This window comes from Cebidichthys violaceus, unplaced genomic scaffold (assembly GCF_023349555.1).
Source record: "Cebidichthys violaceus isolate CVI_PGR_0920_01 unplaced genomic scaffold, fCebVio1.0.p SCAF_1, whole genome shotgun sequence".
Classification (NCBI taxonomy): domain Eukaryota; kingdom Metazoa; phylum Chordata; class Actinopteri; order Perciformes; family Stichaeidae; genus Cebidichthys; species Cebidichthys violaceus.
Window position 1 is genome coordinate 4,409,299 of NW_027176262.1, and position 144,179 is coordinate 4,553,477.

The 144,179-nt window shown below is 43.8% G+C and overlaps 5 protein-coding genes across 8 annotated transcripts; 1 reads left to right on the plus strand and 4 right to left on the minus strand.

The window, feature by feature from the left end:
• Window positions 1-7,163: 7,163 nt before the first annotated feature.
• On the minus strand, window positions 7,164-38,749 carry ssh2a (slingshot protein phosphatase 2a). Of its 3 annotated transcripts, none has more exons than XM_068707041.1 (15): window positions 38,729-38,749; window positions 32,663-32,706; window positions 18,152-18,264; window positions 17,487-17,551; window positions 16,989-17,110; window positions 16,809-16,871; window positions 16,464-16,529; window positions 15,648-15,842; window positions 12,630-12,723; window positions 12,354-12,482; window positions 12,162-12,208; window positions 11,650-11,796; window positions 11,352-11,552; window positions 10,326-11,253; window positions 7,164-9,410 (listed from the first exon to the last, which is right to left on the minus strand). In XM_068707041.1, exons 1-15 carry the CDS (start codon window positions 38,732-38,734, stop codon window positions 7,758-7,760), a joined length of 3,873 nt encoding a protein of 1,290 aa, XP_068563142.1. In that variant the 5' UTR covers window positions 38,735-38,749; the 3' UTR covers window positions 7,164-7,757. The 3 variants fall into 3 exon arrangements, with proteins under 3 accessions (XP_068563142.1, XP_068563141.1, XP_068563140.1); XM_068707040.1 differs by lacking the exon at window positions 38,729-38,749 and adding an exon at window positions 35,365-35,502; XM_068707039.1 differs by lacking the exons at window positions 32,663-32,706; window positions 38,729-38,749 and adding an exon at window positions 25,314-26,112.
• A 2,853-nt stretch (window positions 38,750-41,602) lies between these two features.
• Window positions 41,603-62,077, minus strand: slc6a4a (solute carrier family 6 member 4a). Of its 2 annotated transcripts, XM_068707043.1 has the most exons (15): window positions 62,025-62,077; window positions 60,406-60,536; window positions 53,907-54,801; window positions 51,284-51,418; window positions 50,522-50,744; window positions 48,541-48,679; window positions 48,172-48,306; window positions 47,953-48,056; window positions 47,647-47,774; window positions 47,403-47,515; window positions 46,528-46,659; window positions 46,069-46,168; window positions 45,752-45,852; window positions 45,450-45,617; window positions 41,603-43,511 (listed from the first exon to the last, which is right to left on the minus strand). In XM_068707043.1, the coding sequence occupies exons 3-15, from the start codon at window positions 54,352-54,354 to the stop codon at window positions 43,437-43,439; spliced, it is 2,001 nt and encodes a 666-aa protein (XP_068563144.1). In that variant the 5' UTR covers window positions 54,355-54,801; window positions 60,406-60,536; window positions 62,025-62,077; the 3' UTR covers window positions 41,603-43,436. The 2 variants fall into 2 exon arrangements, with proteins under 2 accessions (XP_068563144.1, XP_068563143.1); XM_068707042.1 differs by lacking the exons at window positions 60,406-60,536; window positions 62,025-62,077 and adding an exon at window positions 56,773-57,084.
• Window positions 62,078-66,011: 3,934 nt separating this feature from the next.
• Window positions 66,012-84,679, minus strand: blmh (bleomycin hydrolase). The gene is made up of 12 exons (XM_068707044.1): window positions 84,562-84,679; window positions 82,307-82,504; window positions 81,539-81,648; window positions 80,054-80,195; window positions 79,825-79,913; window positions 79,629-79,721; window positions 72,566-72,721; window positions 72,323-72,481; window positions 72,157-72,224; window positions 70,828-70,945; window positions 70,410-70,476; window positions 66,012-66,333 (listed from the first exon to the last, which is right to left on the minus strand). The coding sequence occupies exons 1-12, from the start codon at window positions 84,569-84,571 to the stop codon at window positions 66,185-66,187; spliced, it is 1,359 nt and encodes a 452-aa protein (XP_068563145.1). The 5' UTR covers window positions 84,572-84,679; the 3' UTR covers window positions 66,012-66,184.
• A 1,149-nt stretch (window positions 84,680-85,828) lies between these two features.
• si:dkey-52l18.4 (uncharacterized protein LOC560708 homolog) lies at window positions 85,829-88,393 on the plus strand. The gene is made up of 5 exons (XM_068712269.1): window positions 85,829-86,327; window positions 86,803-87,129; window positions 87,238-87,471; window positions 87,577-87,605; window positions 87,758-88,393. The coding sequence occupies exons 1-5, from the start codon at window positions 86,276-86,278 to the stop codon at window positions 87,854-87,856; spliced, it is 741 nt and encodes a 246-aa protein (XP_068568370.1). The 5' UTR covers window positions 85,829-86,275; the 3' UTR covers window positions 87,857-88,393.
• A 53-nt stretch (window positions 88,394-88,446) lies between these two features.
• Window positions 88,447-126,894, minus strand: rap1gap2a (RAP1 GTPase activating protein 2a). Its single transcript, XM_068707045.1, is given in 24 exon segments — window positions 88,447-90,615; window positions 90,968-91,041; window positions 91,180-91,282; window positions 92,881-93,001; window positions 93,149-93,247; window positions 93,415-93,527; window positions 93,742-93,891; window positions 96,052-96,192; window positions 96,327-96,413; window positions 97,064-97,135; window positions 97,394-97,549; window positions 97,859-97,988; window positions 98,521-98,621; window positions 98,777-98,860; window positions 99,511-99,564; window positions 100,932-101,010; window positions 102,053-102,156; window positions 102,255-102,383; window positions 102,385-102,477; window positions 102,737-102,769; window positions 103,532-103,564; window positions 105,995-106,030; window positions 111,015-111,099; window positions 126,052-126,894. Coding segments are annotated over 24 exon segments (2,226 nt in total). The 5' UTR covers window positions 126,192-126,894; the 3' UTR covers window positions 88,447-90,606.
• Window positions 126,895-144,179: the final 17,285 nt, after the last annotated feature.

The following is a 144,179-nucleotide window of genomic DNA, read 5'->3' on the forward strand; positions in this document are numbered from 1 at the left end:
GGTGAAACAAACAGGGACACCGGTCAGGACGGGTCCCATTGCGATCGGCACAGGTGTAGCTGTAGAGAATAGTAGAGGCAGTATTATTGCCTTGTGCCACAAAGCCACACTGAAAAAGTCATAGTATGGTATGTTAAAAAAAAGTCATGGTATGGTATGTTTAAAAAAGTCAGTATGGTATGTTAAAAAAAGTCATAAAAAGTCATAGTATGGTATGTTAAAAAAAGTCATAGTATGGTATGTTAAAAGTCATAAAATGTCAGTATTATATGATACAAAAGTCATAAAAAAGTCAGTATGGTATGTTAAAAAAGTCATAAAAAAGTCAGTATGGTATGTTAAAAAAGTCATAAAAAAGTCATAGTATAGTATGTTAAAGAAAAGTCATAGTATGGTATGTTAAAAAAAAGTCATAAAAAGTCATAGTATGGTATGTTAAAAAAAGTCATAGTATGGTATGTTAAAAGTCATAAAATGTCAGTATTATATGATAAAAAAGTCATAAAAAAGTCAGTATGGTATGTTAAAAAAGTCATAAAAAAGTCATAGTATGGTATGTTAAAGAAAAGTCATAGTATGGTATGTTAAAAAAAGTCATAAAAAGTCATAGTATGGTATGTTAAAAAAAGTCATAAAAAGTCATAGTATGGTATGTTAAAAAAAGTCATAAAGGTCAGTATGGTATGTGATAAAAAGTCATAGTATGGTATGTTAAAAAAAGTCATAAAAAAGTCGTAGTATGGTATGTTAAAAAAAGTCATAGTATGGTTTGTTAAAAAAAGTCATAAAAAGTCATAGTATGGTATGTTAAAAAAAGTCATAAAAAGTCAGTATGGTATGTTAAAAAAAGTCATAGTATGGTAAGTTAAAAAAAAGTCATAAAAAAGTCGTAGTATGGTATGTTAAAAAAAGTCATAGTATGGTTTGTTAAAAAAAGTCATAGTATGGTATGTTAAAAAAAGTCATAAAAAATCATAGTATGTATGTGATAAAAAAGTCAAAGTATGGTATGTTAAAAAAGTCATAAAAAGTCATAGTATGGTAAGTGATAAAACAGTCATAAAAAAGTCATAGTATGGTATGTTAAAAAAAGTCATAAAAGGTCAGTATGGTATGTTAAAAAAAGTCATAAAAAATTCAGTATGATATGTTAAAAAAAGTCATAAAAAACTCAGTATGGTATGTTAAAAAAAGTCATAAAAAGTCATAGTATGGTATGTTAAAAAAAGTCATTAAAAAGTCATAGTATGGTATGTTAAAAAAGTCATAACAAAGTCAGTATGGTGTGTTAAAAAAAGTCATAAAAAGTTGTAGTATGGTATGTGATAAAAAAAGTCATAGTATGGTACGTTCAAAAAAAGTAATAAAAAGTCATAGTATGGTAAGTGATAAAAAGTCATAGTATGGTATGTTAAAAAAAGTCATAAAAAGTCATAGTATGGTAAGTGATAAAAAAGTCATAGTATGGTATGTTAAAAAAAGTCATAAAAGGTCAGTATGGTATGTTAAAAAAGTCATAATAAATTCAGTATGATATGTTAAAAAAAGTCATAAAAAACTCAGTATGGTATGTTAAAAAAAGTCATAAAAAGTCATAGTATGGTATGTTAAAAAAAGTCATTAAAAAGTCATAGTATGGTATGTTAAAAAAGTCATAACAAAGTCAGTATGGTGTGTTAAAAAAAGTCATAAAAAGTTGTAGTATGGTATGTGATAAAAAAAGTCATAGTATGGTACGTTCAAAAAAAGTAATAAAAAGTCATAGTATGGTAAGTGATAAAAAGTCATAGTATGGTATGTTAAAAAAAGTCATAAAAAGTCATAGTATGGTAAGTGATAAAAAAGTCATAGTATGGTATGTTAAAAAAAGTCATAAAAGGTCAGTATGGTATGTTAAAAAAGTCATAATAAATTCAGTATGATATGTTAAAAAAAGTCATAAAAAAGTCAGTATGGTATGTTAAAAAAAGTCATAAAAAAGTCAGTATGGCATGTTAAAAAAAGTCATAAAAAGTCGTAGTATGGTATGTGATAAAAGTCATAGTATGGTATGTTAAAAAGTCATAAAAAGTCGTAGTATGGTATGTAATAAAAAAAAGTCATAGTATGGTATGTTAAAAAAAAGTCATAAAAAGTCATAGTATGGTATGTGATAAAAAAAAAGTCATAGTATGGTATGTGATAAAAAAGTCATAGTATGGTATGTTAAAAAAGTCATATTATGGTATGTTAAAAAAAGTCATAAAAAAGTCGTAGTATGGTATGTTAAAAAAGTCATATTATGGTATGTTAAAAAAAGTCATAAAAAAGTCGTAGTATGGTATGTTAAAAAAAGTCATAGTATGGTTTGTTAAAAAAAGTCATAAAAAGTCATAGTATGGTATGTTAAAAAAAGTCATAAAAGGTCAGTATGGTATGTTAAAAAAGTCATAATAAATTCAGTATGATATGTTAAAAAAAGTCATAAAAAAGTCAGTATGGTATGTTAAAAAAAGTCATAAAAAGTCGTAGTATGGTATGTGATAAAAGTCATAGTATGGTATGTTAAAAAGTCATAAAAAGTCGTAGCATGGTATGTAATAAAAAAAAGTCATAGTATGGTATGTTAAAAAAAAGTCATAAAAAGTCATAGTATGGTATGTGATAAAAAAAAAGTCATAGTATGGTATGTGATAAAAAAAGTCATAGTATGGTATGTTAAAAAAGTCATATTATGGTATGTTAAAAAAAGTCATAAAAAAGTCGTAGTATGGTATGTTAAAAAAGTCATATTATGGTATGTTAAAAAAAGTCATAAAAAAGTCGTAGTATGGTATGTTAAAAAAAGTCATAGTATGGTTTGTTAAAAAAAGTCATAAAAAGTCATAGTATGATATGTTAAAAAAAGTCATAAAAAGTCAGTATGGTATGTTAAAAAAAGTCATAGTATGGTAAGTTAAAAAAAGTCAAAAAAAAGTCATAAAAAAGTCGTAGTATGGTATGTTAAAAAAAGTCATAGTATGGTTTGTTAAAAAAAGTCATAGTATGGTTTGTTAAAAAAAGTCATAGTATGGTATGTTAAAAAAAGTCATAAAAAGTCATAGTATGTATGTGATAAAAAAGTCAAAGTATGGTATGTTAAAAAAAGTCATAGTATGGTTTGTTAAAAAAAGTCATAGTATGGTATGTTAAAAAAAGTCATAGTATGGTTTGTTAAAAAAAGTCATAGTATGGTATGTTAAAAAAGTCATAAAAAGTCATAGTATGGTAAGTGATAAAACAGTCATAAAAAAGTCATAGTATGGTATGTTAAAAAAAGTCATAAAAGATCAGTATGGTATGTTAAAAAAAGTCATAAAAAACTCAGTATGGTATGTTAAAAAAAGTCATTAAAAAGTCATAGTATGGTATGTTAAAAAAAGTCATTAAAAAGTCAGTATGGTATGTTAAAAAAAGTCATTAAAAAGTCATAGTATGGTATGTTAAAAAAAGTCATAAAAAGTCAGTATGGTATGTTAAAAAAAGTCATAGTATGGTAAGTTAAAAAAAAGTCATAAAAAAGTCGTAGTATGGTATGTTAAAAAAAGTCATAGTATGGTTTGTTAAAAAAAGTCATAGTATGGTATGTTAAAAAAGTCATAAAAAATCATAGTATGTATGTGATAAAAAAGTCAAAGTATGGTATGTTAAAAAAGTCATAAAAAGTCATAGTATGGTAAGTGATAAAACAGTCATAAAAAAGTCATAGTATGGTATGTTAAAAAAAGTCATAAAAGGTCAGTATGGTATGTTAAAAAAAGTCATAAAAAATTCAGTATATGTTAAAAAAAAGTCATAAAAAACTCAGTATGGTATGTTAAAAAAAGTCATAAAAAGTCATAGTATGGTATGTTAAAAAAAGTCATTAAAAAGTCATAGTATGGTATGTTAAAAAAGTCATAACAAAGTCAGTATGGTGTGTTAAAAAAAGTCATAAAAAGTTGTAGTATGGTATGTGATAAAAAAAGTCATAGTATGGTATGTTCAAAAAAAGTAATAAAAAGTCATAGTATGGTAAGTGATAAAAAGTCATAGTATGGTATGTTAAAAAAAGTCATAAAAAGTCATAGTATGGTAAGTGATAAAAAAGTCATAGTATGGTATGTTAAAAAAAGTCATAAAAGGTCAGTATGGTATGTTAAAAAAGTCATAATAAATTCAGTATGATATGTTAAAAAAAGTCATAAAAAGTCGTAGTATGGTATGTGATAAAAGTCATAGTATGGTATGTTAAAAAGTCATAAAAAGTCGTAGCATGGTATGTAATAAAAAAAAAGTCATAGTATGGTATGTTAAAAAAGTCATAGTATGGTATGTTAAAAAAGTCATATTATGGTATGTTAAAAAAAAGTCATAAAAAGTCATAGTATGGTATGTGATAAAAAAAAGTCATAGTATGGTATGTTAAAAAAGTCATAGTATGGTATGTTAAAAAAGTCATATTATGGTATGTTAAAAAAGTCATAGAAAAGTCAGTATGGTATGTTAAATAAAATGTATTAAAAAAGTCATAGTATGGTATGTGTGACGACCCTCCTCCTACCATACACTGGGTATCCCTGTTGCTTCTGGTTGTCTGTTGCAGGTGCTGATTGGAGGGTCATCAGCTGGATGAGCCACTTGAGGCGGTGTGGGTCTGCCTTTAAATACCTTCTTCATTTAGCAGCCTCGCTCTCTGGGAGAGTAGATCCTTTCTGTCACCGGCATGACACTGTTGGGTTTATATTCTGTTTATTGCTATACACTTGCATGCACATCCATACATGCACATCACGACTGACAATGGATACCTACCCTTTGTATTGTTTCATTTATGTTTGTGGCAAATAAAATGCTTATCTTAGCAGCTAGCTCGCTTGTCTCCCTGTTTTGTTGCAGTCTCTGACCTGGGCAGTGACATATGTCAAAATAAGTCAAACTATTGTGTGTAAAAAAAAAAAAAAGCCACACTATAAAATGATGAAAAAGATTATGAAAATGATATATTATTGTATGTCAAAAAAAGTCATAATATAGTATGTCTATAAAATTCGTAGCATAGCACGCCATAAAAACGTATAGTAAAGTATGTTGAAAAAAACAAAGTCATAGTATAGTTTGTCAAAAAAGTCATAGTATACATATCAAAAAAGTAATTGTATTGTATGTTGAAAAAATTCAAAGTATAGTTTTTTCAAAACCTATCGTGGAAAACATCATAGTATAGCACAGGGGTATTCAAGTAAATTTCCAAAAGGTCCAGATTGAGAAAATCTCCTCGTGCAAAGGTCCGGAACATTACAATAATATTTAACTTGCACTATTTAGTGCCATATATATATATATTCAAGAAGTCTAGTCGTAACAACGTCTCTGTGTAGTAAACAACTGTCAAATCAAATAAAGAAAGTACACATCAATTATATTTTAACAATTGTTATTCTCAGTTTTCAAATTTAACTGGATGGATTATAAATAATACATAGAAATACATATTCTTCTAATTTTAAGTAAAATAAAGGCTGGATTAAAAAATAACTGACATAACAGAAAACTTTTGAAAAATGTGCATCTTAAAATAAAGTACTTAAGTTTAGAATAAAAATCTTTCACTGAATTGCCCTGCATCTTTAAATTCAGTTAATTCAGGTGTGAAGTGATGTCAATCAAAAAAACGTACTATATTTTTCTCATCTGCATGGACTTAATGTGTGGTTATTAAATCACTTGTTTCAGCTCTATTCTCTCTGTTAACATCATCGTTAGTCAGTAAATTAATGTGCAGTTCTGATCATTAAGGACTCTTATGTTTATGTTCTGTGTCTCATTTGAGATGTGAGTGAATACGTTTTCACCATTTAAGGCATGCTGTTTCACAGCTGGCCGTGGGAAGATTTCACCTTTACGAGTCTGTTAATTTTTGGTCAGAGACTGACAGTTTTCTCATATTCGTAACGGCCCTCTGATTTATCTTTCAAAACTAATGTAGTAGTAATCCTGCTCTGCCATCTCTTTCCTCGTCTCTGCACCGCTGAACAAGTGCCGTAAATGCTGGAAAAGCTGCGCCGGTTAAAATAGTAGCGCTCCGTCCAAATTTTATAATTCTCAATTATCTATCGGTTTAAGGTCCTTGGTCCGGATCCGGACCGCAGTCCGCTAGTTAGTGACCCCTGGTATAGTATGTCATAAGAATTTTTTATTAAAAAAATCATACTATAGTACATCATAAAAAGTCACAGAATAGTATATGATTGAAAAAATAAATAATAATAAAACAAATAAAATAAAAAAAAAGACTAAAAAAACTGCTCAAAAAATAAAAAAGGTCATAATATAGCATGTCATAAAAAGTCATACTGTGTCATCATGGTACAGTATGTAAAACTATAGTAGTATACAAAAAATAAGAAATAGTTGATAGGTTATAAAGAGTCATAATAAGTCATATTATTATGACTCTTTTATAATAAGTCATAATTTAAAAAAAATCAATAGTATAAAATTCATAGAACGTCATAAAAGAAACACACCTAATGGTTGAGCTTCTGCTAACCACACAGAAGGCTTCTGACTGCGGCTACAGTTAATAGAAGGTTAACCTTTTAGCAACATTTTCTCTCAATCTCACTAATAGTTTCATCTCTTACTTGAGCAATAATCTCCCACTGTGGTGTCACAGAAGGCGACAGCAGGGGCCCCGGTGGCCTACATCGCACTACTTAATTACCCACATGAAGGGGTGGGTAAAATGTCAGCCTGAAATAAGCTGTGCCGAACGCTGAAGGTGATCTTTTCCCCAAGGAGGCAGGAGTGACTTGTTCACAGAAACAGAGCCTCGCAGTCGAATGTATGCCCCACAATAAGCTTCATTTCCACCCATTTAAAGTGGTCAAAATGACCACAGTGGAGGGTTTGGTTGTGGTACACTGCTGTAACTACCCACTTTATTCACATACTACCTTCTTTCTCTACTGCTGCAGGGCAGGTTAAACACTGTAGTTCTCTGCTTGGCTGGCAGGTGGCAGTAAAGTTGCCAATACGTTCAGTAAATTCAGCATCTGTAGCTCATAATCACCTTCATTTTTTTCCCCTCTTCTTCAAATATATGCATTTGTTTCCGTTGAAGCACATCTTAACACAAAACAAACGTTACACCGTGACAGCAGTCAAAACAAACTCACCATATTTATTTAATGCTAAAGCATTGAATTAAAAAAAACAAGGTATCAGCTTTGTCCTGGTTCAATTAAAATCTGAATAAAGACATCTGTGCACTTTGAAAAACAAGAAAAACACACGACAAAGACAAGTCGACCGAGATCAGTGCAAAAGAATCCTCCCCGGGGTAAGAAACAGATTTCAAATCAAATAAAATCATTGAAACAGTAAAGTGCATGTTTGGAGAAAAAGCCCTCTCGTAGTTGTAGAAACAGGCAGTGAGGGTCAAACACTGAAAACAAACTTTAAAAAAACAGGGAGACAGACATAATGGAGTGCATAAAGTATGCACGGGTTCAATCTTCATTTGCACATTCATAGTTCATTACTGTACGAACAAACCTGAACTCCAGTTGAAACAACACATCCAGTGGTTTACATGCAAACATATGTGTTTTTAATTCAGTTCTCACACGCTAAACGTACATCGGAGGTTACACGAGGTCTCCAGTTTACCTGCTACACATTCATACGTATCATGCGGCCTCTCTCACACTTCTGCGCGGCTCCAGTCGCGTCCGTTCCAGTCCGTTGCGCTGAGGTTACATGGTGTTGTATAGCACAGTGACGGCTCGCTGCTTTTTGTCAGCGGAGCCTTTGCGAGATCGTCTCGACGAGTGTCCCCTGCCCTGCTGACGCGCCGGCGCCACCGCGCCGCTCCCGCTGCCGTCCGGCTCCTCCCTCTCACCCGTGTCGTCTTTTGGACAGCAGTGAGGGGCGGAGGAGGAGGAGGAGAAGCAGAGGGAGGGCGAGGAGGATGACTCTGCAAATTCCCTGCCGCCGTGGGACAGACCTGTCTTTTCAGCGTGACCGCTGCGAGACAACACTTTCTGCTTCTTCCAGGTGTCGTCGGGGTGAGATGTGGACACGGAGAAAGAGTCCTGGGAATGTGATGACGTTGCCCTGGTGTGATTTCTCAGGTCCAAGTCGCTGAGGTCGTTGGCCGACAGCTCCAGACAGTCCAGTTTAGCCAAAGAGGCCGACCTCTTCATCAAAGAGGGGGGGGTGAGGCCCGCCTGGCGGATACGAGCCTCGAGCTCCATGGCTCTGTGCCACACTATCGGCTCCAGGAAACTCTTCCCCTCTTGTCTCTCTCGCCGCCGCCGCTGCTGCTGCCCTGCTTCCAGGCCTGAAGGGGTCCGTTCAGAACTCGGCCCTTTACAAGGTTCTGGCTCCGTGTCCATAATGTCTCTCGGCCCCTGAGGTTGCCCCGGTTCCTGGTCTTGGCTGTCGGTCATCTCCAGGCTGACGCCCTCGTGGAGGAAAGCCTGCAGCTCCCTCAGCGTCTGCTGAATCCTCTCCAGCTCCTGGCTGCCACGGGCCAGCCTGCTCTCGGCGTCACAGCTGGGGCCGCAGCCCCCTCGCCCGCCCTCAGAACAGGATTCCGGCCTCTCGTCCGTGTCCGTCTCCTGCGCTGTCGCCCCATCCAGAGTCATTTGGTGTGAACTGGCCTGGGTCTGATGTTGCTGGCTTTGGCTGTGGAGCTGGCTTTGTCTTTGGGACTGGGCTGAGGTATCTAGAGATGATTCTTCTAAGTGACTAGCAGAGGCCAGTGATGAGGTCAACATGTGGCTGTCTATGGAAGTGGGCACAATGATAGGTGTAGCACCAGAGACTCGGCTGATATCTGGGTCTGAGGAGTTGAGCTCCGTTTGTGACCCTGTGTGCTTTTCTCCGTCTTTGGACTCAGCAGACACAGCCGCGACCTCTCCCTGAGTGATCCTTTGTTCTGTGGAGTCCTGAGGCGAGCGGAGGGGAGGATGTTCGGCGCTCAGGGGACACGGGGACAGTCTGAGCGGAGGTTGTTCCGCGCTGGGCGAGTGCAGCGGAGATCGCTGCGACGCGGCCATCTCCATTTCCTGCTTCAGCTTCTGCTCCAGCTGCTCGGTGGCTCGCCGCACCGACCCCGCCGGCCAGTCGCACGGCAGCATGGAGGGAGACTGCGGGTGGGAGGGCGGAGTCAGAGAGCCGTGCGTGTCCTCGCCGGCCTCCGCCTCCGTCTGATGGTCCGACCGGACGAGCTGAGAGCTGTGGGAGGGTGGAGGGAGGGAGGCGGAGGAGGGGGCAGGAAGGCAGGAGGCAGGGTGGCATATGGCTTCAATTTCTGTGACAATATGGCGGACTGACACTCCGTTGTCATGGGGAGCTCGGTCAGGGCTGGCTTTGTCAACGCTGTCATCAGACTGTGGAGACGCCTGCGAGACAAAAAGAGAGCAAGCAAGTGAGACGTGCATAAAATATTAGTTATCGTTCTGTTATGCATTAAAACACCATCGCAATAGAAAGCAAGAGGAGACAAACAAGTGACACGTGTTCCTATATCATCTGGACTATTCTGTCATCTTCCAGAAGGTGTCACTGTGATTCATAGAGATTTAGTGTGGAAGTCCTTAGGCTGCATTCACACCCAATCAAGCGTTACGACGACTCGAGCAGGGTTGTGCAGTCTGCCCGGTCCTACGAGGGATCGTCTCTCTGCATCAACAGATTCAATTTCAACAAGTAATCAGGATGCGAGGCCTTTCAAAACGGTGGTTAAACTAGTGCATGAAGCTAAAACTGAGAGACTACACGAGACACGTCATGATACACATCGTGTTTTTGTCACGCATGCTGCTCATCTCTCCGGGGGCAGACTGGCCGCCGGGGTTGTTGTTCTCCAAAAGTTGATTCTGATGCAGCTTTTCTCCGCGGTGGCCACTGCGGTTTATTTCTCCGGCATCCCCTGCGGTCCCAAACGCTGCAGCCCAAACGCACTGCCCACTGACTCGGTGTGAGTGCAGTCTTATGAACTAATTCTAGTGCAGAAATCTGCCGCTTATGTCATCACAGGCTGGTGTGTTGGTAGAACTGTATCTCTAAAACGCAACAGTTAAAGTTTGGCTAAAATAATAGCACAATGCAAAAGAAACCCTTTCCCTCGTGTTTAACTCTTTTTGCATGATGGCTGCAGTCCAGAATATGAATACAAAATGAGATGCTGCTGTGACAGTTGGATGGACAGACTGGGGTAACTTTTGCATTGCAAATGTAACACACAGACAGAATCGTTCTGCAGGAAGCATGTTGTACTAGCAAAGACGAAACGTTAAAGCTGAATGACAGCGTACCTGACTACTGCCATAGCCTTGCTCCTCTTCCTCCTTAACCTCAGTTTCTTCGTTCTCCTCGAACGACAGAGGTGTCCTCTGCTGCGCCTGCTCAGAAAGCGTCCGGGATCTGCCGTCCTGGGCCAGGCCCAGAAACTTCTCCCGGGCGCTGAAGAAGTCGATGCTGTCGGCGCTGTGGTTGGACGACCCGTCGGCCTCGCCGCGCCCGCTGCCTATCTGCAACTCGCTGGGGTTGTTGTTGTCGTCACTGGCAGCAAGCGGAAGAACCAGGGGGAGGGGAGGGGCGTTCGCAGGGCTGACGGGGCTCTGCTTGTCACTTGTAACGTCTGATAATGATTGGTCGATTACGTCCGAGTCAGCGGATCCCAGAGTGAGGGGAGAGATTTCTTCCGAGCTGCTTCGCTCGGGCAGATTGAGGGACAGCTCCACCGGTTTGTGTTTGGGCACTGATATAGACAGGTGTGTGGGGGGGGCCCGGTGAGCACGCTGGAGTTCAGGAGTAGGGGGTAAGATGTGGAGTGATGGCGGAGGGTGGGGCAAAGCAACCGGCACAGTGACGGCCACGCTGGTTGAATTGTCCAGTCTTTCCTCCGGGACGACGGTGGCTGCCCGGGGTCTGGGGAGGGGGAGGGGGTCTCCGCAATCGGATCCGACCTCGTCCTCCTCCTGACCCGGTGAGTCGCACACACCGTTGGAGTCTGCGTGCGAGTCGGAGCCGTTTGTCTTGGCGGAGTCTCCGGGCTCAGCGCCGAGCGCTTGCAGCACGGCCACGCCCAGGAAGTGATGCAAGGAGGGGGAGGACGTGTTGTTGTTGTTGTGCGAGTCGGAGCGGCCCAGCGAGTGAGACGAGGCTTTGCACATGGACTCTGGGCGATCCGATAGCTCACTGTCTGAGTGCGAGCGCCATAGCTTATTATGCCGTTGTTTGCTGTGGAAGCGAAGAGAAACAATAGTTTGTTAGCGTCAAAATGTTCCCTAGAAGAATTCCCTAGCATGTTGCAGAGCCGCTTGTACATGAAAGCACACCTGGCCAGCAGAATTCCCTGATACTCCTCCAGCTGTTTCATGAAGGAAGGGTTGGGTTTGGTGACGGCCCGTCTCTCTTTGACATAGTCGAAGGCAGTGTCCAGGTCCCAGCCGTACTCCTTCATGGCGTAGGCGATCACCGTGGAGGCGGAGCGACTCACGCCCATTTTACAGTGGACCAGACACTTAGCACCAGCTTTCCTACAGAGAGACAGACGAGAGAGAGGAATTGTGTTGGATTACAAGACTGAGAACCCCAAGTGGAACCTGACAAAGCTTTGCGTGCGTTTAAGCCTACTTGGCTTTGGTGATGAACTTGTAGGTCTCGTTCCAGTACTCCAGCAGGTTGGTGGCCTCTTCATCGTACACTCGGATGTTGTGGTACTGAAACGTCCCCGGGAAGAAGTTGTCTATCTCCCTGGTCACGTTCAGGATGTAGAGCACTCTACACGAGAGACAGGGAAAAAGGCAGGTTTATGAACAGGTCATGAATCCATAAGTAGTTATTCAGATGATGAATGCTTAGCCAATATCACAGGGGGGGGGGGGTCAGACATCGCTGGAAATTATTTTGGAGTTCAATGCAATTAACGGGTGGCTCGAAAGCAGTGAAAAAACAAACAGCTGGTTACTGATGGTTCTTTTAAAGTTTCGGTTAAAGTAGTAATCGATGACGATGATGAAGACAGAGTTCATTTCAATGAACTTCCATTTGTAAACACGTTTAATTCATGAAGCGTAGTCTCTCCATTTATTAAACGGATGTTAGTGAGTGTGATGTGTAGCGTTGGTTACTGACTGACGTCTTACCCGCTGTTCTGCAGCTCGTCCAGGTTAGAGGCATTCCACTCAGAGCCCTGGAGACATCACAAGTACAGTAAATGTCAACGTGAATGAACGCATGACAGAAAGTAAGAATAGAACAAGCTGCAGCAAAAACAAATGAGGTGGATTTTGAGTATGGTTCCTGTACATCCACACGTTTTACTGATAGGTTCTTACCAGATAGACGTGTTCAAAGATTTCGGTGGGGCTGTCCATCTGTCCCAGGATGAGGATCATCTCGTTGTCGATGAACTCCTTAAACTCCCTCAGGTTACAAACCATCTGCATCTCCAGCTCTGTTCGGATCTGGTACGACGACGACGGGGGGGGGGGGGGGGGGGGGGGGGGGGGGGGGGGGGGGGGAATCGTAGTAAGTAAAAAGCTGCATTTGCAAAAACCAAGACGTAAGGTGAAAGCCAGCTGCTAACGTCAGCGCATTCGTGTGCCTCTTACCTCCTTACAGGTGACGTTCTCCAGGTCCTTCTGCATCATGATCTCTCTGAGGCGCATCTTGATCAGCCTCTCTGTGCGCTCCCTCTCTGTGGGCCTGCACATAGACACACATGAAGGCAACAACGTTAACACATTTACTCTTAACCCTAAAAACAACATCCACTTCGACGCGATCAACCACCTTCACGGTCACAGCAACGGCACTTTCCTTCTGTTCCTTGAGTACTTTTTCACTTTACTCTCAAAGAGATGACTTGTTCCGCGAGAGAATTGCCACTTTGTCTGATTCTCAGAAACTGGAGAGGGAACAGAAAATCCCAGAGCGTGGCCCATCAGCGATCCACAACAAAGTCCCCTTGTGGAGGCCGCCTGTTGTTGTGCCTGGCTCCGTTTCTAACCACTCTGCTGGGGGACGCATTTAGCTTTTGGACGTCACACTGATGATACCAACAAGTGGCCCAATTACCTCTCTGGAGAGAAGAGCTCAGTTTGTCTCCTAGAGTCTCCTTCTTTCATTGTCTAAATTTCTCTTGTTTTGCCTCTAATTGATCCTCACAGTGCTAGTGTGGGTCAGCAGCTGCAAAGAGGGCCAGTGTGAGAACACAAGTGTGTAACCGCAGGCTTATAAAGCATCCATCTGGGGTGAAGAATAGGAAACAGTCGGCTTGTTTGCCTCGGCGCTGAACGCCTTGACCCCGAGAGATTGAGTCCACGGGGGTAAGAGAAACAAATACGGGTTAGTTACGGTCCACTGCTAAAACTTTAACCCCACAACAAGCCTCGACTTGCCTGCAGACAGCCTGGAGGAGGGGCGGCTGAGCCCAAAAAAAAAAAAGAAAAAAGAAAAATACAGTACACATGTGTGACGACACAAGGAACGGCACTAGTGAGTAACCGAAGAATGGAAAATACATGTCACTTCCTTGAACGGCGGATAGAGGAGCGGCCAACGGGAATTCACGGTAATCCCCTTTAATCAACAAACGAGAGAACGGTGCCAAGATTACGCCACTTCCTGCTATCTGAACTTCACATCCAGCGGTTACACAAGGACATGAGCTGCCATGTCAACAAACACCGGCAGGTCATGCGGCTTTGGCAGTCTCCCTGTGAGGGACAACAAACCTGGGACTTTGTGTGTTTGGATGTGTGTGTGTGTGTGTGTGTGTGTGTGTGTGTGTGTGTGTGTGTGTGTGTGTGTGTGTGTGTGTGTGTGTGTGCGTGCGTGCGTTGGAGCTCATAAAGTGCGGGGTGGCAATCTTAATGATAAGTGTACTCGAGTGCAAACACACCTCCTCCAAAGATAGAGTAGTTCTGATTCCAGGCAGGCAGTAAACATGGGGGGGTTCTCGTCGGTCAAGTTTTAAAGTGAACCCTGATTTCTCTTTCTGTCCCCGATTCTCTCTCCTGTCCATCCAGAAGCATTCGTCCTAATCCCCCCCAAAGACCCCCATCCTCTGACTCCTCTCTGCCTACCACCTGCTACTGTCCATCCCTCTGTCGCTCTACCTATTCCTCTGTCTGGTTCACATTTTTCCAACCGTAAATCAAGCCGACCGAAAGTCTCAACTATTTTGGACCCTGGAGGATCTCAGAAGTGTGTGTGTGTGTGTGTGTGTGTGTGTGTGTGTGTGTGTGTGTGTGTGTGTGTGTGTGTGTGTGTGTGTGTGTGTGAGAGACGCTCCAAATACGTCGCGAGGCTCGTGACTAAGCAGCAGAGAGGGGAATGTCTCTGGTATTAGCAAAGCCATAAATCCAGCAGCCGGTGTCTGCGCTTTCTATGTTCCCTTGCGGATCCCTTGACGTCTTAAGTATTTGCCACTCTGACTGACTACATTTGTTTTAGTTTGTGTTTGCTTCTCGTCACCCTGAGAGGTTACATGGAGCGATGTGACCCCAGCTGACTGATGCCCTGCAGGGTTCTGCTGCAGTAGCATCACTGTCTGCTCCGTGGGAAGAGGTTAGGCAAAGCGGTTGTGATGGAGTACGTTCTACGTCTAATAAAGAGGAGTGGCTGTACCGATTACCTTTCACGTTTAGTTACTTTTCACATCTGGTTGGTTTTTCTGGGTCAAATTGATTTCTGATTATTATATTGATTATTATGTTAACTTTTAAAAAATATGTTGTCTTTGTTTATAATGCAGATTGCCATTTAACATCCACATGTGTGTGTGTGCATTACATGAATACAAAAGTAATAAAACGGACAGAATCGCTCGTTATTGAATTTAATAACTTAACTTCAATTTTATTGAATTTTACCGACTGTTTCAGAATACAGTTGTTTTAAACGCTTTTCAAATTAAATTACTGTATAATTCAAACGCACTATAATACAGAACAGTACTGTTTATAAAATATAGCGTACTGTAGGCTTTGTTTAAGGGGGCATTGCATGAACAGACATCATCAATCCACTTGACGAGGGCAGCTTCCGAGTGGAGGGATAGACGTCGTCGTGTGAAGGAATGAACACTATATGAGGACTACTTGATGAGTGAAGGATCTAAACTGCTTCTCTAGGAACGACGCTGTCCTTTTTCAAGCGGTTGATCACTGTGACCATGATAAGTGTCCTAATACAGTGAAGTATTAGGAACAAGGAAACTATAACGACCGTTGGTCAAAAGCAACCATTCAAACAGTTTTGTGCATTCTATTCTTTTAGTCACTAAATACTTTTTGTCCTCTTTTTCAGTTTATGCATTCAGTTTATGCATTATATATTGTCTAGTTAATATATCACAACCTGTTGAGTGAAATGCAGTGTTTGTTGTGAGTATCCAATCAACACACCCTTTGATTTGAACATTCACTCACTCAATAGGAATCTTGCACTACACATCAAAGGGGGCTCTGCCTCCACGGCATACAAAATGAAAACTTGTGAAAATGATTCCCCCGCTGGCATGCCCCACAAAACAAATAATATTCCAGATATGACATCATCTGTATGAACTGTGGATGTGTGTGTGTGTGTGTGTGTGTGTGTGTGTTCACGTGGTCTCTACTCACAGGTCTGTGAAGAGAACGGGTGAATTGGCGCGGTGCGACTCAACGTCCTGCATGGCGTTCCACTCGTTCATGCAGAACTGGTTAGACGAGACCCTGCTCTGGTAGTAGCTGACCCAGGTCAGGAACAGGCTGCCCGGGTAGTGGTTGTGGCAGCGGGCCACCTCGCATGCTTTGTGGAGCGACTGGAGGGCCGACCTGAGGCACAGTGAGGAGGAGGAGGAGGAGGAGGAGGAGGAGGAGGAGTCACACTTGAGAGGTTGTCTCGAGGCCAAAAAGACCACAAAAAAAAAAGACTGATAGAGTAAAATAAGTTAAACCAGGAGAAGGCTGTAACAACGGGCAAAGGAAGTATTATACGTAATGCAAAGTAAATTGAGGAATGAATAATAGCACATGAGAAGTATAATAAGGACGGCAGGTTGAATAATTAGTGAGAGAAACAAGGTGAGAAGACGGAAAGAGTGCAGCGATGAAGAGACATAATAGAGATATGACTGCAGATAGATGGAGGGAGAGGGAGACGATGGAGGGAGAAGGAGGCAACAAAGGGACGAGGAAATGAAGACCCGTACGGAAATGAAGAGGCAGCACTGGCATGTGAGACTGGGAAAGATAATGAAGGAAGAGAGATAATGAAAAAAAAACTAAAATAAGGAAGCGGAGAGGGGAGATAAGTAACAGTGACAAAGATAAAAGGCTGGAGGTCAAAGTCAAAGGGGGAGTACAATGGATACAGTCTTTTCAAGTCCGCAAACTTAACCTTGATGCAACTTCACAGAGCTGTTATTTGCTGGAAACAATAAAAAGGTTGCTTACCACATGGCCTGGACAGAAACTGGCTTGAAAACATGAACCCTGTTCACCGTCGAAACACTAAAACCACTGAGAGAGAGAGAGAGAGAGAGAGAGAGAGAGAGAGAGAGAGAGAGAGAGAGAGAGAGAGAGAGAGAGAGAGAGAGAGAGAGAGAGAGAGAGAGAGAGAGAGAGAGAGAGAGAGAGAAGTGATTAGAAAGGGGATGGCCTTTAATAGTTTATAGCCATCTTACAACACCAGCAAATCTTCCTACAATACAAATGACTAAGTAACAGTCATCAGAGTAGAGCAGAGTCAGCTGCCCCAGGGAAAACAGTAAGAGGAAGCGGGTAGGTGTGGCGCCTTACCCGTCTCCATCCAAGTGGATCAGAGTGTCACTCCAGAGAGGTAGAACCAGACCCACTGTACAGCTGCAGGGAGGAAGACCAACACGTTATACACAGCTAGACAAGAAAACACCGGCTTTGACAACATCAGGAAGAGAAAAAAAAAGCAGTGCATGACTGCGGCGTTGTTGTGCCACTGACCTATCGGAGGTGACAAAGTCCACGCCGAGCACGATGCTCTCCTCCGTGTCCTGTCTGCCGTTGGTGGAGACCACCACCATGTAGCGGGTTACCTGAGGGTAGGCGCTCTCCAGACGCACAGCCTGCGGGGTGAAAGACCAGAGAGGAGATTGCCACGATTGCGAGAAAATTGCTGGAATACCTCTATATCAAAGATGTTCCAGGGAAAACACAGAAAGAATGCGTACCACTTCGAATACTTTGTGTACTGTCTGGTTCATGTAAGAGTATGTTTGTTATCAGATGTCAGAGTAAAGACTTTCAATGTCCAACGAAAGCTGTTTTCATAACCAGTTTCAGGTCTTTATGTTTACTAACAAAAGAAGTGAAACCGGCCCGTCTGGAGTATAATTTCCCTGATCACAATGCCACCCCGCTCCGTGTGTGTGTGTGTGTGTGTGTGTGTGTGTGTGTGTGTGTGTGTGTGTGTGTGTGTGTGTGTGTGTGTGTGTGACTGACCAGTCGGATGGTGTCCTCCGGCCGCAGCACAGTGAACATGGTCTGAAGGTGTTTCTGGAGGTCACCTGGATAGAGAGGATTTCAACGTCCTCATTTAGTTTCAGCTCCTTTTGGACAAACACTTGCATTCTTGGCATTTCACAGGTTGACATAACACCTAAGAGAACGTATCGTTTATCCCTGTGGCAAGTTTCCAGTGCCTTCACACTGGAGTCTCTTTCACTACAGCCTACATTCAACCTGATCTCCACATCTGAGAAAAAATAGAGCCTGATATTTCTGAAACACGAAGCCTTTGATGCTTTTTATAGTAATCATTTCGCATCGCAGAAGGTCCAACAACAAAGGCCGTCTTCATCCACAGACGGCAGCAGATTCTACTTTTTCTTGTTTTCCAAAATGTTTAAACTTTGTCTTCATCGTCCTAAAGTGTAAAGATATTTAGTGCGGCTTCTTTGAGCATTTATTCCTCTGGCCACCACATCGCACGCACCAGTGAACCGACTTGTTGTGAAACGGCGTCGGCGAAGCTAACACCAGCTGTTACTGATGATGCTGCGGAGGAATGTCCATATGAAAAACGGTTAAATCTCGCCTTCTTCTGTGGAGCTCACTTGTGAGGCGGAGGGAAGCCGCGGCTGTCGTCGGCGTGTGCGAGTCTTTACCTGTGTGCTTGTTCCTGCGTTGGCTGATGCGAGGTGCGGAGTTAGGCGTGGGGCTGTTCCCCCTGGGAAGGAACAGGGCCGCGCCCTTCACGGTGAGGAAACTCTCACTGATACTGGGGAGGGAAGAGACAAGAGCAAACACATGAATGGAAGCCTCAAACGCAGGGTCTCCTTCCAAGTTATCCAATCACACTAAGGCAATTTGCTCTCACTTTCACATAAAAAGCAAAAGATGGGAGCAGGGAACAGAGGAGCATTGTGGCGGGCTTAAGTCAGTGTCACGACGATCCACTCAGCTGGCCTCTGGTCTGTAAGTTAAACAAGACCCAAGCCCTGGTTTGAACTCGGAACACAATGTTCTCCTCCACACAGCTGGATTACACACACAGACTTACTCACACTTGCAGCTGCCAGCAGGGAGGGATGGAGGGGGGGGGGGGGGGGGGACCGGGGGTCTGAGAGGGAAGACAGGGCGAGTCCTCTCCTCCACAGGGTTTGAGCGGAGATAAGAGCCGGCCAGCACACAGGACAGGATGTATGCAATCTTTTTTCTTTTTTTTTTTTTTTTTGGTCGGTGAGTGAGTTAAAAATGTCACGTGATTACACCACGATCATTACGGAGCCTCCGTCTACTCCATCCCCGCCTCCTAAGTCTCAAAAGTGAACGTGACGAGGAAGAGTTGAGCGGTGGCGAGAGCGTAGGTTAGGTCGACCTCTGCTCCGTGTGAGAGGGACCGAAAAAATGAAGCGGCTTATAACTGATTATTTTAAAAGCAAAGAGAGGAGGAGGAGGAGGAGGAGGAGGCGGAGGAGGAGGAGGAGACAACGAGAAGTTCCGACTCAGACTGATGATGATGAGTTCAGCAGAAGGGGAGACTCAGACAGCGTCATTGATTAATACCAGCGGTGGAAGAAGTACTAAGATATTTTACTTAATTAAACAACACAATATATTTTCAAGAAAATGTAGCCTACCTAAAGTACAGACTCACTATGCAGCCAAATGGGCTCTTTAGTTGTTACATTATTATATATTATTATTATTATACAGTAACATGTAAGATGCACTTTAATGTTGGCACTGGCTGCACTAGAGCTCATCGTTATAGAGTTGGGTGGTTTATTTACCGTATAACAATGCTTTGTATTTCATACAACCATCATAAATAGATCTATTGAAGTGAAAAGTCCAATATTTCCCCCTGGAATGTAGTGGAGTACAAAGTCGCATCAAAACTGTACTCGGGTGCAGAAGTACTGCAGTAAATGTACTTCGTTACCTTCCACCTCTGATTGATACCATGCATTAAATAAAAGGGTGTGACCAACTGAGAAAGTTGGTGGCACCATGATGGGAAAGTGAGTCTGGATCCACCAAAGCAGGTCGCATCAAACGGGCCTCTGTTCCTGCCTGGAACACTTCATCATTAACTGACTGAGGTCACTGCACTGAGGAGGACGACTCGTAATAAACTGAGCTCAGTGTTTCATCTGGACACCAAACATTGAGTGCGTTTGTTTGTGTGAGCACCTGCTTGCGTTTTGTGAATAACCGGGCCTTTCTTTAAGTCTCGCAGCGGCCCACTAGACACCAATAGAGCCGGTCGGAAGGCCCACTTCTGCAGCCGCCGACGGCCGTGTCGAATGACAGCCATGGGACCAGTAAAGCAGAACCTTAAGGATGCCGAGCAAGAGGTCTGCCACTTAGAATGTGCTCCTGCATTTATACGGTGGATGCAGAGAGCACATAAAAATGTAAAAAAAAAGAAGCAATAATGCTGAATAAAACTACAAGTGTGAAATGTTTATTCACACAACGGGAGTAGTGGCTCTGCTGAGACCACAAGTCAAGTTGGCAGGAACTCATCTAGGAACAGCAACATGTGAAGCCGCAAGCAGGTCAACCAGCCCGATGTGGGCCTTAAAGGAAAACAGAGATCTAGAAAAAAGACACATTTTGGTTACTTTACTGCATTTTTATGAGTATTTTAAATTACTACTGTGGTCTTTCTTTTGTTACTTTTGATAATTAGCACTTCTTTCCTTTTAGGAAGTAGATTTCAGTTGTTTTCATTGTGAGCTTTTTCATTTAACTCTTAATAAATTCCTTGTTTAGTTTCCTCATCCGTTGCCCGTGACTCTCTGTCTCTGGGTGTATTTATACTCGTACTCCCCTCATCCCCTGGACCTTAGTCGGGGAACGTAACCGGTCAAATGCTGTCAATGTCAGGTTTGAGCTGTTTGACGTCCGCAACAACAGGGAACACATACCGTCGTGTTATAGAGGGGACATTGATCCGGGGAGTCAGGCGACCTGTTCTGCTAAACTTTAACATGAACACACACACACACACACACACACACACACACACACACACACACACACACACACACACACACACACACACACACACACACACACACACACACACACACACACACACACACACACACACACACACACACACACAAGATCACTGGGTTTAATCCGAGGTGATGAGCCAAAAACATATTTAGAAATTGCGTAAAAAGCCTGGTTGATGTGTTTATTTTGACAGCTAACTGCTGCGCAGGATAATCTATCTTGTTCCTCTGCAGCAGGCTGCAAGTCTACGCTCCATGAAGCCAACTTCTACAGTTCATCAGGTTCTGCGGCGCTTCAGTTTCACACTGTCTGCCATTTAGCCTTCCTGTCGTGCCCTTTTTCTCTGTAACTCCATCTCTGCCTCCTACTGTCCTTCCTGAGTTCTGCTGAGACAGTGGATGTACAGGATCAGGACGACGGAGACGGAGGAGGGGGGGAAAAAAACCCACAGCTTTGTGCTGAGCTAATTTCCCATAATCCACTCACCCTTAACCCAGCTGTTTCCTCTACTCTGTGTCACTTCCTCTTTTCTGCATTTCTCACAACTCCAGTCCTACGTTTCATGTCTGTCATCCTCAATTCCTGCTGTATCACTTCCCACTGCGCTCACACACACACACACACACACACACACACACACACACACACACACACACACACACACACACACACACACACACACACACACACACACACACACACACACACACACACACACACACTAGCGTACTGTACTTGGCGGTGGCCATGTGTAGCGGTGCCGCTGCACAATGTCATCTGTAACAGAACACTGGTACTCTCCCTGAACACCACGCGTGGAAAGCGACTGTAAATGCATGCATGCTAACACGCACTCTCACACCTGCAGACCGACGCACTGAGGAATCTAAGCCTGATGGTTTGGGGGGGGGGGGGGCTGTGAACAACTTTCAACTACAGTTTCTAAAAATACTGTAGTCCTTTAAAAGTCTCAGCTATTGATAGACTACATTCGGCAGACTTACTGTACATAAAAGCCTTTCTATGACACGACTGAAGCCTGCATGGCTCTGATTGTAGGGACTGCTTTTAGGCTGCTGCTACAGAAACACATGAACGGGTAGGTCGGTTGTAAACTCTATGTTTAGGATTATGAACTGTTGGTTGCATAAAACAAGGAATCTGAACGCGTCTCATTGGGCTGTTGGAAAGTATACAAAACTATTTTCATAAACAAAATGATTAATTAATTAAATCAAAATAGCCAATGCCACATTAACACCGTGATCTGACAATAAACCCATTTTGCAAATATCTCCGCATCAATGTCAACTTGCGTAACACAGCTGCTTGTAGACTGAAGTGATTGAAAGTGATAGGCTGCATTAGTAATGCTGCAACGAACCACCAGAGACTGATAACAACGCTAGTCAGTCTGCTGGCATGGAGCCAGATCAAGTACAATATTTGCATATTGAGCTCGTTGTTATGCTCCAACAACAAAAGGATAGCTGTACAGGTGCCAATTTCAATCCGACTCATTTGAGGGCAAACACAAACACGGAAGGATGAAGCTAGTGGAGAACTGTAAAGACAAAGGGGTAACGAGTTCAACTTCACAGAGTATGTAAATGAGGAGAAGGCAGTGAAGGGAGGGAGATGAAGAATGGAGGCCGAGTCAGAGTGTGTACAGAGCGGAGTGGTTCATCTCTTGGCCTTCGGCCATCCCGGGCTTTGGGCAGAAGTGAAGCAGCAGGTACTTGTTAGGGCAACAGTCACAGAGACAATGATCACTATGTAAGGCCCACTCCACATAGTGGGCAGATAAGTGGGAGACCCCCCCTCCTGCCTGTGCCCATATTAGTCACTCTCAGGAGGCGAGTGGGATAAATATAGGGCCTGGTTCTATGGAGGGCAAGCCTCGCTAAGGCCTTGTGAGTTTACACCAGAGACGGATACAGCCCATGGGAAAGACAGGGAGTTAGCTGGTGTGTGTGTGTGTGTGTGTGTGTGTGTGTGTGTGTGTGTGTGTGTGTGTGTGTGTGTGTGTGTGTGTGTGTGTGTGTGAGACATGTCCACAGGTGCATGTTAGGCCCTGCTGCTTGGAAGTTCGGAAAATGTGTCACAAGCAGAAGATAGTGACAGACGGATGAGAAGTTCATGGGCCGTCATAAAAGCAGAGGCCCAAAACTCCCAACACGTCACCTCACTCTCCAACGCTACAGTCCAGTTATAAGACAGATTATTGGGCAGCAGGGGGGGGAAGGAAGAGGGTCAGAGCTGATAGAGAGAAAGGAATACCAGGTCATACTAAACATAGACTTTCATCGGCTCGCACAGACAACCGTCAGCCCGCTGTCCTCTGGGTGTGTGTGTGTGTGTGTGAGAGAGTGACACCCACATGTTTGGCTCCAGTACTGCTACGGTTTCTTTAATAATCCGGTGTCCAAGCGCCAGCTACCTTAGAGGACTAAACATAACCCGCCGTGCCGTGCTATTCTGAGAAGGACTCCGATTACATTTTAACTTACAGTTAAAACAAAACAACAGGCAGTAAAAAGCTCGGTGGAATAAAACTGAATGCTGGTTCGAATGAGGACGTCTGCAGCTCAGGCGGGTAGCAACACTGGCTCAATAAGTGGTTCCATTCCCACTTTAATAGCTCGCGGTAATAAAATATATATATATCGTTGTACTTTTTGTCAACCGGAGGAACTTCCAGGAACTTCCATTAACAAACAGACACTATCAGGTAGCTGCACAGCCGGTCTGCTCTCGAGCCGTTTACTGAAGCTAAGCCACCAATCTGACGTTTATTTGATCGTAGAACCTTCACACGCACACGAGCAGAAGTGGCGACCTTTATCCAGCTGCTGAGAGTCCCTCACACAAAACACGGTTCCATCTCTTCCGCTTCCTTTTGGAAAACACGCAGACACAAACACACGAGTGCAGAGGAAGAGAGGGGCTTACCGCTACTCCTTAAAATTGCTGGGGAAACAATGAGGTTTTAAGATTTAGCCACAGGTAGCACTTAACTCCACGGCCGGCCTCAAGGCTTGTAATTACTCCTTCAAAACGACCGGTTGAAACATTCTGCCGCGTACCGGCGTCCACACTACGAGCAAACAAGACACTATGTGCACACACAATAAACATGCCGACACGCTGTAGGTGCTACGGATGAAAGGATGCCAAAATCCCGCCCCTCCCACGTTGTGGTGAAGGCCATCCTGAGCAACACAAGGGAGTGGTGATAAAAAACACACAATCATGCAACGTGGCCAATTAAACCAGGAAGTCAGACGATTCCCACATCTGCTGCTGTTTACCACACACACACACACACACACACACACACACACACACACACACACACACACACACACACACACACACACACACACACACACACACACTCGCCTGTATGCGTCTTGCAGTAACGTCTTCCCATAAACCATCTTTATGCAAACTCACTTTACTTCCTTTAAAGACGGGGCGCCGCCCTAATAAAGACTAAATGTTCACTTTGCTCAATAGCCTCGCTGCACAATCATGTGTAAGACTGCTGGGAAACGATGCAATCAAGAGGCAGGCTGACCTCCACTTTCCTGAAAAGAAAAGAAAAATGCCACAGAAGAACAATTCTCATGCAGGGCACGACCAATTACCGACTGCACGGAAATGTTACACAACGGCATCAGAAAGACACCGGGGCCAAACAAATTGAATTGGGTAATGTTGATTTCATCATCTTTTAATCCAGTTGCAGTAATTTGTCGACATTGATTTTGAGCCTGGCTCCACATGAAAAGACCAGCCTTTGATCCTCGTCGGATACCAGTCAAATAAATCCTTTTTTCCCCCCTTAAATCTCTGCCTTGATGTCCGCAAACACCGAGGATCACAGATGAGATCAGTGTAGGATTGATTAGCGTTAACTCCCTCACAACCGCTGCATTAGCATCAATGGCGACAGAAACGTACACAACAGTGAGTTCAGTCTTTCTGATCTGATTTCCAGTTGCTGGTGTGAGTTGTTTATGGTTATGCAACACATTTTATCCAAACATATATAAGTTCTAAACGACATTGCTGTCTGTTTTTTGTCTTCCTCAGGCAGTTCTTTTTCTGAATGTTTATTCAAACCTTAATAACAACTATGTTCACCACACCAACCACTCACAGGTCCAACCCCACTAAAGGTCCAGCCTTGGACAAACACTAAAAGGGAGGGACAAAAACTCCTGATGTGATCGACCAGGTGCTTTATTTCGGTAAATCAGAAGCGATGTGCTTTCCCTCGATTACGAGTGCCCGGACCTGTGGAACAGGTCGGATGAGTCACAGCGCACGCGGAGCCATTATGTCTTAGTGAGGTCAAAAAGGCAGCCGCGAGATGAGTAAGAATCTTCTACGTCACCAGGAAACGCGCGCAACACAGATGTTGCAAAACTATTACGCACGCTCGTCTTACTCACAGTGTAACAATGTTAAAAATCGGGAACATTGTTACTACCGTGTCCAAACAGACTAAATGAGGAAACGCTTAACTGTATTATTAGCAGGCAGACTATCCACAATACAACAAGTGGAACACAGACAGTAAGCCCACGGTTTCTATACTGCAGAGGTGAAGTTGTGCTCTTATGTGATCAGGTGCTGTATGGTGACCCTGTTACTTCATGACACTCTTAACTGTCCCGGTCTCAGCATGTGTCCATGTCTTTTAAAAAGTATAAAACCTTCCCAAACAACATTCTCCACTGTCCAAAACGTGCCACTTTGTTTCTCTCTTTTTTGTTTTTTTAAACTCACAGCTGGTTGATCTGATTTTTGGACACCACCGCGTCGTCGCTGAAGTAGGGCACCATCTTGGCCCCGCAGCAGGAGCAGAAGCTGACCGCGGACGAGCCGCCGGATCCGGACACCGCGCCGAGCGTCATGCCGGCGACGGGGGACGGAGGACGGCTGTCAGGTGTTTTCTTGGTCCGAGAGAGAAGAGAGAGAGAAAAACTTTCACTCTGCTCCCACAGTCACGTGCTCGGTCATGTCGCAACGTCTCTCAACTCCCTCCGGTGTCGACGGTCGTAATATAGTGGAAAATGACGAATTTATTCCGCGTAAGTAAGGCGCGTGTTTCAATAAATCACTAAAGACTAAAAAACTGTTTTTTGAGTCTACCACGCTGTGATCCTGCTCGCGACGAGATTTGCAAATATTGAACTGAAGTGTCCGTACCGTTTTCTAAACATGATTCATTATTCATTAAAGCAACATCCTCACCCACGTACAGTACAGACACATATGAGTTGGGTCAAACTCTCGCTGCAGAAGTCATAGGAGGGAGGAGTTGGAGACATGTGGTGTTTTTTTCTTTTCTTTTTTTGGGAAGAGTTGCGGAGCCAATGAGGACAGCGGGGATGTAGGACCGCCCACTCACCCAGCCAGCCCCCTCTGCACCGACACTAGTATAGAAAAACGCTGGCAACAGTACAGCTATTTAATCCAGCAGTTTATTACACTGTTTGGTTTCTCCTCTCTGGCTGAGGGCTGATCAGAAAAACGCACTGCATGTAGTGTTTGTTTAAAAGCTGCATACTCATAGTAGCCCTATGATAAAGTACATCATACTGTTGTTATTACTACTTTGTAACAATCTTAATCCTATTGTTACAACAATAGGGGATGTGCTCATTAAACTAATAAAATGGAGTCAATTGAACCCACATGGGATTTTTTTTTTTTGGTTTGGCGGTGAGCTCACTGAGGAGCTTTCACTTGTCTCCTCTCTCCGCCCTTTCTCCTTGTGGTCGAGTTACATAAGGAGCAGGAGCAGATGAGAAACAGGCTGAAGTTATCCGGACTGAGGCTCGGTAAGTTGGAGACGTTGAAGGAAGTGTGGGGGCAGAAACGACCCTCCTCACACTGAGGTGGTCTGAACGGACACGCTGCATGCTGGGAGATGGACGCGATGTTTTGGTTCATTTTACAGCCTATTAAAACGTTTTTTATATGCTGCTGGCGGGCCGACATGCAAGGATGTAAGCTGACAACAATTTGGAAAACACTGTAAAACTGCAGCAGCCTCATCATATTCACACCCGCGTGTGCCAAGAGCCCATGCATGTGATTCTGAGGCGGAGCCACGCTTTATAGTAATGTTTATGGAAGGCCTGCTTCATGCTTTGGCTGTTTTCCAGAGCACAGTGGTTATCAATAAGGAGTCTGACTGAGACGTAGGGCAATATCAAGTATGCTCAGTGTTCACAAACTTTTGTTATTCACCGTAATAAGCACAGTGTGCTTTTCTCAGTGTTTTCTGATGTTTATGCATCTCATAAAACATAAAAAAAGGTAAATTGTCTTGTGACAGTTTCCTTTACGCCGTGCAGCAGATTTATTAGTGTTTTTAAATTTGAGTCAGAGGTGAGTCCCCTCCTCAGTAATACAGAGGACCACAATAACAGCTGAGTCACAAAACACAACAATACAGGAATTCTTCACACAAGTGTGGCAACAAATCAGAAGAACCTTGGATCCTGTCTAACCGAGGGAAAATCACAATCTTCTCAAACTCTGTGGGGCTAATTACAAACGCTAACCTCTTGCTACTAAAATAGAGTCGTTTCTCTTCAAGACTAAATTACAAAAAGGAACACGGCCGCTTTATTACCTGAAGCTCTCTGCTTATTACTGCGAAATGTTTACATGTGCAAAGCAAAAATAGTTCATACACGAGACGTTAAACTGAAACTTACACAATGTACTTAAAGCAGAGCTATTGTTAGTTAATATGTTTTTAACATATGAAGGAAAACATATTCAAAATATTCACTAAAATAACCGATGAGAGCAACTTTTTGGGATATTATAAACTATGTAACTGATCATATTAGCAATGCTTTACAATTAGGCCGGTCACGATCATTTAACTTATCAGGGACATAATCTAGATACTGCTTGTTGTGTTTACATGCATGTTTGTTTACATAAGTTTCACCAACATTTTAGCCAACATGATGCCAGAATTAACAGCAGGGTTTTCCGTACTATTATAAGAGTTGGGCATTGCGCAAACATTTTATTTATTGTTTTGGTTGCATGGTTTTATTACGCTCATTTGGAATATTTTTACATTTGGTTCACATATTAATCCCAACGTTAGAATTAAAAGTCCACCGCTGTTTGAAGGGTGTACTTGCGTTATTGTGCTTGAATGATACATTTCTCAGACAATAACAAAGGCGTCATCGTGAGCGGCCTTTTTACAACCCCGGTAGAGCAGAACTATTTCATTGGACATTTTCGAGTAGATAACAAACGCATGGCGAGGCTTAGTGTACGAGTATCTTTTAACGACTCTACATGTGACTTCTGCTCAGCTAAACCGATAACATCAAACATGAACACACCAACACCTGCCCTCACACTACAGTAAGCGTCACTCTGGCTCACCTTCCCATCAACAACTGTTGCATCACAAGGCAGATTGCCAGCAACTATAACCACAACATCCACACATCCACAGACACACACACACACACACACACACACACACACACACACACACACACAGGCTCTAGTCATGTGGTTCCGTTTAGTGTCGTAAAATTGACCAGTACTCTGTGGGCTGGTAACGTGAGAGTCTGTTGTGGTTGTTTAGCTGAGACCTGGACAAGTTGCACAACCGTCTTCTTCTGCCACTTTGACGGGAATTGGCAGAAACATGCAGGTCAAAGGTTCCGTGGTTGTTAAGTTGTATACATTCGTGTAAGTGTGTGTGTGTGTGTGTGTGTGTGTGTGTGTGTGTGTGTGTGTGTGTGTGTGTGTGTGTGTGTGTGTGTGTGTGTCCTAGAGAGAGCCCTACAGTATATCATCCTTGGTCAGCGCATGACGCCAGCTGTTTGCCATATGCTGAGCTGGAGATGGGCTACTGTTAGAAAAAGCTACACAACGCACAGAATGATTTACACTGCCTTGAGAAATATCCTAATAAATCGTCCCTCTCTCATCTTAAAAAAAAATAAATAAATAAAAACGCCCATCGCACCCGAAGGTTAAGAGGTGCGATGGAGTCGTATCAACACGGGCTGCTAGACTGAAAGCAAAGCAAAGAACAGCTGGACTGAAACGCCTTCCGTTCAAATGTTTGCAGACCGCTCGGCCCCCTCCGGTCGCAATCGGAGCACTTAACCTTGGAGAAGCAGGCGGCACTCTTAAGATAAGACGGACAAAGACGGAGATGTTAGCAGAAGCAGCCTGTGTACAGTAACCAAACATGCAACAGCAGCTAATGCATAGAAGCAATGCTAGGTAAAAAAAAAAGATACTCGACGATACATTCTTGCGTTGGCTGATTTGAATGAAAGTGGGCTTGTATATATATGTCCATGTAGTCACTAATCTAGGACAGGGAGTATGTTCTGTCCATGTTTAGCTGCAGGAAGACAGGAGGCAGGTGTGGTATCCACCGTTGAGTGTAATTAACCAGCTGTAAACTTAAAGAGGCATGTCTCCACATGAGGAGACGCAGCTCTACCAATGAACACAGGTGGTGTTCTCCGGCTTGGAGTTTCCTTACTGCACCTTGCTCTTCTAGTTCTTCCATTAGCAGACTCATTAAATTCTTGGCCCGGTGAACCTGCTCCGCTTGTGTGCATCTGGGTCAGAGCTGACGCACGAGTCAATAACATGCAAACTCAACTGTGCAGGAAGAGACTGGCACCACAAAGTGCTCATGATGGGTGAAGAGTCGGGACGTAGCGCAGCTCGGTCAGGCTGCTGTTTCAATGTGGCGACGCTGCAGCGTGTGACAGTCGTTGCCACATCACACCCCTGCAGATAGTCCCCCGAGAAGGACAGGAGGCCGCCACAGCGGAACAATCGGCAGCTTTCACCATTGTTCCAACCATTTCAATATTGATTTAGAGCAGAACAAAAACCTCAGATGTTAAGTTTCGTAACTCTTGGATGGGGAAGAAAGAAAAAAAAAGAAAAGTTCCTCTGACACGGTCCTTGACAGTCAGCGTCAGTCCTGAGGCAACAGTGTGTGGCAGAGATTCATTATTGCACTGCAGTGACTCTTCATTGGTGTGGTGCAGGGGGTACAGACAGATGTGTGTGTGTGTGTGTGTGTGTGTGTGTGTGTGTGTGTGTGTGTGTGTGTGTGTGTGTGTGTGTGTGTCGTTGACAGAGAGAAAGAGAATAACAGAGAGGTACAGGGTGTGAGTAGTCGACTGAATAGCTGAAAAGAGAAAAGAGACTCGAGAAAGAGTGAAAATATCACTGCGTCGCAAATGCCAAAGCTCCCCTTCAGCCTCAGTGGCTCCTATACAATATATTGGCCCCTGCTGCTACTTGGATCCATATGTAGGGAGGGGAGCTCGGCTCTTATGCAACACGCATTAGGGGTCACTCGGCGAGGCCCTTGGCTGCACCCTGCATGTCCGTACGTGTGTGTGTGTGTGTGTGTGTGTGTGTGCTAAGCTGAGCAAATGGCGAGCAATGCAAAATGGTGAAACAGGACTATAATGATGTTAGGCACATGGGGAATAAGCTGTGTGTGTGTGTGTGTGTGTGTGTGTGTGTGTGTGTGTGTGTGTGTGTGTGTGTGTGTGTGTACACACATCCGTGGGTATGACTTCACCAGCTGCTGCTGCTTTGTTATATTACCTAACAGATAATTGGGACCACATGTCCTTCTTGGCACTATTGGGGTGTGTTAAAGGCTTGCAGGAGTGATGTCACCACGTTTCAATTTTCATATATGTGTGACATTGCATAAAGTCTTTTATAGTACGTCTCACTTTGGGTTAAACTCCACAGTGCTCCAGGTGTCGTGCACTAGAGGCGCTCCACAAGAGGCCCCTGGCTTATCGAGGGCCAGTTACAATCATAAACTGAAATTATTATCATATGGCGTGTGTGTGTGTGTGTGTGTGTGTGTGTGTGTGTGTGTGTGTGTGTGTGTGGGGGATTCGATGTTTTTACCACTGCCAATGAAGTCATGCTTTCAGACCAGTTTGTACATATTTAGTGAGCAAGAATTAGTTTTTGGTGTGAATCCCTATGTGTGATGCAGGACGTTCATATTAAAGGATGTAAAACCTCCGTGCTTTCACTACTCTTCTGTCCTGTTGCATTATGCAGTAGCGTAGCTTCAGCATGAGCACATCGCTACCACCCACCCAGAACTGTTGTTGTTCCACCAGAAGGTCCAGAAAATGGTGACATACGTAAGACAGAAGACCCCCCCCCCCCCCCCAAAAGTCAAGATGCTGTCAATAATCTCCTCATTAATAACACGGCTGTGTTAGCAGAAACACGTATTCAGAATTAAATTCAGCCTTTAGTAAGTGCACATCACCCCGCTGTGTGAATGAGCTCAGGACTCCTGGAGGCCTGGAGACTTTGACCCTCCTGACGGCTCCAGACCAGCAGGAGCCTGAGCAGCTTTTTTTTTTTTTTTTTTCCAGATGTATCTGATTTTACCAGGCGAGGTGTCACCGGGCTCATGTAGCGCGACAAGGGTCCGAGACACGCACGAATGAAACCCGAGCGTGATCCTGGGCAGCAGCAGCAGCAGCAAGAGCCCCCGGGTGAAGAAGAAGAAAACGACGCAATGAAGAAAGTTAAAAATCGCCTTCAGACGTCTGCCCCGCTTCCACTGCAACGACGCTCAAAGCAGAGACAACACTGGCTCAGACCGGCAGGTTCTGGAGTAAGGTTGAAGTCTTTCATTATCTGTTGTGATGTCAGGTTTTGGACAAACATCATTCAGTTTTATCCTATGTATGTGATGTCCACCGTCTCCTGAGAGGACGTCTACGTTTCACTCAGAACAGTCCTGTACTGGCCTCACAGAGCGAGATATGAACACTGCGTCTTAGTCTCAGCTACAGACAGCATTAGTGAGTGTTCAAAAAATATGAGTCAATACTGATAACAATACAGTAAAAGCTAGACACAAAAATCCAATAGGCTGTTTACGTTGCTCTTAAAGCTTTGATTGGTTCCTTACAAAGTCCATTAAAGATGGAAAGGCTGTAAAGACGTTGATGTTCCACTCCCTGTGTGATGACCGCGCGCTACCGTCCCCACGGACACACTGTAAAGTAGGGATTACGTTTAAAGCGCTGCCGTCAGCACGGCGAAGACAAAGTCCTCGTGTTTAGTAGCTTTAAGTCGAACACTCAGTGTGCAGCTCGGTCCTGTATAAAGTCTATTTCCTTCCGTAGAGGGCCTTGGCTCAGGATCCGGCACAAAGACAAATCCACCTGAGTCATCCAAACAGGAACACAATGACAGCGGTGACGTCCTCGCGTCTTTTATGAAGCTACAGACAGAACACATCAAAGCGAATCAACCGCAAAGTCCAATCATGCAAATCAACCGCGGCCCATGACGTCAGTGGAGTCGGCAAACATTGACGACAGCACACACAGAGACATTTGTTTGCTGCATTAACAACTATTAAGGAAAGCTAAAAATAGATACTGAATTGTAAGTCGCTTTGGATAAAAGCTAAATGACTGTAATGTAATGTAAAATAAACATGAACACAATGGTTGGTGCCACAGTGTACATTCCTCAAAGTATATCAAGTACTCTCAAAATGCTGTGTGAAATGTACTTTGTATTTTAAGGGCAATACAAAACGATAGCTTTCACATTGTATTATTCACATTAACTGTTGTAATAAGGTGCTTATTGAACAGGGTAGCTAGTGGGAAAGGTACAAAATGACAATGTGAATAGACTTCTTGTGAACTGGGGTTTGTATCACAGGAGCTTTTATAGACACGACTCACTAATGGGGAAACATTTTAAGCAGACACAACATAGATGTGTTACAGTCTTGGTTTGGGCCGTTTGCCGGTCAAATGAAGAATGTGTGCTTCCAACAATTGCGTTCATGTTTTAAGGGACTGGAACAGAACATGTGGGTCAGTAATCTGATGTGCAGTCTCCCCCTAGTGGTCAGACTCTTAACTTACAGTTTCTAGTGTTACGCTATTGAATGAATGGCAGTGTGTGTGTGTGTGTGTGTGTGTGTGTGTGTGTGTGTGTGTGTGTGTGTGTGTGTGTGTGTGTGTGTGAGAAAGAACAGAGTTGTTCCAGGAAACTGGAGAAAGAGAGTATGACAAAACAGGAAGTGGTCTCACCTCCTGGGCTGGGAGCGGCGGTCATCCTCGCCACTGCCCGACTCCTACAGAGAGAAGGAGACAGAACATTTGAAATAAAATACAAAAAAAAAAAAAAAACCTAGAAATGAATATTCAATACCTGCATCACTTCACATCAGTCCTGCACCAGCAGCTGGTGTTTCAGAGAAGGACACACTGTATCACATTGATCAAAGAGACTGTGGGAGGATATAAGCATCACACTCTGAGTCAGACTCAATTAACCTTGCATTGAAAGAGGGCTAAACTGGCTGGCGGCTGAGGGCTGCGTCCAGCCTTTCATCTGTGACTTCAGTGACGAGGCTCAGAGCAGCAACCAGGGATGAGGCTGAAACGCACTGAGTGGCCATGCCCTCCCCTCGCTGTTTATCTTTCTCCAAAATGCAATCATCCTCCTCCTCCTCCCCCACCACCACTGCAACCAGCACAGTTCGCCACACACACACACACACACACACACACACACACACACACACACACACACACACACACACTCTGTTAATCCCAGCCTGTTTTGGTAATCCCTTACTAAAACTCAGGGAACTTTCTCTTTTGGCATACAATCTGTCAATCCCGGCAACTAAACAGGTCAAACCCCCACCCACCCCCACCCAAAAAAAAACCCAGATACATACATTATGGATGGACACACACAGGGGACACGCACAGACATGGGACAGTGAACAATAACGAGGACACTAATGCTGGTGACTGATGAGGTTGGGTGGAGAGGTCAGGAGGTGCAGAGGCTTGAGAGGGAAGGGTGGAGGACGTGACGGGGTCTGAAGAGGCAGCTGGCTGAATGATGCTCTCTGCATCAGCAGCCCAACAGCCTGCCTTCAAGGCAAAATATGGTGACACGGGAGAAATAGGAGTCCATGCATGGACTCCAATGCTTCCTGCGCGCGCGCACACACACACACACACACCTGCAAAACTGCCTAGCTCAGCAGATTTCAAGAGGCAATGCGATACCAGTACACCATTACGCCTCTGCGTAGCACTCACACATTGCTGATGAATTTAGGGGGCTATATATACCTCTAATATGCGATTAAAGCAACATACCATAATAAGCCATGGCTGGGATATAATGCACAGGCTAATCTCCATGGTAACCATGCCACTGCACAGATGTGTAGGGAGTGGCCTTACAGCCAATGAGAACAGGGGGTTTGGTGTGCTGCTAGGCAGATTACACCACCACCACCACCACCGCCGCTGTAGGGTGGCTGGTCCCCACTGTGCTGAAGGCAAAACGATGTCTTTATTAATTGATGGGCCAATAGTATGAAACCGGAGTATAATTTGCCAAAGCGCTGATGAAATGATTAGGATGCAGCGTTCAAGGAAAAAGGCCCATCACTGATAGGCTGAAGGGACATTCCAGCTGTGCCTCTCATGGACGTTCATCTCTCTTTTTGGAGCTCATCCACAGCTCTTTCCTCCACACAAGTCTCTGCTCTGCAGTCCCTTTACCCCCCCCCCCCAACCTCTCAGCATCAGGCATCTCACAAGAGCACTCACATGGCTGCTCCACATCAGGAACGGGTCTCATGACAAGCAGCTGGTAACCTCAGCCCGGGATCCATTCACCGCCACACTACAGCTACAAAACCCTCACTGCTGGGTCTCACAGTGAGAAACTAAATCATAATTCATGTGTGGGATTTGCTTTGATCTGCCGCGGACTACTCAAGGCTGTAATGAACATGAGTCCAAATGTCTCCAAAAGCCATAATAAAATGATTTTAAAAAGACGAGTGCTGCAGCCATTTGGATAACGCCCCTAAGGATTTTAAATATTGTATAGGTTATATGAGGTTTTTTGACCATTTCGCTGCTAGGGATTTTCCTAATTCATTCTGCGTAATTGTGCATGGCTGTCCAATGTGATACTCCATCAAACTGGCCTTGAAACCTGGAACAGAGTCAGACTCGGCAGGTTAAACTGGGCTGCATGTGGCTGAACTCCTGTCATGCAGCGTTAACCAGAGGCCGGGATCTCCATGACCTTCCATCTGACAGACATATCATATTCCTGGGTGATGGCATTAGGTCTCGTCCATGGCAGCTACACCACCACCCTCCATCGGTCTGGGTCAAGAGCCCTGGAGCCTCGAAGTGTCTGAGGGTCTGACAGGCCTTGTCCCACTAACCCGCTTTCAAAAGGCAGCTCCTCTCCATTCACTGTCACTCCACTAACCCTACATCATAGCAATCAATGTGTGGATGTGGTGCTGACGTGACAGAAAGCAGCATATTTCAGGTGCATGATCATATAGAATAAACCAATAATTAATTTTACTGCTAATTGAAGCTTCGGTTTAGTTTGTCTCTGAAGTTGCTTTGGGTTTCCCGGGGAGGAAGTGAGTTAGCAAACGCTTACATCATCTAGTTAAGTGAGAGTAAAGTAAAGTTTGCAAAAAAACAACAACACACATTTAGTATAAAACTGAGCCAGTTAACTTTGCTGTTGAGACAAACTTCCCTCTGCAGGATTGTTTGGGGCTACTTTCAGGTTTACAGATGCTAACGGCTAAGTTAGCCACCCATGTACACATGCATCCATGCACACACACCCGGAGCGGTGAAAACCGGTCTAACTGTAAGTCTTCCCTTTGGCGGACCAATGAAACGGAACGGAGCCAAAGAAGTCAAACCAGTTCACGGACACTTACAGACACGCTGGGGCTGGAGGTAGTGCTCGGTGTCGGCGACCGCTGGACGGTGACCAGCGCCATCCCGGCTGCTGCTGCTCAGACCTCGGTCACCTCGGAGACTGAAGAAGCATCCGGACACCAGACATCTTTTTGGGGGCAGGAACTACAGTGCAGTGCGCCGAGCTCCCGATGCAATTCCTCTGGTCGTTTGCTCAGTTGACCCTTCGCTGTCAAGCTGAACGGAATCAGTGAACATATCCGGTCTTTTCAAAATAAAAGTGTGTATTCCGGAAGTGTTGAATTAACTAAACCAATATTTTTTTGAAACAATGTATTTGAAGATACAGTATTTACCTGGTATTAAAATTATTAATCCACTATTTTTGTGTGTTTTTTGGGGCCCTTATAGTCATTAATCTACGTTGGTTTTTAAAGCAGACGATTCTACGCCTTTATTTTGACAGATACCCCTCATAGCTCTCCATATTGCGATGCCAGTTAGCTTAACACGAGGCTGCCTCGCTGGTATCCTGCGCATGCGCAATGGCGACCAGCTGTCAAACTGTTTTGCTGGCCCCTTGAATACACACTTCCGTTCATGCAAAGGTCACCAATTGATCAATTAAACTGATGATAATACGAATCAAAGGGGGACGCCGCTGAACTAGAACTATAGCTTTGTCTCTGTTTGTCTGTTTGTCTGTGTGTGTGTGTGTGTGTGTGTGTGTGTGTGTGTGTGTGTGTGTGTGTGTGTGTGTGTGTGTGTGTGTGTGTGTCGACTGAGGTATTGGATAGGTGACATCATGAATAATGCATTAATGTGTGTCTCTCTGTTCCTAGCAGGAGAAGACCTGACCTTACATCTCCTTGCTCCCATGTTTTTCAGTTACCCACCTCTCCTGGGAGATGAGGTGTGGGGGTGGGGGTGTAAAAGCAGAGGGAGGTGTGTGTATAAGGGGGGGGGGGGTATGATGGTGAAAGTCAGAAGAGGTTCCTGAGAGGGAAAATAGGTGAAAGATGGAAGGAGATATACAGCACCTTAACACAACCCATATCTCAAGGAGCCTTGAAAACCTGAATGTAAAGTGTTAAATCACAGCGGCAGTGAACACCTTTTCCTCTGACCTATCATTGTCGATGCCTTTTATTGTAAGAGCAAATGATGCTGTGACTGCTGTGGACTGAGGAAGGTGTGGCTGGGTGTGAAGCTGAGATCTATATGAAGATATAGGAGGCTCATTTTGATTCACTTCATTGCATTATCTGGGTCATTGCCTCCTCCTCCTCCTCTCTCCCTGTCCTTCTCAGCATTCCTCCCCAGCCTCCATCTTTTTTCCATCTTTCCTTTTTATTGATCATCCAATAAGCTTGTGTTACAAAACAGGAACGGCAAAAGAGAAAAGAAAAACTAATAAGGAGGTACTTAGGTGGTATAGAGAGAAAAAAGCAGTGACTGTGTTACACTTGAAGAGCATGGAGAGGAAAAAGGGTGGGAGATGAAGTGATGAGTGACTGAAAATACGAATACAGAAAGTGCACCCCCATACGTTAACATAATATCCAAACCACGTTCATTAGAAATGAGGGGACAGTTATAAAGAGGGCAAAAGAGGAAGAGAGAGAAAATAGGTCCTCTGCAGACAGGTAACCACTGCAGGCAGGGAGAGACCGAGAAAGCGAGTGTGTGGGAACAAACAGGATTAGGATTAGAGTAGGAGATGATTCTACTTCAGGGACTTTAGTGTCAAGACAGAGACAGCGGGACTAGAGACAATCCTCCTTGTAATTAAAGCTCTGCTGTCCAAAAGAGATTGCATCACAAGCCAGCGAGTGTGTGTGTGTGTGTGTGTGTGTGTGTGTGTGTGTGTGTGTGTGTGTGTGTGTGTGTGTGTGTGTGTGTGTGTGTGAGTGGGAAAGAAATGGTTGTGTATACGTGTGTGGAAAGTTAAAAATACTAATAAAGACAATAGAGAGGTAACATTTTGACCCTGTTTTTTCCGAGTACAGTTTCATGTAGGAAATTAATATATAAACGCAAAATGAAAAAAAAAACTCCTGACAACATCCCTGCTATCTGTAAATCCACAGTAAGTATCTCTCTCTCTCTCTCTCTCTCTCTCTCTCTCTCTCTCTCTCTCTCTCTCTCTCTCTCTCTCTCTCTCTCATCCTCATCCTCATCCTCCAGTCCCCCCCAGTGGTCAGCTTTTGTCAGAACAAGCTGTTCTGGTTCTGATGGCATGATACTCCTTAAAACCAACAGGGGGGGATATGACCACATTAAAAATCTGCTTACACTGAGGACTGAGGTCGTGATTTAAAATGATTTCCATGACTAATGGAGGAAGCAACCGCTGGTCACAATATGATGAGGGGCTCTAGTCACATTTGAACACTGTGTCACTTTAACAAACAACCTTTACTTATTAGCATTTTATAAAACGATGTTCTAAAAGTAGTTGTTGAATGCTATTGATTGTTGATGCAGACGTTTATATCCTATATGAGGACAAAGTACTTTTAAAATCCAGAAGAAAATAAAGTTGAGTTTTGCACCATTTCTCTTCAGTTTTTCCTTTTCTGAATGACATCCTTCTGTTATGAGCAGAACCGCTGTCGAGTATTAAAGTTATGATTGTCTTGTTCAACAGTTTCCTTTCTAGATATTCGTCCATCATTTGCGACAGTTATTTCCAGATTTTCCCACTGGCTATTTTTGGCAGTTGCAAGAAAAAATAACCCAAAGAGGGAAGCATAACAATGTGACAGTTCTTATGGCAGACATGTTGACTTGTCACAGCAAGAAAAGCACATACAGCTCAACAGATTACCGATGGCTCTGTTCTTACCAGTAAGTCATACCAGTGAGCCAGCATATGCAACATAAACTCTTAGCTTTGTAACACAATTTAACTAATTATACCCGTGTTTGACGAGTCAACATTTCTGGTAGGTAGATAGGTCTATAGAGTAACTTTTCCATGTGAAGATAATATAACTTTAACACACACACAAAGGTAAAATGTCTCAATGAAGTTTCATGTCTTTCCAGAGCAAACTTAATTCAATGAAGAGCAATCCCTGCCAGTAAGACATGCACAAACTGGTATGTGTTGGTAAAAGGGTTAGCAGTGTAAACGTCATGTGATTTGTAGGTCAGTCAGTGTCCCCCGTGTCCCCCGTGTCCCCCAACCCTCCTCCTCACACACTACGTATCTCCAGGCTTATAGATACATCTGTTAACTCTGAAGCCCCAAAAAACACATGGATAAATCTATCCTTCACTCTGTTTCATCTGAATGTTATTTTGTGGGGTTTTTTCGTGCTTTCTAGCCACATGATGGTCATTTGACATGATATAAAAACATCGTACTGTTACACTCACTTTCATGATGGAGCCAACGCATGTCAGAGTTACAATTAAAGATCATTTCGCTCTCTCTCCACCGTCTGTCTCCTCTCCTCACCTGTAATGAGAAGACAACAGATCAAGGCCCTGTCAGTGTATCTTGGCAACAATTGTATGGACTAAGAAGGCAGGTGAAGCAAGCAATGCAGAAACGAGAGAGAGAGAGAGAGAGAGAGAGAGAGAGAGAGAGAGAGAGAGAGAGAGAGAGAGAGAGAAGAGAGCCTACTCTGCAGAGATAAGATGGCATTCTCCGTTCGTGTAAAATGAGTTCATTAGGGTAGTGAGAGACAGCCACTGCTGGGAATGGAGGTTTCTGTGTGATAAAGGTTGGGAGCGGCAGATCGGAGGGGGAAAAAAAGAGTTTCATTTCCTGTTCTTCAGAGGCAGCGGCCGTATCAGGGGATCAGCAGAGAGGCTGGGTGGAGGAAAGAAAATGGAGAGACAGGGAGAGGACAGACGGAGCAAGTTAGAGAGGTAAATGCCAGGATTTTTCCGTCACCAAAAAAAAAAAAAGACTGACCCTCTGGATCGCTGTCAGAACACATTCATATCGAGAACTGAGAGGAGACAGACAGAAAGAGAGTTGAAAGATATGTCAAACTCGGCTGCTCTCTGGAGAGTGGAAAGCCAAAGTGAGCTGCGGTGATTAGTGTGACGGGGATGAAGTAGCATGAGGTTGTATGAAGGGTTGTCACAGTGCAAAAGGCTCAACAAAACCCATGAGGGATTTCTGAGGATGACAGCATGAGAAAGAGAGTATAGGCACATAATAGGCACAGGCACACACACACACAAACACAGTTGGCTTGCCCAAATTAATATAAGAAAGAACACAGGCAAAGATACGAGAGCTGGGGGGGTGAAATGAGCTGCAGGGTCTTGATAGACACCTGATAGTGGGAGAGGCTGGCAGGCAACAGCAGCTATGGCAGATGCTGAGATGGCAGGTACAGCAGAGGTGGAGGGATACACTGGCCGTGCCGCACTGTTTAATATAGATCCGCAGCGATAAGGTGAGACAGAGAACACAGGATGTGTCCATCAGTCAGGGGGAAGGGATGCTAAGAGGAAATTGCCACAATAAAGCACACACACACACACACACACACACACACACACACACACACACACTCACACTCACACTCACACGTATGGGAGAAACTCGTGGCTCAGCGTATGATTATGTGCACATTCACAGAGGGTGCAGTTAAACCTCCCCAAAAAAAATAAAAAAATTCAGAGTTTTATTTTGGAACCTGACAGATAGAACTGCTGATGTGTGGAAACTAAAAAACTGAACTAATGACACTTCTTTAAAAGTTTTCTCCCACTACCTCAGGATGTACTGTACCCACTGGCTACACTATCATCTGTTGTGCATTAGATACACACTCAGATTGGAGATTCTTTCATCAACACTGAAATCAAAAATGCTCGAGCTCCTTCTTTTACCTCCTCTAGTGTGTGTGTGTGTGGGGGGGTGTGTGTGTGTGTGTGTGTGTGTGTGTGTGTGTGAGAGAGTCTGCATGACCACGAGACTGTTTGCTGAAGCTGACGATTACAGTTGTCATTCGTGGGATTAATCAGTGGTGACAAGGAGTCATTGTGTTGTGCACATATGTGCGCACAGACAGAGACACGGACACAGAGACACTCTGGGCTGACAGGAACAAAAACAATGATTGTCCTGACAGGTCGGGACAGCCAGCGTTTTAAAGAGGCTCAATGCAACACCCGATTTGAGCTCTGCTGCAGGCTTTGATGGCGGCGATGCAGGAGTCACGCCGACGTGTCCGGCATGTCGTGATATGTTCATGATGCAGTCACTGAGAATGGCTGATAGACTCTACAAACGCGGCATCAGTAACAGTGACGCGCAGAGAAACCTCACAAGGAGCCCCACGGTGCCCACTTTGTCAGAGCACTCGCACTTGAATCAGAACCTGATCCGGATCCTGTTGCCACACGACGGCCAGCTGTTTGTGCCTCAACGTTTTACCACCGCATTAAAAAAGCATTCAGTCCTGCACATTGTGGCGGAGTTTGGTGCAGATCATCCAACAGATTCTGCTTGTTTCTGTCTTGATGGCAGAGCAAAGTGTTAAAATTAAGAGATTTAAAGAGTTAGTTCGACCACATCACAACAAAATAACACAATAAAGCTTGGAAAGGAAACACTGGAGGAACCAGCAAGAGATTTTAAAGTTTATCCAACTTTTTTTCCAACTCTTTTTTAATAAAAGTAGCAGCACTAGCTCCTCAGGTTGCTAAAGCAGGAACGTTACAGAGCAGGCGACACTGACATGATTCTTCAGGCCTCCCTCCAAAGCCACGCCCACAAAATTATCATTATGAGCATAAATACATCATGGGACAAAGAATGAAAGAAATAAACATTTTTGCATGGGCAGATACTGAAGGGGGAAATCAGTTGCACTGATCCTGTAAAGAGTTGATTGCTGAGACGATAAGCAGACTGTGAGCCTGTTGCAGATACATAATGTATAAATGACATGAACCATGACTTCAGGCTGCAGCTCTTTGGAGAACATACTTGAGGAATCCTTTAAACCACAGCGATGAAACCCTTAATCCAAACTGCATTCCCTCTTTCACTTTTGGATGTATTTGAATTTTACATTAAACATATTTCATAGTGTATCGTGTCTGTTTGTGGATCTGTCAGATGAAGACGCCAAGTATTTTGTTCCGTTCATTATGTAAGTTCATGTTTCTAGAAGACTAGTAAGTATGTCAACTTTTTACTCTAATTTCTCAGATTGTGTACAAGACAGGACTGACAAACGAAGAAAAGAATGAACCAACAGAGGTTATTTATTTCCATATATCTTTATTATCCGTTGTTTCCCATATATTTTGATATCTTTATTCTATACAGGTGTATTTCTCAATACAGTCTTTTATTGACATACATATATCTTACATAAGCTCGAGAGGTACAAGAGAGAGAGAGAGAGAGAGAGAGGCAAGAGGGAGTTTACATCCTTCATAAGATATTTTGGCAGTTAACAAGACAATAGGAGATCACATTACAGACACACACACACACACACACACGCGCACGCACACGCACACAGACATACATTTGAAGTACAGTATATACACACACACACACACACACACACACACACACACATCACGGCATGCACACAAAAGGGGCTGAACACCTCTAATCCTTTTTGCACAACCACCCATACACGCACCAACACACTAATCAAGGCGCGCACACACACACACGCACACACACGCGCACACACACACACACAAACATCCATGGAGAGAGGAGACAGGTATTCACAGGATAGATTACACCAATACCAAACTGACTAGTAAATACACATTTAGATGTACAGTACTCGCCATATTTTAACTCCTGCTCCTACACACACACACACACACACACACACACACACTCAGAAACACACACACACACACACACACACACACACACACACACACTCAGAAACACACACACACTATTTTTTGGTAGAAAGTAAAAAGCAGTAATGCTGATTTTCAGACTATGCCATTGATAATGTTATTAGCTCTGATCCATATTTGGTTTCTATTACTGACAGTTATGCAGAATGACAACAGAGTGCAGGATGTCACTGTGATTAAACGAGGACCATCAGCACGACGTCATGTTGTGTCACATGTGATGTTTGTCACACTCAAGTGGGGGAGGTCAAAATGACAACAATGATACCTTATAAAATAAATACACATTTTATATTGCAGTTATAGGATGAATACACTTGGTTAGTTATGTCTGTGATCTATTTTTTTTTTTCTCAACTGGAAATTATAACAGTCTTTTTTTCAGACACACACACACACGCAGTCTCACGCACACTCACTCACTCACTCACTCACTCACTCACTCACTCACTCACTCACTCACTCACTCACTCACACACTCACACACACACACACACACACACACACACACACACACACACACACAGCTTCACAGTGTAGGGAACTCATTGCAAATCCGTCGCCTGTCCAAGATGCCACCAAATAAGCACAGGCTGACAGTCAACACAACATGAGGACAGTTAAAATATGGGAACATCTTTAGAAATATGAACACAACAGATATCATATATTTGGCTTCAGTAACAGATACCTGAATAGTGCTACATATTAGAATGCATAACTTAACAGCACAACATGAAAATGAAACCATAAAGACAGAGAGAGGATGTAAATGGAACTATCTGGCCTTCTTTGACTGATCTCAAAGTGTATTTGTCTACATGAACACAGACTGTATCATACTCTATTATTGTATAAAACATTCGTCTCAACCGTATAACCCGAAGAAAGGTTGGTCACAAGATGACTTAGGCGACAAATAGAGAGAGGATGTTGATCTGACGACACTGAAGCTTAAGCGTTGTTTTTAAACAGCAGAGAACTGAATCTGCATAAAGGAAGGAAACTAAACAAAGCTCAGTAAACTACTGCAGCCTGGCTCCGCATAACTCCACCTCTAGATCTAGATCTTGGTGTGAGACGGCTAAAAACAAGTGGAGTGATGTATGAAAAAGAGGCAAAGACGGTGAAAGGTAGCCCCTTGTCCTGTAGTTTTGCAGTTTGTCCAGCAGAGGGCGCTCTACGTGGCTAGAGTGACACCTTTCTATTGGTCGAGGTTTGGTCAGACTGCGTTTGTGACAATGAAGTCTCTGTGTTGGTTACCGCTGGGCTCTGGAGTGATGCTCTTTAACAGACGCTGCGGATGAAGAGAAAGAGAAGTGAGAACATTACAAGTGACACAAACACTTTCACTGGAAACTGACAAGGAACCAACCACAAAGCAGGTTCTAATGTTCTTGTGCCACGACAGTTATTGATTGACTTTGTCAGGTGTATTAGATACAGGAGCCATAATCCTTTTGAAGATCCCTGAAATAAAATCAAATATCCAAGGATTGATGTAGACATGAGTATTTAACATGTACCAAATTTGCACAGTGTGCATTGTTCCCTCTGCCACGCGTAAGCCTGGGAGATTATGTTTTAGGTTGTGTGTGTCCGTCTGTCCACGGCTAATCTCGCACACTATTGGACCCATCATCCTAATATTTTTTTAGTGCTCATTCTGACTGTATGCTCAAGGACCTTGTGGTTACATTGTATTCACCATTTCATACCGTGATTGACTACTGACTCCTCGGTACTCTTAACCAGGCGGTAGGAGCAGCAACTTATCAACAACGGCTTCACTTTGGAATCTTGTGTCCAGCAGGGTCGTTATTCTCTTGATTTTGTCGTCATGATGTCTTCTATCACTTAGCAAATGAGAAACTGAACCGAGCGCCGACTGCAACGGAGTGCGTTTGGCTAAGCCGGTGCAGCTACAGCTAAATAGCCCATTCATCGTTTAGGTATGAAAGATGTACAAAATATCTGTCCCTGAGCTTAAATTGACATTCTTAACTGTCTTGTTTTGTCCAACCCAAAGATATTCAGTCACATGACTAGTCAGACGGCTTGTAGTCAATCTGAACCTGGCATTAGGAAACTAGTTATGATTCTAACAAATATCCGCAGATTGTTGTTTGGAGATTATTTGTGTGTTGGTTGAAAAATCCTTTTGGTTCTAATCTCAAACACACCTGACTTGATCAAAAACATTACAGAACCAGGAAGAGAAGGAATAGTCTGCACATCTAAAGTGAGTTCACTGGAAAGTGAACAGATGTTCCAGATGATAAACACAACCGCAGTTTTGCTATAGAGAAACTACGGATATTTTAACCTCGCTTGGCCTCATGAGTTACACTGACGCCGTCTTCTTTCACACTCACATGCACACGACTCCGGTGTGTGTTGACAGTGTGTATCAGTGTCATTGTGTGCCCTGGCAGCAGTGTCAACACTGGACATACAGTCTACCCAGCCTCTTTGATATCCTCCTACCTTCTGTCAACTCTAACAAAGCACATGACAAGATAACAATGAAACTAATGAATAAATATGATGAAGACATTTTGTATTAGTATGTATTATATAAGCTACAAGCTCAGAGTATACTACAAAGAGCAAATACACACCTGGAAATGTTAGGTCGGGCTCCACAGGAGCAGGAATTAAAGATCCTTTGCTCAAACAGCAACAACATACAATATGCAGATGTCTAAAATCTGTCTCTAGACGTTTTGAAGACTAGTTTTTGAAAAATTGTCTACGCCTCGTTTGTCATGCAGGGTGCTCCGATTCTAAAGGGCTGTTGATGACACAAGCCTGGTCTGCTCTAATTTAGCCTCTATGGGGCCTGGAAGTTGTCAAGGCTTTTTTTTGCCCTGGCTTTGGCTCGGCTTTAATGTTTGGCCTGTGCCTCCTCCTCTGTGCTCCTTTGATCCTGATCTCCAGTCATGTATTCCCTGCAGAGGGTCGACTCTGACGGTGCATGAAAAGGAAAGCAACAGAGGCAATCCCTGTTGTTGGAGAGGTGTCAGCAAGTGAACAAAGGTCAGGCAGGGATATGGGTTGAAGGAGGAGGACACGTGGGGAGGACGAGAGGAACTATATCTATGCCATGCAAGATGCCACCTGCTCATCAGGATCACAACGTATGCTTATTGACTCACAGTAATCGACGGACTGGAGGAGTGAACTGTCAAGCTACCGATTAGTGGGCAAAAGGAAAACAAAGGAAATGCCGCACCTGTTTGAATGTTCCCTTGGCACTGAGCAAGTAGTAGACCATATAAACAGGCACACAGATGAATGAAGACACCCCGATGCAGTAGCCCAGGGCAGTGGTCCATGGCGGGAAGTGGTAGTTGAACAACCTGACCTCTGGAGGGAAGGCCAGAAAGCTGATGATGATGAACTGCACACAGGAACGAGAAGAAAAGCAGAGGTCAGCTAAAAACGAGGATCAAACATCAGGGTACGTGCGACAAAATCAGGAATGCAGCAGTCATCGACTTATTGGCTTTCAACGTGTAAATACACGGGCCTCACCAGCAGAAAGCAGGGGCAGATGGCCACCCAGCAGATCCTCCAGAAGCACCCCGGGTAGAAACCAAGCATGAGCTGGATGTCATTACAGAAACGGTTGGTACCTGGAACACACACACACACACACACACACACACACACACACACACAAAATCACTACACAGTCCCCAAATATCAGAGTGCCACAAGTTCCCAATCTGTGCTCAAAAACACACTGTGATACAGTATGGCGTCACCCCTTTCCTACCAACTTTCACGGTCATTCTCAATGAGGTCTCAAGTCATCTTTTCCATCACAATCAACATCAGTCAAAACTTGCCGTAGAACCAGGAGACGGCGATGACTTCGAGCAGGACCACGGTGATGACTGCGGGGCCCGTAGCGTACTCCTCAAACAGCTTCACCACAAACGCTCCTCCCTGACACAGCAGACGAGGCGAGAGAGGAACGGCAAGTTACTCTGATGCTAGCGGCTTCACCTACTCAGTCTAAGACAATTAGGGAACTTTGTTTAGGCTTGATCATCAGATTACTGCTCTAATGGGATTTAGGCTAATTGTTAACTGCGGTCTATCACATTACTTAAAATACAGCAGAAACATTTAAGAGACTTTTGATGGAGTGTTGAAGTAATGTTTGTTATTAGTAGCAGATATCACAATACATCTATTTCATTGCATATTAGAGAGATTTTTAAGATCTAAATTGATTATATATATGATGTTTTCATGATGGGATTCATTTTAGTAACCAGTGTTTAATGTGGTTATTAACTTACATATGTGAGCGTGGAGAGAGCCCCGAGGAAGCAGACGCACACCAGGCCCAACACAAAACACTCTCGTCTCTTAGCCAGGACATGAGGGAACTCATCGAGCATCGCTGTGATCACCCCCTCCAACCCGGCAAACTGGAGAGAGGAGACCGCCGAGGAGAGGAACTCATCAGAGGGGGCAGAATGAAAAAAGAGACGGCAGACGATACTGTATATACTGTACATGCACCCTCGGCTGCAAGCTTTGAGAATCTAAATGTAAATCAGATGTTTGATCTCATCGATCCAGCGGTAGTATGACACTCTTTTGACAATCCGCTGATGGAAAACATCCAAAGATGCCTTGTGTATCCTCTCCTTGGCACAATCAATGACAAAAAAATTTAAAAAAAACGAAGGGACAAAAAAAGTTAAAGCCGATCCAACATGAGTCCAAACACAGAGACACGTTTTGTAGTAATATCCTCCGTCATAAAATCGAGGAGCATAGCAACCCCGATGCTGATTCCACGCTGATTATCAGGACGTGATAACAGCCCCGCGGGTCTCTCCAGCTGGCTGCCTCAGACCCGATAAACACTGGCTTATGGAGACAAGATCGCCACACAACAGTGATATGAAAGTCCTATCGCATTGTTTTCGCAGACTGTTATCCAAAATGGAACAGCGAGGACAAACAATACCCGGTATCTCTATGGAGCAACGAGTACAACTAGTCAAATAGAAGAAGACGTTTGCCTTCATGACAAGGCAAATATGAAACCACCGTTTCTGGCTTTCGAGAGAGCACACAAGAGCCCTGGGCAACAAAAAGAGTCGGCTAGATAACGGCAAGGAGAGAGGAACATTTAGCTGAAACGAGTCATCAACAAACTAACCGTGCTGTCCAGACCCAACATAATGATCATGAGGAAGAAGATGATGGAAAAGAAAGTAGCAGCAGGCATATTTGCTATGGCTTCTGCGTAAATGATGAACAGCAGACTGGGACCTGGGGAGGAGAAAGAGAGGCAGGTCAAAATAGCTCCTCTGAATTCATCCTCACAGGTTGGTTGTTTCCCCCCCAACAATGTGAGTAAAGTATTATGTATTTGGGATTGTGTTGGTGCGTTGTTTTTCTACCAGCATCCTTGGCCACAGTGTCCACATCCTGATTCCTCATCTCAGCCATGTAGCCCAGCACGGTGAAGATGACGAAGCCAGACAGAAAGCTGGTCAGGCAGTTCACAGAGCTGGTGACCAAAGCATCTCTGAGGTGGAGAGGTTGAGGCGGCAAGAAGATAACAGAGTTAGGGAGAACTACAGAGTATTTAGACTTACTTTTTAAAACTAGATTACTGGAACAACTGGACAATAGGCCGGTTATTGTTAGTTTTGAGATGGTGGTTTCATTGTTCAGTGTCACGTGCTTTCGACAAAAGTTCTCACTTGTAGCAGTTGTTGTGAAACGGGTTGTAGCTGGCAAAGGCAAGTAGCACGCCAAACCCCGGACCCAGAGAGAAGAAGATCTGAGCTGCTGCATCAATCCACACCTGAGAGAGTGCGGTCAGGTTGAACGATGTATGTTAAGATCAGAAGCTTGAACAAAGATAATAGCAACACGGACATTTCAAAACGAGAGACAGCCTTGCTAGATTGCTGACTTACTGTAGTGCTGAGCAGCTTCTCCCAGTCAGGCTTGAGATAGAAGACCACGCCCCTCCAGGCCCCTGGCAGAGTGGCCCCACGGATGAGCAACACCAGGAGGACCAGGTAGGGAAAGGTAGCAGTCACCCAAACTACCTAAAGCAGAAAAGATGAAGTAACAACTCACGTTTCTGTTGATAAACTCTTAAGTCTAGTCAGTCATAGCTGCTGATCCATGATGGTGATTAATGGTACTGAGGGTGAACCGATGATGGCAGAACAGCCATGTTTTTCTCGGCCTCTTTGGCTCCGTCAATCGATCCATCCATTCATCCATCCATCCACTCTAACTGACACCCCCATTAGCCATGCAGGCGCCCCTTTGGTTACCTTTCCAGACGTCTTGACTCCTTTCCAGATGCTGAAGTAGACGATGATGAAGATGAAGAGCAGGCAGAGGGCCAGCTGCCAGCTGACAGAGCCCAGCTGGTGCAGACCTGGGGAGAGGTGGACTTGCAACACCTGGCGACTGGAAGGAGGAAACGAGGCGGGGGGGGGGGGGGGGGGGGGGGGGGGGTGTTGGGATTGAGATATGAGGTCGAAGAGGGGGCAAAGAGGGAGACAAGGCAATTGCATATAGGGAGACGACATTAGAGGAGAAGGCAGGATATGGAGGGAGTGATGAAAACCAAGGAAAAGTGGAAGAAAGTAGGGAAAGGAAGAAGGTAGGAGAAAAACGTGAAGAATAATAAGGAGGGACAGAGAAGATAAGAAAGTGAGAATCCAAAGATAGGGTGGGTAGAAGGGATGTTTGGAAGATTTGAAAAGGAGACAAAAAGGATAGAACACGGATGGAAAGAGATGTGATGCAGAAAGAACAGCAAGAAATAAAGAAAACACATCAGAGGGTAAGAAAAGGTTCAAGGAAGAGGAGATGAACAAAAGGTATGGGGAGGTCAAGGGAAGGGAAAAATATGAAAGTATGAACTCTCTGAACACGCACAATATGAGAACAATAGAGTCCCGGCAAATATAATGTACGCACATACATGATACACACAGATTCAATGAGCAGTAATGAGAAGGTTGATGCGAGAGAGCCTTGAATGACTTCATAGAAGTTTACACGAGCCAAAGTGAGAAAAACATTACGGGGCAAAAAAAAAAGGAGGCTGAAATGAAAGAGTGAGGTTAACATCTGGTCACAGGTTAAGCACACAGAGCTCAGACGATAAAACGGAGACGTGATTTATGTTGAAAACAGGAAATTCTGGCGCCAGACTGAGTTGCGGAATTTGTTCTTTAAAACCTGTATTAGGAAAAGCCAACTACGGATAAACCCTGAATCTGTCTCAGCGGACAGACAAAGACACGGTGGAGTGAGCGGCTGATAAGACCGAGCCAGTAGAGTGTCAAAGCAGTCAGGAGTAATAAAGACACAGCTCAGGGTTTATGTTGCTCTAAAAAACTAAAAAAACACCCAACTTGACAGAGTTCGGTGGTTTGAGTTAATTACTGGAAGACATGGAATAATATAAATAATAATTTGTTTTATTAAAAATACATGTCTAAAGGGTGAGCTCATCTTTTGGCATGCTTATTTACAGTGAAGCGAGAGCATTCTGGTTTGTTGTAATATCTATTTGCACAAACTGTTTGCTACGCCACAGAAGCCAAAATGGAATCACACTTGGCAGTTTTCAAACATGTCTGTTTAGACAAAGTTAATACTTAAGAATTTGGGATTCGTTCTGAAGGCTTTCCTATCATCCAAACATCATCTCAGCTGAAGAATATTTAAAACACTATCCGTTTCATCTCGTTGACGTCGTTTGAGACCAGCTTCTCCACCACGAGAGTCAAGTCTGTGGCTCCCTAAGCGGAGCTCCAATCGACTGCTATTTATAGAGCTCTATCCCCATAAATCAAATCGACAGAGTCAACGGCAAAGTCTATCAAATAAAGTCCATCAAATAAAGCTTCTGCCTTCTCGCCATCTTGTGTCTGTTGTCTTTCCTGATTGAACTAAAGTCTACCTTCCCACGGGATTGAATTGTATGTGGAGCTTTAGTCGACCGTCACAATAAGTATGACGTGTGAGGATACGTCATATTTTATAACTTGTATCACTCCGGTATTTCTAACCATCTCAGATGAGATCAGTGATTCTAATCGCTTCTTGTTGCTATGTCTTCACCACCAGACATCCAAGAGTATTATTGAAAAAAAGGGGGGGATGGTGGTAAATCTAAAACACCAGAACCAACCCTGTAATCGCTCTCTGGAAGTCATCCTCCCTCCTTCACTTGACGTCTCCCTCCAGTGCAGCTCGCCCCCCTTACGCCTCTACATCCGACTTACATGCACTTACGTATAGAACTCCTCGGCGGGGGAGGTGGAGGAGTTGGACCACGACACGTTGTGGTCGGTGGACATGTATCGGTTACAGTTGACCGTGTTCCAGCTGTTGGTGCAGGTGGTCCAGGGCAGAGTGGACCGAAAGGACGATAGCAGGTAGTACAAGGCCCAGGCCATGATGGTGTTGTAGTAGAAGGCTATGTAGAGGGCTATGATGCAGATGGCAAAGCCGATCCCTGGAGGAGTGGAAGAAACTAGTGTTAGCACAAAAACAGTAAAGAAAAAAAATGATCATAAACCTCCCAAGTGCGTTTTATTGAGGACCAAATATTTCATGAAGTGTGAGACACCAGTCAGTCACTACTTGAAGAGACATCGGTGGTGTTTTCAAGCTAATTCAAGTTGCTACGGGGTAAGTGGGTGACATTTCCAAACAACAACAACCGACATACTATCACATTTCTGAGCATCTGGCATTTGGCATGGAAATGTGACAATTTCCATAACAGAGAGTCGGTATATCTCATTAGATGTACAAAAGGCTTGGGATGCTCTTCAAGGGAACTGTACTGAGGCGGGAGCAGCAGGTTAAATGAGCCGTCTCTCAGGCTCCGACGGCTCAACACTGTCCTTTATCAGCGCTTTGTTCTCCTACTGCCAATTTCCCCGTTAGTCGGCCCTGGTCTCTCATGGCCTCTACTTGCCTTTTAATCCAAGCTATTGCTACTAACTCATTTCTCCATCGGCTCTGCTTTCTCTCCACTCCTCCTGGTACCTTTGAAGATGGGGCAGATGTGTTTCCAGATGGAGATGCAGCCGCTGCGGTGGAACTGGCCGAGAGCCAGCTCCATGTAGAAGAGAGGGACCCCTCCGAACACGGCCATCAACAGGTAGGGCAGCAGAAAGGCACCTGGGCAGAGACACCAGGACGGAAGGTGTGTACGGGGGTGAGAGAGGGAGAGCAAGGGTTACAAATGTGGGGATGAAAACAGTGGGGAAAGTGAGAGGAGAATAAGTTATGGACGAACAGTAAAAAGTCAAATTACACTCCTGAGAAATGCTGCTCGTTCACACCGTGGTCCTCTCAATAACTCCTGATCGACAAGAACATTAAAGAGCACTCTGTAAAACTCGTTAAACGCTGTAAGTACCCCATGATTTACATAACCCTAGTCCATTCAAAAACACTGTATGCTTGCCCGGTTCCCTTTATTATGTGGAAACACGCAGTAAGAGAGTCATTTGGTTCAAATTCTGCGATGACAAAGTGGAGCCACTGCGATGTTGGCTGCTAAGTAAGGAAAGTAGAAAGTGAAGGAGGGAGAATTAGAAGGCAGCAGGACGGCAGCCAGATCTTTGAACTCTCCAACCCACCGAGCAGAGTTTGATAATCTCTCTCCATATTCCTTTCTTTCTCTCTCTCTCTCTCTCTCTCTCTATCTGATTATCAACTAGTTTTACGTGCATGTGTGCACGCTGTGTGTCTTTGTGACATGAAAGGAAAGATAAGGGTTGATTGAGCAGCTGCCTGGGAGACAGGTTATTAAGCAAGGAGAAAGAGACTGAAGGTGTTCTCATAAAAACCACAATTAATACTGTTGCCTCTATCAAGTGTCTCCCAGTCCCCATCTCTACCTCGCTCCGTGAGGCACACACACAGAACACAGGAAATTGCAAAGATTTTATTATTGCAAATTCAATAAACGTGGAAACGGAGGCCCTGTTTGCCGCTAGGTGAAGACCGTAGTAACAGAGCACCGGCAGAACTCCTCGCAGAATTATGTGGCACTAAAAACTGTATTTATGTAATGCATTACATTTAACATTATGCTATTCACTTATTCAAATTGTGTTTTTTTTAAATAACTCAACTTGATTAATTGCATTTAAATAAAACACAATATTGATCACATGATTTTAATTTGTATCGTTGAATTTGAATAATTTAATTGAATAACTGAATAGCATGAATTAAAATGTAATGCATTAGTTTAGAACCCTCAACTTAAAACTGAATGTTATGAAATTGAATCAAGTTGCAGAAACTATTTGATATTCACTGAAAGTTTACTATTACTTCCACATTCAGCTTTCATAATTCAGATTTAGTTCCTGCAATTCAATTTCAGTTTAATGAGACACACATCCGGTCGTTGAGGAAGAGCAATCGAGTGCAGATTCACAGAACTCTGGTCTGAACCTTTCGATTGTTTATTTGATTAAATCCAAAGTGGCAGAAACGAGAAAATGACTTGTATTTTATTTATTTTTCTCCCCACCACCAGGAGACTACTTCACCCGGAGCATGGCGGGTCGCACCTTCAGGTAGCGGCTGTAGCAACTCAAACCCCATCGCCTCACAGTGGACAATACAATAAGTCAACGCTGACTTTTTGGGGTTTTACACGGGACATGAACAACGGTCTCATGGATGAAAGTCCCGTGTTTGACCCAACCATCCATAAACCTCCTCCTTACATGGAATCTGATGAAAACTAATTTCTGTTGAACCTGTAGGAATGTGTGACTTTCTATTGGTTTCCGTTGTACTGGCACTTCATTCTGACATTATGTGGCATCACCACGTAATGCATCAAGAAGTCATGGTAATACACACATTTGAGTAAGATCCGGCTGGTCCATCTTGTGTAATGGCAGATACAGAAAGTGTACAGGGTGGACCAGCCCGCTACGACCCCCAGCGCTGGATCGAACTTTAAAAGTTTTCTCAGCAAACTGCAGCTTCGTCACCAAGCAGCAGGGAGGACGAAATGAAAATACAAACCGTTTTCTCATTTCTGACACTTTGGATTTAATCCAATAAACAAACTATTAAAGAGTTCACAGATCGAGTTCTTTGAATCTGCACTTGAATGCTCTTCCTCAACGACAAGATGTGTTTCTCAGAAAACTGAAATTAAACTAAACTGAATGTGAAGTATATAAAAGAGGCAACTATCAAGTTGAGCAATTCAAATGTAAATCATTCAAATTCTGTTTCTAGTGACACTTATTTCTGCCGATACAGACAACAGACTTTTAGAAAATATTTGCTAACCTTTTTGCTAGCCTGCAAGAATTGCACTGAATGAAGTGCTATTCTTAAACAACCATGTTAACTGCAGCATTCTATATTCAGTAGGTCTACACCTCCATCTTTATATGATGGAAAAAGTGAGACGGCAGAAAACTGACTTACTTCAGCTGCTATATGTATTGTGAATTATTCCTATGATTATTGTAAACGTACAGTATACGCTGCAGTACAGTTGAAACCATGAAAACGCCTCTTCTCTTCTTTCTAATTATAATTCTCACATGGGATGTCCTGTACACTGCTCTCTACCTCACTCCTCATCTTCCTCTTCCTCTTTTCAAACACCGTTTGGTTTCCTCACCTCCTCCGTTCTGGTAGCAGATGTAAGGGAAGCGCCAGACATTTCCCAGATCCACAGCGTAGCCGATCACAGAGAGCAAGAAGTCCATCTTCTTGCTCCAGGTTTCTCTGGGCCTCTCCGAGCTGGTGTGCTGGACCACCAGAGTCCTGAGGCCTCCCGGCGGCACCGAGGACCCGGTGCCTCCTCCGGGCTCAGGGGCCGTTTCTCCAGAGCAAGCTGCGGTCCCCGGTCCCTCCTTAGGGCTCTGAGGGGCGGAGGAGGTGAAGCCATTGGACACCTGCGGTCCAGAGCCAGAAGTCAGGCTCTTGGCTCCTCTCTCTGCGAGACCGTCGGCCAGCACCAGTCGACCATTTTCCTGCTGTGTCCCCTCCGCCTCCTCCCTCTCTCCCTCGTTCTCCCCTTTGTCCACCGCCAACATGCTCATCAGCATCATATCTTTTGTCTCCATTGGGTCGTGTTGATGTTGGTGTTGGCGAGGCGGTTAGGGGTGGAGAGAGGCTCTCAGTGGCGACGAAGGGAATGTGGCACTGCTGTCTGATATGGCGCCCATGAGGGGAACAGAGGGGTTAGAAGAGGGAGTGGGGCAGCGGCGGTGTGGTTACAAATTTGGCAGAAAAATGGAATCGTCCTTCTCAGACAGGTAAAGGAGACGGGGGACAGGAGAGCAGGAAAATAATAATCACGGGGCCAGAATGAGGGGAGGTGCGTGAATGTGAGAGTGGACTGAAATGTGTCTGTTGAGCAAGAAGGAATGAGAGCAGGCGGTTAGGACGGACCGAGGGAACACGAGAGGAAAGATGGGTTTCAACAGGATGTGGCCGGCTGAAAAGTTACAAGAATCTTGGATCTTCTCCGCAGACTGCTCGTCCTCTGAGGCACTCAGTGATGGAGCAAACTGCAACACAGAGGGGAAATCCACAGATCACCTTTGAGTGAACCCACGATAGAAAATGAGTCTCTCTGCAGGACATAAGCACCGGAGTTATGACGTTATAGAATACAGCTTCAGGTCTCGTCTTCCATTTATTATCTGCTGTTTAATGGTAAATTAAAATGTTAACGTGGGTAAAACTTATATAATATGAAAATACATTTGAACTTCCTAAAAAAGAACGGTACAAATCGAGGGGATTGTGCCGGGACATGATTTTCCTCATTCATCTCATTTCACGCTCTCTGTTGCATAACCTGTTTGGATTCTTATCTGATCAAAGCTGTAGAATACCAGACAGAAAGCTGAAGTGGAGAATTGACACATGCGGATAAAGAACTTCTCCATCTTTGATTGTTACTAAAAGCAATATATATAACATTAAAGCCAAATATGGGTACTATGAAAGTTATTTGCTCAACAGGATTGTGTGTGCGTGTGTGTGTGTGTGTGTGTGTGTGTGTGTTCAATTAGACTTAGATGTTAACTGAACTGTACTTTCTATTTGGAGTGTTTTAAATGACTATATGAATATTTCACATATCTGTAAAGGTTGGAAGACGACTGCAGCACATTTAACTCTTTATTTCATTATCAGAAGCTAAAATCTATTTACTTGATATGCTGAATGTAATTGAAACAGTTCTGTAGAATCGTACTTCTAGATTTTTCTCCAGATCAGTAAATCGTACCATTCACACTCAGTACAAATGGTCGTACAGCTGCATTGTAAAACACTTTAATTAGTTTTAAACTTGGCAAAGAGGAAGGCTGCAATGTTTGGATAAGAACATATGTTCAACACTGACAAAACACACTCACAGTGCAACCATTACACATTTCAGCAGAAAAATTCACACATACTCAACATGCGATCCAAAATGCGATCACATGAGAAATGGGTCAAAGGTAGAGAGTAGTTTAAAAGTGGATTAGATTGTTTATAGTGTTGGCTCAATTAGTAACAAATGCCAGAGTGTAGGAAGACTTAATCTACATGGAACGCCATCATCTTAATTAAGAACGAGTGACGCTCCCGCTACACCAACGCCTGACGACCAGGCAGCCGAGAGCCGTCATGTACCTGAAGGGCAGGAACACTGGCTGACCTTCCACTCAACGTAAACATTCTTCTCATACAAACCACACTTTTATTCCCCGATGAAAGCAAGTTCTTCATCACAACGATGACTTCATCTCGACTGAAACCTCAAGACGGACAAAAGGCACAGAGCTGTGTGTGAAGCTTTACGAGCTCAAACTTAACGGAAAGATGACCGTTTCTACGGGAAAGAACGACTTAAAAGAATTAAAAGTAAGAAGTAAATTCTCTTCAACAAAAAAAATAATAATTCTGTCACTGAAAACTGTTATCTTCTCGACGACACTGTACTCTCGTTTATCTGTACGGCGCACAATGTGTCAGATGCCTCACAATAGAAAGTGAAGAAAAACAAACAAAGGTGAATGGCTTGGTGCTAATGCTAAATCTGACCTGAATGAACAGACACACTAAACCCCCGTCTGAAAAAAAAAAAACCCACATAAAGTAGTATCAGACATGATTCAAATACATTTTAAAAAATTAACTTTTTCATGTTTCATTATTCAAAAACAAATTCTAACAAATGTTAGAAACTTTAAAGTCACTGGATATCAATTCTTTTGTATTAATACATCTTTAAGCGTTCCACTAAGACGATTTAAATCTGAAAAAAGGCAGAGCAAGATGATAAAGATTTAAGCAAAGATAAAATGAAAGAGGACGTGTGAGGAAAATACACGTGAAGCATTCTGAAAAAAAGAAGAATTAGAATTAAAAATGTAACTACGCGTCTCTTATCTTCATGAACTCTACTTAAACTTAAGACAAATCATTAGACGCCACGCTGACACTTAAACACACCAATAGTTTAAATGCATCCCATACATTACCTTAAGAGATGGTAAATGAAGACAAGCAGAAACCTGAGGCGGCTAAACGATAAACAGACAGCAGCAGCAACTTCTACCAAAAACTTAAAGAATCCTGTGGCGTTGCAAAAACTTGGCAGAGAAACAGCGTGCACCAGCACATCAGGACACAGTGTTTGCTCATTGAGCTCTGAAACCTCTCTCATTTCTCCCTCTCTCTCTCCCTCCCTTGTTGTCCCTCTCTCCCCGACTTGCAACCACACACACACACACACACACACACACACACACACACACACACACTTACACACTTACACACACAAGCCGCGCTCAGAGACGCACAGCCGCGCAGACATATGCAGAGCTGGATGCATGCGCTCAGACGGAAGATACTGGAGAAACATTATGCAAGCGCAGACATGCGCGCTTTGAAGCCTGGTTTGATGCTTACAATCCCAACACAAACGGCATTAATCACAATGAAGTGTGGCGAAGCTCTGACACGGCAGGAGTCTCGTTAAAAGCACACAAACACACTGAGGAGGTTATACCTATGAGTGGTTGTGTGCCAGTGAGGGGCTCAGTGTCAGGGCGCTGCTCTCTACAGTCTGTATCACACACACACACACACACACACACACACACACACACACACACACACACACACACACACACACACACACACACACACACACACACCGCTGGAGTTCTCACACTCCCTTTTTCTCCGTTACTCATGAAGCATTCCTCTCATCCTTCAATCTTTGGTCCTTTCTCCCATTTTTTCCTCGTGTCATCACACACACACCTGTTGCGGGGAGATTAGACGTTTGCTGCTTTGACCCCAGTTTCCCATAATTCCAGAGTCGCGCTCCACATCAGCAGTACAATTCAGATATTCTATTTGTTTTTTTGAGTAATGTTTAAAAAAGGGCAAACGACTGAATTCTCTGGAAATCTTCTAATCAGTTTACAAGCTAACAGCTGAGTCTTGTGAAGCTAGTTTCCCTCCGCTGAGCGCTACACACTTCAAGGCCGTGGTGGGGCTGGGCAGCTCCCAGGTCAGACAGCATGCAGCCAATCCTCCCTCTGTTACTGCACTCCCCCACGTTACTGCTGCACTGCTTACGTCAAGTTTAAACACACAAGTGTTTCTGGTCCAACTGCTACAAATGGAAGAGTAAAAAAGTTTGTTTTAAAAAAGGTATATTATGCAGCATTGTCGTTTGTGAACACACCGTCTAAAGTTGCCGCCCTCATCCCCAACTCAATGAGTGAGAGACGTGTGGAGTGGTGGTCGAGTGAGCTAGATAATGAATGGAGAGAGGGAGCAGCGGAAGTGAAAACACAGCAGTGAATCACAGAAATAAAACGATCGTTTCACGGCGGTTACAATCTAAAGCACGAATAAAACACAGCCACACGACCCTGTGGGAAGGTGCTGCGTTGCCCTAATTTTGAATGAATGCAGCCGAGGAGCAAGCCTCTCTGCTCTGTGTGTGTGTGTGTGTGTGTGTGTGTGTGTGTGTGTGTGTGTGTGGGTGGGTGTATTTGTGGCTCACCCTCAGTCAAACGGACACACAGACCTGCAGCTATTTATACACCCATGACACACAGCGAGCGATGGAGACAGTGATGTGGCCCGGCCGCTGCCTTTTGATAAAGTCCCGACCTCACCTGCGTGCTGGTATTGGCGGGGGGCTTCACACCCACTTCTTACAGGCTGACGCCCAGATGTGTCCCGAACACAGCAAAACAAGAAGAAGTGAGAAAAACACAGGCAGAGGACTCTCTGCAGATAAACACCGCCATGAGCGATGACTGAGAGGGTCTAAACATCGGGTTTTTAGGAAATTGCTTTGCAGCATAACTTTGTTAAAGAAGTCCACAACTCCCTCTGTGTCGCGTTTTGACTTCACTTCATGTTTCATGTGCGCACACACAGGCTCAGAAGTCCAGACGGACACAAGCACAAACATGCAAACACTTTCTCACGCATTCCCATGTCGCATAAACTAGATCTGCAATCACATGGCTGAGTTAGAGTTGTCATTTATGAAATGTTGAATGAGTAATTAAAGCACAGCTCATGCTGGAATGTGAAGGTCTCCCCACCGTGAACTGTGTGAACCGTCTTTTATTCTAAAAACAACTCATAAAGCGGGCTCTCAGCCAGCTTCAGCTGGTTTCATACACAGAACACCTCGCTGTAGTCCGGCTGTAGACGCTAACAATGGCTGAGTAAATATAATGTGCTTATCAGAGTCTGTGTTGGAAACTCTCGGGGGGTTTCCTGAATAGTTTGACTCGTGACAGCGGCGAGTGAAAAATAGCCAAAAAAAAAAGACAAAGTGTCAATCTAAAATATCTGTCCGTCTGTCTGTTGATCGATGGTTTTTAGAAGGTGATATTGCAAATTTTAATTCATCGCTGCTTTCTATGTCACTAGAAAAACATAAAGTATTTTGAATTGTTTTCATTTGCTCGTTTGTCTATACTGTATCTGTCCGTCTGCCGGTCGCTATAAACATAATTCCCATGGACAAATCATCAAATTTATTAAAAAAAAATCGACAATCTTTACTGAATTGGACAATTTTTATGTAATAACTAACCTCACGATCTGGTAGAAGGATTAAAAAAAATCATATATTTTATGATATATGTATAAGGCTCTTAAACAAACCATCCTTCAACTGGAGAGCTTGAGTTCAAGCCTCTTTGTCAACAAACAGCCCTGCTGAAGTTTCTTTGAGCAAGCACTAGATTCCTAAAATATGAGTTCAACAGATCAAAACATACGACTGATTTAGCTTGTCTTTTAGAATGGAAACTGACTCTTCAGAGTCTTCCAATTGATTTCAGCAGTGCTTAAAACCTCAATCATTTCGGAAAACACACACACACACACACACACACACACACACACACACACACACACACAATTGCCTCAAAATACACACCGTTTCTTATACGCACATACTGACTCATACTACGATTTTGTCTCATTCATTCACAAACAAAGAGTCAAGCAGCCTGCTCTTTCATTGACACTTGTTTTCTACTACAGACGGACAGACAGACAGACAGACAGACAGAGAGACAGACAGAGAGACAGACAGACAGACAGAGAGACAGACAGAGAGACAGACAGACAGACAGACAGAGAGACAGACAGACAGACAGAGAGACAGACAGACAGACAGACAGACAGAGACAGACAGACAGAACAGCCTCACAAAATGATTATTGAGTCCTAATTTATAAAGCCCTTGCTTTGCTCCGCAGGTTTTTCTACTGGGCTCAACAAGTGTGGGCTATGGGTTCTCATGCCCAATTGACATCGTGCCAACTTAAGCCGTGGCTAATTGAAGAATAAACAGAGCAGGCAGACATGGGGGGCGTTCAGTGCATTAGGTTGCTACTCTGACAGCCTCTACACTGCTGCCACATCTGCACAAACAACACTTAACTAGTCAGTGGAACTGGTAGGACTTTGAGAGGAAACTACTCCCAGGAGAAAAGAAAAACACTTTGGGCTTTCACTTGTCCCAGATTGAGGGGCAGCCTGATAAGTAGACAAGCAAACACGTTTTAAGTGGCAAACTGTCAAGGCATGCACAGTAAACTGCCCTGAAGGAGAGATTTACTTACACTTGCTGAGCCGTGGTTGCACGAGACGCTTGGGAAATGCAAATGTGGGTATTATCAAATTATGGCCATGTTGCTTCTGCCATGACTGTGTAATATCTGTCTGATGGCCCCGCCGTGCTCCCGAGACAACTCTGAAATACACCAAAAATAGCCACTCATAATCATCATCATCATCAACGTCATGTGGTTGTCATAGCCAATAAAAAGGGGCTCACACACACGTGTCATCATACAAGTACAGAAAGCAATAATTCTGTTCAGTAAAGCCTAAAGTCAGCCATCAATGAAACCGACACAAACGTCAGTGTTCATTACAGGACAGAAGTTTCTCTCTATTCAACACTTGTGAGACATCCCGTGAGCTGGATTATCACAATGTCAGAGCATCAATTTACACAAGACATCACAGTTCCTAAAAAGCAAGCCAGGCAACATGACATGGAACTGCTTCAGGCACAACAACTAACAACGTCCAAGTCAACACAGTGGGCAAGAAGGAAGCAGGTTATTGCTCTTTAGGGTCACATGATGTTGAGGTGCATTTGATGCAGGATGCTGACGGCTGTAGCGTTTCATTGTTCACTGCATCTCTGAAGTGTTGGAGTGGATTCCCACCAAATGATTGTTAAGGCTTAAGATATGTACTGTAAGTATTCTCCATAGATCTAACAGGATGTCAGTTTTTCCTTTCCAATAGATTTGAGGGGAAAATAAAAAAATGATGAAATATAAATCAATATTGAGATTTCATTCAAAAAGTATCAGAGGCATGATCTGTGGGAGTGTTCATTATTTTGGGATTTCTTAAAAACCGAGTGGCTCTATGCCCACATTTTGTGCGCTCAGTGGGAACCTGTTAAGAGCTTCACATGGTCAGCTCCCATTTTCATATTATCTGGAAGTGTTTCAAACCCTTCCAGAAAATACAAAAATAGCGTTTAAAAAGTAACAACCACACACGACTCTTGAGAGTAAGGAAAGAAAAAAAAAAAATCAATGGACAGACAGAAAGACGAGGATGGATGGTCAGTGACACAGAAAGCTTTTTATACTTTCCTCTCAGAACCTCTCGTACAGACATTCTAGTAGAAACTGAAGCATTACTTTTGTTCCTACAGAAGGGAAGAATCAGAGTATAATTTATATTTTCTCTTTCATTTCATACAAAAACTGATTTAGTCACATGTACATTTAGTCACTGTGTAAAATAAGAATTTGGATTTTGAGCTTATCTGTGCATATTTCTACACACATTCCAGAATAAACATTAATAATATGATACAATATCCCTAATAAGCCAATCCCAAAATCTGGGAATTTGTTTCCCAAATTGGATTTTGAAAGCCTGGAGGTTATGGAAATAACACACACGAGGATGAATAACGAAAAGAAGAAAATCAATTAAAACTCACACATAAAAAACAAAAACAGCTCTCTCCTAATACGTCCCGCTGTGTCTCACTGATCCCTGGCTTACACACACATGCACTACATTAATACATATCTTACAGAGACGGCTATCAATACATATTCATCCCCGAGGACTGATTGGAACAATGAACCCCCTGTAATAGAATTAGGGGTTGTAAACAAAAGACAGACAGGCAGTGTGGTCCTACCTTGATATTTTTAGCTCGACAGCCCGCGTCAAACCGTGGAGCGTCTGGTCAGCCGGTGTCCAACACGTCGGCCATCGACGCATTCTAAACCCAATCACACAAATCACACATGCCTGGGCTTACAGCAGGCCGTATTCTGCTCTGGCTGGCTTAAGACGCAACCACACACACTCAAGTATGCATGCACCCACTCACACACACACATGCTTTCTCCCAAACACACACACACACACACACACACACACACACACACACACACACACACACACACACACACACGCTGGGCTTTAGGAAAGGATTCCTGTCCCTAATCCAAGACTCCTTGATGCATATTTATAAGGAGGGCCGAAGATGAATAAGAGGTGAATACTGATGCATAAATTATTTTACAAAAATGTAGAAAACCAGTTTAAGTGGAATATTTACATCATGAAGTGTGTGAGAGAGAGAGAGAGCCAGCCCGTCTGTGTCGTGGTCTAACTCCACTCGCAACCTCCTGGGCCAAAAGGCACCATGCCAGGTACAGTAGTGCAGTCGGTCCACTAAACCTTCATTGTGTGTGTGTGTGTGTGTGTGTGTGTGTGTGTGTGTGTGTGTGTGTGTGTGTGTGTACGTGGGGAGAGAGATTGAAGGGATATAAAAGACAGCGGCTTGGGTCCAGGCAGACGACGCAGTCACCCGTCATGTTGACATTAGATTGTAATCGCCGTGTCCTCTTTCTTCCTGTCTGACCCAAAACACACACACAGCGTCCAGCCCAGTGTTCTTGTGAAAAGCCAGCCTGGGAGTGAGTGTTGAACGTCATTCCAATCAGCATCAGCTGAAGTACTAGGTTAATCCTAATTGCAACACACACAAATCCAGACACAGGCACTTGTGTGTGTGCACACACACACACACACACACACAAGTGAAAAGGGGGAATAATGAGACCAGGTGTGTGATGAACAGTCCAGGACGGTTCAACTTGAGGCTAATTCCTCCCGTCAAACACGAGCTATCATAAGACTCATTTTTGGACGTCATTTATACGTCTTCGTAAGCCAGGGTGGACGGGTTCAGAAGTTCACAATCCGGCTTTGTTCTGCGTCCCATACCTGAAACAAATATCCACAATAAGCCGTTAGTCTGCACAGGACGCCTCCTAGAGAAGAAGAGGACCGTTATGTAGCTGTAACTGTGTCACACAATGTACAGATTTCACATTCAGGAGCACAATGCAAGATTACATCTGACTCAGATTAAAGCAGTGTCTTCCTGGTCACCAATCTCTACTGCAAAAAAAAAAAAAATCACTTTTCATGTACAAATATGTGTTTAGATGAATTAGCCCATAGCATCTGAATTCCTATAAACGCCATGACATGATCAACAGCCATCAGGTTTAGTAATGCACATACAGTCAGAGCAAACACAGTGACCAGCCCCCTGACAATACCATGACAAGCACCGGGCATTTTCCGTCGCTGCTTTCACAATGAAAGTCTCCATCGAAAGCTTTTATTGTGAAAACGCGAGCGGCCGGAAGCGCTCACTTCAAATGAGCAGTACATTTAACACGGATAGTACTATCGAAGTATTACTGTAGGAGAGCATTGAATTATTGAAATTCAGAAAAGTTGTGCAAAACAAATTTAAGTTGTGTGCTAGCTATTACCGTTTGGCTAGCGCTAATTAACATAACATTAGTTTAGGTTAGCTAATTTACATAAAGTTTAACCATGAGTTAACCTGTCTATATGAGCCGTTTCGGAGGTAGAAAACACTACAAACACTGCATTGAGAGAAAGTTATACGAACCTCGATTTATCTTCAGTAAATCATTAGTCTTGCGTGGTGAAGTCTTCCTATTTCAGGAGAAAACATTATCCTCAACGTTACCTGAGAACTTACCTGAGACAATCTCCCGATTGTCTGACATGCGCAGTCACAAACCATTAATCAATAAACGCACACCTGCGTCTGCGCGCTCATTACTGCCGGAGAGTGGTCAGTGGGAGCTAAATGCTCCACTTAGCACATTGATTATTATTATTTACAAGTAAAAATGCACCAATGTTAAAATAAGTAATTAAATGTCCTTCTTTGAAATGTAAAAAAGTAAAGTCAGTAAAGTAATCATTTAATGTGACTATTTAACTCTAGATATACATTATTTAATTGTTATTCCGCATGCTTTTAACACATAACCAGCGTGTTACTGTGGTATTTAGTGAAGGTGGAGATGGTGTAATAAGAATTGTAGTGGAGTAAAAAGTACTTGAGTAAATGTACTTTCATTACATTTAATTGCATTGTAATTGCATTACACCACTAACTGACAGGTAGAGGGCAAAACAAGACACAAAACAATAGAGAAATTCAGTGTTTCTTATAAATGTTAGACGTATAAAGCCTGTTTACTGATTGTCTCTCCTGCAAATCTTTTTGCAGAATAAGTTTATTTATTCAGGATAAATTAGCTCTTCATATGTCTTTGTAATTCTGTTTTACCTGCTGTTTATTTAACACCACTGCTGTACATACTGTGTGCGCACACACACACACACACACACACACACACACACACACTTACATTTCTTTTATCAAACATTTAAAAAACATTTGTTTACGGAAATCATTTGACTGTGCATTTTTTTTTATGGCAACTGATTACTCTGTGATAACTACAAAGTATCTCCTATTTCCTCTTGAACATATTACGAAACCCAGGATTTGCCAGCTAAGATTTACAGTGCACTCTCCTCTAAATCAAACACAGATAAAAAAAAAAAGAAAAGAAAATACCATTCCTCTGAGGGAGGACTTCTAGGAAATACATTGAAGGGAATGCTATCAATTAACCCTTAAATCTCAGAACACCATCTGTCCAGCTTCTGTAGAGAGTACATCTTTTCTAAACTGCTTCACTATAATTCCCCAAATATCTGGCTTTGTCTTTGAATCCACTGAGAAGAGAGGCTGCGACCGTTATATGTCAGGTGTGGGAAAACTGGGAGAAAGTAGAAGAGGATATATAAAAAAAATTAAAAAAAACACGAGACAAGCTGCAGATGAACTGGAATACCAGAAGAAGTTGAGAAACTAAGATGAAAAATTGCAGGTTGATGGGAGTACGTAGGAGTTATTACGGTAGGCTGTATCGCATGTTTTTAGGATTACTCTAATGCCAATTAGTCTACGGCACACAGTGCAATCTGACAGGAAAGAAAAAAAATTGCAATAAAATAAGGCCTCTTCACCTCTAGATTTTGCTGAATTGACACTAAAAGCTATCCTATCCAAGCCCTCCCTTCTACATCAAGCCAGTGATGCTGATTGCTCTCAACAACAACGCTGCAGAAGGTGAACAGTAAGAACTTAGCTGACAGACCAACTGCTGGGAGGTCAGAGGTCGTCCGTACCTTGACAGGAGTGTTTTAAAGCAGGAAGAGTTGGAACGCCGCTGAGAAGTGATTACAGGAGGCTGGGCAGGAAGTGCTTGGAAAACGAAGCTGTTCTCTGCAGAAAATGGAGCGAGTATTGTTGAAGTATGACCCTTTCCTGCTGTAGACGGTAGATACAGGCAGAATATATGGAAAAAATAATACATAATATACATGCACACCTATGCTACTGTGATGGTTTAAATGGTGTTTGTAGGGAGAGGATGTTATGGTAAGATAGTGTGTTATAGGAAATTCTGCAAGTGTTATTCCAAGCACAGTAAATCACTGCTGTTTTGCACGTGTCCAAGAGGGGAAAGATAAAAATATGTTCCAAACTAAGCAGAGTTTCCTGTCTTTTACAGTACTAGCGAGTATATAACTATTCAATATTCTGCTCGTTTGTGACGCTGCTGTTCATGATGCAATAAACCCACCTTTTGAAATGCTGAGGCCCAGATTCAGAGCCGTATACCATCGCAAAAAAAAGAAAGAAATGTTGTGGCAGTGTAAACCTCCACTGTCTGGAAGAAACAAAAAGGCAGACAAAAGACACAGGCAGTCCAGTAAAAAAGAAAACAAAATCTTTATTATTTTGTCTAGAAGATCAGGTTGTTTTGGAAGGAGGTGTGGGTGAGGAAGGGGCAGGGGGAGTATTGGAGAGGTAAAAGCAGCCGATGAATAGGGCGGAGTCAAATAGACCAGAGGTTGGGGCTAAAACCTGGATTTCTGTAGTTATGCCAGGGCTCCCATGGGGTCCCAGGCAGGAAGCACAACGGGATCCTGTTGCATCACTTCCAGGACATCAGCTGAGAGGTACTTCTTGTCTACCACCACCTCGTACACGTATTCAGAGAACCAATCGTCCGTCATGATCAGGTAACCTACAGAGAAAGACAGGGAAGACAGCCAACCGGTCAGTATGGATTCTTTTTTTCACCTAAAACGATGGCAGTCAAGCGGAGAACTGGGATTAAAGAAAGAAGAACTCAAAACTTGGATATCCATCCTAATCAGGTCAAGTTGTTCGGTTCATCAGACGATTGGAAAGTGACAAAAAGAAAACATACTCTTCAGAAACAGAAAGGTTTCTCAAACATCCAGTAAGTCTGTACTTTCAACATTCTTCATGTAACACATTTTGTGAGCGGATCTATGATTGCAATTCTACCTTTCACAGTTTATGTCTATGGGGTAAATGCTTTGTGGGCCAGCTAGACAAACTGACTGGCAGCACCATGTCCAGCTCTCTAAAGACATCAATGGACAGTAGCCTGATGATGGGAAAACCTGTTAGCTCTCTCTCTCTCTCTCTCTCTCTCTCTCTCTCTCTCTCTCTCTCTCTCTCTCTCTCTCTCTCTCTCTCTCTCTCTCTCTCTCTCTCTCATATATATAAAGCGTCCTCATCTCAGATGCTGTTTTTGTTTTTCCTCCACAGGTGAGAGCGGTCCAGCCTTTAAACTTTCTTTGCTAAAATATCAGGATTTGAGGGAAAAAGGCCGAAGTCGATCCGTCAGAGAGCCTTAATCACGACACATTCTTTCAGAGAGAAACACATCATGTCACTAATTAAGCCGATTATTACTGTTACTCCGCTTTCACTGAAAGGGAAGGAGTAGAGAGCAGAATGGTCGAACACACTTTGTCTCTGCACACACGTTTTAATTGCTTTTAAATGCTCTTTATCACCGAACTCTATTGTTTCAACGGGCAGGAGGGTGGAGGACGCTTCCCCACCCTGCAGCTTGCATTCGACACTTCTGCTATCACCTCTGCACGCCCACCCTGATAAAACCAAACAATGCCCGTCTCTGTCTCCCTCAGCATGTGTGTGTGTGTGTGTGTGTGTGTGTGTGTGTGTGTGTGTGTGTGTGTGTGTGTGTGTGTGTGTGTGTGTGTGTGTGTGTGCGCAGTCAAAAAAGGTCAACGTGGCAAAATCTGTATGGTTATGAAAGCCTTGCGCTGACAGAAGGCATGTTGGGATAACCTAAACCCTCTTTATTCAGAGGAGGATGTAGCCCCATGCTGAAATGATTAATTTAAATGAAAAGATGCCTGCATGTCTGTCTTCTACTTAGATAAGAAAAGACTTAGAATTTAGTGGAACCGCAGCAGCTCAGATTTGGTCCTGGACTGACACACATACGGGAAGCAACCAGAGCTTGGAGTGAATTAAGATAACTTGAAGTTATTTTGTCCTCCTCTTCCCCTCCTCGCGTGTTCAGAGTTGAGCAAACGAGAGCATCCCTCCTACTGTGGAGTTGACTTATCAAAGACGTCAGGGCGACCGCAGGAACGTGCCACAGTCCAAAACAATGTATCGGGGGATGGCGTGTCCGTTGTGTACGTGTGTCCTTCCAAGTACGCAGATCTTAGATGGCACGTTGCCTGGTTCTCACTGTGGTATCCCCGTGTGTTGATGTGAGCTTCCTGGAACCCGCGTGTTGGGTGGCATGGTGCTGTGTGTGTGTGTGTGTGTGTGTGTGTGTGTGTGTGTGTGTGTGTGTGTGTGTGTGTGTGTGTGTGTGTGTGTGTGTGTGTGTGTGTGTGAATGTTGGGTGTCCTTATTTGTTTTTAGGGATAGGCTGACGGTCCCGTCTCAGAACAGATGGATGTACTGTAAGCTAGAAGAATGTGGAGCAGCCATCTTGCTTTCCAACTTGAGCAGCAATCCACATCCCGTGACGATCACCGGCCAACATGAACCGCGGTTTTCGGAAGAACTCCGTCAAAATTTGGGAAGTGAACCATGATTTGGACATATCAAAAAGAGGCTGGCGGGGTCGATGATTAGAGCACAAGATGCAGCTGTGAAATAATTTTGACACTTGCCAGCAGAGAGGAACGTGTGGCGTTTCAACAGGAAATAAGAACCGATGGGGGAGTTGTGGTCGGACCACAGAAAAGGCATTTTTCAAGTCGTAGATAATGAAATGGGTCCTTCAAAGGAGGAGAGGGGACGGATATGCAACTGTGGTTTGGTTGCAAAATAATGGCAATGGATTAGAAGCATACTGTAAAGCTAATGAAGCTTCTCCTCCCAAGAATCTGTCGTGTCCGCTACAAAGGAAACCCTTCCGTCCACATTAACGTCATCTTCTTGCGTTTACTCAACAATAGAATCATGTTCGTTTCTCTCTCTCTCTACGCGTCAAACTCGATCACAGCTCAAGCGAAACTCGTGACGAATGTTGAGGTGTTCCCGTCAAAGTGAGAATAAAAACCTCGGAGCGCGCAGCCAAGCATTCGTCTGAAGCGGTGTAAAAGTACGAGCTGTGGAAAACGGAGGAAACAGAAATTTAAACCTCTCGTGAGAAACTCTTTTGGGGTCAGGAAGAATATGAAAAGGCCAGAAGGGAGATGTTAAGCCTTTAAAAACCTTATAAGCACACTCCACTCTCCCTCTTCTCTGCGGCTATTACGACTCTTCTTCCAATTTCTCCTTTGTCATCTTTCCAAAACCCTCTCTTCATCTGCTTGACTTTTGTTTTTCCTAATTTCAAACGGATTCGACCTGCACTACGCCGCAATTTCTCTTCCAGCTCTCTCCTTTCTCCTGCATGCTTTCCTCTTCCTTTCTCCACTTGTGCCGGTTTTTCCCCCCGAAGATTTTGCCAAACAAACAAAGCCCCCGGATTCCCCCTCGTGAACTCCACGTCTCGAACTCTTGTTCTCAAGCACTTTATTAATTTGGCTTTTGGACGAGCCGGGGGGCCCCGGCCCTCCATATTTGCCGGTGTTTATGGAATAAGATATGCATGAAAAACATTTGATTTGACCGAGGGGTTTTCCCAACAGTCACTACGGTTTGCGGGTTCAAGCAAATATTGTGAGGAGTATGTGTGTGTGTGTGTGTGTGTGTGTGTCTCTCTCTGTGTGTGTGTCTATGCTGCACTGTATGTGTGTGTTGCCAGACGATGCATGACTGACCTGAAATACTCTCCTATAATTTGCAGTGGAATGTGGAGCCCAGAGATGGAGAAGAGGGGCAGAGGGTCAGAGGAAGATGAGGAAGAAGAGATGAAAGGACAGACGGTAAAGTCTGGGGCAGTGATGTGGACGACCTGCTGTGCTGTGGTGCAAACCCGCCTTACTTACTTAATGACAACACTTTTTACCCCCCGATGCATCAGAATGACTCACTGGTAAGTTTGTCAAATTCATTTTAAATTTGTGGTTTTCAAAAACCAAAACAACTCAGTTAGCTGACCACTAAAAAAAGAAAAGAAATCTGGTTCAAAAGTTCCCAGTGAAAAAAAAAAAAAAGTTATTTTGCAACAAGTCTTCTGTCAGTGTTGTATCAAAGCATATCAGACATTTCACAACATAATCAATTCATTGGAGCTACAATAGTTCATCAAGCCACCATAAGTCCATAAAACCTAATATTTCTGCAAAGATATTTTGAGGAATTTCACTGTACTACTTTCTGACCTCGCGGATTAGCTCATTCTGAAACTACGTTTATGCAACTTGACCCAGAAGCATTGAGCTCGTAGAACACAATAAGGGCCGCTGTGTGTGTGTGTGTGTGTGTGTGTGTGTGTGTGTGTGTGTGTGTGTGTGTGTGTGTGCGTGTGTGTGTGTGTGTGTGTGTGTGTATGAAACAGGACGCAGCCAATTACAAGTTCATAAAGCAGCAGCACTGGGGAACCTCTCAGTCTAATCCCGTTCTTAATTCAATAGACACAAACAGGAAGATGATGATCTATCACGAGACGCCGCGGTGTGAGAAAGATGTGAAAGAGAGATGGGGAGGCAGGAGGACGTGGGAGCATGAATAGGATCCCGGGAGCAGATCCAGGTACAGGCAACTGTTTCAGAAGTCACTGCTACGAACAGGTTGAAATGTACTTATGTGGCAATTCGTTACAGGTTAAATCTAAAGAAAAGAAACTCATCCTAAAAAGGACTGAAAGTAAGAGTTGTGTAATAATGCGTCATGCGTCTCTCAGCTTACCTTTGTTCCCACGGTCGTCGCCCCAGGAGTTTTCTACCCTCCACTTCTCAAAGCCTTCTTTCCCATCCTGAGAGAGAGAGAGAGAGAGAGAGAGAGAGAGAGAGAGAGAGAGAGAGAGAGAGAGAGAGAGAGAGAGAGCGAGAGAGAGAGAGAGAGAGAGAGAGGACGATGAGTAGATAAGAGTGAGAAGCTGGAGCATAGAAAGTGTCCTAACAGCTGGGGTTACTTACACGGGGGGATATTGACATCACTATGAAAAATTGCAGCCGATTAAAGCAGCGTAAACACGCAGCGAGGCTTTGATGCAATAAACTCTGGATGTGTGTATTCCTGTCGCTCTGCTTGAATACGCGCCGTGTGTTTGCATGAGTTTCCCCGAGCAGCCGCCCGCCTGTGCTGCGCGTTTGCGTGAGCGTACCTTGTCCGTGACAGCGGTGAGGATCATAGCGTGGGTCATGAGGGAGTCTCCGAATATCAGCCGCTCCGTTTTAGAGAGGTTCTTCACCGACACTCCGAACACGAGCTCGTGGTTGAACCTGTGCGCACAAACACACATATACGCACAAATCACATTTCAGTAGCTCCTCTGATGAAAAGAACTCTAGCCTTTGATTTCACCCACACACTGATCACTTCAAGAGAAAAGGGCAATGTTTTGATAGCTTCATGGGTTTCCGTTAACCTCATTCCAATTACAAGAACAGATCTGTGTGAAAGATGAGCTTCAGCAGAGACGGCAGCAGACATTCGGCACCCCGCCGGTTAGCTTCAGCGGGCAGATTTAACCCTGGCGCCAGCAACTCAGAAACAGATGCCGCCGCACCTGAAAGGGCAACGATCAGCAACTCTTCCCCTGCGGAGAGACTCGCACCTCGTGAGGCTGGACCGGGTCTGCTACCGCCACGTGAACCCTGCAGTCGTGGCACAGAGACTGGGATTCAACAGTGACCGACATCAGTGGGCCAATTCACTGCTGGAATTGATTCTAAGACTTTACATTTAGATGGGTGTTGGTGTCCAGCTGTCTCAAGCGTTTCAGAGTTGAAAAGGTTCAGTGTAGTGACAGTGGTGCAAAACACTGAATATTGTGTGTGTGTGTGTGTGTGTGTGTGTGTATGTGTGTGTGTGTGTGTGTGTGTGATGTTGTTGCAACACACCTCTCCTGAAGGGCTTTGAATCATAACATCCAAAATTGTACTGCATTCCCAGCCCGACAAACAAATGATGGAACTAAAGCCACGTTAGTCACGCTAAATGCCTTGCTTCTAATATCTGGGACAAAGGAGCAGAAGACTTGATTCTAATATCTCTGCAAACTTGAGTGCAGATGTGTCTGCAACGACGTATTGCATGACTGAATGAATACAACCCACAACTGGCTAAACCCCCGTCTAGACACCAATGGGCTGTAAGGCATCTTGAAACACCATCGAGTGTATAGAAGAAGTGAAACACACCTAATTCAAACTCAAAAACAAGCGGGGATGGATGCCGAAAATCGGCACAAAGTCGTCGTATAATACGCTTAATACAATCTTGCCAAAAACAAACTCAAAGGGATGAATCATGACGCATGCAGCCATAACGGGGCCACCAACACTTTATGCAGTTTGCTGCAGCAGAATGCGAGTTTAGCCATGGACAGACACAGAGGTGCACACATACTGTATACACTCACTCACGGACGCACCAATCGCATGATCCTCCCGCCGGAGATGATCACAGTCACACGAATCATTATACTCACACGTTCATGTCATTAATGCCCAGCTTGCCGTGGAAATGTTTCCCGACGTCACAACCGAACCACACCGCCTGAGGGAGACAAAGAGCAGCACGTTTGAGACGTTCACCCGTACCGACGCCCTCAGACGGACCGCGTCCACATTTATGTCCCGTTTGTCCCGACCCACCTCTCCCTCCTTGATGGAATCAGCCGCAGCCTTTTTAAGCAGCTGGATGGCCTGGTTGTTGTACAGCGTGGTGCGGCCACCGACCATGTTACCGAGGAACTCCACGCTGTAGAGCTTCCCATACGGGTTCTGGGGTCGGGGGTCGTTCACCAGGCAGACCTGAGGATAGGAGGTGAACACGTGGGGGTCAGAAACCGGAAATACTAACATGGCCTTTTCTGAGGTGTTTTACGGGTCGCTTACTTTGTCCTGAATGTTGTATAGAGGTTTGACGTGCTCCTTGTAGAACTCCTGTGGGGTGAGGGGTCCCATGCGATGGAAGTTCTTGTCCTTGTCCCTGTACTCCCAGCAGATGGTCTCAGGAGGGCTGCCTAGACAAACGCTGGCCACTCGGAACACCTGCACAAGCACACACGCTGAGCATCAAACTCTTGCCATTGGAGATGTTTTGTACATTTAAATTTCCAGCTCATATTCTTAATGTGAGGTCATCTAACCCCTCAAACCCACGTCTGTCCTTGCATACACTCATCCATCAGTGCCTGGGCCTCTCTCTCAACTTTCCCTACGTTTTCCCCTCCATCTTTTTTCAGATCCCCCTACTTCCCCATTTGCACCATTCACACCATACCCCTCCCTCCCTCCCACCCTCCCACCTTGTGCGTCTTCCTGCGGTGCTGGAGTTCAGTCCGAGTTCCTGTGGGCTAAATCGGGTTGTTTGGACTGGACCGTCTGTCAATCTTCTAACCTCCGATATAGTTATCTCAGGAATTTCCCCCTTTTTTTTGTTGCTTTACCACGTCTCCTGTCCTCTGCTCTCCCCTCCCGGGACCCGGCAGATGCTTTTCCTATCACGTACGATTAAAAAAAAAAAAAGCAGCTGAGAAATTAGGATGCGACGCAGTCCATTGTTGCGTGGTAGATAAGATGTTCTACAGGGAGTATTGTTCCACTGAATGCTGATAAATCCCACTCTCACTGCAAAGACTGAGGGTGTCACAAAGGACACATTTCCCATAGACTTTAACACTATTTTTATTGACTTCTACTACTGATTTCCAGACAAATCAAACTTCTGTCTAGCTGAATATGGAGCCGACGGGGGGATTATTTTTGGCTCGGCGTGAAGAAATAGCAGCAATGGCAGCAGTTTCCCGTGCTTAGTCAACACATATTAAACACCCCTACATAAAGATGACATTCCTGCACCGGGTTAGTAGACACTGAGCCCACTGAGTCCACCATCCTCACCCCAAACATACTCGCACTGAGACAAACACACAGAAATGCATAAATTCAGGCCTCGACTTACACAAACAAACAATCCCCCTCGTCATCACAGAGACGCGTAAAGTCAGAAGTACAGAAAAATACACACATGCACAGAGTCAACAAAGGCATCTGTTCAACGCCCTAATTCAACTACTTTGTTTAGACTGCCCTGCGGGAAGGACGGCATGCCGAGGTGTCCATCCTCTTGTCTGGTCTGTGTTTGCCCAGATGCCCTCGGTACCTCGACGAGACGTCTCCGTTACCCCTTGACCCCCCCCGCCCTTTTCTTTTGATTCCTCCTTATTTGTCTTTTTCTTCCAAGAACAACTCTCCCTGGTAACTTACAACCTTTCCACTCACTTTACAATCCGTCTTTCAGACGCCCTGAGACGTACTGTGAGCGTCCCTCTAAATGCCAGCTCATCCGGCCCTGTGCAAGGCGAATGATGGAGGTGTGAGGGAAAGGCCTCACTCAGTAACATATAAACAGCCACAGCGACAGTCGAGCAGCATCAATATTGAAACACCTGCGGCCTCAATGACGGACATGTTTGAGTGACTGAGGAGAGAAAAAGGTGAGAGGGAGGCTGACAAGACAGTCAAACAATAAAAAGGATGAATAGGGAAAGTGTCTCACCGTAGCACAGCTATGTGGTTACAGTATATTTGATCCCAATGTAATACCTCTCACATATCAAATGAATTACATGACGTTCATTTGTTTTGCAATAACTATAACTACCTTTAAATAACTTTTAATTCACACAATAACTTCCACAAAGCACTGGCAGTGTTAAAAAAGAAGACTGATCAAACTTTCAATCAGTAAATGTATCACGGCTGCATTTTCAACAAAGATTTTACAAATGATTTGAGCCCAAGGCCTCAGGATCGACTTCAACTTCTTCATTACGTCAACCGCGTTACTCATAACCGCGACTGCAGCTTCAAAAGATTCATATAACGTAACGTTCAAACAGCTTCCAGGGAGCAGCTGCTATGAGGGGTTTGTTAACAGGCAGCTTTCTCTTCAACTCATCGGTCTCCAGCAGAGGCTCCGCCTCCGCTCACTTTCAATTGTGTGACATGTCGAGTTTGCGTGTCTCGCTGTAAACAATAAGCCGACTGACTGCACACCATCGGGGCTAACCGCGGCTAACGTTTGATAGCATCTGTGCTCCAGTGTCGGCCCGCATGTTGATTTGTTTTACGCGACCCAAACAAACGAATCACCTGGAGTCAAGAGTGAGCCCAAAAACATTCAGGGAGCAGGACAAACCAACACACCAGGAGGTAGAGAGGTACCCTTGAGCAAGGCAGTCCAGGTTACCAGAGCTCAGCCTTCCCTCCCTCCTGGACTAGATGTGTAATAAAGATTTAATACCGGAGTTAAATGCTAAATAATGTCTCCCTTGATCAGTCTCAATGAAGAGGATTAAATGGCACCTTGTATTTCATACCTTTAGCATATAAATGTGATTTACAAATTCAATTAGAGCAATGCATGTTTAATGAAACACATTTTAATAAAATCATTTTAACACTCTCAATCAGTTCAAGCCAAATTAAAAGGAACAACATTTGCCTCACTGCTGCTCTGAGGTAAATTTATAACTTTTGTCTAGAAGCTGGACTTGTGAGTGTAAGCAAATGACACCATGCAAACAGTTTGGATAAAAATGAGCGAAGGTTTTGATTAAACCTCCATGTTTTGTAAACATCCAACACATGTGGTCAGTGTTAAATTCTAACAATGGCGCAGAGAAAATGCAAGAAATGCGAGCGGACCACTCCGGGCTCACGGTCGCAGCCCCCCCCCCCCCCCCCCTTTAACAATGACAAATCTGCGGGAACCCACCCACATCGAACAACAAATCAACTGAGTCAATCGCCAGCAGCGCTGACTCTCTGAGCAGCAGGCAGGGAAAGTTCCTCCTCTGTGATTTGATGGCCGTCTCATAAATTAGACTTGTCTCAAGAATCACTCTCATTCAGAGCCAAGACCGGAGTCACACATGGTGTTTCTGATTCCATGACGCAATGGAGCACGGAAGGGCTACAGTTGTGGCGTGAGGGATACCATCTGTGTGTGTGTGTGTGTGTGTGTGTGTGTGTGTGTGTGTGTGTGTGTGTGTGTGTGTGTGTGTGTACTGGTAACTGTACGTGCATGTACAGTGAATGTCCCTTAATTTGAGTGTGTGTGTGTGTGTGTGTGTGTGTGTGTGTGTGTGTGTGTGTGTGTTGCCTACGTGTTTCTGTAAGTGAGAGTAGAGCAGCGAGGATACACAGCAGATACAGCATGAAAGAGTGACTTTGAAACTTAAACTAATCCTCTGTGCCTCAATAATGCAGCGTGTGAACACCGTCTCCCTAACAGCCTCTGTAAAGACAAACGGGGCATGACATCACTTCCTGGTTCTTAGTATCGGTGCATCTTAAAATGTTGCTACTGCAGAGGTTTTCCCGGATAAATGTGACGCAAAAACAGTAAGACGCTTGACTCGGGATCCAGTTAAATCAAGCGCACCCTGGGTACAGTAAGTGGAAGCAGAGACGTGGACCCCGGGTTGCCTGTCAGGGGAGTGTGTGTGTGTGTGTGGGGGGGGCGTGACGAAGACCAGCGCACAATCAGAGCCACCACGTGGGGAAGGGTGGACAGCATCACCTCCACACACACCAAAGTAGGACTGACACGCCACTCGTGATGGGAAAGAAACGCACGTAGATACAAATCCAGGTGAACGCGTAGAGGAGACCAGGAGAAGAAAAGCCACCATGACACACAGGTCCACAAACACGTGGACATGAACCTGTGAAATTATTGCCATTGTTAGTTTGTCAACCTGATAGATACACAAACAGCTCAGCAATAAATACCGAAATGCCAACAAATGCATCACCCGACACCACCGGTGATTGTCTGCGTCGCCTGATAAGATGTCACTCGCCTCAAGTTTATTACATCCTCCCTAATTTACACAGCTAATATGTAAGCAGCAGTGCTCTTGACGCTGGAAGCAAATCAAACACCAAACGAGAACCATTTGTCACGGCAGCTTACAGTCGGTGTCAATAAAGAATTATGTCATTCCAAAACAATTCTCATTTATTTTCATTAAAGTGTTTCCATTAGTAAGTCAGGTTCATTTGAAGGCATGATTTTAAAAGTTCTGCTGGTGCAGTGACGATGTCAAATTCATATTTGCACATCGAGTATACGGGAGGATCGTGCTGTCGGTCCGTGAGTGAGCATGCTTCTGTGTGTGTGCATCTCTGCGTCTGTCCACGGCTAACCTTGCATTCCGCTGCAGCAAACTGCATAATATTTCCGTTGCCCAGTTATGGCTGCGTGTTTGAGGACCTCTCGTGGTTGCGGTGACTCACACTTTCTCAAAAACACCTTTTACTGACACGCACGCACGCACGCACGCACGCACGCGCACACACACACACACACACACACACACACACACACACACACACACACACACACACACACACACACACACACACACACACACACACACACATGAGCAGACAGCTTGGTGAGTTTACTTTTGTTTTTGGCAAGATTGCATGAATTATGACGACTTCGAGCTGATTGCATGTATCACAGTTTGTTTTTAGGTTTGTAGTTAAGTGTGACTTATGATGCTTTTCTGCCCATTGGTTGCTCACATCACTGGTTGTTAGTCACACTGTTGAATCTCAAAATAGCTTATTTTGTCTGACAAAAAACAAAAAAAGTCAAAGATATTACATTTACATGAAAATCTTCAAGTTTAAGAACCTGTCACCAGGACAATTTAACGCAATACATTTTTTTTTCCTCTTCATTAACTAATCAATTGAGAGACTAATCATTTAAACACAATATATCACAGTACTACAACATGTCTAGTTGTCTGAAGTGACATTTGCTTAATTTAGTGCAACTGTGATGCTTCCTGCAGATGAATGCTGACACCTGTGTGCACACATCAAGTGAATCGTCCACTTACATACCCGATATACTGGACATAACTTACATGTTGGTCGCAATATCTTTTTAGAAAATAAAATAATACAGAAAAGCTGACGACATATTGTGCATATTTAATTACTTACTACCGGGGTCATAACAGGAACAAAAACGGACAAATGGTGAATAAATAAATAAATGGGATTTGATTTCTGAGTGTTCATCTCTAGAATGATGCTGGTCAAACGTACTCGAGACAATACCCGTGAGCAGCCCGGCTCCCTTTACGTCAGCCGTTCCTCTGTCATGACCGTATGCTCCATCACCACCGGCCGTGACGGAGCGGCGTTTCGCAAAACAAACCACTTCCAGGTGGACAAACAAACACACTGAAAACCCTCCGCGCCCCTCCAGCCCTGCCGTGCAGTGGGAGCAGTCTTTACTGTTGCACAACATATGTCCGTGTGTGTGTGTGTGTGTGTGTGTGTGTGTGTGTGTGTGTGTGTGTGTGTGTGTGTGTGTGTGTGTGTGGTCATCCACAGAGGCGCTGTGAGATACAGGCGACTGTTTAAACAAGCAACCAGCCAGCAGCACAATGCAACCAAACAGCTGACATAACCAGAGCCCTGTTCCATGTGCAATCGGCTCAATGGGAGGCTGATTGACTGACTGGCCGCTCACACATTGACCCACACACACACACACACACACACACACACACACACACAGTAAACAAACCCTCTTATGCATACACACCTACACAGTGTAACGCGTCACAAGCCACAAAAACACACTATAGACACATGACCGCATTTCACACGCACACTATCTGGCGTAACGTTTGTCACGGTGTGAAACAGTTTGTTTACATGATAGACTGTTCCATAATCAAGATCGCTATCTTCAGCTTTGTGACTTCGAAGGCAGTGTGCAGGTGTTTGTTGTTGCTTTCACACACTCTCTGTAGTGCAGAAATGACACGCATACATTCACATCTGTATGTGTGTGTACACACATTAAAAAGGGTATAATAAATACTACTACACTAAAGTCACAGGCGGGTATTTTGCAGGTTCTGGTATGAGAAAAACTTGGAAGCAAAGACAGTAAATGGACCTGCAGTAAATGTTTGGTTCTATATCAAGTATATATAAGAATACGGTCTCCCCCTCCTCTCAATCCTTGATTGTTGAAGCTTCTTAATCACAAAGAAAACTGCTTGTATCCCTCGTATTTGGATCCTATCAGATGTCAATATTGAATAAAGCATCACTACATAACTATTTGATGCATCTCTTGAAATAAAGAGACAGTTTTCACACAAACCTCGAACCCAAACACTGATTACATCATATACACATTATATTAGAGGCCAAAGCCCAACGCCCACGCTCCCTGAACTGTTCCTGTGAAGTGTGTGAGGCCTCAGGGCTGACATCAACACACCTGGTTTATTCATCAAGCATTTCTGTTAATATTGATTCTTGAAGCTTCAGATACGTCCCTGAGGGTTCAGCGCTAGAGGTTTGGGACATTGGGATCGGGCTGCAGACTGATTTTTAGGAATCCCTTCCAACTGGCTCCATGTTGCTGCAGTCAGTTATTTAACAGCGCCCTCTTCTGGTAAAAATGGAACGATGTACAATCTATTGCAACGCAATCCAGCAGCTCTGCCGTAAACTCTCTGTCTACCATATATCAAACGTGTGTGAAAACAATTATATTTGTCTTACTGAGGTCACAGTTAAAGGGGACCTTGTACTGGACTACATTATACTGAGAGCAGAATGTTAAACATTATAAAAACGTCTGTACCTTGTCCTAACCAGAGTCAATCAGTACTTTCTTATCTTGTGAATGAAGCTGTAAACGGTAGTAGCAGACACAGGGTCTGGGTTTCTGGGCCCTGATAGTTCCTGAACATTTGGAAAGAAACATCGGAACTTTTTTTTTTGTCACCTGAAACTATTCTGGAGGAACTAAATTTAGTTCCGAGTTCCTCCAGTCAAACACAGATTCTGTTCCTCCGACGCCCCTATATAATATCTACTCTATGTGCTCTTTGAGTCTCACCTCCTCTATCATGGTGTCCATAGCGTCAGACAGCTCCGCTTTAGTCGCATCACTGGCCACCATGTTCCTCAGTCTTAGGCAGTATTCTCTCAGCTGTGACACACGGTGAGACAAAACCATCAGCACTGCCTCAGCAATTACGTGACTCACCGGTTGTATTGGTTTGAACAAAAAAGGACAAGATGTGTAAACACACCTTATGATTAAGGATGTCATTCATTCTGCGTGAGGCCTCCGAGCTGTGCGACTCTGGAAAGCATTTCTTTGGAATCACGCCATACTTTTCTGAATACAGGGCGGCACAAAACAAGATTTACATATTTAGAGAACAGATCATCACCTCATGACTTATTGCGCAAATCACACAGTCTAGTCAATAATTCAACGTGAACGTCTCGTGATTATGCGCCGTGGTGAGAACTGACCAATGAGGTTGACCAGCATGTCCCACTGTCCTCCGTCATTGGTCGGATTGGAGAGGAGGAACTGGACCAGGCGTCCGTCCACCAGCTCCTTCCGCTGCGCCGTCTCCACACAGGCCTGGAGGAAGTAGTAGCAACGCTCCACCTGCAGAACGAAGAGCAAAGACAGCCGGGACGGTGAGGGGCTGCACAGCCTAATGACGTCACGGCACTACATGTTACAAAGAAGTGTGTAGACTTGAGCTACACTTAAGTCACAAAACGTTGTGTTTCTACCAGCAGATCAATAGAAAACAAATAAGACCGTGTCAGACAGGCTGGCGCTACGTAAAAGAACATTACTCCCTAGAGACGCACCGACTGATGGTTCAGATTTCACTTTTACACAGAGAGACAGACAGACAGACAGACAGACACGAGAGTAAAGACACTTTTACACAGACAGACAGACAGACAGACAGACAGACAGACACACACACACACACGAGAGTAAAGAAGACATAGAGCTCACACTTCGTCACAGCTGCAAGTCCAAAATAGGCTGTTGAGGCACAGCCGTAACACATTTGGGACGACTAACTTAACCAGACAGTTTTTATGTTGTAACTCATTTCCACGCATTCTGCTCAGAGTAATCACAATGAACGGCTCGTCTGCTGTGGGGGGGGGGCGGGGTTCACAGCAGTATAAAATAGATATTAGAGCTCTGTTTAACTTCCTAACACCAAGCAGCTTATAACACATAATTAAAATACTAATGCCAAGATTTCTTTTAATCAAAGCAAGTATTTAAATACAATATAATCATGTATTTCCTATTTATTTGAAGTGTGTTTTAATGCAAATATCCACAATATACGATAGTGACAGAGTAAAGAGATAACATTTAGAAATGCTGACTGTTTACACTGACTTCAGGACAGTTGAAACTAGAGTCTGGAGTCTTGCTGTCAATTATAGATCTCGGAGAGAAAATCAGAGTCGGCACAAATCGGAATCGGCAGGTCAGACTTATTTTGGCAGACTTGAAACATATACTTGCTACAGTTAAGCGAACACATCTGATACGCTACTGGCTGATAGGGGAGCAGGATATTCTTCAGGCTACATATTTAAGAAAGATGTATTATTGAAGGTGGAACAACCAACTGTGTAAATATCTGGGAGAAAGAGACACACGGCCATCAAGACAAAGAGACAGAGAGCGATACAAACAAGCCCTGAAAGAGCACCGACCACAACACACAAAAGAGGGGTTTATCTGGACAATGACTGTGTAGTAGTAGAATGCTGCATATCAACACTGAACCAATGCACATGTCCGCGCACACACACACACACACGGTGTCCTGACTGTACACACACACACACACACACACGGTGTCCTGACTGTACACACACACACACACACACACACACACACACACACACACACACACAAAAAAGATTAAAGAGCTGCTCAATAAACCTGCTGGTTCAACATCTTACCTTGTCCCAGAAAAAAAGATAGGACTGACTAAACTCAAACTCCTCTATGTTAAATTTCTTCATGAAGGGAAGTCGCATGACGTTGAGGCACGAGAAGATCCAACATCTCCCTAAAAATGAAAAGGGAAGACAGAGAAAGACAGAAACACGTGGCTGAGTATCATGCGTTTGTACAGGTAGCAGCAATGCTAATGGTTGACCTATCTAAAGAAAAGTTCACGTCTCAGTGCTGTAGCTTTATTTCATACATGTTGAACTGAATGAAATACGATGGCTGTCTGAGAGGATGAATTCAGTTACAAAAACCTATGATCGGCTTTTTTGGGGGATTTTTTTTGTCGAGACAATGAGTCCACGAAGCAAAACAAGATTCCAGCCAGAAAACAGCAGACTTCAAACGTGTCATGTGTCGTCAGCGCTAGATTTTAGCGTGAGCTTCAGACAACAATGCAAACTGGAAAATTTGTGCTTTTACTGAGAAATTGATAATCCAGCTCGCAACTTGCAAATCAAATTCAGGGGAACCTCCAGCGTCATGACAAATACAGAAAACTCTGTTTAAAAACTGTACAATGTATCAGAAGCTAGAGCGTGCAGATCCATCGTTTGTTTGTGATGGATAAGACATTGGAAGGGCAGAGGCGACTTCTGATCCATTTCAGAAATACATTCACTTACCAATATGTGCTAAACAGCAGTTGTTTGTGCCATCTATTGTTGAAGCGAGGACTAAAATTCACAAACTAGAATATCGACATTCTGTCCTACCTGAGTTTTTCTGGTTGGTGACGGGCTTGCCCTCTGTGGGGATAGAGTGCTGGAAGATGTGCACGGTATCCTGGACAGTCTGCCGGTGCAGACAAACCTCCAGCGGGTCGATGCAGGTGGACACATTCTGGGCCAACAGGTAGCGCGGCTCGGCCCGCAGCCGCTTGAGGAAGGTGGACACCTTCTCCTGACTCAAACCTGACGGAGGAGGGAGGAAGGGGTGGAGAGGGATGGATGGATGAGAAGAGCAGAATGAATGATGAGCAGAAATAAAAACTTGCACCAGGAAGACTTTCACAGCCAGACAGCTGACTGTAACTACGAGGAGGTATTTCCTACTGTCCCAATTCCCCTAGACTCATCTGTGCACTTTAGGCAAACCCTTGCTTCCTTCTTAACATCTGATTTATGAGCACTCACATACTCGGATGTCACGATAATGCCTGGAAAATTACCAGATCGATAGCCATAAACTAACAGCACATCATTTATTGACTAAGACAACTTACTGGCGCATGACTTTCCCGCCCCACCATCCATATAGAGAATAGTCTATTAGGTGTATTGAGCACGATAATGATTACGGCTCTGATAAAGAATGAAGGACAGACTTGGCACAAGACAATGACAAACAGGGAGGTAATGAATGCTTTCTAGCAGCGCTATAAGTGGGAGATAAGGGCTGGTATCGCTCATCTGTGAGAGGAACACACTGGAAAGCTTGTCTAGTGCTGCTGGACGGCGGAAGAATGTCACACGGCGACAGAAACAAACTGCCAGTGATGTGCGGTTCGTAATTCCGTCAAATAAAAGTGCAGAGCAATTAAACATCGAGAGGCACATTGCCCAGTCATGCATGCCGCCTAGAGTTTGACCTCTCTCTCTCTCTCTCTCTCTGTCTCTCTCTCTCTCTCTCTCTCTCTGCTGCATTCTGTTGTTCTCCATCCAGACACAAATGGACCGGCCGCCGCATGTTAGGACGGTGTCAGACTTCATTAACCGTCATAGCCCGTATCATCAGAAAATAAGCACAACCGGGGCCTTAAGGCAGGGAATATTTCGAGAGCAGGCCTGCATGGGGTCCTGTGTCGACATGACACTGTTGTTCTTGTGGCGCAACAGTTGAATTTGTTGACACTGATGAGTATAGATGGATAACGAAGGGGAAACAGTGAGACCAGGATCAGTAACAAGAGTGCTAGCCAACAGCATTTTGCACAAACAACATATGAAAGGTGTGTGTGTGTGTGTGTGTGTGTGTGTGTGTGTGTGTGTGTGTGTGTGTGTGTGTGTGTGTGTTGAAGAAAAGAATAGAGCCTAAGGGCGAGTTAGTTAGTTGTTCTGGCTGTTATTCAACATTTGGAGGCATGAATGCTGAGGACATATATAGAATATATATAGAATATATGAATGCTGAGGACACACATATATATATATATATATATATATATATCTCACAGTGGACATTCTATGGAGAGGGGCCAAGCACAGGTATATGATACATGTGCAGCTGGCATGAAGCCTAAAAGTTGAGGCTCGGTAGACATCAGCTGACAAAAATCAATCACTGAAGTCATTTTTAATTCACACTTAGAGGACAATTAAATAGCTCTACGGAAGAGAACAAATAGTTCACAGATGTCTTTTAAATAACCACCTGATCTTTGCCTGCCAATAAAAGTGAAACCTGAGGTTAGTGTGAGAGGTCGAAACAATCCAAACTCAAATGCCTTGGCTTAACTTACAGCTTTAATAATAAGTATGACATTTAACAAGAGTAGGTTGATGCAGGTGAAACTCCTCCTAGAATGTATAAAGAATCTTTCCTCACTAAAATAAATCGTGAACGCTACCACTTTATACTTTATTTTTTTGACAGCTTCTGGTATTTCTAGTTCCATTCTTGCATGGCTAGCTACACGAGCTAACATTTCCGGCTGCTTTAAGCTGACACCAGCTCTTAAAAACTAGCGAGTAAAGGCGCGTTAACTTGTCGGTGTCTCTAGTCTGGATGTCGGTGCCTTGCTGGCACCGTTATAGGCATGAAACTGACAAAACCTAGCGCGAGTAAAACAACGGCAAAGTCATGCTAGCAAGGCTGGGGCATGCTAACGCATCGAATGCTAACTTTAGCCTGTTAGCTTCCTCAGCTGTCATCCTCTAAACGTTAGCTGTCAGACACGGACCGAGCTCCGGCTGCCGGCGGCGCAAAACCCATCAGGACTGAAACGGGAGAAAGTAGCACCCCGACCTACCAGTTTCCATGATTCCGTGGAGCTTGAGGAGCGTTGTCTGTTTTGCTGGAAAGTCACCGGCTCTTTGTTTATCTCACTCACCGACAGTCAGTCAGTGTGATTACAGGGTGCGCTCGTTTGTGCACACGCGGCCGGTGTGTCTCTGACGTGGCGGCGTGCTGGGCGGAGTTTGCGGGTTCCCGAACAAGGCGCATGCGCCACAAAACAAAACAAAAAGCCAAATTAAGAGCTGTATAAAATGGTATTGGAATCATTCGGAATTTCACAAAAACATGCAACAAAGTAATAGGCAACACATTCCACAATAGAAAAGAAAGCAAATATTTGATTTTTGATTCATTCATAAAGTGATGCAAATGAGTCATTTTTGGTTTTACAAATTGTATTTTATTTATTAAGAATAATGACTTAAATTAAGCTAATGATACACAATCATCAAATCAATGCTGTCCATCATAAAACACTACTTTCCAGCTCTTGTATATCAGTTGTACTTTATGTTATTATCAAGAGGGCACAGCTGTTCTTACTTTCTCTGTTACGCTAATGGAAATATGGTTATTCCCACATGTCACGTGAGTGGTAGGGCACGCAGCACCATTAAACGAGCGCGCCCAAAGTCAAACGTGACATAATAATTGCGTATTAAATGTCCGGTTATTGTTTACAAAATAAAATAACACTCCATACCATTTACATTGGAAGCACATGAGGGGTGATCTCTTAATGTCATGTAAGAACACGAGGAACGATTACAACATGCAGAACGTGTAGAAAAACAGGTCCTATAATGTGTTTTTGTTTCTCTTTTATTTTGAAGGTTAACTTTCTGCTGAAAACCAGTTTTTCTGTTTTGTTGCTGGGATTGTACATGGTGTAGAAAGTCAGAGCATTTATATGTTTTAACAGTGATAAACCTCCTTGAACCCTGAAACCTTTCTCTGATTGCTCAATTAAAAGGAAGTCTTAAGTGCTGCAGCTATAGGCGAGTAAGTGCTTCAGATTCAGCATACAGCTGCTGTTGTATTTTAAACCAGTACCCAATACACACAAAGCAAAAGCTCATAGAAGAGTTACATGAATTTATGGAAAACAAGATAATAGTGAGAGCCATACGTTTCAGGGTGGCCATGCACCACCAATCCATCTGATAATTATCTTATAAAAGTGCATTTACAAAAGAAATGAGTTAGTTTTGTTATTGCTCAGTTTTTCTCTTTCTATATTGCTGCGCCATGTGGCCCCTTTCCTGATGGAAATGTTATATTCCCATTCTTGAAGTTATTGGTTTCCTGTACTTTAGATTGAGCCTTGTCGGATGTGTGCATGTGTGCATGTGTGTGTGTGCATCTGTGCGTGTGTGTGTGTGTGTGTGTGTGTGTGTGTGTGTGTGTGTGTGTGTGTGTGTGTGTGTGTGTGTGTGGAGGGGGGGTTGATTAGTGGCTCGACTTCCTTCCTTTACCTCCATCTGGACAAAAGCAGCAGCAGCAGCAGCAGCATAAAGGAAAGCCTGTCAAATTATTGAGAGTCGGAAAAGAAAGTGAGAGAAAGCCGATGGACTCGCAGCGGCTGACAACATTTGAAGGAGCAGTATTTTCCAACAAAGCCATGCATATTATTATGATAGAGTCTCGCACACAAGCCACGACTTAATCTGTGCAGAGGAAGTGAGACCGACTTGTGATGAGACGCTGACCAACACTGTTAGTCAGACATGCGTTACCGTCTCCTCAGTGCCATCGGCTGGCTCTGCCTTCTTCATCCTGGTAAGTAAGACGTTTTAGTTCCTACAAATCTAAATTATTAATACAAACAATGGAAACCTGCCTCACACATTATGTTGCATTTGAAGAACTTGACTACACATGCATGCCTTTGAATTCAACTCTGTGTTGTATGTGTGTTGTATGTGAAATCTTTTACAATAGCCACACTATATCTATGTCACACAATTCTGACATTAAAATCTCTCATTTTAAGTCAAACTATTTTGTTTCAGTGTATGTGGAAGTTATCTGGCGTGTCTGATTGTGAAGTCAGATAACAACCCACAGTGTTTAGATCCATGTCTGTTGCACGAAATGATGCAATCTTTTGTGTGTAGTGTGGTTTTTTTTTAACGATTTATCGGCCTTGGAATGGTTCCATTTTGAAATGGCTTCATAAAAATACTGAATATCAAAGCAGCAACAGTTTCTCGTTGCACCGCATTGAGCCACATAGACGTCCCTTTTCTTTCAGGTCTCTGGGCTGAAGACTGCAGCCAGGGAGTTCTGGGAGAACGTGAGACAGTATATGCAGCAGCAGGCAGCAGTCTGTCTCTGTCCTGTGTGGTCCAGCACTGTGGAGGCGCCTGGACGGGAAACTGGATTCGTAGCAATTCGACAGAGGAAAAGTTAATTGAGCGGCATCGTCTGACCAACGTGACGCTCTCAGCCAATCAAACGCGACTCGCTTTGAATTTCCTGAGCGTCAGCCGACTAGACGAAGATTACTATGGATGCAGAGTTAAATGGGCTCACGGTGACACCGAGCAAGGACATTTGAAGTATGTGAACGTCACTGCAGGTATTGTGTACATTATCACAATCATCCATATGTAACAGGGTATAAACTCATGTGGGTCATTCAAACAGAAGAGAAATCTGATTGCATTCTTTTTTTGTGCTCCTCCAGCCGTCCCTTCTCAGAGGAGTGTATTGCACAGGGTTTTGGTGTGTGCCGGTGCTTCTCTTTGTCTTCCCATCATTCTGGGATTGGCTCGTTGGCTGAGTTCAGAAGTCAAGCCTCAACCATTTCCTAGGACACTTTCCACGTACTCAGCTGTATACAGAGACCGACCACAGCCGGCTCCACGGCCCCCACCTCGGTGCCCCGTACCTCAGAAACGTAGCAAAACCTCTCACAAAGGTATATTGTATTCTTACTTTTTAGCCTGGAACATCGATAAAAAAGTTAGCATTGTTAAAACTGCTCTATTCACTGAAGTCTTTTCTTTGTTGTTGCATGTCACAGCTGTCCCAAAGTCCTCACAGAAGACTGAGGTGGGTCAATGTCCTGTTTCAAAACAGGATGCCCTTTGCAGTGCCCTCAACATTGTTTGTTTCCTCTGACAATATGTCTGCAGTCCACGCATATATCTTTATGTGCACTAAGACAACTGCTTTTTTTTTTTTGGTCATTTACAATGCTACAGGTGGTGTATGCCGATATCTCCCAGGATGCACTGGGACAACAGGGAGCCACCAGAGAGCCTGACCAGTCCACCGTGTATTCATCTCTAAGATTTTCATGACTGCAATCGAAGCAGGCAGAACATTGTCTGCTGGGGATCATTTCTGTATTCTTTGGGATTGTGCTTGATCCTCGACGCCTTCGGGAGACATTTGGTGTGGACTTTTTTTTTGGGAGTTTCTCACACGCAGGACTGCATCTCCGAGACATTCTGATGAATATGTCCCTATTAGCTTATCCTTGAACTCAAGACCTTACCTGCGCATTGTGGAAAATAATTAAAGCAGAGGACAAAAAATAATCCGGCGGAGTAATTTTGTCTCTCCGTGTCTGTGGACTGTCCTGATTACATTCGGGTGTGGTGACTGTTTTAAGTGCCAAAATCGCTCATGTGCAGCTAGAACAATAGACAGCTAATGGAGCAGATAATGAGGAAAGATTCCTCTCTGCGGCATAATTTCACTGATATAAACACTTTCATTGTTTTGAAATGCAACTGCAGACAAGAAAACATTAAGTGCAGTCTGACCAATTAAAAGTACTTTGTCTATAATATCTATCAATGTGTTCGTGAACATAACATATTAAAGTATGAACAACCCCCCCCCCCTGTATTGTGCTTGGCGTGTTAAAAATGAGATACCACATAAATGACACAAAATACAACATTTTATTTTAGAATAAATTCTCAATGGCACGTTACATAACCAAATATACATATACAGGTTTAGACATCTTTTAAATTAATATATTTCCTTTAATCTTTTTAATCAGCATACTCTGCAGTTACATTTTTTTTTTACATGACATCAACGCAAAATAAGTCTTCATTTTAATAAATTAAGCATATTAATGGAGGAAAGGCTGCAGGGCATTTAGGCGATAATGTACCTGCTACAAACTAAATGACACCTGGACTTCCCGCTGTTGTGTGAGTTCTGTCCCTGTTCTGTCCCTGTTCTGTCCCTGCTTCCCTAGTCAACGCTGACAACGGAAAAGTGTCCACCTAAATCACAAAGCAGTTATTTGGGTGACCTGACCTCTCCCTCTAGGATTTGAGCTTCACGTGACAGAACTTCACACACCGCCAAGCCATCCAGGAATGCTTCTCTCCACCGGATACGAGCACATAGACGCTTCTTCCAAAGACCTACCAGCTTGGTTGTTTGGTCACACTGGAAACACATCTGTGTGTCTGCATGTATTTTTTATTTTTTTTTTAGCACACTCCCACTTTGCCCTGCCAATTTGTGCAGCTCCAGGCTAACGTCGTGGAATAGCTGAGGACGAGAGTCGACCTTTAGTCCTGTTGTGCTTGTAAGCAGCTGGCTTTGCAATTGACTTCTAAGAGACTTTGTAATAACAACTAACAAAGCGTCAGAAAAAAAAGGTTCACATTCAAAGTGTTTTTTGCCAAAGTGTGGTTCAAAGGTTTGTTTAACCTGAAGCATCTTTTTTTTTTTTTTTTTTTTCAAGTCTTCTTCATCAGCTCGCATGGCGGTAAACTTAAAACCCGGGAGACTCTCCCGTTCAAAAGATCCACCGAACATAGACAGATACACCGAGCTAGCAAGCTTCAATGGGAGGTATCGGTAGGTGAGATGTCAGTGCAACGTCTATTTTCAGCAGATGTCGGAGTTGATCGGCTACCCACAGCTGTGCTGCAACCAGATCCACAAGATTCCTGTCCTCTCACACAGTGAGGGAGACAGATAGAGAGACAGATAGAGGGAGACAGATAGAGAGAGACAGATAGAGAGAGAGCATCTGGGGTGAAAGGGGCTTCTGATAGATTGTAAGGCGCAGCTTTGGCTAAAATAAGCTTATGGCAAAATGTGTTGGCAGTGTCTCCTACTGTGGCCCATATGAGCTAATTTCCACTAACCAAGCACTTGAGTTCAGGGATATGAAGTTACCCTCACAGGTACAGAAACGCTGCCATAGGTATCGACTAAGATTCAGCAATGTCGTGTTTATAGTGCAGTAGACACAACGCAGCAGCTAGCAAGGTTACAAAAGCGTCTCGGAAAAAAAATCAAAGGCGTTCCCTAGAAAAGCGTTTTTATATGCAAAGAACGAGCTCAGATCCTACAGTGGCGAGTTGAGACTCACCTCCAAAACGCTGCTACTGTAAAGTCTACGTCATGTCACTGTGTGTGTGTGTGTGTGTGTGTGTGTTTGTGTGTGTTTGTGTGTCCGCGTAGTTATTTCAGGCAGAAGAGGAACTGTTGCTTGACGTACCATTCAAGGGGAAAAGGCAAAAAAAAAGGGGAACATCCTGATGTCTGACAATTCTTAAAGACTTCTTCTCCACTGAGCACTCAGCGGTCGACTAGATAAAGAGCAACAGTTCGGCCATAGTCACATGTTACCGTTCTTCATGATTACCGTGTTTTCACCATTAAACGAGACGCTTGAGAAAAAAGCAGAGGCGGAGTCTGGCTCGGCCTACACTCACAGTATTACAGCCATGCTAGGACTTCCATGTGACGTGAACAATTAACAACGGAGATGCAGCAACTCGTAACATTGGCAAAGTATCGACTAGTTTCTGAAGTCTAAGGTTGGTTAGAAAGAAAGCCAACATGGCAGCTGCTTCTCCTCACTATACACTCACAGTATTGTCAGTTAGTTTATAGTGTGTGGTGCAGTTGGTAATCTTAGCAGATCATCCTTGGCGTATGGAAGTGGTTCTACGCTGATTTCGTGGTTGTTGTTGTTGTTGTTGTTGATATTTTTTTCTTCTTTTGCAGCTCCATCAACCCGCGCGGTCCCTTTGTTGTGCAAGTTTGATGTTTCCATTCCACAAAGCTACTCAGACTGAAAGAGAGTGAAGTGAACAGAGAGGCCAGTTAGAGGAGAGTGTGCACCGACGGCATGCGTCGTTCAGTCTGGGCCTATTACCCAACACCAGCTCGCCTGTTTCACTGACATTGCACAGTGATCTGGAGATAACGACATGAGCGTAAGATGGACAGAGAGTGGACCAAAAACACAGGAGGAGACTTTTTGTCGCACTAAATTCTGTTAGTTTCTCCTGAAAGAAGTTCTAACTTCGGATTGTTTTTCGGTATGTGATATGCTGTAGGTCGGATGTGTTCCTTTTTCTTTTCTTTTTATAATAATCGGCACTTTTCTTTCAAATATGCTAACCAGGCATTGCAACACTTACAGTTGTGGATGAGTGGCTCATTTTGTCAAAGCGAAACTTCAAGTTTGACCTCGGTGACGTCTTAGTCTTCACATCTGCAGAATGTGGAGGAAGGACACGGAAAGGACGGGAAGGAAATGCTCATTAGAGAGTCTGTCATCTCCAGGATGTCGTTCTTTGAAAATGGTCGACAGCTGGGCTGTGATTGCCGTGTGTAAAATCGTAGGTTTTACCTGTTGGACTGCGGCACATGATGACAGGGGTACCGGGTCCCTGGCTGTCGACGCTGAGGGAAGGACTAAAGGCGGAGGAGGACGTGATGGAGGGATGGCTGGCCTGGGGGACGGAGAGCACAAAGACATTCACCACGGAGGAAGAGATGGAGGAGGAAAGAAACTGAAGAGGCTGCGTGAACCACGGAGGTGAGAAGTTGACTGAAGCCTTCCTGTGAGCAAAGTCAGAACCACTGAATGTTCGGCAGGAAATACAAGTGGAAATGATGCTTTGCAGGGAGGAGCCATTCGAACATTTCATTGTCATTGAAACTGAACTGAAGTCGTTTGCATAATATAGCAAAACATGTTTTAAAGCTGGCAGACATTTTTATGATGCAAAGTCATTCTAAGTGGTTTTAAAGCTGCACAGTGGTTCAACAATTTGGAATACATATATTCACTTTTGTGAAGCAACAACTAGCCGGTTAGCTTAGCTTAGCATAAAGACTTGAAACAGGGAGAAACAGCGAGCCTGGCTCTGAACAAAGGGGGGGGCACAAATCCCCACTACGCCTCTGAACCAGTTCTCAACCTTTTTAATTTATTTCATGATCCATATCTGATTTTTTTTTTTTTAATTCTGAGGACCACCTTCCGAAATATATAAGAAAAAAACACAACATGACAAGTGAGGAGAAAGAAAATGAATTGGGCTGTATATATGTGTTTTGCCTCTGTCAGCTGTAATGACCAAATTATATTTGCTGATACCACAGTCTATGGCTGATACCCTCAGCCATCACTGCTCGCCATATGAATCCAAATGAAACGTATACAGGGTCGTATTTCCTCACTACAGAGGAAATAGAGTCCTTACTGATGCAGGGTTGTCTACCATATCACTTCATGTTTCAAAAACCCGGTCCATTTTATATATATATATAATATAATATGTGTTTTTATTTCAATCTAACCATTTGGCAGTACCTCTGCAGCCCACTAGATGGAGTTCTGAGTAAAGCTGTAAAGCTCACTAATAAGAGCTTTTACAGTCACTGTAAAAGTGAAAAGCTGCTGCTTTTACAGGGGAATATGGGCTGGACTATTTCTTTGGCAAAAAGAAAATACTTCTTTAAGTCCTTTCCCAGAAATAGTCTGGCACATTACCCCCCCGTAAAACCACAACTTGTTGTTTTTACACTTGGGTATTTGCGCAGATTAAACACAGGAATAACATATCGATCAGTGAGCTTTAGAGGTGCTGCTAGGCTGATTGTCTTATCTTCAGAGAGAGCCAGGCTAGCTGTTTACCCAGCTTTGTGCAAAGCTGAGCTAAACGCCAGCTCCCTGTATTTCCTCTGGCCCTCAATAATGACAGTGGTAACCTCTGTGTGATTCCCATGCAGTTAAACGGTAAGAGAAGGAACGATTGGACAGCATTTCTCACATTGGATAAAATAAAACTGACAAGCAGTGTCATCTGATACACAGAAAGTGAGAGGAGCTGTAATCGTTATAATCAGTGCGCTGGTGTCTAACCCTCTCTATTAAAGAGCTCTTGGTAATTACAGACTATTTCACCCGTGAAAGCTTTGGCGCTACCAACAACCTCTCACTCCTTTGGGAATGTGTTTCCAAATCTGATCTCTCCACTTTCAACCACAAAACACTCAATTTCCTCTCTTCTTCTCTGGTTCACTTTGTAAGTGTTGCACTCACTGTCTCCAGTTCTTCCAGAGCTTCGGTTTCTCCCGTGGTGCTGCTGAAGCTGCTGGTGCTGGAGGAAGAGCGAGAGATGTTCGGTCTGCTGCTGCCGCACTCTTTCAGCTTGACAAACGGCCTTTTAAAGGAAAACAGAGGGGGGGGGGGGGGGGGGGTGTAGAGAAGCTTAGCATGGGAGAAAATTAGACCCGAGACAAAAGACCGAGTTTGCCTTTAGCCATCTCCCTCTACAGAATTTAGAGAAGGGTTAAGATGATCGTCTTACCTCTCTTTGTTGGGGCAAATCTCAGGCGAGCTGGGATTGGATGACGTCTCTGACCTCCCCTCTTGGGACAGCGGGCAGAACTCTGCAGCCTTTTGGTCGCTGCAGACAAAAGAAAACCACGTTAATGACGACACCCGACGAGACAACTTCCTGGACCGCGAAGACAACACGGACAATGTTGGTATATGGGGTGCGATGAACATGATCGTGATACCGGACAAGAAACGCAGTGGCATTTAAAACAGCGAGTCCTGTGAACAACCAACCTGCGCGTGTGTTTGTCCGATGGGGACTCTATGCTGGAGTGGAGACGAGGGAAGAGGCCTGAGCGCCGCTTCACTGGGCTCTTCAGAGGAGACTTGGCTGACAACACAGGAGGCTGAAGATCACAGATTATAGAATTAGGCTTCTCCTTATTAAAAAAACAAAACAAAACACTCTTAACTCATTTAGATTACATAACTGAAATAATTCACTTGTTGACATACACAGTTGTAGTTCTTTCTTATCAGCTTTAGTATTACAAATCCTTTTCTACCCTTCATTAATGACTCTTTCCACTCTTCCCCGTCCCCTCACACCCTCTCACTCACAGTGAAGGTGCTCTTTGTGCATTCGCTGGTGCTCTGCGGCAGTCCTCCTCCGCTCACGCTGGCCGGGACCCCACCTCCAACCCCGGGGCTCCTGTGACGGTGAGACCCCACCATGGTCTCCATGGAGTGGCTCCTGACCCGCATGGCTCTCTGGAGGAGGAGGAGGAGGAGGAGGAGGAGGAGGAGGAGGAGGAGGAAACAGAGAATGAGTGGTTGAGGAAGAGAGGAAGACCAAGGTGCACCGAGGGAAGGGGAAGGAAGATGATGGGTAAAGGAATCCGAGAGAGGAATGAGTGTAGGAAGTAAAATAAAGGTGCAGAACAAAAGTTATATCAGCTTAAATGCAGCATACATTTTAATGTATGAATTAACATGTAGCATCATAGATGCCACTGCACAATACAGCCACCAGGGGATGCAGTTCTCTAAGAATGAAGCCAAATAGGTTGGAGTTGATGAATGAACAAATGTTGTACTAATCCTTTTCATTTTCATTAATTTATTAAATAAATAACAAAAGGTCATAGAATGTTTTTAGAGTCCATAATAAATTCCAGGCAGTACAATTTGAATAATAAAAAATACAGTTAAATACCATTTAGAGGTTTTGTCTTTTAAATTCTGCTATCTACAGCACATAAATTAATAAAATCAAATGTAATTAAATTGATTAATACAACATGAAGAGTTTATTCTCTTTGAAAGCATAAACACAAACAACAACATACGAAACAATGTTTATTAATTATGTGGCGATCCTCCTGAATTTACAGTACTGCAGACAGGTAATACACAGTGACTGCCAGGGCAGCAATTAGAACAGCACCCCCTGGGACTGACTGCAGAAAGTGCAAAGTAGCCGTCCACAATGCCTGTGAAGAGTAAGAGAGCCAAATTATCACATTAGTCACACATTCACACACACACACAGATGAAAATACAGATTTGAATGGTCGTATTAACATCAATTAGCCTTTAAATGTGGACAAAAGAGTGTGAAGAGACAGTGATTGAGAGAAAACAGACTCACAACGAGAAAGGGACCATTTTTTACGAAGCACAGGGTTTGCGTTCATTTTCACACACACACACACACACACACACACACACACACACACACACACACACACACACACACACACACACACACACACACACACACACACACACACAGACAGACAGACAGACAGACAGACAGACAGACACACACTAATGCACATCAATTGCGTAGGTTTTCGTTTGAAATTTTGAGGGTCAAACACTTCTCTATCCTGCATTTGGAAAAATTGTTGTGCACTAATTTGGTGGAAATATCTTAATTTCTGTAAAAGGAAAACAAAATTCAAGCGGCAGGTGACTCTCAGTACGGCTCTCATGCATTCTAGCTTGCTTTCAAATACTCTCCTGTAGATCATCTGTTCTCATTCAATGTTTTGAGTCAACAAATGAAGGCAGAATTTTCTCTTCCTGCTTCTTTTGTTTACGGGATGTAACCTCTTTAAATGTGAATGTGACAACGTTTCACCTCAATGATGAAATAATTCATTTGAATTCATTTATGAACCTTTTTTACTTTAATAGCTTACATCTTGTTTCAGCAAGATTTCGGCTCATGTTCAAAAAGTTCCTGCACATTTACACATATCTGTGTTCGCTAAGATGTCGCATCATTTGAGAAAAAAGTAATATTACGATACTAAAGCCGTAAATCAATGGCAAGGAAGTCATAATACTTTAATAAAAATCTACCTGCCCTGTAGTCTGCTGCGCATTACCTTTTTTCTCTGCTCTCATATAGTGTCTGCGTCAGACCATGAATATGGGTGTGTATGAGTCTGTTTTACCCGTGTTGTGGGAACATGCAACTTTTTGTCACATTGTGGGGACAACATGCTCCTCCCTATAATGTACACCATGACAGACTTGCTTTCAGGTGAGTTTAGGTTACGGTTCGGGTAAAGGTCAAGATTAGGCTGGTGGCGGTTCTGGTTAAGTCTCCAAGAAATGAATGTAAGTCAATGTCCTGTCCCCACAGGTTTGTGAAAACATGTCCTTACCGTCCATATGCAAATGGATGCCCTTCATGGCACTTGGCATTTAAGGTCAAAATCTTTAAGCATATAAAAGCAGCAGCAACCCTACTGATGGTTTAGCACCTTAAGTCATCTTGCAGACCGGTGACATTTAAGTTGACCTACAGCAAGAAAACCTCAGAGTCTTGGGCCGTAATGATGGTGATTAAATAAATGTCACAGAGCTGAGAAAACATCACATGCTGTCACGTATACTCGTGTCCAGCCTCATGTTCACCTTGAAGGACTCTAGCAGACCCCCGTGTCCCCCGTTCTCCAGCTTGTCCTCCTCCCCCGGCAGGCCCAGGCCCAGCGTCGCCTGGCTCTGTCTGTGCAGCTCGTCGTGGAGGTTGTCTAGCAGCGCAGCACGCGTTCGCCCCTGGAATCAAGTTACACACACACACGAAACTCATGTAGGAGAACATCGGGGGTCGGTGACGGTTACGGACGCAGCCGAGCTGTGACTGAAGGCATGCTGTGGGGTGCGAGTGTGGTTGTGCGGACGTGTGTCACCTCTAGTTTGGCGAATTTGTCGGATTTGTAGCAGGCGTTTTCAGCATTGATCAGCTTTGTCAGCAGGAAGTCTCGAAACTCGGGACCCTGGAGAGAGAGGGAGGGGTAGAATTAGATGATGAACCAGAAGGGTGGGCAACAATGAGGAATGGATACTATTGCAGCACACTGTGTCTGATCAGCCTGACTGATTTAAATCCTCATCTGCCTCTCGTTCTCCCGTAACGCTGCAAATCATGTCCCGATGAGGAACTGAATCTTCTACTGAGTCTTGAAGCTAGATTAGGTCTAGATTAGTTTCCCCTTCGTGACAAGGACGTGATAGAACAGTCCAAATGTTCATCTTTTTGACTTGGTTTGAATAAGACAATTTCAAATACTGAGCTGTGGTGGAAGAAGTACTCAGATCTCTTACTTAAGTAAGAGTAGCGAAAAAGTACTCCATTACAAGCAAAAATTCTGCATACAAAATCTAAATTTAATTTTAAAGGATCAAAAGTAAAAGTACTGGTTCTGTAATTCAGTGTCAGGCTACAAGAGTCATTATGTGCCGTCACCATTTAATCAGATGACATATTGAATGCTTCTTCAAATTTGTAATCACTTTCAAATGAACTTTTTGCCCTTTAAAAGCAAAATGATTAGGTGTGTCGCACAGTCCAAGAGTCAAGGCGATCAAATGTATGACTCAAGTGGATAATATATTTCCCTCTGTTGATCACAGCTCTTTCTCTCACCTTCCTAAAGACAGCTGGGTTCGGGAGAGGCGGTCCAAAAGGAGGCACATCCTCCCTCGCTGTAACAGACACCTGTTGACATAAAACAAATAACAGTGACACGTTATTAGCGTGTATTTCAGGAGGCCTCGGGTTTCCAACAGCGTTCAAGGAAAACTTGAGAACACCCTTTCATCGCGAGAGAATGATTGATTAATGATTGGGCGAGTTATTCATGTGAGAACAGTTTGTTTTCTTCCCAGCAACCCTGACACTCTTTACAGCTCGTTTGAATTACTAATTTCCATTTAATACGTCGAGTCATTTCACCACACAGGGCCCGGTTTGTACCTTGTATGTTGTGTGCTCCGTACAGGGGTTCTCAACCTGCACCAGCACGTAAGCGTGCAGGAAATTGGAGGCGATCATGTCTGGAACGAACGGTGTGGCCTCTTCCTGGAAGACTGTGGCCACAATGTCATTTCCTATGTGCCTCTTCCTCTGGAGCTAAAGAAGCAGAGGGGAGAAATTCATACGATCATTAGTTGGTCAACAGATTTGGAGTCCTCTATGACACATAAATCACAGTATGCACTCAGGATTTATTTATTTCTAAGGAGGTTTGTAGTGGCTTGACATCAAATTACATGCAAACATTTGACGTAACAGAATGGCAATATAGCAATGATTTTTTTAAACACCACATCTGACTGGTTTAATGTTGATATTTTTTTGAGCCAAAGGATTCTTACTTAGCAGTTAGAGCCATTGAGCCATCGCTGTAACAATAATGAAGCCAGTATTAAAGTCTGGTACCTGCTGGACGTCTCCTTCGGTGAAGGGAAGCTTGGTTGACACATGGAACATAATCTCCCTCCGTCTGAAGACAGTGTAGACAGATTCAGACCCGGTCTGTCCGTGGGACACATCCAGCCCACCGCGGAACCTGTCACATTATCAAAGCAAATGCGTCACCTTCTCTGCGAGGCCTCCAGCCTTCAGCAATAAGATAGATTACATTTTGTGCATTTTAAATGTCAGCTTCATCACATTTTGTGCTTAACTAGCTCCAAGGCCACCCAGCAATGTTGTGCAGTTTGCTGTAACGTGTCAGCTACAATTCAAAGCCTCCCTAACAGTGAAAGTAAGAAGTGTAACACCATTTTTATTTTTTTTAAAAAGCCTGCGAGACAATAAAGTATACAAAGCTCTGATTACATGTCCACATGGCACTTTCTCTCCTCAGATCTGATTCGCCAAGCAGTTTATCCGGGTTGCACGCTGAGGCCGAAACAGCAAAACAAATTGCTCCAAGGTTACAGTAATAAAACTCTGCTATTTTGCTCTATTACAGTTCACTATAATGGCATCTTTGGATTGTTGTTGACCGCTCTAGTCTCTACTCCCCCCAGTTTAAATGCACTTGACTCTGTTTCTTTTCTCTTCTTTTTCGCATCATGTTCTAGTCCCACTCTTACCCTTTAAAGTCCTGAAGTTCAATATTGTCGCCCAGGATACTGACGAACTCCTTGAAAGCTGGCGTCTCCTCGCTGTTCCCAAACAACTCTTCCTCTGATGTCTGAGAGGAGGAGACATGATTACGGCATGGAGCAAAAAGAAGAAGAAAAAAAAAACCAGTGCAGGATACATACGAGACATAAATCAGTGGATGAGATCTAATGGTGTGTGTGAGTTAAAATGGAGAGCACTGGCAAGATTAATATGACCGCTCACCTGTCCGAACTTCTGGTAGATGACTCCAAATTTGAAGGTGTTGTTCACCTCGTGTTCATCATAAGCCACCATCAACTGGGATCCCTGTACATACACAAAAACAACAATGTCCTACTTACTCCCCATGGCTACTTATCTCAACTCGTTACACACGTTCTTCTTGCTGTGGTAGTTAGGAAAACATGTTTTCCCGTTCTCCAACATGTCTCCAGGGCAAGTTTATTGGGCCCCGTGTTACGTAAGGCTGACATGCGACAAACTGTCACGGCCCACAGCGAAGGCAGTGAACTCGTTGTTGCCTCTTGCAGACTGAGACACAGATGGGCTGTTTTTTTTTTTTTTTTCCTTTCCTGAGGCACTGGCTGAAAGCATGCTCCATCACACTCCTCCGCCTGGCTCAGAGGAGGAGAAACAGATCCATCATGTCCATTTTAGGAAGTTGTCGCTTTTGAATAATGCACTTACTGAGCAGGGCAGATGTTGGAGAGGTAGGGAACCTGTGAATAATATGTGATAAGCTGTGTGCTATTTCTCTGGTGTGTGTCACGCTGCCGTAGAATCAGGTGAGAGATGCTGTGGCATTAGTGTTTTTCGGCCGTACAGTGTCACCCCGTAGAAGCAGACGGAGACAGGATGAGGTAACTCATGTCAGCTTGAATGAATAAATGTATAACAGGCTAGATGAGCTTAGGTCGGACTGGATATAATGAGGTTGCAGTGTGGGAGTAACTCACCCGAGGGTAGAGGACGGGGTTGAACTTCAGCCCTGTGGCATCGTCACACAGAAGCTGAGAGAAGAAAAAGACTCAATATATTTGACTGACATTATGTAAGAAAAATATCATTATATAGTATGGAAAGTGTACCACTATTCAAACCAGATCGAAGGTTTCCAGCTTAATCACAACTGGAAAAACCACCCAGTTAAAAAAAAACAGCTCAAATCATTATGTGCAATAGAAAACACATCATCAGCATAGAGAGAGCTTCATATCTGCATCAAATAACCAAAGATAAAACGTTAGATAAATAGGCTACTGCAACCCACAAATAGTGTCACACAACCAAATACACAATGTCAATGATGATGACGTCAGGGTGACTATGTCCTACCTCATCCCTAACGACGGACAACTCATGTAGAACAAATGGTTTACCAAATTTCATATCTGTATTTTTGAACCAAAAAACGAGCCCAATTTTCATCTGACTAGTCCAACTGAATCAAAAGTAGACCGATTGGGCAACTTGGCAACACTGGATACAGAAGGGACATGTTAATTCATGGCAGTGAGTTATGCACACAAGCTTAATTACATAGTTAGTATAATTAAAATATGTATGTATTTCTTGACATCTAAACATCTTAATGACTTGCTCGACATGCATCCTGTTTACATCACACAGCCCTGACTGAATCATCTAATCACATGTAAAAATCACCAGGTACAAAATGGGACTCAAGGATGCTAATTAATGTTGGAATAGTAGAGACAAAGCAAGCGGGTACTTGTGACATTTCTTCTGTTTCTCTTTTGAAAGCGAGTAATCAAGAGTATGCTGGTTGAGTGTTGGATTAAAGGATCTTCACAGCTGTGTGTGTTTGGAGACAGATCTCTCCTGCCATCGGTATATTCAAACAGCATTGTGACTTGAACCTCAAGGACTGACTTCTGTCACTGAATGACAGCTATTTCCTCCTTTGAATCACTCACTGCAAGGACTAACAATTACCAAGGGAACTTTTATGACATTGGCTTTCATTTGTTGCGGTTATATAAAGAAGGGAAAATACAGAAAGTGAATATTCCTACTGTATTTATTGTGATTTTTTTTCTTACTTTATTGGTTCATCTGATTTAATTACCTACTTATCTACATAATTTGATTCTTTCTTTTGTCCCGTTACCTCTACTTTGTTGATTTACTGTAATATATTTGGCTTTTGCGGCATTATGTTTTTTAATGTGTTAGAAAAGGTAATAAAAAAAAATCAAGTGCTGTTGTGAAAGGATTTGATGATGATTGATGCTGCTGAAAATAACGTCCTTCTTAAGAGCCAGCCAGCCTCCACATATCAAATCCTGCACTTCAGCTGCATTATGTTTAGATGCTGCCTTCGTGTAAACCTTGTGTACTGTTAAACTCCTCTTACCTTGGCAATCTGCGGTACACTGGGCAGCTGGTTGATGCCTGCTAGAGAGATCCTGTCATGGACTGTTTTGATCCTCGACCTGCAACAGAACAAGAAGAGGAGCTCTGCTGGTCAGATATTTATTCCAGCAAAGAGATTTCGTAACTTTTATATGCAATTAGGTGATATTAGTTATGATCATGCTGAGTTTAGTCTCAAAAAGGAAATAGAGATAGCATCACTTCATTGTTTTTCTGTTGATGAAAACATCACCAACTGTGATAATGGTAGGAAAGCTGTTTCCTACAGCACCACACATCTGTTCAGAGTTAATCGTGACAAAAAACTGCAACAAAAGACAAAGAAGGAGAGAGACTCTCTTCTGTCAGAGAGAGAGAGAGAGAGAGAGAGAGAGAGAGAGAGAGAGAGAGAGAGAGAGAGAGAGAGAGACATAGAGATAGAGAGAGAGAGAGATAGAGAGAGAGAGAGAGGGAGAGGGAGAGAGAGACAGATAGAGAGAGAGGGAGGGAGGGAGAGAGAGATAGAGAGAGGGAGAGGGAGAGAGAGACAGAGAGAGAGAGAGGCAGTGTTGCTGTTTCGGTTGATTTGTTAGTTGGTCAACCACTGACCAGACTGGAATTTTTTAGCAACTATTGGACAGATTGTCATGAATATTGGAAGAGACATTCGTGGTCCCCAGAGGATTAATCCTCCTGACTTAAGTATTCCTCTTACTTTTAATCCATTGGCATTAAGATTTTGACATGTGTGGCTTTGATTGTAATGTTTCTACTATTGCATAGATCGGTAAAGACATGTTTTGTTAACTCCAGGGATTATATGATTTTCCTCTGACTTTTAATCAAGGGCCACCACCAGGTGAAAATATTGCCATTGTCTTGTCATCTTGTTATTGTCACTGATGCAGAAGACAAGAAGAAAAACCTAACAAATCAAATAACAAAAGGACAAAGACAAGCAGCAGAGCAGACAGGTTGAAGACAGACGTGAATAGCTTGGACTCAAAGAAACATGGATTCAATGGGTGAAACTCAACGTTATTTATATTTCATGTATATAGACTTTGTTAGACATACAAATGCATCAAGTTAAGATATACCAATGCATTTCCCTCCTTGTACCTGAGCATGATGCGTAGGTACTCCTGTCCCTCAGCCTCCTCGTGTTTCAGAGACATGATGAGGTGGCCTATGCTGCTGCCAGTGCAGTAATAGTTCATGTGTTCCTGGGATGTACGAAAGTAGAAAAGAGGTTGTGAGAGAGAGGCAGTCTTCCTCTGCTAAATACACGGCGACACTGGCATTAAAGCACACACACACTCACCTTGCCTAGGAAGTGTTTGCGGTAGGCGCGGGCTGTGCTGTTACACTCCAGGCGGTAGCTGTGCCCCCCACCGGGGCTCATGCCCTCTCCTCCGTCCTCCTCCTCACAGAAACTGGACTCTGAGGAGGAGGGGGGTCCCGGCCGGTGCTTCCACATCTTCAATCCAGTAACCCCCGAACTGTGGCAGGATCACCTGGGGGTACGGACCACCTTTCTCCAGGACCTTGCACAGAAGAGCAGGAGTAAGGCAGTGAAATATGAAAGCAAAAATATTTAAAAAAAATATATAATAGTTCTGGGGCAAGCAAAGTTTTCCACAGTTGCACCTTCGTAATATAAGCTTTGTTAAGCATGTAAAAAAAAAACAATATGCAAAAGTACTTCTATTTTAAATGTATAATCTATCGTCAGAAACACTCCTAGCTAGTGGTTACACACGAGAGGGGTGCAGATGTGTGTTATGAGAGTGATAAATGACTCACGGCTTCTATCCGTGGGTAGGGGATATAGTCATCCTGTCGAACAGAGGACACACACACCGTTAACGAGACTAAATTTAACATAAGTGAACTTCACTGACTTTCAACACACTGGTACAGTTACGAGCGCAGTCACAAACACAGCGACAGAGAGGTAACACAACTTATAATGCCAAATAAGACTCTTAGGTGATGATGCAACAGCCTGAAATGCACAGTCATCAGCAAACATTGATGAGGTCATGTCACCCCAGGGTGACGTCAGAGCTGCTGTGATTCAGCAAACCCCTGAGGGGTTGAAGAGCTGCTATGAGCCTGTGGTCTTTTTGGCAGTCTGCTAGCGTAGCACAGCTCCGGTCGGTGTATGACCTCTAAATACTGCTGAGGCCCGTCTGCACCGCGGAAGGAACAGCGCTACGGACAGCCGGCCATTTGAATTGTGCAGCAGCAGGAGGCAGGATACTGGCAGTCCAGATGGGATCAATTGACAGTTGGAGTTAATTCAACTTATAATCAATCAGATCAGTAGGCTATTGATTTTGTAATTTTAAAAGCCCTGAGAAAAATTTGAAAAGCGCTCACAGAGGGGTTGTGTGTGTGTGTGTGTGTGTGTGTGTGTGGGGGGGGGGGGGGGGGGGGGGGGGGATCAGAATCTCTTGTAGGCCGAGAGATGAGACAAGAAAAAAAACCACAGAGCAAATCATGATGAAGCAGTGATGAAGGGAAACATGCAGAGACATAATAACACACAGACGGATCAGAAGTGTGTACAAGTGTGTGTACGGTGTCTGGTCACACCTTCCATCTTTTGGGCTCTTCAGCTTTCGGGACCTAATTAGTGTCCGTAGCGCAGCATGAGGACGGAAAAGCACAAGGGTAAAAAAAAAAAGAAAAAAAAAAAGAAGTAGTAAGTTTTGTTTGTTTATTGTTCATTTAAAAACTGTGCCGGAACATAGCAACTCATTGTCTCTGTTGCTCAAATGACAACTGAATGAGTCATACATGCTAATTCACTTTTCTGCACGCACACGCACACGCACACACACACACACACACACACACACACACACACACACACACACACACACACACACACACAGGTAATACAGGGGCTTAGTCATCCTATCTCTCTGAATGTAGCTTCCAGACATGCTTTTCCTCATTACCTTTTGGTGGGACACACTGAGACGCGGGCCGATGCCACAGTGTTTTGTATATATATGCAGATATAGAAGCCAATCTGGTAGACACAAAGTAAATTGGCCAATTATGGTCCAGGCCCAGTGGAACATCTTGTCTACATGACTGAGCATTGAAGTGACAAAATGAACAAGTGTGGAGATTCAGAGTGCTGAACATACAAACCACTACCATCACTTCTAGTGCCACCAATCATACCAAGAATTCATTTGAACAGTACAAGTACGGACTTATGGACCCACAGACACACACACACACACACATGCTTCTCAGTCTGGTCTGTAGTGGCGTGTGTCTGTCTGAGTGCATATTGATGGAGCAGCTGTTAAAGTCATGGGGGAGCCATTGTCAACAATACGAGGCTGATCGCAAAGACGCTCCGGAGAGGCTTTAATTTTCAGGCATAGACAGAGAGACAAAGATGAAGAGAGAGAGAGGGACAAAGGAGGAAGGAGAGGTGGAAAGAAGTGAAGATAGATGATGAAGAAGAAGAAGAAGAAAGGAGGGGAAAAAAGCGATGGGGATCAAAAAGGTGACCTTCATCAGCACCATCCAGACTACAGTACTGAAGCACACTTTGAACGCTGAGTTCCATCTGTGGAATTAGAGGTGGTGGGGCTCAAGAGAGCAGGTCGATGCAAGCTGAGAGGATGGATGTGGTGCACAGTGTGTGTGTGTGTGTGTGTGTGTGTGTGATGTATGTGAGAATCTTTGATCATCGGGCTGCATTGACTGACTGTCATCAACCAGTCACACTTTCCAAATAACTCTATTTACATCTTCAGCGAGCCTGTCCTCCTGTATCTCCCAGAGCAGCATCTTTCTTCCTCTCTCCTTCTGTGTTATTAAGGAGAAGCCATGACTGAAGTAGGTAAGGGAGTAAGAAAACATGAATACACCTGAGAATTGAGATATCATGTTTTGATATACAGTATTATTTTTATTTTTTTTATTCAGATTTTATACAAATGGTGGTGTGCTCTTTATACTATGACAGTTTTCCAAACATTATATTTTAAAAAATGCAATATTTTCCCTTGCTTTCAGAATCTCAATATATTGCCATGTGTCGAATCGTAACCCCTGTATCATGATACGTATTGTATTGCCAGATTCTTGCAAATACACAGCCCTAGTAAGGGTCTAGATACAAAGACCAAGACCGTGTTAGTCCCTGCTCTCCTGTCTGTGGCTCTAGTTTAATTAATAAACTATATCAGGCAGAGACCACAATGCTTGTTATTATGATCAACGCAATGTTGGTTTTGATCACTATTTCGTTTTTTGGCTAGTTTGATGTGCTGCATACAAAGTAAGTAATTCCTTTCAGTGACTGGTACTTATGCCTAATTCACACAAAACATAAATCATTATTTCCCCAGAATAGACCTAAGTACTTCTACTTCTCTTTGTATCTTCCTTTGGCCACTTGTTCCCTCTTCTCTGCCCTTCATTTCTCCTCGCACCTCCTTCCTCCTCCTTCCTCCTCCTCCTCCTCCTCCTCCACCTTGTTATATCCCCATCTGTCCTCAGACCACTTAAAGCCTGCACCTTTATGGGCCCCAGAAGGAGAGCACAAAGAAGAGTCATACAGAGAAAGACTTTATAAAAAAAAATAAAAATCAATGAATGGAATGAATTCCATATAGAGAAGGAGAAAATTGTTATGCCAGTCCAGATCTTTGTATTCTTCTCTGCCCCCAGCATGCCCATTATCCAAACTGAGCAACCGACTGAACCCAGCGGGCTGACCTACACTGATGGAAACATCAATGTCTGCCACATCCTTGTATATGTTAACTCTGGCCGTGGACAAAGTAAAAAGAGAGAGGACAGACGCCGTCTCACAGTATGTTCATGTCCTGTTTTAGTTTCACCCAGGACAGGAATCTCTCGATAGCACACACACACACACACACACACACACACACACACACACACACACACACACACACACACACACACACACACACACGACTAAGGAATAGAAGTGGTGAAAGAAGGTAGAGATAAGAGGAAAGAAACTGGAGTCACAGGAAATAATTAATGAGAATGTCATACCTGCATCCTCTCCAGCATGTCGAAGAACTCTGCAGACTGAAAGAGAGGAAGAGTTCAAAACATGTAAAACAGGGTACAACACTGCTGAACTTTGACTTTCAGAGCACCACCAAGATCTTCTGACAGCAAACACACATTTAGTCAGTACCAAAGCAGAGTGGTTGCCCTTCAGTTGACTCTAATTTACACTTCAAACAAGTGTTTTGATGCTCAAAGCAACACCACATGTCTTATATATATATATATCTGTAACATCGGTGCCGGCAGCAGCAGATCTCGCTCGCTGCGTTCCATTTCCCTCCACAGCATGAACTTAGCTGTGTCAAGTGGGCAGGGCAGGACAAGAGACTTCCAGTCTCTCACACCCACATGCACGCACACTATAAGCAACCGCTTCCTTAGAAAGCAGCACATACAACAAACACATGCATCCTAAAGTGCATTCACACGTCTCCGTCGGGGGGGGGGGGGGGGGCGTCCACCTCGACACATCACAACTCACTGTGGCGGTGATAATGGTCCGCATGCTTTGTGTCTTCGTGCTTTTTCAGCACATGTACAGTGTGCAGGGTGGTTTGGGCTATATGCATAACACATGTGCGCACACACTCACACACACACACTCACACACACACACACACACACACACACACACACACACACACACACACACACACACACACACACACACAAAAGACGTTAAATTATGGCACCAAATTAAACATCCTGTTAAAAAAAGAAGTCTGGATTAATTAAAGGAAGAAAACCACAATGCTATGCTTCCTCTTTAAATGCTGTTGAATCATGATGTAACCAATGAACAAAAAAAGAAAAAAAAGAAAGACCAACTTTCATTGATAAAAATATCACCTATAACCTACTTTAAATGACTTTGACAGCCAATACCACACACAGAGTGTAGGTGCTGCACACTCAGTGGTGTCATAAAATACAACGCAAGAGCAACCAGGAAATAAAAGCCTGACCAATACCTGTCGCCGCTTAATCAGGAAAGTGTGGAAAAGTCTCTTTACAGCCGTTCAAATGACTGTAATAAAAAATAATGATATTCCCTACAATGGTAATCTGCACTTATCATTACCACTCCTACTGCAGACCGAACCCCACACACACACACACACACACACACACACACACACACACACACACACACACACACACACACACACACACACACAGAGATTGTCAAGCGGTTCATATTAACGAGTTAAAGGTCTTGTTTGCTGATGCAGCGCTGTGAGCTGGAGCTACAGAGTGGACATCCAGACCAACAATAAGCACAAGTGTCTATACCTGTCAGTCAGCGTGCGCTCTCAGCACATGTTATTATGAGATACGTCTGCCTGCGTGGCGTCAACAGTTACTGGGATCATATGAGGGCGGCAAGAGGAAGGAAGGTGTGTTGATAATAGGCCAGCCTCTCTGCAGCCTTAGCGTTTTCCTTTTTCTTTGCATCTACGTGAGATGTCCTCACACACACTGTTGACCATGGCAGTTTAAAAGACGCACCGATGCAGCTTGTCCTGGCACTGTTTGAGTGGGATCCTGCAGTGCTGACGGTGTGTTCAATCATCGTCTACGTTCCCTGCAGTGACCAGACAAAAGAGCAAGGACACGAGACGCTTACTTGTCCTCTCTGCTATGCTGTCAATCTAAACCAGGACCCAGATGTCTGTATTTTCTGTCTCTTTCATCTGAGGTGTCTCATTATGCTAATTTATCATCTTTCTATTCTGTCCCGTTTTTGATTCGGATTCCTTCCCCTTTTCTCTCCCTTTTCTGCTTCTTACCATCTCTTTGTGTGCTCCATCTAGCCCGGCAACAACATCTGCATCTCCTATCTCCCATGGCAACCCGCTATTGCTATCACAGACTTCAGGCAGATTATTTCGGCTGCCTGGCTGAATGACTACAGGATTCACACGTATTCATGTAAAGACACGGACACACACATCATTTGCACATTGACAGCAATGATGATAAGTCACAGACAGGGGCAGTGGCCGTCTCATCGGGATTAAAGGGACGTTACAGAATTTAACTTGATCAAAACACTAGAGTGAAAGCTCGGGAAGAGGAATTAAACGGGACCAAGGCGATTTGAGGTGGTGCGAGTTTCTTTCTTTCTTAATTATTCGTTTCTTTTACCCTCTCTTTAGTTCAGCTGGCATGAGAACCACATACCACACTCTCATTAAACCCACAGCAGCCACTTGTTGTTTCTAGTTGAGTGCAGTTCGGCTCGGTTTGAGACAGCCTTGTTCCAAGTACCTGCACCTCAGCCAAAGCCAGCGTTGCCCTAGTACATCCACAGGCTCTTCTCTCCTGCCCACAACACAACTCCTTCTCTGGGTCAACGGGTGGATGAAGGGCAGCGGGCCGCTCGACAGCGCTCAGATGTACAGTAAGACAAAAAAAAAACCCTCATAGCATCTTTAATAGCACAGCTCTGTCAGATACCTGGAACACTGGCTGACATCTGTATTTGAAACATCAGTCAATACTGTTTTGGCCCGGTCTCTAGGTTACGAAATACTGTTGTGAAACACTTCACATGTGGGTGTAAATCTGCTATAAATACGACATAAAACAGTTAAAGTTTCAGAGATGCAGTCGCTCCCCTGCCAGCTTTTTCAAACCAAACACACTAATTTTTTTGCGTTGAGTAACAAGAGTGTCTGGTTGTTTCTTTGAGTCAAAATGCAGACTTACCTTAGCATTAGCTGCTAAATCACGATGTCTCTGCCTTTTCTTATTCTTATTCTCATCTCTCTTCTACATTTACAAAGTTATTTCCCTCTAGCTTGCTTTTTAACGTGTATTTGACATTTTAACGCCTAAAGCTGAAACAGGAAAGTCAAGTCCTGCAGCGAACCGAGTCTCAGGTGAACACAGAACAAGTTATTCCAGTCTGCATGTGTCAACATGTGCAACACACACACACACACACACACACACACACACACACACACACACACACACACACACATTACATTATTTGCAATTAGAGTTTGATTATGACAACTATGAGGACTTTCCTTTAGCCCAAATATCCCCCAACCCTAATTTAGCCCCGTCTTCTACTGTATATGTTTCCTCATTATGTCATAACCACTAAAATTAAAACCTCCCGAGGAGTAAAGGAAAGACTAAACGTCATAATTGCAGTGCACCAGTATAGCTCCAGCACCATGCTGCAGTCTGTGTCCTCCAAGGAGAGTCATCTTTATGGCCCCTGTATGAGAAGCAGCAACCTCAATAACTGAGCTGCGTAGCAACGACATGCAGTCTGTGCAATCAAGATGTGAATCATTTTGTATTTATGAGTGGAGAATTATCCAGCTAATAAAATGCGAGGAAATTAGGAATCTATTTTTGAACATGTTTTAGGTTGTATATCAGTCGAGAAGGCACGAACAGTGTATCCTACTTCCCTGCTAGCCTTTTGGGGTTATGTGCTGCTTTCATTGGATAAATAGTTGGCTTGGGTTTTGCAGTTAGATGCTTTCAAAGCTTTATTTATTACTCCTTCCTGTTTCTCTAATGTGGCACACTCCCGCTTTAAAGGATAAGGCTGCACATCATGTATGAACAAAAGCAGCCAAAGTTGTGCGGCCTCTTGATGGATTTGATGTGGACTGTGATTACAGGAAATTATAAGCGTCAAAACTTCTCCACCAGTGACACTGATGATGAATATTTTACCCACACATTACGTGAACGTTAGACCACTCTGGCTCACAGCAAAAATTGCGGGTTGTCGATTGATATCCACCAGAAGTCAGCCGCACATCAAGTGAACGTTTCACTTTTAGTTATATTTCTCTCATATATGTTCTGTCATATATTAGGGTGTTTTACTCCCGTCTAGACCTGACCATATTTTTTACATAATCAGTCTGTCTGACCATGAGCACACTTTGCCTTTCTGTGCTAACTCCCTCTGTGTTAACACATCCAATAACGATGGCTTAGTTCAAGGTGACATACTGCAGAAAGTGTCTCCCTCCTGCAGGAGCCGTCATCCATTTCATGTATATCGCCCCGCTGATCTGCCGTCCTGCAAACTGTTTCCTCTAATTCATCATGCTCGAGAAAAATCTAAAATATTTCAGCCGTGGAACGAGTGCAATGCAGTGTGAGCAATGGGTAGCGAAACTACACCAACCCCTCGCAGTCTCACATAAATAAAAAAGCTTTCTCTAAATATGCAGCACCTGTAATGTCACTATACCACATGAATCAGTGTGACAATATACCGGAGAACGATGATCCTCTACAGTCCGATGGATTTCATTTGTGTTCAGGTTCCGTTTGGTTTTGCTCTGGTATTTTTTTTTCAATTTGCCGAGTCACAGCTTTGGCCCAAGTTTCATTTTGATGACACCGTTTGATTGAACTTCACAATTTGTGGTCAAGATAGCAACTGAGAATAAAGCGTCCAACCTTTTCCTACTGTAATTGGTTATGACCAAAGGGTTACGATATTGTAACCCGAGTTCTAATAATCACAGACGGAGCCCTCCACTGGACTCCATGAGTCGTACTCCCTTCTTTTCACAAGCACACATGAACCAACTGAAAATATGCATCAGCCTATGTGAGCCAATCAGGATGTGTCAGCCCGAATATGTCCACGCCCCCGAGGTATATAAGGTAGCACACACCGCCGCTAAGCTATCCTACACCCTCTTTAGCAAGAGGCATAAGAGCAGAGGGCTCTGCTCCTGCTTATAGAACTAGGATTACAATATCGTAACCTTCACATGCAGTGATGTGTCACGTTAACCTTGTCATCGTCTCTGAAACGCTTTGCTTACTAAAAGGATTTCTCAATGAGGATAATCACGATCAATAGGTTTTCTAATAGGCCTACTGGGCATACGATGTCTGTAAATCAATATCTATCTAAAAATGAGTGTGTATACATTTACGTCACAACATGTGCGTGCACATTCGTGTGTGTGTGTGTGTGTGTGTGTGTGTGTGTGTTTCCTACCTTCATGTTGGGCGGTGCAGTGCGGGGCGGTGAGGGGGGACATTCTCCCAGCGGGACGTTGGAAATGTTCAGCAGCTCCTGTTTCCTGGAGAGAGGAGGTCAAAATGAAGAGTAAGCAAGATTGATGTCTGTTCACCGAAATGCTCCAGATTTTTTTTTAAAAAGGTCACCGGTCCTCATTTCAATGTCAAATTACACTTCAACAGGTGATTACAGGGCAGGCTGATGACCTGTCCCTCCCTTTCATTTTGTGGATAAAGGACATCTTAGAGCATTATTTCCCCTCTGATTACCCCTCAACTTATTTACGGCTTACTGGTCACTCGCCATTAGCTGCAAAAGAGATATTAATTTGCCATGTGTCACATGTCTTAAATACATTGAGCAAATAAAGGAAAAATAAGGACAATTTAAGAATTGCACTATTAAGTATAATTCCTCTGAAGACACTAAAACCAACAATGAATTTATCCTGCTCACAAGTTGTGTCTGAGACAAACACAAATCCTGCGATGTAACTCTTTAAAACACAAAAAAGTACATTGCATCACGAGACACAATTAAGAAACGCACGAGTGCTACATTATCGAGCCTATTCCGTTAAGAATAACTTTTATTGTAGCTATAACTTAGGTTTTAAAGAAGAAAGCCAGAAAGCCAGTTGGAAATAGGTGGTGAAATGTCAGATGGCTCTCTGCTGCTTTCATTTGCTCTCTGGAGTCCCAGGGGCCGTCAAGGAGACAAGTCCTTTGGTGCTCGAAGCCTCTTCTCCTCTCTTGTGCTTTTACCCCCCTCTGCAGCGAACTCAGGGGCGTGATTGCACATTAATGGTCCCAGATGTGAAAGGTGGATCCGTCACTGGGAGACAGCCAGAAGATTGGCTCAACCACAGAAACCTGGCGTATCTGGATCAAATCCAGTGGTTTATCACTGGAACATTTTCAGATGGGATACTTGTGGTGGTGATGGACGCCTCTCGTGCACGCTCAACATCAAGAGGGTTTACAAAAAAAAATAAAGAGGGACAAAAGAGCACAGATGTACTAAACCCTCTCTAACCCATCTTTGGAGCTGCAGAAAGCAGTTAAGACCACATTCTCTCTGCCAAGCACTAAAACTCATTGGATGTGAATTGGTGGTCGTATTAAGCCTATATCTCATAACTTAATGTATATAGTGAAATTCTTATTTTAATACTGACCAATGGGAGCCTACATCAGGTGTTATATCTTATAGCCTAAGTCCATTAGACCCATGTCCACTCTGAAGACGCCCCCAAACAAAGCACACCAGAGTCTCACTTAGTCAATACAGGCCAAGCCCTAATTCCTCTTCAAACCTATATGGAAAAGCCTGACATTGACCAGCTCTTTCCACATGTCCAGCTTTCACACAACGCACCACTGTGTCCCCCCTGTGTGTTTAATGCATGCTAGTGCAAGCTAGCCAAGCGTGAGCAGTGTTTGGATGAGTATCATAAGCCAAGACAGACTAGGAGGGTTCACAAAGCAGAAAAATAAAACTCGGCTCTAGCTGGACATTGTTCTCTTCAGCCTGAGGTAAGTAGGACACTGTGTGTGTTTTCCACTGCTGACTTGTGAAAACGAAAAGCTTGTTAAGACCGCCGTCCTTGGGGCAGATCCCTGCTCTGTGCCTCTACAGAAGACGCCTATCTTTCTGTGTTGCACACCCACTCACACCTGCACACAGAGAGGTGCTGTAAGAGGGACTGTGTGCGCGTCGGCGAGAGAGAGAGAGAGGGGAAGACGAGGAGCTGATGTCCTTGCAGCCTTGACGGTCTCTGTAGCGACGAAACAACAGCTACGTCACAGTTACTGACTCCCACCCAGGTAGGGAGGGAGGGAGGGAGGGAGTGAACTCACATACTGGGACAGCGGGAGGGATGAAGCAAAGAAACAATTTAGGAAGAACAGGTCACGGGGAAAGTGAGTCAGAAGAGGGGAACAGTGGAAAGAGGATTAGATGTGCACTCAAGGCACTTTAAAGAGGGGCTTTTCATAGCATCAGCCAATGACAGCCCACTCTCCTGAGGAAATATGTTTACTCAGAACCTCACAACTACATCCAATACCAATATAGACAGCCAACGTAGGAAATAGTCTGCTTCTTACTGTGTGTAATAAGGTGGAAAGTGAGGGTGTGATGGATGGGAGTGTGGCACATCTGACTCTTATTATCGATCACAGAGCTAAACAAAGATGGTGGCCAGAAATGACATGTGTCCTTGCTCAAATTTGTATAATGTGACCCAAAATTCAAAATGGTTTACCGGTTATGAACGTCTTTATTGATGTTTCTTCATTTTATTTGATATTTTCATACAAAATGAGAACTTTTAAATTTTTTTAACTGTGTCGAGCAAGGATATATGTCTTTCCTGGCGGCCATCTTTGATTGGATTAGGAAAGGAGTCGTCATTTGGGAAATGGGTTAAAAGTCGTTTTTTTTTTTATAGTGCAGCGGATGGAATATTAAACAGGAAACAGGAAAAAAAAAAAAGACCAAGGCTGACTCAAAGTGGAGCCAATGGGGGGAACAAAAATTAGATATAAATTTGATATAAAGCATGATAACGCAGAGAGAGACAGGCTTCCTTGCTTCAGGAGGTGCTCTCTGTACTCAATTTTTGATTAGATGTTTTCATCAGTTCTGTTCTATTGATACATTCAATGTTGACATCGTGGAAATAAGCACTTCCTGCTGTGAAATGAAGTCACAAGGTTAAATTGCATTCAAAAGCTCTGGCTCTGAAGCGGTGCGTGGCGCGACATTTCCCAGCGAGACAAAGTGCAGCGGTTGCCACACAATTACAGTAAATACCGGCTGCGGGGAACATGCAGCAGCTGTGTCGGTTTGTGTGACCCTTCTCTGGCTAGGCGCTCCGCCAAGAAACAGGGAAGTCACCTCTGAAACATTCATTAATCCACAACAATAAACATGCTCTTTAAAGGATTTTAGGAAAACTGCTGTTGTTGGATAAATTCCACCGAGTGAATGAATGAAGTGTAACTTAAGTCAAGCCTCTGTCGCCTCGAGCAAAGATTAAGTGGTTGTTAAATCTGCAAGGCAAAAATAGGGCAACTCATGCTCCACATTTACATCCAAACTAGTACAACATGTACCTTTCTCCAGGATGTCTGTAATCCTGCTTGCATTTGGCTGCTGCTAATTATCGTTGATTCAACAGTAATTACATCTACACAGTCATCATGTTTATCTAATGACGCCAGTAATGCAAGTGTGTGTGTGTGTGTGTGTGTGTGTGTGTGAGGGACAGACACAGATAGAGGGAAAGATGGTAATACACCTCCGTTCTTTCATGTATTGATCACACCCTTGAGATTAGGACAGCAAGACATCAGGCACAGGCCGGGACGCAGAGAGGGAAAGAGTGTATGCGGGGGGGGGGGGGGGGGGGGGGGGGGGGGGACAACAATACCTCCACACATCCCCACACAACTGACAGATCACAGGAAGAGGAGATAAGGGGATGAAAACAGGAAATCAGGGTGATGGTGGGTGCAGAGAGGATAGAAATAAAGAACAGAGAACGGAGACAGGCAGACAGGAGAGGGTGAACCGCGGGTCTCGGATATGGATCCTCTCCCTGGGGGCCTTGCTGCGCACTCCGGTTTCCAGTTGGGTTTAATATTTGTTATGAAACTTGATAAGGAGCCTGATCCTCATGCCAATTGGTCAATTACACAACCGATGGTTTCTCTAATGGAGTTAATACGCCAGTAATTGGAGACAGAGAAAGAGGAGAACGACGAGGGCCGTGTAGAGATGGAGCGCATGGATGGAAGGACCCGTCAATCCTGATGTATATTGAAGTAGACTTCATGAAAAAGCACGTCGCACAGCAGGATCCTCCGCAACATTACATATTTGACGTGACAGTTACAGCCCCTGAAAAGCACTTCCAGGGGCTGACTCTACAGGAGGCACGGAGGAAAGGTGATGCCTGTTGCTTTACACTACCGACGTTAATTAAGTTACCGAGTGTGAACGCGTCTCACAGAAGAGATAAGTGGGATTAATGAATGCGATTTGCAATCATAAACAAGAGAACTATTGGATGGATTGCCATACATTTCTGTTCAGACATTCCTGCTCCCCTCAGTTGTGCTTAACTTTGGTGATCGCTACACTTTCAATCAATCAATCAATCGTGGAGACAATGTTTTATGACCAAACACCTGTAGAAATAATGACTCTGGTTTTATAGATGACCCTTGTGCCGCTCTCAAAGGCTGTAAATAAGAAGTGGATGTAATGTGAGTGTCACCCATTGGTTTGTGGTCTGAAGCCTCATGTTCAGCATTTTGGTTGCCGCCATCTTGCTTTTTTTTTTCAGTGACACTTTCATGAACTGAAAACCTACCGTGAAAGGGTTGAACTTGTAAGAAGAGAACAGTTTCCAGACTACACAACGCCGTGATAGCGACCTATCAATCACCAGGTAGCAACTCTTTAAAGCGTTCCTTGCTTTATGGTCTATTTTACCAGCGATTGAGACCATAAACTCACGTTTACGATGTTTACAGAGGCAATACATCATGTGAGAAGTCGGGTCATTTTCTCATGGACTTCAAGACACTTCCGCATCGGTTTCACTATTCAGAACTGGAAAGTGGTCCCATTTAAAGGAATACAGGCAGTAAGGCAGGTATGCTGCCTGCTTTACTGCCTGCTGCATTTCTTTGTACTTAGCTCCGCCCTCTCGTGTCAGCTCTGGTTGCAGAAAGCCAAGATTGCAACGGCCAATATACCGAACACTCGAGGATGACGTCACAGTGACGACGTCCACTTCTTATATACAGCCTATTGCGATGCCGCTAAATGTCTGAAATCCTCAATGTGATTCAATCAAACTTTATTTTTTTCCTCTACCGCAATTGCATGCAACCGCTCACCAAACACACAAACATACCGTTTATCACCAAACTAAAACCATTCAAGAGCTCTACGCTGAGAAACTATACGTGGAATTGGAAATGAATACAAATAATGAAGTAGAAGTATCTAAAAAGATACACAACCTAGAAGACTCAATGTACTGTTTACAAAAGAGGTGAACCATTGACAGTCTATTGAGGAGGAGTGAATTAGTAAATCTTTGGACAAAGCCTTAGTCTTGTTTAGGGGCTTTTTTTTTTTTTTAGCAAAACTTTAATTTGAGATCATCTGTTACATTGTAAAGTACATCACATCTCTTAATGCCCTTTAGACTTGGCAATTTCAATCGCTTTGTCTCACGTCCTTCCTCTATTCCTCCTCGATCTACTATCTGTGAGCCTATCCTTGTTACAAAGTCCGCTCCGCATACAGGGTAAGAAATGGACGCATGAGTCAGTCAGCTGCCCAACAGGGGAGTACAGTCATCTCAGATATGTGCAGATATGCGGAGAGGTCAAGGGGAGAAATAATTAGGAGGCAACTGCACTCCAAGTCACCGGCTGTTTCCTGTGGGAACACCAGGCCTCGCCCCCCGCCCCCCCCCCCCCCCCCCCCCCCCCTTCCTCTCTCTACTGTGATATGAATAGATACAAAGATGACGCACACAGGAGATATGACTGTCCAGCCAGACAACCTGAAACACTCATTATCAATAAGAGGAGGAGGAACACAGGAGAGGAGCAGTGTGCCTCTTGGAGAGACATTGCTACTTTTAGAAAAATTAATTATATTTGTACAAAAAAACTATCCTTCAACTACAGAGCAGAAAGAAGAGGAAGCAAATAACCTTTCAATTTAGCCGTCCTGCTGATAAACTAGAAGAAAGGCAATAGATTTTGTGTTTGTGTGTGTGTGTGCGTGTTTGTGTGTGTGTGTGTTGCAGGTACAAAAAAACCCTTATTTCCATTATACAAAGCAACACATTGGCACACACACACACCTACACACAGACGTTGTGTGCCATTGGTGCAACTCCAACACACACATGGTCATAAGGAGTGTGTGTTTTTGTGACCACACGGTATTTTAGTTTCAAAAGGTTTCCGGTTTTCAGTCTCAGTTAATCATTATTCTTTCAGCGAACGCTTAATTCTACCTCAGATCCATGTTGTGTTGTGATTGGTTAGGTCTACTTATCTTTTAAATTGCATTTTCAACACAGGAACCAAAGAAACCGTAAGATACTCGAATGTTAGTAATATTCTTCTTGCCACCCCCGAGTAAGTCAGCGCCCCAATCGGCCCAGTCAACACAGACACTCGTCTCCTTTCCCCGCTCAATCATTTCTGTAATTAATTTGAGTGTTAGACTAAACCGACACCAGTGAAGGGCTCGCCCTCTCCAGGCACACGCAGTCCCACCCAAGGAAACTATGAGCGGGCGTGTGTGTGTCATGTTGTTCCTCCCAAAGAAACGAGGTTAATTACTCGGCAGTAAGTTCGTTACCCTGCATGACACTCTGACGGTTCACTGTAACATTTAACATAACAGCTACTGCAGCCAATTTATTGACTTAAACACTGGCAAGCAGGCTAAATGACCAGCTTCTCTGACACATACACACTGCATCTTTGACACTGAATTTACATTCCGACACAAAGAGAAAACCCTCCGAGCTAGTGAAAGGTTACGTACTGCAGCTTTTGTTCCTACCTTTGAAATGTCAGTGTTGTTTTGTGCCTCGCTGCGCAAACGGTGCCAAGAGACCCCTGATAGACATTTACCTGAACGTATCTACCAGCAGCTGGGAGACACAGATAAAGGCCACAGGCTGAATAATGTTTGTTTCTTTGTCCACGGTTGTGCTTTGTGCAGTTAATCACACCTTCTTTGGACATGCTCCTCAAGGATGACAGTCAATTTACTAGTAGGCTGACTTATAATGCATTAGTAGTTGCATAAACATGGAGCCTTCTGACCCAGTAAACGCCTGAAAAACAGATACATGTAATTAACAAAATGTAGAAAAACACCTCACTGAAAGAAACGTGATTCTGTTTGGGTTCAACGTTGGAAGAGGTGTCATGTACGTCCTCTTTTCAATTACTTTGTTTTCAGAATATCTGGTCCGCACAGGCAACATCTCCTGGATGTTATTCAAAGGTGTTCCATGGGAAGACGCACCGATCTCTCTTTCACTGTTTGCTCTTTGCAAACACCAATAAATCTGCCACTTTTAGTGCATGTCAAAAGACAACTACGCATCTTTGCTTCACCTGAAGAGCGTGTTATTTCATTATTACCCCTGAACAGTGGTAAAAAAAAACAAAAACAACTTAAATATATATTTGTGAGATTGGAAGAATATTGTCCTTTGGCACAGCACTACATTGCAGTGACAAACAGTTGCCTGGCATCCCAGCTCTCTATCATATCACAGGATACGCCATAAATCCTATCTAATCCCATTCATTTGCTGGGATCCGGTTCCTCTTTATCACCGCCCAATCTCACCCAGTCTCACTGGCTTGAGTCGGGGGGGGGGGGGGGGGGGGGAGACAGAGTTAAGTGTCTCTGAGGTGACATTGAATACTTCTCTTCTCAACCATCTCCACCAGTGATAACCATGCGAGCAGAAAGGTCCTGAAGAAAGAGGAGAGGGGATACGAAGACGGAGGGGATGAGGCGCACAATGAATGAATGTCACGCAGATTGCTGAAGGAGAGAAGGCAGCAGAGCAAGGTATAAAGAGAGAGAGAGAGAGAGAGAGAGAGAGAGAGAGAGAGAGAGAGAGAGAGAGAGAGAGAGAGAGAGAGAGAGAGAGAATAAATGAATCTCTGCAGACTAAAAATAGCACTCTCAATCCCCTGTGCAGAGCTGGGTAAATAGGGCCATCTTGGGTGGGTCTCTGGGCACTTGTTAGAGACAATACAATCTCATCCATTACACCCAAAGACAAGGCTGACTGTCACACACGTATTTGTACAAACAGACAGCACAGAGACATGCGAGTTCAAATGTGTGCATGTTTGTGTGTGTGTGTGTGTGTGTGTGTGTGTGTGTGTGTGTGTGTGTGTGAGAAACTATACCAGCGGCCCCCTCGCAGCTGCCAATCACAAAAGGAGTGAAACTCACTTGAGGAACACGAGGGAGTTTAAACGAGGGAGTAATTGAGGGTAGAGAGGAAAAACAGAGGGGGAGACGGGGGAATGGAAATACGAGTGAGTCAGTGAATAAAAAGCGGTTGTGTTTAACTGACGGAGGAGGAGGAGGGTTCGACAGCCAGACGAGGGACAGGACAAGGAAAAAGTGTGTAAGGTGGTCAAGAAAAGGCAACAGGAAAGACTGCGCTTCTAAAACATCAGCCCTGCCTGGTGAGGTTTTCTCTCTGAGAGAAAATATTCGGAATCTTACATCTGCTTCCCCATAAAAACAACAACAACAAAAAACATTTGGGAAAAAAAAGATTACCTGCTAAGAAGATTGTTTCTGCAGAAGGTTTCAATAAAATTGAAAGAAAATGAAAAACTTTGGCAATAAATGTGTGTGTGAGATGCACTGGGAGGCTAAGCCCCCCTTCATAAACCGAGATTGTCCAATCACTGCTTAGCAACCGTAACCAGACACAACAGGTCTGTCAAGCTTTGGATTTCTGAGTGTGCATGTGGCTGTAATGAGAGTGATACTTTACATGTAATGAGCTTTAAACCGTGTCTTTGAAGTGTTTAGCATGCTGGCTAACCCTGTTATCTCCAAGGTCGGGGAGCACTTCATTAGTTAACATCATATTGTGGATTTGACAGTTTTCATTGGATTTGGGGAAGTTTACACTCCAGCAACTCTAGCCGAGCACATTATCTGAGATAGCATTACGTCTGTCAAGCACACGGGTTAATCCTCATCCTGAGAGCCTTTGTTCTTGTTATTTCAAAAGTGAAAAAAAAAAATACAGTTTGAGTACCATAAAGAATACATCTCTGACTTGCTTGTTGAAGTAGGCACCAGCTAAGCAGCCAAATAGGGTTGTATCAGAAACAAAATGATGAAAAAATGTCATATATCATATTTAATATTTTAGGGCTAACATTTAAAGAACAATACTGTTTCTTTACCTCCATGTGACGTCCAGCTTTAGCCTCAGTGTTCAGGCACAATACCATGTATGCAGCCATCAAGTAGATATTTAAGACCCCTTTTAATAAAGGATTCTCGTTTGAACAAACATGGAAACATTCAAAAGTCAGACAGCTTAGTTTTTAAACTAAGTGTTGTTTGCTTGATTAGCTAAAGCAACAGCTACTAGAATCTGCCAGGCGTGTACAGTTGTCATTTCGCAGATTATAAATGAAAAGCCTGCTTTGTCTGAAACCAAAGACAAAAAGGACTGAGAATAAGAACAGAAAGCTTGACAGCGGCAGCAACAGAAGCCAGCGGTCAGCTACAGCCACAATGCCACCAGCTGCTCATCTGTTCTTTGCCTAAGCCAGTTTGTCTTTGCCCATTTGTTAATAAATTAGATGGGATCAATGTGCAGTCACACAACAGAAGTGGAACCAGCAGAGATTCTTTGAATCCTGCGCATGGGTGTGGGTCATTTCCCTCCTCTGGACGGCTGCCTGGCCGGCTGCAGAGCCACAGATGACTCTGTGTGTCGGAGGAATGGGTTTGAGCTGCCACCAGCTGCTAGTGTAATTTATTTTTTCCTCAGTTGGTCAGCCCCCGAACATTTCAATAACCACATGGCTACTGCAGGACACACTAACAGAAACTCCATCAGTCCAACTGGATGGTGTATTTGAGGCTTTAATCCGGAGCTGGTCACTTTAACAGAGAGGAGCTTCGCCATTAGATTGCATGTTTGATTGAAAAAGCCTACCGTGCTATTCAAAGGGAGACAGCACTCAAACTGTGACCATTTGAATTTCCGGGAAAGTATCTTAAGAGAATTCTTAGAATTGTGACATGTTGTAGAAATCCCCCTAACAGTAAAGACTAGATCTTTGTGAAGACGAAACGTATTCACAAAGCCTCTCAGCCCTTGAGATAGCTCTTAAGGAACCATCAACCAATCACACCAATTTAAAAGAATGCATCAACACGTAGAAACGGGGTCAACCACACCTCCTCAGAAAGGAGTTAAACCTTTCTGTTCCTTCCTTGCTCAGAATGGCTCTGACAAGTTTCCTAAGTGAGCCTTAAGCTCGAGCCCCTCGGTAGTCTTCCTCAGGCAGAGCTAGCAGCTCTCTGGGAGTGTTTTCATAATGCTCTGTTGTTATGCCCTCCAGAAGCTCCACCACTCCTTCTCCTTATTAAGGACCCTCAAAGAGACATTTAATAGACCACTGACTATAGTGTTTGATGAGATTTTTCTCTTCGGGGACTGCAACTGCTGAGATACTTGTATAACTGTCAAATCAAATCAATCTATCTACTCCGAAGGGAAATATGATTTGCAATGCGGGGTTTGAAACACCAAAACAAAATAAAGCAGACAACTGGGACAATCACACAAAACCGTGAGACCATAACAAAATGATTAAAACGACAACGAGAGATGAGAAAAAAGATTTGAGGTTGCATAAAGCACAAATGTGGAAAAATGCAATATCTCAGTTGAGGAAAGAGGCCAGCTATTAATGTGCATACAGTTTTCCATGTTCAGAATATCAATAGTCGTCCATTCAAAGACAGCATTCAGGCATTTTCCTTTTTCTAGCAGTGACCTGAAGGCAAGAGCTCAAACTCTCTGTACGGGACAATCCATAAGCTGTCTCTTGTTCTTCCTGTCTGTGCAAAGATGTCCGTGTCAGACAACAGTGAAAAAAGATGCTTCAGCATCATCGAAGCAGAAAAGCCTTTTGAAGAGCTCACATTCCTAAGTCAAAGATTCTGCTTCCGTTTTTTTGAGAATCTCAACTGATTTTAAAACACAGTTTCTTGAGCAGAACTGAACCAAAGATATTTGTCGTGGTCCACCATCGCGGTTTCCTCTACTTTTACAGCAGCGGAGGACGACTTTCTAAAATCAATACACATGTCCTTAGTTTTTGCTACATTAAGCAGGATGAGAGACCAAGCCAAGCCATTACACAGAGTCCTCCTCCACAGGCCGGCGATCTTATTCCACCCCATCCGTGTAGGCTGACTAACAACCGAATCATCCGCGCATTTTATTATGTGTCTGGTCTCATCATTATTTTGACAGGTGTTCTTAATAATAACAAATATAGAAGGTGAGTAAGACCTTGTATGGATCCGGATTGGGATTTGATTTAAAGGGAGACTGTTAACAGTCACTGAGACATGTTGGTTAAAGGAACAGTTCATCACATATGTAGGTGCAATGCTAGTGGGATTGATGTATTTATGACGGAGCTTTTATTGTGTAGTTATTGAATTTACCTGGAAAAGACTGGGATCAAAATGTTGTCCATTTGAATATATTTGGTTTGGGTTTTGTCAAATTTTGGCAAATATGTATTCCCGTTGAGGATTGCTACCACTCTCATGTCTGATGAAGTTGGAGCCAGTTAGCTTAGCTTAGCATAAAGACTGGAAACAGCTGCAACACACCTCTATCAATTAACATGCTATATCTTGTAAGTTTAATCCATAAAGCTGAGTCAGGCGAGGTATTTTGAGTCTTTGTGCTAAGCTAAATTAAGCTAAGCTAAGCTAACCGGCAGATGGCAGCAGCCTCGTATTTACTGGTTAGATATCAGAGTGATGTCTAACTAACTTTGACCTGTATAAATGTATTTAAAAAAACTGTCTTTTATGTGAAAAACAAGGATCTTTCCTGAAATATTTTGCTGGTGGAAGTGCTTATGAGCAAGCAGCTGTGTGAGATACTTGGCGGTCTGAATCATTTGAGTCCTTGCTATCTGATACTGAAGTGAACTGTACATGAAACTTGTCATCAGATAGGATAGAGTTCAGAGTGTTTCCCCTTAGAAGGGTTCCGTTGAGTCTTTAACAGCTGAAAAGCTAAACCCAAATGACTGAAATGCTAATAAAGAAGCACAGCCAGTCTCAGAGTCAGGCTATAAACATTTATGACCATTTAAAAAAAGGGATTATTGTGTCTCATGCCTACTCAAAATACATGTAACATAGAAAGTCATGTTGTTAGATGGTGAGTCGTGATATCAAAAGCTTTTAATCTTAAAGGGGGGCAACACAGTGTGTGAACAGAAAGCCCCATGCTGGGATTATAGATTAGGTCTCAAAAACACACTGGCATCATAAATGAGTCTTTCTCCTCTTACACACACACACACACACACACACACACACACACACTATCTGTCACCACAATCACTGCACCACAGCACCACAAACCAAGAGGGAAATGTAACCATAACCGCTTCGGCCCTTGTTGTACAAGAACTGCCTAAACACAACTCATGCATAGCTACACACACACACTACGGGACAAACACCTCATACACAAGCACACACACACACACACACACACACACACACACACACACACACACACACACACACACACACACACACACACACACACACAAACCAAACAGGTCTGCAGCTGGAGATAAATGGACTATGGAGGACATTAATGCATGGAGAGTAATATAAACATTCAGATACCAACAGCAGACCTCATGCGGTTCAACTTAATAGAGGGCACATGTACGTTACGGCTCTATCAGCACGGAGATTAACAGTGAGAGGAATACACAGAAGATACAGGCAAGGAGCAAGATTGCATTCCTGTAGGTTTGTATATTGTGTGTATGTTGCCCGATTTGTGGAAGAGCGGAGAAATGTGGACAAAGACCGAAAATGACATTTTCACAAATTCTCCGCTGCAAAGTCAGGTTATGTAAAAACCAAATCAAACCCTTTTTTTTTTTCTATAGCATTCTATGCAAAGTGTTTGCCTATCATTATGTTGTCATTTTGTAATTCACTTCTCCTTGTATTCATTGTTAGAGTAAGCCTGCTTTAGGGACATAAAACACCTTGCCACAATGGGTGGTCTGAAAGGACTGCAATCAAGCACATAACAACCACCACTTGGACCAAGACACCTTCAAAATGTCTGCAATTCACCAGACACGATTGTACTGCTGCCATTTGACATGACAGCACGCAGAACCAAAACCATGCATCACGTAGCGCACACGTGAAGAACATGCATATAGAGTGTGTATTTGTGTGCATCTGTGGGACAATGCTGTGCTGTTGCATTAACAGATGTCGCAGCCTCCAGGCATGGCTGGGTTAATGAACTAGAGGGCCCTGGGGCACACAAAAAAAAAGTGTTGGGGCCCCGACTGACTACCCCTTGCCTCTCACTCGCTGTGTGTGTGTGTGTGTGTGTGTGTGTGTGTGTGTGTGTGTGTGTGTGTGTGTACCATGTTGCCATCAAGTCCATATTTTGCCCACAGGCTTAGAAACCAAACCACTTATTGAACGATGGAAAATCACTAAGCTGCAGACGTCAATTCGTTCAATTAAAGGCACGATATGCACAATGTAAACGTATCGTGAACCATGGTTCCTAATACAAAGCAAGACTTCAGGATTAGGTAATATTACAGGTCTTTATCATTTCAGTTGACAAATAATCAAATCACCACAAGCCAGCCGTCGCACAATGAACCTGCAGGGCCCCAGGAGGTCTGGGGCAGTTGCCCGATTTGTGTGGTCGCTAATCCAGCTTCGCCGCCAGGGGTTCATTTTACACTATCTGAAACTAAATAATACACAGATACACACACACACACACACAGACACACACACACACACACACACACACACACACACACACACACACACACACGCACACACACACCCAGAGGTCAGAGCAACTTATCAGCATTTACAAAGTGAGTTACGGTCTATTTCAATGTAGCCTATTTTGGTCCAGGCTATTAGAACAGAGTAGCAAAGTGCATTTAGTGCTGCATATCAGATGCATACACATACACACACACACACACACACACACACACACACACACACACACACACACACCTAACACCACAGTAACAGTGAAAAGTCAAACTCCTTCTGCTCAGATTCCATTTTAACCGTACGTGCATCGCTGCTAATGTTAGCTCGGCCAAAACAGGTCCACCCCTGGGGGAGGCTTAGTGGAAGGGAAGAGTTGCGGCAGTCTCGACCCTGCCAACCTCATACACTGTTTGTTACCAGGTGGGATTTTTCCCAGGGGTCATGTTGACGCGCACTCGTCTGAGGTAGTATTAGCAGTAGGACGATCTGGACCACAACACAGCATGCAATGAAAAGCCCCTCACAGGTGCATTCGAAGTGGCAATTTCTGAAGGAGTAAGGCATCGACTGTCTTCCTGAAAGGCACAATCTGGTATTCCTGTCATTATAGAAACCCAATTGAAATTGCCAGACACTTTTTAATGTTTTCTTGAAGCTTAGCCTTCATCATCCATAATGAATTCACTTCAAAGCCCGCTTAAAATCCATGTTTACCGCATTTGTTTTCAGGTTGTGTGCAGTAAAACATCACCTTTTCAACTCTCAGACCAGTTCACCAAACCCACAAACCTTCGTTCACGCCGCCCTTGTGCTAAAGTGATGACACAGTTTCATCAGCATTACATGGCATCAACAAGTGTCCATTGGTGCTTGAGTGTACAGCAAAAAAGAAACTGTTCAGAAGCGGACATAGGAAGACATAAATAGATAAGTGGATGACCTTTGCATCTCTCTCTTTTATCACTTCATTCTTTCTCCCCCTGTTCCTCGCTCTCCACACCACAGCTCTTCTTCTGTCCGCTCAGTCCCTCTTGTTTGCTCTTCAAAAGCACTCAGAACAAACCGCTATTCACCTGCAATCCTCAGAACCTTTCTCTCTCTCCTTTTTGCTGGCTGTCATTTCCACTGACACAGACAGCTAATAAAAAAAAAAAAAGGAACTATTTTAAAACTGCACATGCAAATTTATTGAACCGTAAAGCGCACCGTGCCCTTAAAATGACAAAAGACATTACAAGCAAATAAAGTTTTGCATATTAAACTGCAGACTCTCTGCTTGTCCCTAAGCCATTCATTTGCTAACCAGCATGCCTGACTCATCAGAAGACACAATGGGACAAACTTCACCCACCCTTCGCTCTCCTCTTTTTCTCTCTCCCTCTCCCTCTCCTTCTCTTTGGCTTTGCGAGACTTGTGCAGGAGTCCGATCAGGATCACGGCGGCTCGGATGCCAGCCTTCTTGCTGTGGAACCGGCCTCCGGTCTGAGACATGCTGGACGTCTCTGCCGGTGCCACGAGGGGTTCGGGTGACAGACGGTCCAAGGTCAGGCCGGCTCCAGGGTCCCTGGGCTGCGGGACCTGCTTGGTCGTGGCTTTGCGGGGTTCCAGTGTGAGCTGTGGATGTCACAGTCTTGGTTCTGTGTGCTGTCTGGCTTTGGAGACAGCTGTCAAGTTTCTGCCAAACGCAAGTACCTGTTTGATTTCTGGCCCTGCGCTGTCTGTTCAGAGCCTCTCCGTCAGACGTTCTGCTGTATGTCTGGACCAGTGATCCAAAAGTTAAAGATTCTGCAGCCGCTCTTGGTTTGGCAGGTCGTGAGATCCGATTAAACCTCCGTTCATCTCGGTCTTGGGATCAACGAGCCCTTCTTGTAATCCCAGAGGTCCAGAGTGGCACTGTTGGACTCCAGCTCAAGGTGAACTTCTATCTGCATTTGCTGCATCTGCAGTAAATCTGTGCATCGCAGCTCCATAACACATCGTGGTCCCCGGCGGGAGGATGAAGAGTTGCGCTGCCGACAGCCTGGTAGACCCTCACACTGAGCCACTGCATCTCTGTCTGCCTACCTCTACCTTCACCTCTCCCTGCTGCTCTTACATGCTCTGTTTTTTCTCCTCTGTGTCTGCTGCTGCTCTGCTCCCTCCTTCCTGACTGCTGAGCACCGCCTTGCTCCGTCTGATAGGCTGGAGCTGGCAGAAGGACCGCCTCCTCCTCCTCCTACTCTTCCTGTACTGTATGCCTCCCTCTATCTCTCCCTGCCCTTGTTTCTACCACGTTAATAATCTTATATTAATCTCCCCGACCTTGTTCTATCTATGCTTGATTTCATGATTTCATTTCCAGCCACATGCGTGCACACCTACCCACCCTCTCGCTGTCTCACACACACACTCAATCCCACTGTGTGAAATCTCAATTCAAAACAGGCTTATCAGCCTATTGCCTGCTGTGCTGTTGCCAAGGACATTGGAATTGAAATGTAACCTCACAAAATGCTGGCAGATTAAATGACACCACATGGAAAAATTAAAATTTAACAAACTTGACACGCTCTCTTTTGTGCACAGAAATACATCACACGTTTCTGTTCACAGTGCATTTCTTGTTTGTCGCCTGCCATTATTCTAGGGCGCCACATCGTTCCTCCTGCCTCTCCAGCTCCAGACGAAGCCGCTTTCCTCCTCGGTTACAGATCAGGCAGACGACACTTCCAAGAATATATTGATCTTAAGCATTAGGTTAAGTCTCGGGCCACCTGTTCTTCTTTCCCTCTTGGTGATCTAATCCAGTGGCTTTGAAAATGAGGTCCGGGGACCCTTGGGGGTCCTTGAGATGGTTCCAGGGGGTCCCCAGCAGAAAAGGGGAATCATTTATTTTCACTATTAGCAACACAATGACCGAATGTATGAACTTTTGGTCATGGGTTTCATACACTTTCTGTAATAAAACATCTAAAAACTGAATCCTATCAGATGGGGGTCCATGGGACAAAAGCTTATCAAATCGGGGTCGGTGGTCTAATTTGTGTCAGTTTAAGGGTTTTTTGTGAACCACTGAGCTAACCAGCTGATTGAGTGAGCAAGTGAGCCAACGGATGGCTAATAGACCCACTAGCTGCATTCATTCTAGCAGCATTAGTTAGCATTATTTCATTTTTCCACACACTGTCCTCACCCAATTTCTTCCTTGAACTAAGCTGGTTTACTCGTGTGATTGTTTAGTCATTTCATTGGTTTATTGTGTAATTGGTCTGACTGGTTATTTATTAGTAATTCATCATTCTAGGAAATATGTAATTCTCAAAAACATTTTGATATTAGGATTAAACAAACAAGATAAAGTTCATGAGGGTTCATCTTTAGACAGCTGTTTTCTACTTTTTATTTTTTCTCCTTTATATTCTGACATGACAGCGGTTTTGCTCGTCTCATTTAATTTGCGATTTGAGTTAATAAGAGTATTTCCCAAAATGTCGGTGCAGTATTAGAAACATTTATACCCCTTTAAAGATTTAGCCACTTTGTTTTCTGTTATATCTATGTTTCTATTCGGTATATCTCATTTTACAAAGTAAGTAAAGCAATGTTTGAAGCTTGATGTTGCCTTAAAAGAATAAAAGAATGATCAGTCACTTCCACCCAGTGAGACATACAGCTCATTATTTAAACATTGGTAGTATTGACCGAGCCCAGGTTTCGGTATCAAGGCTTCTAATTTGTGCTCTATTGGAAGAGTAATGAAGCTCTGATTTGTTACTTTGCATCCGTCTTGTTAAACGGCGTTGCGTACCGTCTCATCTGCATCGATTTCCTTTTTTTATTGAATGACTTCATGTTGGAAAAGGTTTCGATATTTACGTGGACCATGAAACACTCCCAACATAAAACAACTTCCATGTCAAGTGAAAAACAGCCATGTGAATTATGAGAGTCTCCCGTGGCAGCAAAGCTCCGAAGACAGACGAGGACACAGACATAAAACTTATACAAGCGACGTAAAAGACTGATGCGGCAGAAACACACACACACACACACACACAGCGAATCACGTTGCACATCTGGTGCATCTCTTCCGGGTGACAATAGTAAAAGGGTATCATTTTGTTCCATAGCTGAAATGGAGTGTCTCAGACTCATTGTTCAGAGGATAATTAAAGAAAATGCATCATCCAAGACAAGAGACAAAGACATCTCAGTAGATGAGATGCTTCAAACAGCAGCCAGGGAATAGATTAAAGCGGGGAAACAGCAGCAACAAACAACAATTAACTGGAAGGTCCCATCCCTCTTGCATTGCTCTTCCTGTGTGTGATCAGCTCCATAGCAACAGGACAGCTGCCTGAGGAACGGCCCGCAGGACCCCCAGGGCCGTATCCCTTGACACCCGCCCGATAACAGGCTGGGCAGATTTTTTTGGTTACTGCCGCTTTGTGGAAATTTGCTTCCAAAAACAGCAGTTTGTGATTTTTTGATTGACGCGATCTGCGGCCATGGCTCCCTCTCGCTCACAACCACCTGAGGACTTTCCCCAACTCCTGTGTGGAGGCAAACAAACAAGCTCAACTGGACTAACAAATGTCCTCTAGAGATAATCTGTAAAAAAAAAAAACATACACTTACACACACACACACACACACACACAAACACACACACACTCTCGCTGCCTCTCACACACACTTGCAGGGACTCTGCCTTTTCACTAGGGTCCTCTCGTGCGTCATCAAGGGGAGAAATGAGACACCTGTATCTATTCACTTTCAGACACAAAAACACGACTCGCTCTCTTTCGAGCCCCCTCCCCTCGTTCTCTCACTCTCCCACTCACACACCCACAGGTGTGAGATTGTTCCTGTTAGACACCCTAAGGTGTACCAGTACACTTCTGAGCTTGAATAAACATTCGGATGAGATACGGTGCAGTTCAACACACAGTGTACCGGTGGGTGGAGGTACATTAAGTGAGTCTCAGTGTATGTGCAGGGATTTACAGCAGAAACTCACTGATGAAACTTATTTGAGAAAGGCAGGTCCTTACTCCTTCAATCATTTCAATTTTCAAATTTGAAACGCCGTTGCATGTGTTTTGAGGTCATGAGTCCCCAATCCATACATGTCCTCAGATAAGTTTTACAAGAAGCCAAAAAGACATCCTCTTTTAATTATTTAAAATGTTCATATTTTATTTATTCAAACAACCGTTCAATAAAAGTCTCTCTCTCTTCCCAGCCTGAAAGTCGACCTACTGTTCCAAAGCATCACCGTCTCTCTTATATGAACATATTGAGTCTAAAATCAGCTGATGAAATAAATACAAAGAACTGGATTGTTTTTTTTGTGGCTGGAAAACAGAAAATATTCTCTCTTTTTTTTTTGTATTGCGTTGCAGCAATTAGTCAGTCACAGCCCAACTCTCCGGCTTTGCGTTTTTACACTGAACCCAACATAATGCCGCCCCAGTGTGTGTGTGCTTTAGATAAAAGAGGCGTGTCTTGTAACACAACAGCGCCTGCGTCTTGTGTGTGTGTGTGTGTGTGTGTGTGTAGTCCCACCAACTTTGACCATAGTTGCCACTGACCTTTCAAAGCACAACCAATGAGAGAACAGCCACATATTTTTGACAGTGAATGTCTGCACTACATCCTGCTCCCTTCCTCGTGGTGAGCGAGCAGCAAACTTTACATTTATTTTCATCTGAAGGCAGCTTTACGCTCCGTTACTACCTCCGCCGCCGACGCAACGCCGTAAAGTCTCTCTCCCCCATTCCGTGTCCGTACGTTCTATACGGAAAGGGCGGCGCGTAATAATGCCGCCACACTCCCACCTTGAACACGCTGTGAGAAAGGGCCTTCTGTTTGTCCTAATTGTGCATACAGACACACACACACACACACACACACACACACACTCAAACACTCACACACTTGCATTAGGCTCAATGGTGCCAAGCAGCCTTTCCTGTCACTTCACAGCTTCTCAAGTGTCTCCCAAACAAACAGATGCCAGTCTACCAACGTCACCTCTCTTCACAGCCAATTCTATTACAGGACGCACACACACACACACACACATTACATATACAAGTCAGAAATACTGCTCATAAAAATATAATGTGGCAGATCTTTTATGCACAAGGGCATTTGTTTGTGCACACACACACACACACAATGCTTGACCCAACTTCAAGATCGCTGGAGAAAATGACCTTCACGACTGCTGTTAAGTAACTACTCCATCCCCCAACACACACACACACACACACACACACACCTTTTCCTCTCCAATTCAATTCCCTTTTCCAAATCCTCTATGTTCTCTCTATAATCGTAGAAAATCTAGTCATGTGAAATCCCTTCATAGTTTCCATATCATGTGTGTGTGTGTGTGTGTGTGTGTGTGTGTGTCTGAAGATGTGTTCCTCCACATATTCAGCTCCACCATACAGGAGCTGTTACTGGTCCAGTCAGGGACATGTTTTCAATGTTTATAAAGGAACGACAAGGTTCAAGTGGAAATGGCAAACACACCATAAATAACAGATTAACTCTGAAATGTCATGTTGTCATGTAAATCAAACGATGACCCGTGAACGTAAATACAAGGTGAATGTCACCTCTCCCTACCTCGTGGTTTGAGGATGAGAACATCACACATTGAGCGTACGAATGTGTTTCATGGTGCTTTAAATGTGTGGTAGACTAAAGATTATGTTAGGAAGGACAAAAAGTCACTTTCAAGTTTTGTTATTTTAGACATTAAGGAGCTTTTTTTTTAACATGGATTATTTGCTCTCTAAACATTATTTACTTTGTGTTTTTGTTCCTTTGTATTCCATTGAGTATTGGACCCATTGACGTTTTTTAAAACACGGTTAATTCCTCGTGTACTGAGGCTGTGATTGTCATGTCAGCACCAGCTAGAGAAAGAAATTCCTCTCTTTGTGCGTCGATGCTGATGTCACTTCAGTTAATACATTAAACTGGTATTTTATCACTTTAATTAGAGGGAGCCAGTGTGAGATGTGCTGTTTGGTTCATTAGCTTCTCTATAACTGAAAATACTGTTTTTAAATCTTCATTTCGTTTGCCTTCTACCTCTTATCGTGACAAAGACTTGGGCTTCAGATGTCTTTACCTTGGCTCTCACATTTTTCCAGCCACGCTGCGGCCTTTTTCAGACCGCTCACCGTACAACAGCCCCGCTACTTTCCATTTATCGCTGCTTTTTGTCCTCCTAACATTCCCCTCCTTCAGTTTCCCACTCGCTCTTACTCTCCCTTCCTCCAATCAACAGTACGACAAAGTCACCTATAAGCGATTACAAAAACGCATTCAGAAAAGGGAGAGAAACCCATATAAAGTATAACGTCTGTAGGAAAAACTAAATACATTCTGAATTGGACTGTTTATGCAGGTGGCAAGAGTGTTAACCTAATATTTCAGATAACAGAATAACTGATAACACAAACTCCTCTCTGATCTGCACAGTCAGCGGATTTTTAGAGGAAAGTAACCTAAATCTGATTACCCTGAGAGAATAAGTTGTCTGATCATGTTCGATTTAGATAATCACTAATCTGTAACTCATTACCTGCATCAATTTAGAGTCTAATCCTCCCACCCACGCCTATCAGCCACTGTAATACACCTTCTCTTTTTATCTCCCCTCTCTGTGTACTCTTCTCCATCGTACAGTACATGCTGATCATTTCCCCGAATCGGTGTTCGGATCCAGGCCCTGGGAACTACGGAGTGCACTAATACAGTGACACACATTCATGCATACGGATATACGCACGAGTAAAATCTCAAAAAGCAAATGTGCACACACAGACCTAAAGTGAAGGTGATTTACAAGAAACATAAAACCATAAAACACTCAACACATGTCATTTATATAATCACCGACGCTTCCTCTTTCTGTTCCACTCATGTCTCATTCAGGATAATTTCCCACTCTAGAGTGTGTGCACAGTCAGGTCAGCAGTGGCCTCTTGTGTTTGCTCTTTCAGCTAAAAGTAGAAGTTAAGCGACCGCGTGAATTGCCATATCATCACATGCACTAGGAAGAAAATGACCTGTACTTTGCAAAGAAGAGTGTTAACACCAAAACCAGCGATAATTTCTCCTTTTGTGACCAAAGCACTCGTAGTCCTGCTGACACGGATACTAAATGTGCATTAATCCGCCAATGAAAATAGTCCCCAACAAATTCCCTTTTTGTTCCTCTTTAAATCTACAACATATATATATATATATATATATATATATATATATATATATATATATATCTTTTTTTTACAAACCTGCAAGGCCCAGCTGTGTTATTATATGACTCAATCAGAGAGTCGTCAGTTCGATCCCCGGCTCCTGCTCCGCTAGTCTCATGTCATTGTGTCCTTGAGCAAAACACTTAATCCCAAAAGTGCTCCCATACCTACGGTACTTACTGAATTGTAAGTCGCTTTGGATAAAAGCGTCTGCTAAATGACTGTACTGTACTGTTTTCTGTTCTTCAAGCCAAGTTATAAGTACTAAACACAGACACCTGATAATCTAACTAAAACGTAAGGAGTCTCTTCTTGTCTGTTCTTGACCCTTGTCGTGTGTACTGCTGATGACCAAAGGAAGCTCATTGTTGTGTGTTAAGTTGTTCAGAATGAACGGTCACCAAGAAAAGCTGAGAGCAGCATAACTGGGGACCAAGCAATTGGCCGAACGGACACCGCACTAGTGCAGAAGAAGCGGTGCGCTTGACTTCCTCCGTCCAGTGAAGCTGTTGCTTCTGTTGTTTCTGTTGTTTCTGTTGCTGCTGTTGCTTCTGTTGTTTCTGTTGCTTCTGTTGCTTCTGTTGCTTCTGTTGTTTCTGTTGCTTCTGTTGCTTCTGTTGCTTCTCCGTTAACAACATTTAAGTGGCTCCGTGCGGCGCTCTTATTCGTCTGTCCGGCCGTAGCAGCTGTAGCCTCTCATGCTAACTACCCTTTTCCTCTGCAGGCAATAGAGAATAAATCATCGACAGAGTGATAGAGGATTTTCCCAGACCGAGTTGACGGCTGTTTTTAAACGAAAAAGCTTCATGAATCACTGTTGCACCATATCAGCAACGGAGCAGCAAACAAACCACAGAGGGTGGTGGATTATTACTTTAAAATAACTTCACTGCAGCGTGCTGCTGCTCTCAGGCAAAGTAACAGAAGTGAGTTATTACTCATACACAGGACTGAGGCGGGGAAATTGCTCTTATATAAGTAATGCACATGTAAAATAACACAGCCGCACAGACAAACATGCACCCACATACACGCCTGTACAGTATACGGTGTTTAGTGACACGGGAAGCAATGAGCTCAGAGGTGAACCGTGTACACAGACTGCAACAGATAAAGCAGTTTGTTTTTCCAGTTTGTTTAAATATATTTCACTGTAACCCCATCTGAGCTGCTTATGGAGCTCTGTCTCGCTCAGTCAGATGGCTGAGCGGACTACTCTATCATTATGAATTATCGTTCATGCTTTCAGGATGTAGAAAGTGCTCTTTACAAATACATGTCGTCTTGTTCGGAGGGTTTGTGAAAAAATGGTTTCAACAATATTGGCATGAAACAGTGTGGGGACATCGACTGAACGAGGGTTTTATTCAGTTCCTCCTCCTTCTTCTTCTTCTTCTTCTTCTTCTTCTTCTTCTTCTTCTTCTTCTTCTTGGGACAAAACTTTTTTAAATGTAAATAACATATTGGTGTCTGAATTAAATTATTTTTGTCTGTTAGAATAGTCATTGTTGAAGGAAAGAAGAAAAACATTAAGATAGCAGGTGACCCATAACTTTCAGAGATAGTTTGTGTGTGTGTGTGTGTGTGTGTGTGTGTGTGTGTGTGTGTGTGTGTGTGTGTGTGTATATGTACAGTATATTCTCTGGTCTTAACACATTATGCAGCTGGAAGTGACACTTAATGTCTAGGATCAGTGGATTTCTGTTCTTCAAGGTTTTTAATGAAAAGCAACATAGAAGCTGAGGATTTTGTTTATTGGCTTTGGAAAGAAATCCTGAGAGTCTGAAAGGTTTTAAATTTCATCAAGGATTATATTTCGCTTATGGCTGTGTTATCATTCGGGGTCCGGATGCCTGACTTTGCTTTTTATCCCCCACCTACAGCTCCTATAGCTGTCCCACACATCCCAGAAAGGTTGAGATCGCTCTTCAAATTCCCTCTGCTGAGGTTTATTCTGCTTCCTAAGTATCGTATCCTTGTGTTCTTAGAGAGCTCTCATACTTAATACTTGATATTGAACTGTACAAATAAACAGCAGTTGTGAGTGGCTGGGAAAATTTTAACTCCAGACACACAAAAAAGACAAAAAAGGGGCAAAACTGTCTACAAAATAGTTAAAATGATTAATTTCTGATAGGTGTAATGTGCAACATATGACTAGCTTGGTTATGCAGATAATGTACTTCACAGTGTATGTCACTTTATAAAAGGGTATTGTATTTGAGTTTCACTCAGGTAACTCTACACCAACGTTCTCACAGTAAAATACAAGTTTCCCTTCATTTTCCACCTCTCTCTCTCTCTCTCTCTCTCTCTCTCTCTCTCTCTCTCTCTCTCTCTCTCTCTCTCAGCACACGACCCATGGTGAACAGGTGTTTCCAGATGCAGCAGAAAGCTGTTTTCAGCAGCAACATAACAAAAGCTCTGATAAACTACCTGTTCAACACCAAACAGCAGACAGACACAATGAGCGACTAGCTGGAGAACACTGTGGAGCGTTTAGCAACTCAAGAGCCAGAAAGATTATCTCAGAAGTCGGTGGAGACCAAAATAGAGCTAAAAGAGAGTGAATATTGGACTTTGTCATGTGGCCAGAAACAGGACTCTGTATCTGCTGGATATGTAAACAGGCACCTGTTTCCTCTGCTTGTGTTTCTGCTTCCATGTCCCACTATCACCCTCCTCAAAGTTCTGATTAAACTATGAGTTTGTCCTGGTCTGCAGTCAGGAAAACACTTCTTAGGACAATGAAATCAAGGCTAGAGATTTATTTTTATGTCTGTTAACTGTTGACCAAGGTCTTAACAAAGCTGTTAAACCTTCAACATGCTGTCACTGCCCTTTACGGTTCATATCTTGCCTATTTTGTCTTTAGAATCAAATCTAACTAACTTCATGTGATACATATTTGGCTTGATGTCTGAAGGATTTATTTAGTCCTTATTCATTGAAAACAGGCACAGAATTTATCGGAGGCATTCCCAAAATCTCTCAAATCCTGAGGAAAGGAGAACGTCTCTTATTAACAAGGGGGTGAAACAACAGTGAGCTCTATTGCTCCTTTGTGGAACCCTTTAATTAATAAACAATTGTAATCCTAGCGGCCACTCGACTCCCTGGGACAGGCAGTAGCAATATGGCATTCATCAGGAGCTGGTGCCAAGCCTCACCCCGTCACGCTGCACGCATGTTGAACCCAAATAATAAATAGTATAGCGTTATTCATTCATCTGTCTGACGAGCCTGTGTTTCTCTCTGACCATAATTCTCAGTATTTATGCCCGTTTGCGTTTCCCTTCAGCCTTCTCGTCTGCTCTCTGCGTCTTCATGCGTCTTCATGCGTCCTCCATGCGAGGCTCGTACTCTGGCAGAATCTCAGGACGAACCTGCTAACAGCTTCTAGTGAGCGGACCGCAGTCGATCCCCATTTCATTACTTGTGTTTCTGCGCTTCTATTGCTTATTAATTCTGCGTCCCATGATGCACCCGTCTGTCCCATTCTCTGAACTACTGTAAACCCCTTCACACCATTAATGACTGAGTCACGTAATCTAACACGCAACAATGCAGGAGAGATGGAGGAGTGCATGTGTGTGTGTATGTGTGTGTGTGTGTGTGTGCAAGTGTGACTATACATGTAGAGCCAGAGGCCTTGCTGAGTCGGCCAAACAAGACACCATGTGTTTGTCAAGAGGCGACAGATGGAGAAGGAGGAGAGGAGAGGGACAGAGTGTGGTGTGACGGGCAACAGACACACACACACACGCACACACGCACACACACACACACGCACACGCACACACACACACACACACACACACACACACACACACGCATGCATGCATATGCACACACAGGGTCAGCCTTAAAGAGTGAGATTAGGTGACAGATAGAATATGAGCTCATTAAAACTCAGCTGTTGTTCGCTGTTTCACTCTGTACTGAGTCTGAAGATGAATCTGGAACATGAGGTCATCAAACTTTAGAATAAAAAAAAACTAAACTGTTTTCATAAAGTGAAACATGTGACGTTTATATAATCGTCATCTTTAAGACCTCGGTATCAGAACTGTGGTTGTCAAATTGTCTAAGAATTGTTCTTACTTTCCAAAAAACACTGTCCAACAATCATGCCCAGTTGACACTTGGACAAAAGACCCGACATTGTTAGAGAGGGATCGGATGTCAATGGACGACATGGAGTACAGTCTAGATTGTTCCAGAAATCAATAAACCCTTGAGTGTGTGAAGGCGATTATCCTGCACTTCCCACAGATCACCTGCGCATCGTACAACGTCTCTGACATTCTGACACATCGCAGCAGGAAAACCACGGCTACGGGAAATGAGGGGGGGGGGGGGGGGGGGGGGGGGGGTAAAAAAAAGAAGTCAAAATATGTAGAAAAGGTTTTTACGCTTCGGTTGACGTATCGATAAAAACAAAAGTGGATGAAGTGCAATGGAAACATACTTAGCGTACAGATCATGACGCATACAGTGTGAAGAATATGACTAAACATCCACTGGGGCTTTTTCGCCTATCGCTGCTGCCGTCTACTTTCTTTTAGACCACTGCTTCTGCTGATAAAGGGAACATCCACCAGCCACCTGGTGTATTAAGCAATAACTATAAAAGCTTTTATCAACAGACCAGAAGATTGTTAACAGCTGTTGTATTCCAATGGGAATTAGACCGCAGCAGAGGTAATTAATATGTTATTGTTGTGTTATTACTCTAATTTGAGCTTGAACCGCTCAAGTGTTGCGACTCATTAAAATTGCAGGAGTTGAAGTGGAATGGCGCTCTTTGGTATTGTGGTGACTCCGCTGTGATTTCCTCTCCAACTGAACATCTCTGTGTGCAGAAAACATTTGCACTCGAGAGGTTTGCAGGGAACAAATATCGCGAGGGACGACTCGATGTCGACACCGAGGGCTGCGGCGTCGCTTGCGGTGTTTGTCTTGGTCATTGCAGAAAAGATGGAGACAGGATTGTCTGTAACAACTGAGCTGTCGGGTTGTTTGATGACGGTGTGTTCACTGGAGCCCTTCCTTAAGTGATAACGGCAGTAAACACAGAAGCCCGCACACAATGCTGAGGAGCTGCAACATGGGAGAGTCGTAACACACGCATGCTCACACAAACAGAAGCTACTTTCCCTGGATATTAGGGCGATAAACTAAATAGGAGAAAGTGATAAAACTGTCTTTGGGAATATGTGTGTGTGTGTGTGTGTGTGTAAAAAAGTACCAATATGACCAGGGAGCAGTCCTGTGAGATTCAGAGCAGAACGGCGGTGCAGAGAAGGGACACACACACACACACACACACACACACACACACACACACACACACACACACACACACACACACACACACACACACACACACACACACACACACACACACACACACACACAGCACGACAGCCCAGACAGCCATTACGAACTGCTCTCTTGCCCTGAGAGCGTACAAAGTGGTGTCTGATGAACGATCCATCAGCAGGACTATTGGTGTCTGGTCTCCAGATAGGCTGAGGCACAGACAACTGTGCAACACCGTGGCCGACACGCTCCTCAGGAAGTGCGGAAGGGCTGCAAAATCGGAGATTCATCCTCATTTACTAAAGTCACAATTACTGCAGTGATGAAAGTGATGAAAGTGATGAAAGTGATGAAAGTGATGAAAGTGATGAAAGTGATGGTACGGAGCAGCATTCAACGTGCAATAACGTAAAGGCTAACTGATTGCCATACATGTTACTAAATCTTCCATCTATATTGTCTACTGATATCAATGTCCTTTAAACCTTTATGTTCTCAGTCAGCTTGTTACTACGAGTCCTAAATAAACACACAATTTTCTGCTTTTCTGTTTTTATTTGTGGGTCAACCGGAAACTTTTCAGAGTTTAGCAACATCCGAATCGAAATGCGATCATGGAAATTAAATTAAAGGAAATGCTGAACATTATTTTATGTCTGAGGAAAATCAAACAGAACTGAAATCAATGCCCAGTTGACCCCAAACCTCATCATGCAGTCACCAGTCTCTTCTTGGTAAATCACTGATTTGACATAAGTGAATCAGTAACAGCTGTGTGGTGAAGCACCGGCCTGCACCTGTCCGGTCCCATAAAAACAATCTGAGACTGAGCAAATGGATGGGAGTTAGGGGGGAGGAGGAGGGGGGGGGGGGGGGGGGGGGGGGGTTCTATCCATCCTTCTGTCCATCCATTTTCTATCTAGACCACTTATCCTGTTCAGGGTCGTGGGGGCTGGGGTGTGTCCCAGCATGCATCAGGGGAGAGTCAGAGCACACGGTGCACAGGTCGCCAGTCTAACAGGGAGATGAGAGGATGTCTCTTTTTTTCAGATTCTGAGAGACTGTCAGCACCAGATGCCGTTTATGAATTGCAACTTTGAATCCTACGGCAGAACTCCATGCAGCTGCGATATTTTCACATTTTAGGAAATACGCTCTTTTTCTTTCTAGCCAGGCGTTAGATGAGAACATTTATATCACACTCAAGTCTTTACAGTAAATATGTAGCTGGAGCCAGCAGCCGGTTAGCTTAGCTTAGCACAAAGACCGGAAACAGCGGGAACGGCTCACCTGACTCTGTCCAAAGGAGACAAGACCCGCCTCTAAACCTCACTAATAAGCATGTTATTTTTGTACTGATTAAACAAACAAAATATGAGGTGTAAAAACTGCAATATGTTGTTGTGCGGGGGGGGGGGGGGGGGGGTTAAGATTACTGCTTGGCTGACACCACCAGTGTCACTTAGTGTCCGTTATGTTGCCAATAAATGGTCGGGCACATAACCCTTAAACTGTAAATGTGCGTTTTTTATCTAACTCTCGGCAAGATGAAGATCCTGAAAAAGAGGTTTGAGAAATCAAAAGAGACAAGGATGATGCAAGCGGCAAAATGAAACAATAAAAGAAAAACGAAAAGGAGTATGCAAACAAGTGAAGAAACGAGAGACACGCGACAAAGAAGCAAGATAATGAGCTCGAGACGGAGAGAAAACGCAAGTGAGAGATCACAGGCAGGAGTCGGAGCAGAGACACGGAATGAGAGTGATGCAGGGCGACGATGAATAGGAGACGCATCCCTTCCTTTTGCGAGCGATGATTACGGCGTCAAATCACAGACGGCCCTTTGTTAATCACCAAAGCACACCGGCCTTGACGAGCCCTCCGCTCGCCGCTGTCATCGCGCCGCCGCAGAAATGTCATCGGACAATTATTTTCACACACTCCGGGCTATTTGCAGCAGGATTGTTTATCTCTGCTCGTGATGTGTTGGCAAATTGGCATTGGGCCATAATTTGTCTCTCTTTCTCTGTCACACACACACACACACACACACACACACACACACACACACACACACACACACACACACACACACACACACACACACACATAAATTGTTCTGCACATATCGGCACTTTGGGTTTTTGCCATTTTTATCCCTGATTGCTGAAATCACCGCAAAATGGATTTCTGACGGGTTAAAAACATGAGCCGACAAGAGGAGCTTTTCACATCTGCACCAGTTTGTTTTCTATAGATGCAGTGTCACATGATATTTCTTTCCTTCAATTCAGGTTCTTGTGTGCTTCATATGAACCAGTGTTTCTCCTTCCCCCTTGGATCCCATTGTGTTCTTTCTCCTTTCTTTGTGCGTGACATAAATCAGTTAAAGCGAAGTGAATCAATTTCCTGCTCTTTAAGTTTGCCTGGTAGGCTAAGATGATGGCTTACAGCCGCTTGACCCGCAGACGCAAGGAAACTCACACACACACACACACACACACATTTAAATACACACATAGGGGGTTGAAACAGAGAGGGCAAGAGGAAGAATAGCAAGAACTCAGTGGAGGTTTGCAGCGATAGCCAAATTTACTGTAACATACTGTAAAAAGAATATAAGCTATTATGCTCCTTATGTTGGAAAACACAACAGTCCAATAGATGCAACAAATTGTTTTTGACAATAATAGTGTCATCCATTTTTTTCTATCAACCATTTTGCACAAACAGCTGTCACTTTTGCAAAACGGGGCACATCTCAGCCTGGGTTTTTTTTTTTGATTTTGTTGTGACCGGGTGCAAATTGCCATGCTCTATCAACACAAGACATAACAATTTTAGCAGCAGCGTACGGGCCGAGCGGGCAAGGACAAGCTGAGGCCGTATCTGCAGGTTGCTCGTATGGAGATGAATTATTCCTTTGAAAGCAAATTGGGTTTGAGCTCAGCTCTGCCGGAGCGAGACAGGGCCTTGTTCCCTGCCTCTCTGATGTATGTACAAAATGGACGCACTGAGAGGGAAAGTGTGTGTGTGTGTGTGTGTGTGTGTGTGTGTGTGTGTGTGTATGTGTGCCTTTATGTGTGTGTTTGCATATAAAAAACACAGAGCTGAACGGGCACCAAATGCGGCTTCGGTATAGATTTTTTTTTCTTTAAGTCCACTTATGACCGGGAATAAGAGCCAAGTGAGCCAATAAGAAAAGCTCTTTCAGCCCTGAGACTAAGACAGATAAAGACGCGTTCAGAGGTGAGAGAAGAAGAAGAAGAAAAAAACACAATTGTTAGTTTGATAGAAAGCTCTGAAATGGCTTCTGAATGAGAGGATGGACGAGAGCGTCTGAGCTCCGCCATCTGTCAACAGCTTTCATGTGGATGTTTGAGGATGACCTCACCGGGTCACAGAGGAGCCACACACACACACACACACACACACACACACACACACACACACACACACACACACACACACACACACACACACACACACACACACACACACACACACACACGCATTCATTCACCCTCTCTCTCTCACACACACTTTTATCCACAGAGGTCAACCTTTACAAGGGAGCAGCAGAGAGAGAAAAAGATTTTTCCTTTGTAACCCCTCCGTCCTTTCTCTCCCCATCGGCTCATTTTTTTCCCAAGAGAGAATCCAGCTCTCTTTTTTATTCCCTCGCCCCTCCTCCCTCCTTCTTATTGTTGTTCCTCTCCCATCTCGACCCTCTTCACTCTTTGTAGATGTTAAGAGCACCTCTGCTGCGTGCAGGTTGACAGCAGTGCCAGCAAGACAAGAAGGGAGAGAGGTCTGATTTTCCCCTCACCTTTCTGTTTGTCCAATCTCAGCAAAGGATCCCCTGGTCTATTATTGTCTCCTTGTTCTCTCCTCTCACCCTTGATCCTTCTGTCTCTCCTTTCGAACCATGCAAAGTCTCCCTCCATCCCCTCACTCATTCTTCTGCACTCTCTCTCTACAACATCACCCTCCTTTCTTTCGGATGCTAAGGAGACGGGCTGTAATTTGCCGCCAGCTTATGTCAAGTGTTTGTGTACAAAACAGTAACGGCGGCAATCGCCGAGCATGCCTCGCAACATCCTCCTATCCCACGGCAACGCCGCCAAGCCTGGTTAGTTTGTGCAAAGACTCCCAGAGACACAACGGAGATTAGCGAGACGGAGACGAGACGTACGGAACAAGCACCGGGATCACTTGTTATGTATCAAGCGGCAGCACAACATGAATTGGGTGTTATTACTTCCCCCAATGAGGATATATTAACATTCTGCATTTTCATCAGCAACTGACAAATGTTACAGTTGCCAATAAAAAGGACATCTTCTGTTATGAAATGCCATCTAAATATCAGATTGCTGAAATAAATCGGCTTCCTCCTAATTAGTCATCGCTCTCTCTCAGCTAGTTAAGATTAGAAAATGTTCATCAAGGGTCATCAGAAAACTGAATTACATCGTTAAAAGAGCATTATGGATCAAAACGTTAATTGTTCTGAGTGCTATTGTTGAAAGACGAAACGCAGCAATGTGTTCGTTCTCAACGCTTCTCTTTCTCTTCCCTGCTCTCTGGTTCTCACTGAAGAAGTACATCTTTCAAAGTGTCACAGTGGTAAACAGGTTAAGTGCATTTTGGGGACTATTTTCAGCAGTGGATTAATACAGATTTGGTGCTCTTGGGCTGCAGGATTTTGTATGTGGGATTGACTCAAAATAAACTACAGTGCGTGTAGTTTGTCACGCAGTGCTCAGTTCAACGTGAGCACTTGGGAATAAGCTATATCAGACTTTGGATACACATACAAGAATTGTTAGTGGGATCAATTCACTCATCTTTTTTTTTTGTATCCTATAAATAAAATATTGAGCAACGTAGGCTTTATGTGAGGAGTTTAACAATGAACCCTGAAGTGCAGGTCAAACAATAATGCCCCTTTACTGTGAGGAATACAGAACGTTTCCCATATCAAACCCACAGCTGACATGTTGTATAAAGTTGTGTGTTTTGCAGTCCTGACACACACACACACACACACACACACACACACACACACACACACACACACACACACACACACACACACACACACACACACACACACACACACACACACACACACGTAACCGTGTATCAGTTTGCAGAATCAATCTGTGTGTATCTTTATCCTCAAAGACAGTCAGTGAGGGCGGTAGAGATGAAGACGTTCACAGACCAAGAACGGGTACATCCTCTGATCCCGCTCACCTCCTATCCGTCTCACCTCCTACGTCCCCCGTGGATACAGGAGGTGCATGCGGGTGGGTGGACGTGCGTGCCATCGAGTGTGCTGTTTACACGTTCTCCACAGCTTGCCGCTCAGGGAGCCCTCTGCCTCTAAATAGGTGAGGGTCGGTTTTATGAGCCCTTAACAGCCAGCACTCTGGCCAGATGGTGCGCTTATCAGCTACTCTGTGTGTGTCTGTGTGTGTGAGAGTGTGTGTGTGTGTGTGTGTGTGTGTGTGTGTGTGTGTGTGTGTGTAGCATCAGCCAGAAGGAAAGAAGTAAATATTTGTCAAAAGCAAAGAGGCAGCTGGTTGTCTGGGGGACTTTAGAGTAACAAGACTCTCTCTTAACAAGCAGAGCACACACACACACACACACACACACACACACACACACACACACACACACACACACACACACACACACACACACACGTTTTAGAGATTGTGACTGAAAGAAGTGAAAAGCAGAAATGATGTTTTCTGGAGTTTCGTCTTGTATGTGTATTTGTCAGGGTCATGGCCGTTAAACAGCAGGCTGTGAATGAAGCAGTGAGGCTTCAGGCACATTTTCATCTGTTTTCAGATTTTACGAGGGCAAAAAGGAAATT

Excerpts from the sequence above, each read along its gene's own strand:
- ssh2a (XM_068707039.1), bottom strand. The coding sequence starts at position 25,441 with ATGACGCTCGGCGCGGTGTCCGGATCCGGCGGCTCGTCCGCGGTCAGC. Across the intron at positions 17,552-18,151 it reads ACGCAGGAACAAGCACACAG|GTGACCTCCAGAAACACCTT; the intron begins GTAAAGACTCGC and ends CTCTCTATCCAG. Across the intron at positions 12,483-12,629 it reads AGAACGTCACCTGTAAGGAG|ATCCGAACAGAGCTGGAGAT; the intron begins GTAAGAGGCACA and ends TCGTCGTACCAG.
- slc6a4a (XM_068707043.1), bottom strand. The coding sequence starts at position 54,354 with ATGGAGACAAAAGATATGATGCTGATGAGCATGTTGGCGGTGGACAAA. Across the intron at positions 50,745-51,283 it reads CATCTGCCCCATCTTCAAAG|GGATCGGCTTTGCCATCTGC; the intron begins GTACCAGGAGGA and ends CCACTCCTCCAG. Across the intron at positions 46,660-47,402 it reads TGTTGGGTCTGGACAGCACG|TTTGCCGGGTTGGAGGGGGT; the intron begins GTTAGTTTGTTG and ends TCCTCTCTCCAG.
- blmh (XM_068707044.1), bottom strand. Across the intron at positions 81,649-82,306 it reads CACCAACCAGAAAAACTCAG|GGAGATGTTGGATCTTCTCG; the intron begins GTAGGACAGAAT and ends TTTCATTTTTAG. Across the intron at positions 70,477-70,827 it reads TCACCGCTGTCACGGACAAG|GATGGGAAAGAAGGCTTTGA; the intron begins GTACGCTCACGC and ends TCTCTCTCTCAG.
- si:dkey-52l18.4 (XM_068712269.1), top strand. The coding sequence starts at position 86,276 with ATGCGTTACCGTCTCCTCAGTGCCATCGGCTGGCTCTGCCTTCTTCAT. Across the intron at positions 86,328-86,802 it reads GCTCTGCCTTCTTCATCCTG|GTCTCTGGGCTGAAGACTGC; the intron begins GTAAGTAAGACG and ends CTTTTCTTTCAG. Across the intron at positions 87,606-87,757 it reads AGTCCTCACAGAAGACTGAG|GTGGTGTATGCCGATATCTC; the intron begins GTGGGTCAATGT and ends ACAATGCTACAG.